The following is a 135184-nucleotide window of genomic DNA, read 5'->3' on the forward strand; positions in this document are numbered from 1 at the left end:
GGAGTGCTGATCACGGGCGGGGCTTGGAGAGCGGGAAGGGTTACCCAAGCAACCGAGCCCGCCGGCCGTCTCTCACAGCCGCAATCAGCGCTCTTCAAGCCAGCTCGGGAGGGCGGGGTGATGTCAGTGCGTGGGGCGGCACGGAGCTCCGTGGAACCATCGCCGGCGCTGGGCTCGGGTGCTTTGTGGGCCTGCGGCTGAACAGTGGCTGTGGACCTCGAGCTGACCAGGGCGCTGGGACTCGGCTGGGCCATGTCTTGGCGGGTGTTCGCCTCGGCCAATGGCATCAGGGTGACGGCCGAGGCCGCCAAAAGCGTCCAAGGGAACGCGTTCATCCAGGTGCCGAGGCCCGGGCCCCGGGGCGGGAAAGAGGGATTGGAGTAGGGGATGAGGGCTCGGGCAGGGGGAGAGGGAGAAGGGGGGAGAGGGAGGAAAGGGGGTAGGGAGGTGGTGAGAGGGAGGAGGAAGGGGGGTAGGAAGGTGGTGAGAGGGGGAGAGAGAGAGAGGGTGGGGGAGGGGAGAGAGAGAGGGTGGGGGGGGAGGGAGAGTGAGAGAGGGGTGGGGGGGAGGGGAGAGAGAGAGGGTGGGGGGAAGGGAGAGAGAGAGAGAGTGGGGGGAAGAGAGGGTGGGGGGAGGGGGAGAGAGAGTGTGGGGGGAGGGGGAGAGAGAGGTGGGGGGGAGGGGAGAGAGAGGGGTGTGGGGAGGGGAGAGAGAGGAGGTGGGGGAGGGGAGAGAGAGGTTGGGTGGAGGGGAAGAGAGAGGGTGGGGGGAGGGGAGCGAGAGGGGTGGGGGGAGGGGAGAAAGAGGGTGGGGGGAGGGGAGAGAGAGAGAGAGTGGGGGGAGGGGGAGCGAGAGAGGGTGGGTGGGGGAGGGAGAGCGTGAGGAGAGGGGGACGGAGAGTAAAGCAGGGAGAGGTGGGGGAGGGAGAGAGGGTGAGGGAGGGAAAGAGTGAAGGGGTGGGACAGGGAGGGAAAGAGTGAGGGGGTGGGACAGGGAGGGAGAGCTTACCTTCTTCCTTCCTTCGCAGGGGCTTCCCATCGGGGCCACCTTCCCCCCCCGTCGCGCTCTCTCTCTTCCCCCCCGTCGCTCTCTTCTCTTCCACCCCCCAGTCGCTCTCTCTTCTTCCCCCCCAGTCCGCTCTCTCTCTTCCCCCCCAAGTCGCTCTCTCTTCTTCCCCCCCAGTCGCTCTCTCTCTTCCCCCCCAAGTCGCTCTCTCTCTTCCCCACCAGTCGCTCTCTCTCTTCCCCCCCCCAGTCGGCTCTCTCTCATTCCCCCCCCAGTCGCTCTCTCTCTTCCCCCCCGCCAAGTCGCTCTCTCTCATCCCCCCCCAGTCGCTCTCATCTCTTCCCCAGTTGCTCTCTCTCTTCCCCCCCAGGTCGCTCTCTCCTCTTCCCCCCCAGTCGCTCTCTCTCTTTCCCCCCCCAGTCGCTCTCTCCTCTTCCCCCGCCAGTCGCTCCTCTCTCTTCCCCCCCAGTCGCTCTCTTCTCTTCACCCCGTCGCTCTCTCTCATCCCCCCCCCAGTCGCTCTCTCTCTTCCCCCCCATAGTCGCTCTCTCTCTTCCCCCCCCCAGTCAGTCGCTCTCTCTCATCCCCCCCAGGTCGCTCTCTCTCTCTCCCCCCCCTAGTCGCTCTCTCTCTTCCCCCCCCCCAGTCGCTCTCTCCTCTTTCCCCCCCACCAGTCGCTCTCTCTCTTCCCCCCGTCGCTCTCTCTCTTTCCCCCCTAGTCGCTCTCTCTCTTCACCCCCCAGTCGCTCTCTCTCTTCCCCCCCAGTCGCTCTCTCACTTCCCCCCCCAGTCGCTCTCTCTTCTTCCCCCCAGTCGCTCTCTCTCTTCCCCCCCCAGCTCGCTCTCAATCTCTTCCCCCCCCCCCCAGTCGCTCTCTCTCTTCCCCCCAGTCGCTCTCTCTCTTCCCCCCCAGTCGCTCTCTCTCTTCCCCTACCCAAGTCGCTCTCTCTCTTCCCCCCAGTCGCTCTCTCTCCTCCCCCCCAGTCGCGCTCTCTCTTCCCCCCAGTCGCTCTCTCTCTCTCTTCCAACAACAACATGCCCTCGAAAAAAGCCTCGGCAATGCCGGCTCACCCCAGCTAGTATATATATATATATAGAGAGAGATGAGAGAGGTCACAAGAGAGATAAGATTACACAAATTATGCTTGTATTCCCTAGAAAAGGTGAGCGGTGATCTCATCGAAGTTTTCAAGCTATTAAGGGGAACAGAGAGGGTAGATGGTTGGGGATTCTAGGACTAGGGGGAATTGTCTAAATATTAGAGCCAGACTTTTCAGGAGTGAAGTTAGGAAACACTTCTACACACAAAGGATGGTAGAAGTTTGAAACACTCTCACGCAAATGGCAATTGATTATAGATCCATTGTTAACTTTAAATCTGAAACTGGTAGCTTTCCGTTAACCAAAGGTATTAAGGGATATGGGCCCAAAGGCGGGTCTGTGGAGTTAGATCACAGATTAACCATGATCTCAATGAATGGCGCAACAGCCTCGAGGGACTGAATGATCTTCTCCTACATAAGACATAAGAACATAAGTCGTATGAGCAGCTGTAGGAGCAGCTGTAGGTCATTCAGCCCCTCGAGCCTGCTCCGCATTCAATAAGATCAAGGCTGATCTGATCTTGGCATCAAATCCACTTCCCTGTCCAGTCCTTATAACCCTTGACTCCTAGTCTTTCAAAAATCTGTCTTTCTGCGTCTTAAATATATTCAATGACCCACTTCCACAGCTCTCTGGGGAAGGGAAAAAAATAAAAATTCAAAGATCATCCAAATTCAGTACCCTGTCCCTGCCTTCTCCCTATATCCCTTGATCCCTTTAGCCTTAAGAAATATATCTAACTCTGTAGGGTTCACAAAAATCCCCTCAGTCCCCGAAGATCGGGAAATATTAATCTACATCGTGGAAATTGCCTCTGGGTTGGACAATGTTTTAAACATACCCAGAATCGCAGGGGGCTGCGTGGAGTTGGGCAGCATGTGGACAACACCAGAATCGAGGAACTTTGTGGAAATATTCGCACACTTTAAGACAGAACATTTTATTAAAAAATGTACTCTTGAGTTTTGAACTGTGTAAATTTCAAAGGGATAAAAATGGGCCGTCAGAAAGCATGGCCAAGGACAAAGGCGTGTATGTCTATGAAAAGGGGAGGCAATGGCAGTCAAATTCTGTCAATGAAAAAAAGGGAGTTTCCCTTCCCTTCAGAGACAATCGATGTTTGTTTACAGGAAACTGCTACCTTGTTGACACAAGGGATTAAACCACTTGAGGCTGCGGTTTTGAGTGACCACAATGAATGGGTTTCTGTTTACATAGTAATACAGCCCCATTCAAAACCCATCAGGGTGAATGGAGATGGTTTGAAGGCTCAGCCCAGACTTTTGAAAAGGACACTCAAACTGAGGAAGGGAACAGTTTAAACTGAATGGGTTTGAATCACCCATTCCAGACAATGGGAGCAGTTGGCCACTGGGAAATAGCCCGTTTGAATCAGCCAATCATGGCCTTTCTCTTGTGTATTCTAACTTTTCAGCACGAATTTGCACACAGAACTTTTCAGCGCCAAAACAGCAGGAGCTCCCAGGATATAAGATAGCTTCTCAGAAGCATATCTCTCTCTTATTTTCCTTGGACTGCAGGTGAGCTCTTCTCTCTCTTTGGACCACAGGTGAGCAGGTTTCTGACTCCTCAGCAAGGTAATCTAGTAAGGAGTTAGACGGGTGGTAATTTAAGGGAAAGTGCTAAGATTGTAAGACTTACATTGTAGCCATTTATCCCTCATTTTTGTTGTCTGCCTTCCCGTTAAGCAATTTCACATTGATCGTGTGGTATAGTTTCTTTATTGCTTTGATCGTGTGGTGTCGTTTTCTTTAGTAAATAAAGTTTGATTTTCTCGCATCCAGATCATTTTGTCCGTTTTAATATATCATTAATTATAAGTTCCTCCAGTCAGAACTGGAAGGGTGGGTTTAGCGATTGAAACCGCTGTTTGGTATTTGTCAGAGTGCAGCAGCAAAAGGCTGCTTGACCAGGTAAATTACCGTAAACCAGGTAAAGGAAGGTAAATTACTGTAAACCAGGTAAAAGATGCCCCCCTACAAACTCCTTCTTGAATAAATTTAATGAATTGGCCTCAACTTCCTCTGTGATAGAGAAATTCCACAGGTTCACCACTCTCTGGGTGAAGAAATTCCTCCTCATCTCTGTCCAAAATGGCTTACCCTTATCTTTAGACTGTGGCCCCTGTTCTGGACTCCCCCCACCATCGGGAACATCCTTCCTGCATCTAGTCTGTCTAGCCCTGTTAGAATTTTATAAGTTTCAATGTGATCCCCTCTCATTCTTCTAAACTCCAGCGAGTATAAGCCCAATCGACCCAATCTCTCCTCATACTTCATTCCTGCCATCCCAGGTATCAGTCTGGTGAATCGTCACTGCACTCCCAACATAGAAAGAACATCCTTCCTCAGATAAGGCGGCCAAAACTGCACACAATACTCAAGTGTGGTCTCACCAAGGCCCTGTACAATGGCAGCAAGACATTTTTATTCCTGTACTCAAAATCTCTAGCTACGAAGGCCAACATACCATTTGCCTTCTTAACCGCCTGCTGCACCTGCATGCTTACCTTCAGCGACTGGTGCACAAGGACACCCAGGTCTTGTTGCACTTCCCCTTCTCTCAATCTATTGCTGTTCAGATAATAATCTGCCTTCCTGTTTTTGCCACGAAAGTGGATAACCTCTCATTTATCCATGTTATATTGCATCTGCCATGCATCTGCCGAATCACCCAACCTGTCCAAATCATACTGGAGTTTTCCGGCAACCTCCTCACAGCACACACACCCACCCAGCTTTGTGTCATCTGCAAACTTGGAGATACTACATCTAGTTCCCTCATCTAGATCATTAATATATATTGTGAATAGCTGGGGTCCTAGGACTGATCCCTGCGGTACCCCACCAGTCACTGCCTACCACTCGGAAAAAGACCGATTTATTCCAACTCTTTGCTTCCTGTCTGCCAACCAGTTCTCTATCCAAGTCAGTACCTTGCCACCAATCCCATGTGCCTTAACTTTACACGCTAATCTCTTATGCGGGACCTAATCGAAAGCCTCCTGAAAGTCCAAATACACCACATCCACTGGTTTTCCCGTATCTATTGTACAGGCAGGAAGGCAAGAAAGACTCAGCAGGTCAGGCAGCATCTGTGGAGAGAAGAACAGAGTTAACATTTCAGGTCAATGACCCTTCGTCAGAACTGGAAATATTTGGAGATGCGGACTGAACGGGATGTTTCCGAATACAATCAAGTGTTCTCATCCATTCCCGTTCCCTAGCCATGCATGTTTCCCACAGCATTGAACATTTCCAATTCATCGATTGACTGTGTCAGATGAAAGGCGCGATGTAGACGCGGTAGGGCAGCTGTCCTGTAACCCAAAACCCACAAAATCAACCATTTGTTGAATCTTTCTACCACCAAGCCAAGGCCGACGCCTCCCTTTCCCTGCCCATGCACTTGCGTAAAATCCGTTACATCTGTTGTAGCATGAGAGAGATACCAGTCTTGATACGCTGTGCTGGGATGGAACCCGTCACAAACCACGAAACCAACTTTATGGTACAGGTGTTCAGCTCTGTGAGATTTGTGATGGTACTATAAAACGAGGACGCAATGTTGTTTAATAATTAAAGGCTTTAGCAATGACGCACGCTTGCCGAAATAAGAGGAACTAAACTCTGAACAGCAGCTCAAATTCTTGGGATGTATTCATCATGACCACAGATTACATGCAAAATCGCATGATCCACTCCCAGAATGGACTGTCCTTGAGCTACCAGTCTAGCATCCTAAGCAACAGCCTGCTTCTTGAAGCTGAATTGGGATGTGACTTCAAATGAGGAACTGGGGACTTTTTCTGTCTGCAACGCTGATCATGCGATGAAGCATAATTTGCTATGAGTTGGCGTACAGCGACAGTTTCAAATTACCTCAAGGTCAGCTGTGGTTGGTGTGGTGTATGTGCCTTTAAGAGCAATGGTGGTGTATGTGCCTTTAAGAGCCCCAGGTGTGCGTAATGCCAGTAATTGCCACTTGGGCTATATAAGCCTGTGTATTGTGTATATCCTTTAGACCCCCCCCCCCCAGACTTGCTTAGTAAATACCTATGAACCAACTCCTGTCTTCAGTGTCTTTATCTACATACGGACACTACAGTTGGTTGTTCAAAAATTTCCAAGGATTACGTAACTCTCAAGTTATTAAGGGATTCTTCTATGTCTAGCCAACAGATTGCGCTAACAGACTAAACTTTTCTGACATTGAACACATATATTTATGATCTATGTATGGATTAGCTTAGCCCAATTTAACAGTTTAGCTGAAAGTAAAGCCTAACATGCTCGCCCATCAGGTCACTGTTAGTAAAATTAAACGACGGCAAAAACAGCCACCAGCGCCGAAGTTGAACGGTACACACATTGGGGTAGTAATTTCTCCCCAAACACATGATTACGGAAGGGGTACTCACGCGTCTGGCCGGAGGAAATGCCGGTTTTCAGCATGCACAGCGCATGCGCTGAAAACCGGTATTTCCTCTCCTCTAACCCAAGAGGTGAAGAGCCTAGCGCGTGCGCTGTAGGGGGCAGCGCGTGCGTCTTGGATTTCCTCTGTTTTGGGGGATTTGCGCATGTGTAAAGGCCTCCGGTCTTTACGCTTGTAAAAAGCACACGTAAGTATTTATTTTTACAGGTAAGTAGTGTTTTAGTGCAATTTATAAAAAAAATTTCCACAGGTTTATTATTTTAAAGAATCTACAATAAGGTAAGTTTAGTTTTAGACCCTTTTTATTAAAAATTTATTTTTTTCAAAAAAAAAATTGTTTAAATTATTTTTTTTAACTTATTTATACATAATTTAATGATTGGGATGTTTTTTTAAATTTTATTTAAAGTTTAAGTAGTGTTTTGGGGTGCAGTACTTTTCATGAGTTTGACAGTTCTTACTCAAATCAAATTCAAATGCTTTATTGGCATGAAAGTTTACAGAGAACCATATTGCCAAAGCTTACATAGCAAAAAGGTACATTTTCAAACATTTTGTAGGTGTCAATCGATTTGACATTTGTTGGGTACATACAATATTACTTTTAAACAATATTAATTTTAAACAGTCTTTGTACTTCATTTGGTACGTTCAATATTAATTTTAAACAGTCTTAATTTTAAACAGTCCTCAGGTTGTGACATGTTGTTACATATTTGGCCCCAAGGTATGGTCTGTCTCCTTCTCCCAGGACTAATCTCAATTTTATGAATGAAGTTTCCCCTCCCCTGATTGGCTGAACAGTGCTCACCTGATCCCAGCCAGCACATCGCATTAACTACGCCGTTGGGTCAGGTTAGCACAGCGCGCCGACATCAGAACCGGGCCACTGACAGGAAATCCACTGCGAGCCAGGTTTCAGAAGTCGGCACGTCGGGTAAGTGCACATTGGGGGCTTGCACGTGCTGCAAGCCCCCGACACCAAGTTCTGGGCCAATATATCGAAAATGCCATAATTTTAGAGCACTGCTTATGGGTTAAGACTAATTATTCAGGTTAATTTATGAATAGCAATATACAGAATCGGCAGCAAGTGGATCACATCATTAAATACAATAGTTGATTACATTATCTGACTAGTATCAGCTCGCAACTGGCTTCTTAGAAATATATATTTACACTTCAAGATTAGGACCAATGCAAAATGCAGCAAACATTAATCTTGTGTAAATTAATACATCTAGATACATTTCTAGAGGCAAAAGCCATCAAGGGGTATGGGGAGAGAGCAGGTATATGGTTATGCGTTAGAGGATCAGCCATGATCATATTGAGTGCGGAGCAGGCTCGAAGGACCTAATGGCATACTCCTCGGGTGACTGACTGTGTGGAGTTTGCACATTCTCCCCGTGTTTGCGTGGGTTTTCTCCGGGTGCTCCGGTTTCCTCCCACAGTCTAAAGATGTGCGGGTTAGGTTGATTGGCTATGATAAATTGACCCTTAGTGTTAGGGGGATTAAATACATGGGGTTACGGGGATCGGGTGGGATATGTGTCGGTGCAGGCTCGATGGGCCGAAATGGCCTCTATCTGCACTGTGGCATTTCTGTGAACTTCTGTGAACTTCTGTAAAGGTCTGAATTGACTCCAGAGCTTAGCACAGTGAGGTTTCCTTCTCTTAAAGGTATAGCTGATCAAACATCTAATTTACTGTCCAGGGGAGCTTCACGTGAATGCGCTCGCCTGCAAAACAAAGCTGGCGCAATTGAAAACTCTCGTAGTCTAACTAATTGCTTCCCATGTCAGGTCGTGTCCTGACTCCCAATTTTGGACATTGGATTTCAACAGTGTGTTCGCATTATAGCTGAAGTAATAGCGCCAAACCAAACTTAATGGCGCTAACTATTCACTTGCGAAGCTAAGAACAGCACGTGGCCATTTAGCCCCTCGAGCCTGTTCCGCCATTCAATGAGATCATCGCCATGATCTTATTGAATGGTGGAGCAGTTTCGAGGGGCCGTATGGCCTACTCCTGCTCTTACTTCTTAAGTTCTTAAACCGCTGAAGGTATCAGGGCAGGTTGAGAACGCAGTTAAAATAGCAGACGGGATTCTGGGCTTCATAAATAGAGCCATAGCATACAAAAGCGAGGAACTGTATAAAACATTTTTTCGGCCTGAACTGGTGTACTGTGTCCAATTCTGGGCACCGCAATTTAGGAAGGATGTGAAGGACTTAAAGAGGGTTCAGAAAAGATTTACGAGAGTGATTCCAGGGATGAGGGACTTCAGTTGCGTGGACAGACTAGAGTCGCTGGGGTTGTTCTTCTTAGAGCAGAGAAAGCTGAGAGAAGATTTGATTGAGGTAATCAAAATCATGAGTGGTCTAGACAGAGTAGACAGTGAAAAACTGCTCCCAATGGGGGAAAGGTCGAGAACCAGAGGACACAGATTTAAGGTGATTGGCACAAGAACCAAAGGTTACATGAGGAAAAAAATTATGCAGCGAGTGGTTATGATCTGGAATGCATTGCATGAAAAGCAGGTGGAGGCAGACTCAATTATGGCTTTGAAATTTGAATTGGATAAATAACTGATGGAAATAAAATTGCAGGGCTACAGGTAAAGGGCGGGGGAGTGGGACTAGCTGAAGTGCTCATAAGAGTGCTGGAATTCCAAAGATTCACCGCCTCTGAGTGAAGAAATTCCTCATCTCAGTCTTAAATGTCTGAAATCTTATCCTGAGACTATGGCCCTTATTCAAGACACTCCAGCCAGGGGAAACAACCTCTCAGCGTCTACCCTGTCATACCCTTTCAGAATGTTGTATGTTTCAATGTGATCACCTCTCATTCTTCTAAACTCCAGAGAGTATCGGCCCATTCTACACAATCTCTCATCATAGGACAACCCTTTCATCCCAGGAATCAATCAATTACATGTTGCACCACCTCCAAGGCAAGTATATTCTTCCTTTGTTAAGGTGACCAGAACTGTGCACAGTATTCCAGGTGTGGTCTCACCAAGGACCTGTACAATTGTAGCAACACTCCTTAACTCTTATACTCCAACCCCTTGTAATAAAGCTCGGCATTTGCAGAATGCGTTAGGGTGGTGTAAAGTCTGCGCCTCAATAATACACGGACTTCGGGAGAACAGTTTAACAGGTACTTTACTGAACAAGAGGCAGCTTGAAACTGAAACTACAGAAGCCTGCTAGGGCCTTTTATACAGGGGTGGTCACTGCCGGTACTGCAGTCTAAGACCAGTTATTCCATTAAAGGTACATACACAACAATTCCTCCCCTTTTAGATAAAAAGTACATAACATTCATTTAACAACTAAATAATAACTAATTACAATTACAATTTTCTCAGTAATATATACATCAACTGAAATAGTCATTTATAAGTTCAATCTTTGAGGAGGCTTCCTGATCCGGACTGGATAGCGGCTTTCTCGAGTATCCTGTTCTGGCGGTGGAGTCAATTCTGGCTCATTGTCATTGGTTGGTTCGTCAGCTTCCAATACCCCTGCTTCTGAGATAGACGCAATCTGTACTTCGGGATCATTACCAGGTGCACATGCTTGTGGTACAGGTTTGGCTTGTTCCTGTGACTCTAGAATCTGGTCAGCATGGCATCTCACAATGCTCTCTCCAACGTCCACTGTGTACATTAGTGGTCCCTGCTGTGTGCATATCGTGCCTGGGTGCCATTTTCTGTTCGGTAGTCGCGGGCCAAGACTGGTTGCCCTATCTTGAAGCTCCTGGTTGGCTTCTCATTTATGTGCCCCTAGAAAAAGTGACCATCTTTGCAGCCGTTGCGCCGTCATCACCAGAACGCCCTTCTTTGGGTTAAAAATTGAGACCAGGGTTTGATGATCAGTCAGTAGGGTGAATTTCTGCCCGTGCAGATAGTGATTGAACTTCTTCACCCCCCACACCAGGCTGAGGGCCTCCCTGTCAATCGGGCGTAGTTATGCTCGGCTGAGGTTAGCGAGCACAGTGCAAAGGCTATTGGCCTCTCTGAACCATCACGGAATTTGTGTGACAGCACCGCTTCACTGCCGTAAGGTGACGCATCACATGCCAACCGAATTGGTAGTGGGTTGTAGTGGGCCAATACTTCTTTTGAAGTGATTTGGCATTTACATTCCTGAAAGGCACGCTTGCACTCATCACTCCATTTCCATGTTACACCAGTTTGAAGGAGGGCATTCAGTGGGTGCAGAATTGTAGATAAATTCGGCAAGAATTATGGTAGTAGTTCACCAACCCAAGGAATGACCTCAGTTGCGACACATTTTCTGGTGCTGGAGCCTTGACTACAGCCTCATTTTGTCCAGCGACTTATGCAACCCTTCCTCATCAATCATGTGGCCACAATACGAGATATGTCTCCTGAAGAACTCACATTTGGGACGGTTGGCTCGTAGCCCATATTCCTGCAATCTCGTGAGCACCTGTTCCAGGTTGGCAAGGTGTTCATTGTCATTTTCGCCCGTAACCAGGATGTCGTCCAAATAACACTGGGTCCCCGGGATCCCTTGCAGGACTTGTTCCATTGCCCTCTGCCACAAAGCCGGGGCTGATGCTACCCCAAATACCAGTCGATTGTACTGGTAAAGGCCTTTGTTAGTGTTTATCGTGAGGTATTTCCTAGATGCTTCTTCCACCTCCATTTGTAGATACACTTGAGCCGGGTCAATCTCTGTAAAACGTTTCCCTCCAGATAGTGAGGCAAAAATATCTTCTATCCGCAGAAGCGGATACTGTACTGTGTGCAGGACTGGGTTCACAGTCACCTTGAAGTCCCCACAGATGCGAACCTTCCTTGGCTCCCCAGGCGTGCTGCTCAATGCTTTCTTCATTACAGGAACAATGGGTGTGGCCCACTCACTCCAGTCCACCTTAGACAGCACCCCCGAATGCTCCAGACTCTCCAGTTCAGCTTCCACAGCTGGGCGTATCGCGTATGGCACCGGTCTGGCCTTGAAAAATTTTGGGGTTGCGTTATCCTCAATCTTTATGGTTGCCTTTACTCCTTTTAGAGTCCCAAGTCCTTGTTGGAACACCTCTTCCGCGTCAGATAGAATTTGTGACAGACGTCCAGGTGCGACGTCATCATCTTTTTTGTCAGTCACAGTTAGTGCCATAATGGAATGCCAATCCAATTGTAGTCTTCGGATCCATTCACATCCCAATAATGGTGGTCCTCCATCTCGTAGTATATACATGTATAGTTTCTGTGTTTCCTTTCCGTTATATTCAACTGGCACCCTTATTTTTCCTCTGGGGTAGACCTTTTGCCCCATGTATGTCTTCAATACAATGGACGTGTCCTTTAAGGGTATGTGTGAGAATAGCCGCTCATAGTCTCATCGATTCATGACAGTAAGGGCTGATCCTGTGTCCAATTCCATCTTCACTGGGGACCCTGCTATCATGAGGGTGACCCAAATGGTTCGGTGATCTTCTTTTGCGATCACGTTGTGTAACTTTAAACAACTTAGTCGCCTGCTCCCGGAGTAATTATCACTCTCCTGATCTTCTGAACTACTATCTGTCAGTTTCTTTACTTTCCTGTACTGTTCCTTAGTAGTTCTTGTTGTGTTGGTCTTTCCCGACCTGCAGACTCTTGCTATATGTCCCATTTTCCCACATTGCCTGCATATTTTGTCTTTAAACCAGCAGTCCTTCTGTTCATGGGTTGTTCTGCCGCAGCGATAGCACTTTTCGGCTCCATACGCCATTTCGTTAGCGCTGTGTTCTTGTGGTTTCTGTTGTATTTCCGCAGCTCCCCGTGCTGCTGCTTCATAGGATACTGCCACGCTGAAAGCCTGTTCTAGCATCAGGTCCATTTTTGAAAGTAGTCGTTTCTGGGTTCCTTCACTCTGGAGCCCGCAGACAAACTTATCCCGTAAGGTGTCTGCCAGTCCTGCTCCGAACTGGCAGTGCTTCGATAACTTGCGTAGTTCCGTAAGATAGTCAGCATTGCTCTCATCTTTATGCTGGTTTCTTTTATGGAACTTGAATCTTTCTGCTATCAGCAGTGGTGTAGGGCTTAGATGTTCCTGTAAGATATGAACAATCTCCTCAAAACTTTTCTCCATTGGTTTAGCTGGGGTAATTAAATTCCGCAATAGGCCGTACGTATTCGCACCCATCAGATTTATTAATACCGACGCCCTCTTTCCATCAGCCACCTCATTTGCCTTGCAGTACACTTCAATTCTTTCCACATACGTGGTCCAGTCTTCTACCTCGTTGTCGAAAGCAGTGATACTGCCACTTTTCGGCATCTTGGGTGATTTAAAATGGCACCTCCCGTGCTTTTGCTTCTTCCCCAGTGGAATAAAATGGTGCCTCCCAAGCTTTTGCTTCTTCCCCAACGGGATAAAATGGCTCCTCCCGTGCATTTGCTTCTTCCCCTTACTGCCACGCTGCTCCTAGCATTCTATGGGGTAATGGCGGCGACCCGCAGCTTTGGCGCGTCTCGCTTTCCTTCCCCCCCGTTTCGTTTCTCTCCGCTGTCCTGTTCTCGAGCACCGACCGCGCCCTGCGCACTCCACCCTCTCTCTCTTGTTTTCTTTTCCCAGCGACGCTGCATGGCCTGATTTGTAGAGCCGCTCGCTCGAGTTTGAGCCCGCCGCAGTCCGGAAGGGTCAGCGCGCTACCTGCTACCAGCACGATTCGCTGGAACCACAGTCTCTCCCACAATTCTCCAAACACCGATGGATTCTTTGGGCGGTTGCCCTCGGTCGACGCCCGTTGCTCAGACTATGACCTTCCAGGACCTTCCTTTCAGGCGAGATCCCCGTGAGATGATGCCACACTGCAGGTGAGTTCGAACTTACTCATCGCCACTGTAAAGTCCGCGCCTCAATAATACACGGACTTCGGGAGAACAGTTTAACAGGTACTTTACTGAACAAGAGGCAGCTTGAAACTGAAACTACAGAAGCCTGCTCGTGCCTTTTATACAGGGGTGGTCACTGCCAGTACTGCAGTCTAAGACCAGTTATTCCCTTAAAGGCACATACACAACAGGTGGCTGTCCTGTAAACCAAAACATGAGAATTCAATCATTTTGTCGGTTCTTTCTACCATTGAGCCAAGGCTGACACCTTCTATGGAGAAGTAATATTTGATGATTCAGTTATTCAGTGAGCTGCTGTTTGACTCTGTCAGACACCAATACATGTTCACTCCAATGATAAGGTGCTATCTTGCTGCCTATTTATATTGACAGTTCAAGAATTATCTCAAATCCCAGGGAATGTCCACTGCAATGAAGTTTAGCCTCTTTGGGACACCATCTTGTCTCCATATTAGCATCCTTCCCCTGTGTACACAAACTTCACTTTGATCTCAGACATTCAACTGTTCCCAATTAAAATGTACATGTATTTGTGAAATACATGACTCCCCGGTGTCCTGGCCAATATTTATCCCTCATCAACAGCTGGCGTCCGAAAAAAATAGGGGCAGAGGTTATGATCTGAAATTGTTGCATTCGATGTTGAGTCCAGAAGGCTGTAAAGTGTCCAATCGACTGAAATTGTTGAACCTTTGGGATTCAACATCGAGTTCAACCATTTCAGATCATAACGTCTGCCCCTAGTTTTTCCTGATTGCAGCTGTTGTTGATTATTTCATTCCCATTTACACCTCCTCTAGACTCATCTTTTCTTTCGTTACTTGTCCCATTTCCTTTTGTTTTGTACTTTCATACTTTTTGTCTTTTAATCTCCCCTGCCTTCCCCCCTATCACAGACCTTCCCCTTTGTTCTGTCCTCTCCTCCTCCCATTCCCTGCCCAGGCACTTGCATAAAATCCGTTCCATCTCTAGCTTTTTCCACTTCTGTAGGGGTTCGCAAAAATCCCCTAAATCCCTGAAGATCAGAAAATATTGGTCCACATCGTGGACGAAGAATTGCGTGATTTGAATTGTCTCAACATCAGGACTTTAAGATTAAAATGGTACCTCTGATTTTCGAACTGTGTATATTGCAAAGAGGTTTGAAAATGGCCGTCAGAAAGGCATGGCCAAAAGACAAAAGAAAGCAGCTCGAAGTGTCTGTGTAAGTGGGAGGATCAAGCAGTGGCAGTCAGACCTGTCAATCACCCTGTAGTACAAGATGTTTGTTTATAGAAACTGCAGAGACGATCGATTGATACTACTGCCTTATTGATATAAAAGGATTAGCTGCGGTTACTCTAAACCGCAGAACAAAGGGCTCTGTTTAAACAGCAATCCAGCCCATTGAAAACCCCTTACGCACACAATGAGGCACATCAAAACTACGGAAAAGACTTTGATAGGGGACAGATCAGTATGGATGAGCTTTTGAATCACCCATTACTCCCTTTTGTTCAGCTCAGGGAGCTCCGGATGTGGGCGGGAACATTTCGGCCCCAGAATGCAGACACATTCAAACCACTCCAAGGCCATTTGAATCAGCCAATCATGGTCTTTCTCCTGTATATTCAAACTTTGGGCATGGATTTTGCACACAGACCCTTCCAGCGCAAAACAGCAGGAGCTGGCAGGATATAAGGATAGCTCCTGAGAAGCTATCTCTCTCTTACTTCCTTGGACCACAGGTGAGCAGGTTTCTGAATCCTCAGCAAGGTAATCTAGTAAGGAGTTAAAGGGGGGTGGTAATTTAAGGGAAATTGCTAAGATTGGTTCATTAACATTGTAGCCATTTATCCCTCGTTTTTGCCATCTGTCTTCCCCTATTTAAGCAATTGTACAGTGATTACTAAAATTGTGTGGTGTAGTTTTCTTTAGCATAATAAAAGTGATTTTCTCACATCCAGACCAGTTGTCCGTTTTTTAATACATGATTAATTATAAGTCCTTCAGTCGGAACTGGAAGGTGGGGTTTAGCGATTCGAAACCGCTGTTTGGGATTGGTCAGAGGTGCAGTGGCAAAAAGCTGCTTGACCAGGTAAATTACCGTAAACCAGGTAAAGGAAGGTAAATTACCATAAACCCCGAAAAAGATGCCCCCCTACACTTCTGACGAAAGGTCATCGACCTGAAAGGTTAACTTTGTTGCTCTCTCCATTGATGCTGGCTGACCTGCTGAGCATTTCAAGCATTTTTTTGTTTCTATTTCAGATTGCCAGCCGCCGCGGTATTTTGTTTCTATTGTAGCATGAGAGAGATGCCAGTCTTGATACGCTGCACTGGGATGGAACCCATCACAAACCACGAAACAAACTTTATGGTACTGGTGTTCAGCTGTGCGAGATTTGTGACCGTACTATAAAATGAGGAAGCAATGTTGTTTAATAATTAAAGACTTTAGCAATGGCACACGCTTGCCGAAATAAGAGGAACTAAACTCTGAACAGCATCTCAACATCTTGGGATGTATTCATCATGTCCGCAGATTACATGCAAAATCGCATAATCCACTCCCAGAATGGACTGTGCTTCAGGATTCAGTCTAGTATCCTTAGCAACAGACTGCTTCTTGAAGCTGAATTGGAATGTGGCTTCAAGAGAGGAACTAGGCACTTATTTCTGTCTGTAACGCTGATCATGTGATTAAACATAATTTGCTAAGAGTTGGCGAACCGCAAAGACGCCACAAAGCATTCAGTTGAGAAAAAAATCCCACTTATTTCTGATTCTGAAGAAAAGAAAATATAATATAGTATATATACATATATATAATACTTTGTCTTTTGACAAAAGTCTTGTCTTGGATTGGATTGGATTTGAAAATAAGCACAGCAAGATCCCTCAATAGCCTATCATGTCAGGCAGACCACCAGGCAGTTCCATGTGAAATCCCCATCTTTTCAAGTTCTTGACTTTTCTTTTATGCAGATTTGACAAGGAAGGCACAGCAAGATCCCACAATAGCCTATCATGTCAGGCAGACCACTAGGCAGTTCCAGGTGAAATCCCCATCTTTCAAAGTTCTTGACTTTTATTTTATGCAGATTTGACAAGAAAGGCACAGTGCGATCTCACAACAACCTCTGCTGTCAGACAGTGTGCAAGGCCATTCCCCACAGTTTCAAATTATCTCAAGGTCAGCTGTGGTTGGTTGTTCAAAAATCTCCAAGGATTACTTAACTCTCAAGTTATTAAAGGATTCTTCTATGGCTAGCCGACAGATTGCACGAACAGACTAAACTATTGTGACAATCAACACAGGTTTTTATGGTCTATGTATGTTTTAGCCCAGCCCAAGTCTCACAGTTAAGCTGAAAGGAATACCCAACACGCTCGCCCATCACGTCAGTGGGAGTAAAATTATACGATGGCAGGGTTTAAAAACAACCATCAGCGACACCGTCGAAGTTGGACTGTACCCCATTATATCGAAATGCCATAATTTTATAGCACTGCTTACGGGCTAAGACTATGTATTCAGGTTTATTGTGCATGAAACACAAAAAGTTAGCATGCAGGTACAGCAAGTAATCAAAAAGGCAAATAGAATGTTGGCCTTTATTTCAAGGGGTTTGGAGTATAAAAGCAGGGAAGTCCTGCTACAACTGTACAAGGTATTGGTGAGACCACACCTTGAGTACTGCGTACAGTTTTGGTCTCCTTATTTAAGGAAGGATATACTTGCATTGTAGATAGTTCAGAGACAATTCACTCGGTTAATTCCAGAGATGAGGGGTTTGACTTCTGAGGAAAGGTTGAGCAGGCTCGTCCTATACTCATTGGAATTTAGAAGAATGAGAGATGAACTTATCGAAACATGTACGATACTGAGGGGGCTCGACAAGGTAGATACAGAGAGGATGTTTCCCCTCGTGGGGAAATCTAGAACTCGGGGGGCACAGTCTCAGAACAAAGGGTCGCCCTTTTTGAACTGAGATGAGGAGGAATTTCTTCTCTCAGAGGGTCGTGAATCTATGGAATTCTCTGCCCCAGAGAGCCGTGGAGGCTGGGTCATTGAATACATTTAAAGTAGAGATCGACACATTTTTGCAAGATAAGGGAGTGAAGGGTTATGGGGAGCGGACTATGAAGTGGCTTTGAGTCCTACATCAGCCATGATCTTATTGAATGGTGGAGCAGGCTCGAGGGGCCAAGTGGCCTATTCCTGCTCCTATTTCTTATTATCCTATATTCTTATATATATAGCAATATACAGAATCGGCAACAAGTGGATGACATCGTTAAGTACAATATTTGATTAAATTATCTGATTGCTATCAGCTCACAACTGGCTTCTTAGAAAGATGACTGGATTGCTCCACAGACAGCCGGCATGGACATGATGCGCCAAATGGCCTCCTTCTGTGCCGTTATGACTCTATGTACTGACACTGCAAGATTAAGACAATGCAAAATGCACCAAACATTAAACGTGTGTAAATTAATACAAAACTAAAAGTCTGAATTGACTCCAGAGTCAAGTGAAAATTCCTCCTCTTAAACGTATAACTGATCATACATCTCATTTACTGTCCAGGGGAGCTTCACATGGACGCGCTTGCCTGTAAAGCAAGCAATGTTGGCGCAATTGAAAATAGGGCGTATTCAAGTCGTCTAACTCAAATTATTTCCCAAGTTGGATCCTGTCCTAACTATCAATTTTAAGGTTGGATTTCAACATTGAGTTAGCATTATAGCTGAAGTAATAGCGGCAACTCAAATTTAGTGGCATTGACTCTTCCCTTGCGAACCACAACAGCAGAAGGCCATTTAGCCCCACGAGCCTGTTCCGCCATTTAATGATATCATCGCTGATCTGTGAATTAACTCCTTACACACGCCTTTGCCCCATTACTCCTGGATTACCTTTGATAAACAAAAATCTTTTAATCTCAGTTTAAAATTAACAGTTGATCTAGCATCAACTGCCGTTTGTAAAAGAGCGTCCCAAAGTTCTACCAACTTTTGCGTGGAGGATGATAGAATCATTGAATGGTTACAGCACAGAAGGAAGGTATTCGGTCCGTCGAGCCCATTCCGGCTCTCTACAAGAGCACTTCAGCAAGTCCCACTCCCCCGCCCTTTACCTGTAGCCCTACAGTTTTTCTTCCTGCAGATACTTATCCAATTCCCTTTTGAAAGCCACAATTCATTCTGCCTCCTCCATCCTTTCAGGCAATGCATTCCAGATCATAACCACTCGCTGCATATTTTTTTACTCATGTCGCCTTTGGTTCTTTTGCCAATCACCTTAAATTTGTGTCCTCTGGTTCTCGACCCTTCCGCCAGTGGGGACAGTTTCTCTCTATCTACTCTGTCTAGACCCCTCATGATTTTGAACACCTCTATCAAATCTCCTCTCCACCATCTCTGCTCGAAGGAGAACAACCCCAGCTTCTCCAGTCTCTCCACATCACTGAAGTCCCTCATCCCTGGTCCCATTCTGGTCAATCTCCCCTTAACCTTCTCTGCTCTAAGGAGAACAACCCCAGCTTCTCCAGTCTCTCCACATCACTGAAGTCCCTCATCCCTGGTACCATTCTGGTCAATCTCCCCTTAACCTTCTCTGCTCTAAGGAGAACAACCCCAGCTTCTCCAGTCTCTCCACATCACTGAAGTCCCTCATCCCTGGTACCATTCTGGTCAATCTCCCCTTAACCTTCGCTGCTCTAAGGAGAACAACCCCAGCTTCTCCAGTCTCTCCACATCACTGAAGTCCCTCATCCCTGGTACCATTCTGATCAATCTCCCCTTAACCTTCTCTGTACTAAGGAGAACAATCCCAGCTTCTCCAGCCTATCCACGTAACTGAAGTCCCTCATCCCTGGAACCATTCTTGTGAATCTTTTCTGCACCCTCTCTGCCTTCACATCCTGCCTAAAGTGCGGTGCCCAGAGTTGGACACAATACTCCAGTTGAGGCCGAACCAGTGTTTTATAATGGTTCATCATGACTTCCTTTCTTTTGTAGTCTATGGGCTCGATTTTCCAAGCCCCGAGGAGGAAGGTTTGGAGGCGGGATTGGTGGGAAAATTGCAGAATCGGGGCCAGGAACCCCATCCTGCCCCCAACCCGCCTCCGTGCCAATGTCCCTTGTATCTTACTTTTTAGTTTATATCGCCTCTCCTAGTTCTTCCTACTAAAATGTATCAATTCGCACTTTCATCTGCCACGTGTCCACCTATTTCACCAGCCTGGCGATGTCTTCTTGAAGTCTATCACTGCTCACTGTACTTCCAAGTTTTGTGTCATCTGCAAATTTTGAAATTCTGCTCTGGACACCGAAATCCAATTCATTAATATATATTAAGAAAAGCAGTGGTCCTAATACCTAGCGAATGCCACTGTGTACCTTAGAAGGCAAAAGACAGGCAGCAGATCTCCGTTCCAGATGGCATGTCCATGAGTGCCTCATCAGACTCCGGTTCCAAAGAATGAAACCCCAGATCCCCGTTGCCAATGTCCCAGGAGGCGGGTATCCGACCTGCGCTGGGAGCCGCCTCCCCGAGGCGGGAACGGGATTAGTGCTAGGTAGTTAACAGGTAGTTTGTTGCCTAATCCCTATTTTTGGCCCTGAAGTGTGGGCTTCCCGACATCGCCAAACAACGGCAAGTAAGCGAGGCGGACCGTCGGTCTGCAGGTGTTGGAGGGGTCGAGATGTCCATTGTGCAGGTGAGTGATGGGTGCATGTGTGCAGAGGTAAGTGTGTGAGGTAAGTGTAAAGTGTTTTAATAAGTTTTACTTACCTTTACTTTCTCCTGCAGGCTTCCTTCCTTCAGTTCTCGGGAGTCCCTCAGCTCACCGGCGCAGAAAGCAGAATGGCCGCTGAACTGTCAAAACCTGCAGCCTCTACTTTCTGGTTTGGAGAGTGCTGTAATTGAGTCATAGAAACATAGAGGATAGGAGCAGGAGTAGGCCATTCGGCCCCTCGAGCCTGCTCCGCCACTCAATGAGATCATGGCTGATCATCCAAACTCAGTACCCTGTCCCTGCCTTCTCCCCATATCCCTTGATCCCTTTAGCCTTAAGAAATATATTCAACTCCTTCTTGAATATATTTAATGAATTGGCCTCCACTGCCTTCTGTGGCAGAGAATTCCACAGGTTCACCACTCTCTGGGTGAAGAAATTCCTCCTCATCTCAGTCCTAAATGGCTTACCCCTTATCCTTAGACTGTGACCCCTGGTTCTGGACTCCCCCGCCATTGGGAACATCCTTCCTGCATCTAGTCTGTCTAGTCCTGTTAGAATTTTATAAGTTTCAATGAGATCCCTTCTCATTCTTCTATACTCCAGCAAGTATAAGCCCAATCGACCCAATCTCTCCTCATACGTCATTCCTGCCATCCCAGGTATCAGTCTGGTGTATCTTCGCTGCACTCCCTCCATGGCAAGAACATCCTTCCTCAGATAAGGTGACCAAAACTGCACACAATACTCAAGATGTGGTCTCACCAAGGCCCTGTACAACTGCAGCAACACATCCTTGCTCCTGTACTCAAACCCTCTCGCTACGAAGGCCAACATACCATTTGCCTTCTTAACCACCTGCTGCACCTGCATGCTTACCTTCAGCGACTGGCGCACAAGGACACCCAGGTCTCGTTGCACTTCCCCTTCTCCCAATCTATTGCCGTTCAAATAAATATCTGCCTTCCTGTTTTTGCCACCAAAGTGGATAACCTCGCATTTGTCCACATTATACTGCATCTGCCATGCAACTGCCCAATCACCCAACCTGTCCAAATCATACTGGTGTTTCACGGCATCCTCCTCACAGCACACACGCCCACCCAGCTTTGTGTCGTCTGCAAAATTGTGGTGCGAATATGTGGTCGGAAGCTCATTTCAGGATGAAATATGGCACCAAGGTTGCAAACAGTGAGGTTCAGCATCAGACAGATGTTAGGGAGTGGGATGAGTCGATGATTAGGGGACGGCGATTGTGGCGGGAACCGATAACAATAGCTTCGGTCTTCCCAATATTTAATTGAAGAAAGTTTCAACTCAGGCGACCATTTTATAAAGAACTTATAAGAGAATGCATGACTGTACTTTTTTGTTAGGTTTGTAGGAACAGTAGACGTTGTTCAAATTAAAATGTAATATTTAATATCAGAAAAAATGTAGAAACGATTAGCAACAGAATGTAAGCATACCACGACATTATTATGATATATATTTTCCATTGATATTTTGGAAGTTAAATATCGCCTGGGTGCAAAATTGAACTATTCTGCCCTTGCAGCGCGTTCCTAGGCAGAGCTAGACAGGTAGCTAACAACTTGATATCTTCCCATAAAAATCACAAGGCTTGACTTTTCTTGTAAACTTTACTGAAAGATTCTTATTGTGAAACTGAAATACAATACAGAAATGGAAGCACACATTAGTACACAAGCACATAACTGATATGCATACACAAATTTAGGTAAGCCTGAGCAACCCAGTACATTTGGCATGTAACTTACCAAAACATGTGGAAACACAGCTTACTGTGAATATACATTTAGCAAACTGAAAGGCATTCTCTTACATTCACTTTAAATTAGTACATAGTGCATCAAAATACAGCTACAAGTTAACCAGCTAGACACAGAGAGCGAGGTTTGCTTACAGAGAAAGGTTACAAACTAAACATTTTCTGCAAAATATAGTGTACACTAATCATCTATAACATTCTCAAGTACTTACAGACAAATAGTGTCCAAGGCCGGAGCGTAACAAGAAAATAACTGCAAGACCATGTGTCGAGCTGCAAGTCTTGTGCTATACAGTTTACTTTACTGCACTTTACTGCGCTTTACTGCACTTGCTAGGTACCAAATATCCACTAGGTAGCGGCACACAATGGAAATCGACCCAAATTACTCAAACCCCTGAATTAACTGGAAAACTAACATCAATTCCGAAAGGAAGGCAGCACATGAACAGTAACCCTGATGGTGAGAATCCCGCACAGGGAACAGACCTTGATATTCCTTCTATTAAAAATGAATGATAATAAGGTAGAGAACTGAAAAGTGGGGAAGTTATGCTAACCCTGTGTCGAACCTTGGTTAGACCACACTTAGAATACTGCGTACAATTCTGGTCGCCATATTATAAAAAGGATATAGAGGCACTGGAGAAGGTGCAGAGAAGATTTACAAGGATGATACAACAAATGCAAGGGTATACATATCGGAAAAGGATTAACAGGCTGGGTCTCTTTTCTCTTGAAAAAAGAAGGCTGAGGGGTGACCTAATAGAGGTCTTTAAAATTATGAAAGGTTTTGATTGAGTGGGTACAGTGAGAATGTTTCAAATTGTGGGGAAGAGTATAACTAGAGGCCATCAATATAAGATAGTCACCAAGACATCCAACAGGGAGTTCAGAAGAAACTTCTTTACCCAGAAAGTGGTGAGAATGTGGAACTCGCTACCACAGGGAGTGGTTGTAGTGAATAGTATAGATGCATTTAAGGGGAGGCTGGACAAGCATATGAGGGAGCAGGGAATAGATGAGGAAAGACAGGAGGAGGCTCGTGTGGAGCATAAACGCCGGCATGGACAGGTTGGGCCGAATGGCCTGCTTCTGTGCTGTATATCCTTTGCAATCCTATGTGAAATCAGAATTACTCTGGAAAGCACCAACCGTCCTCCATGCCTGTTTTTAACCTCCACATGGTGATGTGAAGGATGTCCACCTATCAATGAAACAGTGAAGATAACTGTTCAGCAGGCATTAAGGAGAATTTCAGATCCCTTTAATATAGCCCTGGATATAAGAGACAGCTAGTGACCTTGCTGAATCATAGTTCAGTCATAACCATCTGTCCTACCAGCTGAGCCAATGGAAAATGGACAACCATTTTCACTGAGGCTAAAATTTATGGTGAGCTCCGAGTTCCCGGAGGGCGAGTTCATTTCTTTCTGGTTAATTGCAAACAGTGAAGAGTTCTGCAGCAGAAGAACCAGCCTGATGTTCAAAACAAGTGATGTGATTTCTAACATGTATAATAACAAGAATTCTGCGGCTCTTATTTGGTGAGCAATTTGTTTTCCGCCACACTGAGCAGTCACACACCAGCTCAGGTGGAAACCTACCTTAGAGACCGTGAGAAGCAATACTATTTTCAACAAAAAAAATCCATGGCAAAAATCAGCAAAGCCTCTTTGCCATCTCAGGATACGAAGTGAAAGGGGCACTGGGACCTGAATATATGTTTACCACCATTGGTCTCCATGCTGAAATAGTTCTTGTCCTGCGCAAATCACCCTGTAGCATCTGACAGATGTACGGACGTAGACATGTTACGTAGCTTGTCAATATTAGCAACTGAGCTATTCTCCATGGGTAATTCTGCTCTGTTGAGTGAAGTATATCTTTCTTGTCTAGAATAATGTTCCACTGCTGACTAGTCTTCCATGATGCTCTCGCAAGGCTGCATGAAAAGTTGTGAAAATATTTGTACAGATGCGCTTCGGATACTGATTTCAGGTACAACATGTGTACTATCGAGTAGCATTCGCTGTCCATTTGGAAACCAGAATCATCAGGCAACTGGTGCATGTTCCTTTTCACTGGTATTCATGAAATAATTTGTAATTCCTAAGAGGGAGAAACAGAGTCATGAGTTGTTATTTGAAAATTAACACGTTATCCGAGTGCATCATATATATTGCATCGTGTGGTACCATTACATTGTGAATGAAATTTGAAATAATTATCCCTGCTTTTACTTTTATTCAAAACTTGAAAAACGGTGACAATTACGACCCTTACGGTCCGTTCAATTTCGGGGAACATGTTCTCTGTGTAGTTGGTATAACATAATCATTGGACCATATCATATGGAATTCAATCCGGAGAAGTGTGAGATAATGCATCTGGGGAGGGCTAACAAGGCAAGGCAATATACAATAAATGGTTGGACACTGGGAAGTGCAGAGGAACAGTGGGACCTTGGAGTGCATGTCCACAGATCACTGAAGGTAAGAGGACACGGGGGGTTACGGGGATAGGGTGGGATATGTGTTGGTGTAGGGGTTACGGGGATTGGGTGGGATATGTGTCGGTGCAGGCTCGATGGGCCGAAATGGCCTCTATCTGCACTGTGGGGTTTCTGTGACAGGTAGATAAGAAGGCATACGGGATATTTGCCTTTATTAGGTGAGGCATAGAATATAAGAGCAGGGAGGTTATGCTTGAAATGTATAAACACTAGTTAGGCCACTGCTAGATTACTGTGCACAGTTCTGGCCACCACATTGCAGGAAGGGTGCGATTGCACTAGAGAGTGTTCAGAGGAGAGTTACGAGGAAGCTTGGTCGCCTTATCTGAGGAAGGATGTTCTTGCCATGGAGGGAGTGCAGCGAAGATTCACCAGACTGATACCTGGGCTGGCAGGAATGACATATGAGGAGAGATTGGATCGATTGGGCTTATATTCGCTGGAGTTTAGACGAATGAGAGGGGATCTCATTGAAACTTATAAAATTCTAACAGGACTAGACAGACTAGATGCAGAAAGGATGTTCCCAATGGCGGGGGAGTCCAGAACCAGGGGTCACAGTCTAAGGATAAGGGGTAAGCCATTTAGGACAGAGATGAAGAGGAATTTCTTCACCCAGAGAGTGGTGAACTTGTGGAATTCTCTACCACAGAAGGCAGTAGAGGCCAATTCATTAAATATATTCAAGAAGGAGTTAGATATATTTCTTAAGGCTAAAGGGATCAAGGGATATGGGGAGAAGGCAGGGACAGGGTACTGAATTTGGATGATCAGCCATAATCTCATTAAATGGCGGAGCGGGCTCGAGGGGCCGAATGGCCTACTCCTGCTCCTATCTTCCATGTTTCTATGTTGCAAGTGCTGGGGAATTTTAGCTATGAGGAAACTTTGGATAGTCTGGGGTTGTTTTCTTTGTAACAGAGGAGGCTGAGGGGAGATTTAATTGAGGTGTATAAAATGATGAGGGGCCTAAATAGAGTGGCTAGGAAGGACCTATTTCCCTTAGCAGAGGGGTCGATAACCAGGGGGCATAGATTTAAAGTAATTGGTAGGAGGTTCAGAGGGGATTTGGGGAGAAATGTTTTCACCCAGAGGATGGTGGAGGTCTGGAACTCACTGCCTGAAAGGGTGGTAGAGGCAGGAACCCTCATCACATGCAAGTGCCTTACCCTACAGGGCTACGGACCGAGAGCTGGGAAATTAGATTTGGGTGGGTAGCTCTTTGTCAGCCGGCACGGACAAGATGTGTCGCATGGCCTCCTTCTGTGCTGCAAGTTTCTATGAATCTACCTGAAATTGCGGTCGGCGGTTTCCCGCAGGCGAACGACACTGATCCGCAAGGAAAATGCTAACCTGCCTGGTGCCTCCTCATCTTCGGAGTCTTGCAGCCATGGGCCTGTAGGCATATGCCTGCGTAAAGGCCCAGGATTTCCAAACGTCCCTGGGATCACGCGGGCCGGCCCAACCAATCACAAAGGGAGATTCCCATTATGCTTATTGAGATTCCATTTACGTAGGGAATCCCCACAGGGATACTCGGAATGACATAAAAATCACACTTTTGCCCCCCCCAAATAATAATAAATCACCGCACGTTTAAAATGAATAAAAATACAATTTAATTGAAGATTGTTTTTTAGATTACATTTTTTTGAAAAATAATGCGGAAAACCGGAATTTCTGGGGCACTTTCGACTGCGTACGTATACCGTCATATTCCCTGCAAAATATGTGCCAATATATCATTGACTTTGTTTACGGTGTAGTAACAGTTGTGTTACCGAGCCAATCTGCCCTTACGAAGGCATTTTTTAAAATGCCTTCTGAAAGTGCCTAGACAAAATGCTCAATGGCATGGGCTCAGTAATGCATTAAATGCTGCATGCCTCATACATGAGAAACAGCGCCTTTGGCATGTGTTCAGAAGACCGGTTGGTGGAACAGCATGAGGTGAGTTAACAACTCTGATATTGACTGGACAACCAAAAAAGCAAGCCATGATTGACAATCCAGGGTGGATAGGTCCTCTACCTTTCAGCATAGAAACATAGAAGATAGGAGCAGGAGTAGGCCATTCGGCCCCTCGACCCTGCTCCGCCATTCAATGAGATCATGGCTGATCATCCAAATTCAGTATCCTGTCCCTGCTTTCTCCCCATATCCCTTGATCCCTTTAGTCTTAAGAAATATATCCAAATCCTTCTGGAATATATTTAATGAATTGGCCTCCACCGCCCTCTGTGGCAGAGAATTCCACAGGTTCACCACTCTCTGGGTGAAGAAATTCCTCCTCATCTCTGTACTAAATGGCTTACCCCTTATCCTTAGACTATGACCCCTGGTTCTGGACTCCCCCGCCATCGAGAACATCCTTCCTGCATCTAGTCTGTCCAGGCCTGACAGAATTTTATAGGTTTTGATGAGATCCCCTCTCAATCTTCTAAACTCCAGTGAGTATAAGCCCAATCGACCCAATCTCTTCTCATACGTCATTCCTGCCATCCCAGGTATCAGCCTGGTGAATCTTCGATGCACTCCTTCCATGGCAAGAACATCCTTCCTCAGATAAGGCGACCAAAATTGCACACAATACTCAAGGTGCGGTCTCACCAAGGCTCTGTACAACTGCAGCAAGACATCCTTGTTCCTGTACTCGAACCCTCTCGCTACGAAGGCCAACATACCATTTGCCTTCTTAACCGCCTGCTGCACCTGCATGCTTACCTTCAGCGACTGGTGCACAAGAACACCCAGCATCATAGACTGGAGGACATAACGCTGAAAAGCAGCTAAGTAAAACTAAATCAAACAGTTGACTCACTATCGCCAGTTTTGCAAAACAAGACGAACTTATACACCGAACAAATTGCGCTGTGCAAATTCAATGTATTAAGGAATTAAAAGGTTTTCGGCTGTAGTTAGTTAGGATTCTCAAATGTAGGCTTGTCAGTAAATATTAGGTATTAAAGCGCATAGTTGAAATAACAAGGTTGGAAACTTACTGTTACACATGGACTGGATGATTGGTGCATGGTAGGTTCTGAAACAAATTAGTGTATGTCTATAATTTGTTTAACACATTATCAACATTGAATAAAGCAGACCCATAAATATGAACTTTAGAAAAGTAAGTCCCCTTAAATGTGAACGTTTGTCCACAGATAAATATATTGCAGTCATGGCTTGCAAAAAAATCAGATTTCATATTAAATAGAGCTATCTACGTAGTCTAAATGCGCTGCTCATTCCCCATAACTCTGTATTTTGCTTTTCCTTTTCAACTGTATATCCAATGCCCCTTTTAAGGTTAGCATTGAATCTGCTGGCACAACCCGTTCAGGAAGTGCATTATTGGTCATAATAACTCGCTGTGTAAAAAACAAACAAAATCCTTGCTATAAATCTCATCATCATGAAGAAACGACTCATGAAATAACACTGGACGGCCTGCTGGTGGCGCTGTCCAAGGAGTATAAATACTCGGGCGTGGGCCCAGCTTGACCAGGGACATTTTGTAAGATGAGGAACTAGTGAAGTACAACTAGTCCTCCATGTATAGAAACAAGTTGATTAAAGCCTTGCTTTATACTCGAACCAAGTGCGTAGTGAGTTTTATTACGTCACTCCTCATCTTCATTTGCTAATTTTCTGAAAGAATAGTTTCATCATAGGCTTTACCTATAATTTATTAAGGACTGAGCCTTTTGCATAATGGCAGCTTTCCTATTTCTGTGTCAGAAGGTACAGGGTTGGAAGCTCAGATCAGACTGCCCAAGTGAACGGAGAGTGGAGCTCCAGTTTTGAATTCTGGCTTGCAGTCCAGTGGGATATACACCGCAGGGATCGGTCCTTGGACCCCAGCTATTCAAAATATATATTAATGATGATCTAGACAAGGGAACTAGGTGTAATATCTCCAAGTTTGCAGACGACACAAAGCTGGGTGGGTGTGTGTGCTGTGAGGAGGATGCCGAGAAACTCCAGGATGATTTGGACAGGTTGGGTGATTGGGCAGAAGCATGGCAGATGCAATATAACGTGGATAAATGTGAGGTTATCCACTTTGGTGGCAAAAACAGGAAGGCAGATTATTATCTGAATGGCAATAGATTGGGAGAAGGGAAAGTGCAATGAGACCTGGGTGTCCTTGTGCACCAGTCGCTGAAGGTAAGCATGCAGGTGCAGCAGGCGGTTAACATAAGAACATAAGAAGTAGGAGCAGGAGTAGGCCATACGGCACCTCTGGCCTGCTCCGCCATTCAATAGGATCATGGCTGATCTGAATCGAGACTCACGTCCACTTCCCTGCCCTCTCCCCGCAACCCCTAATTCCCTTATCTGCTAGGAAACTGTCTATCTCCGAATTAAATTTATTTAATGTTGCAGTTTCCACAGCTCTCTGGGGTAGCAAATTCCATAGATTTACTACCCTCTGAGTGAAGAAGTGTCTCATCTCAGTTTTGAAAGGGCAGCCCCTTATTCAAAGATTATGCCCTCTAGTTCTAGTCTCACCCATCAGTGTAAACATCCTCACCGCATCTACCCGATCAAGCCCCCTCACAATCTTATATGTTTCAATAAGATCCCCTCTCATTCTTCTGAACTCCAATGAGTAGAGGCCCAATCTACTCAACCTCTCCTCATATGTCAACCCCCTCATCTCTGGAATCAACCGAAGGAACCTTCTCTGAACCACCTCGAGAGCAAGTATATCTTTTCTTAAATATGGAAACCAAAACAGCACGCAGTATTCCAGGTGTGGCCTCACCAATACCTTGTATAACTGCAGCAAGACTTCCCTGATTATATACTCCATCCCCCTTGCAATAAAAGCCAAGATTCCATTGGCTTTCCTGATCACCTGCTGCACCTGCATACTAACTTTTTGTTTTTCATGCACCAGGACCCCCAGATCCCTTTGTACTGTAGCACTTTGCAGTTTCTCTCCATTTAGATAATAAGCTGCTCTTCAATTTTTTCTGCCAAAATGCATAACCTCACACTTTCCAATATTATAGTTCATCTGCCAAATCTCTGCCCACTGACTTAGCCTGTCTATGTCCTTTTGCAGGTTTTTTATGTCCTCCTCACTCACTGCTTTCCCTCCCATCTTTGTATCGTCGGCAAACTTGGATATGTTGCACTCGGTCCCTTCCTCCAAATCATTAATATAGATTGTAAAGAGTTGAGGTCCCAGCACTGACCCCTGTGGAACACCACTAGTTACTGATTGCCAGCCCGAGAACGAACCATTTATCCCAACTCTTTGTTTTCTGTTAGACAGCCAGTCTTCCACCCATGCCAGTATATTACCCCCAATCCTGTGATTTTTTTATCTTGATCAGTAATCTTTTGTGTGGAACCTTGTCAAATGCCTTTTGGAAGTCCAAATACACTACATCCACTGGTTCCCCTTTATCCACCCTGTATGTTACGTCCTCAAAGAATTCGAGCAAATTTGTCAAACATGGCTTCCCCTTCGTAAAACCATGCTGACTCTGTCCTATTAAATTATGTTTATCCAAATGCTCTGTTACTGTTTCCTTAATAATGGACTCCAACATTTTGCCAACCACAGATGTTAGGCTAACTGGTCTATAGTTTCCAGCTTTTTGTCTACTTCCCTTCTTAAATAAGGGTGTTACATTAGCAGTTTTCCAATTAAGAAGGCAAATGGTATGTTGGCATTCGTAGTGAGAGGGTTTGAGTAAAGGAACAAGGATGTCTTGCTGCAGTTGTACAGGGCCTTGGTGAGACCACATCTTGAGTATTGTGTGCAGTTTTGGTCACCTTATCTGAGGAAGGATGTTCTTGCCATGGAAGGAGTTCAGCAAAGATTCACCAGGCTGATACCTGGGATGGCAGGAATGATGTATGAGGAGAGATTGGGTCGATTGGGCTTATACTCGCTGGAGTTTAGAAGAATGAGAGAGGATCTCATTGAAACTTATAAAATTCTGACAGGACTGGACAGACTAGATGCAGGAAGGATGTTTCCGATGGTCGGGGAGTCCAGAACCAGTGGTCACAGTCTAAGGGTAAGAGGTAAGCAATTTAGGACAGAAATGAGGAGGAATTTCTTCACCCAGAGAGTGGTGAACCTGTGGAATTCTCTACCACAGAAGGCAGTAGAGGCCAATTCATTAAATATATTCAAGAAGGAGTTGGATATATTTCTTAAGGCTAAAGGGATCAAGGGATATGGGGAGAAGGCAGGGACAGGGTACTGAATTTGGATGATCAGCCATGATCGCATTGAATGGCGGAGCAGGCTCGAGGGGCCAAATGGCCTACTCCTGCTCCTACCTTCTGTGTTGCTATGTTTCTATGTCTTGTGTGTTTGACCGAGCCCCCTCCACCCACTCCCCACCGACAATTGTAGGCGTAACAACCCAATCAAGTGGTTACAAAATTGATGGAAGGTAGTGAAGTCGCGTTGCTGTCAGACTATGCATCAGCTTGTGATTCCTTCCATTATATCATGTTATTCTACAAGGCAAGATTGTGAAGATACCAACACAAGTACTGATGTAAGCAAACTACTAGGCAGTTGGTCTAAGCGTTAAACAAAGCTTCAGTCAACTGTTTTACAACATGGAGGTCTAGTTGTGTCCTTCACTAGTTCCTGTTAAGAAGGTCCTGCGCAAGCTGGGCCCGTGCCCGAGTATTTATACTCTCCCTGGACAGCGCCACCCGCAGGCTGCTCAGTATTATTTCATAAGTCTTTCTTTCATGAGTGACAGATTCATGTCAAATACTATAGTGTACTTAAGAAGGCATAGATGTTTTTTCACTTACTCTTTTTAGACAGACAGATGCCCAGTATCGCACTAATCAGGATAAGCAGTAGGAATGCGGCACAGCTCAAACTTAATGCCATAACAGGACTAAAACCTGGAAAAAAGACAGTTCACAATGTAAAAGTATTATAGAAACATAGAAGATAGGAGCAGGAGTAGGCCATTCGGCCCCTCGAGCCTGCTCCGCCATTCAATGCGATCATGGCTGATCATCCAAATTCAGTACCCTGTCCCTGCCTTCTCCCCCATACCCCTTGATCCCTTTAGCCTTAAGAAATATATCCAACTCCTTCTTGAATATATCAAATGAATTGGCCTCTACTGCCTTCTGTGGTAGAGAATTCCACAGGTTCACCACTCTCTGCCTGAAGAAATTCCTCCTCATCTCTGTCCTAAATGGTTTACCCCTTATCTTTAGACTGTGACCCCTGGTTCTGGACTCCCCAGCCATCGGGAACATCCTTCCTGCATCTAGTCTGTCTAGTCCTGTCAGAATTTTATAAGTTTCAATGAGATCTCCTCTCATTCTTCTAAACTCCAGCGAGTATAAGCCCAATCGACCCAATCTCTCCTCATACGTCATTCCTGCCATCCCAGCTATCATCCTGGTGAATCTTCGCTGCACCCCCTCCATGGCAAGAACATCCTTCCTTAGATAAGGCGACCAAAACTGCACACAATACTCAAGATGTGGTCTCACCAAGGCCCTGTACAACTCAGCAAGACATCCTTGTTCCTGTAATCGAATCCTCTCGCTACGAAGGCCAACATACCATTTGCCTTCTTAACCGCCTGCTGCACCTGCATGCTTACCTTCAGCGACTGGTGCACAACGACACCCAGGTCTCGTTGCACTTCCCCATCTCCCAATCTATTGCCATTCAGATAATAATCTGCCTTCCTGTTTTTGACACCAAAGTGGATAACCTCGCATTTATCCACATTATATTGCATCTGCCATGCTTCTGCCCAACCACCCAACCTGTCCAAATCATCCTGGAGTTTCTCGGCATCGTCCTCACAGCACACACGCCCACCCAGCTTTGTGTCGTCTGCAAATTTGTATTATCCAAATACTGATAACTAGCAACTTCTGAATGCACATGTAGTGGATGATTTACTACTACAGGTAGACTACCCTTTGTCCGAACTTCCGAAAACCGAAACCCTCTAAAAACCGAAGGTTTTTTCGTTCAGCGTAAGTCGTGCGCACGACATGACCAGCGTGGTGCACGACTTACGCTGAGCAGGGCAGAGGGTCACTGAGTTCCCTCCTGGGTAGGAGATTGCAGGCCGAGCCGGGCAGTGTGAAGGAGGTATACCGGGAGAGTGAACCCAACAATACAGTGGCCCGTCCGATAGCTGCAGCGGCCCGTCCGATATTCTTTTCTCCCCCCCCGACCCTCAACCCCCCACCGACCCCCACCCTTTCGGATAAGGGATAGTGTATCCTTTATCCGCACTTCCGAAAACCGAAATCCTCTGAAAACCGAAAGTGTTTTCGTTCAGCGTAAGTCGTGCGCACGACCCCGACCTCCGCCGACCCCCACCCCCGACCCCCCCTCCGACCCCGACCCCCGATCCCCCCGCCGACCCCGACCCCCCCGCCGACCCCGACCCCCCGCCGACCCCCACCCCCGACAAATTTCCCAGTCTTATAAAATACCTTCCGAAATCCGAAATTTTCCAAAAACCGAAACACGCATGGTCCCGAGGTTTTCGGATAAAGGATAGTCTACCTGTACTCACGATATGTTAAGGGGAAGCTAGATAAACACGTGAGGGTGAAAGGAATAGAAGGTTGTGCCGATAGGGTGAGACGGAGAAGGCGCGAGTGGAGCATAAACACCGGCATGGGCCAATTTTGCCAAGTGGCCTATTTTCATGCTGTATATTCTATGTATTTCTAAGTACTTTATGTAAATCTGCTGTCTGTATAAAAAACAAAGCTTCAATAGACATTAACAACTCCACATTGTACTTACTGGAACCAGTTTGCGAAGCGTCAGGACCTGAAACAACAAAGCGAGAGTGATTTAAACTATTGAGTGATACATTTTGGTAGAAAGAGTGAGGAGAGGACGTATAAAGTAAATGGTACAATCCTAAAATGGGTGTAGGAACAGGGAAAGCTGGGGGTATATGTGCATAATTCGTTGAAGGTGGCAGGGCAGGTTGAGAAAGCATTTAAAAAGGCTCCATTTGTACAGGGCCTTGGTGAGACCACACCTTGAGTATTGTGTGCAGTTTTGGTCGCCTTGTCTGAGGAAGGATGTTCTCGCCATGGAAGGAGTTCAGCGAAGATTCACCAGACTGATACCTGGGATGGCAGGAATGACGTATGAGGAGAGATTGGGTCGATTGGGCTTGTACACGCTGGAGTTTAGAAGAATGAGAGGGGATCTCATTGAAACTTATAATATTCTGACAGGACTGGACAGCCTAGATGCAGGAAGGATGTTCCCAATGGTCGGCGAGTCCAGAACCAGGGGTCACAGTCTAAGGAAAAGGGGTAGGCCATTAAGGACAGAAATGAGGAGGAATTTCTTCACCCAGAGAGTGGTGAACCTGTGGAATTCTCTACCACAGAAGGCAGTAGAGGCCAATTCATCAAATATATTCAAGAAGGAGTTGGATATATTTCTTAAGGCTAAAGGGATCAAGGGGTATGGGGAGAAAGCAGGGACAGGTTACTGAGTTTGGATGATCAGCCATGATCGCATTGAATGGCGGAACAGGCTCGAGGGGCCGAATGGCCTACTCCTGCTCCTCTCTTCTATGTTTCTATGTCTCTATGATTAGGGGATCATGGGCTTCATAAATAGAGGTATAGAGTAGAAAAGTGTGCAAATTATGATGAACCTGTATAAAACACTGGTTCGGCCACAACTGGAGTATTGTGTCCAATTCTGGGCACCACATTTTAGGAAGGATGTGAAAGCCTTGGACGGGTGCAAAAAAGATTTACGAGACCGATTCCAGGAACAAGGGACTTCAGTTACATGAATAGATTGGAGAGGCTGCGGTTGTTCTTGGAGCAGAGCAGATTGAGAGGAGATTTTATCTAGGTGTTCAAAATCATGAGGTGTCTATACATGGTAGGTAGAGAGAAACTGTTCCCATTGGTGGAAGGGTCGAGAACCACAAGATACAGGTTTATGGTGATTTGCAAAAGAACCAAAGGTGACATGAGGAAAAACGTTTTTACACAGCGAGTGGTTAAGATCTGGAATGCACTGACTGAAAGGGTGGTGGAAGCAGATTCAATTTTGTCTTTCAAAAGGCCGTTGGATAAGTGACTGAAGGAAAAAAAATGCAGGGCTACGGGGAAAGGGAAAGGCAGTGGGACTATCTGAGAGTTGGCACGAGCTCGAGGGGCCGAATGGCCTTCTTCCGTGCTGCAACATAGAAGATAGGAGCAGGAGTAGGCCATTTGGCCCTTCAAGCCTGCTCCGCCATTCAACGAGATCATGGCTGATCATCCAAATTCAGTACCCTGTCCCTGCCTTCTCCCCATACCCCTTGATCCCTTTAGCCTCAAGAAATATATCCAACTCATTCTTGAATATATTTAATGAACTGGCCTCCACCGCCCTCTGTGGTAGAGAATTCCACAGGTTCACCACTATCTGGGTGAAGAAATTCCTCCTCATTTCAGTCCTAAATGGCTCACCCCTTATCCTTAGAATATGACCCCTGGTTCTGGACTCCCCGGCCATCAGAAACATCCTTTCTGTATCTAGTCTGTCCAGTCCTGTTAGAATTTTATAGGTTTCGATGAGATCCCCTCTCAGTGAGTATAAGCCCAATCGACACAATCTCTCCTCGTACGTCATTCATGCCATCCCAGGTATCAGTCTGGTGAATCTTCGCTGCACTCCCTCCATGGCAAGAACGTCCTTCCTCAGGTAAGGTGACCAAAACTGCACACAATACTCAAGGTGCGGTCTCACCAAGGCCCTGTACAACTGCAGCAAGACATCCTTGTTCCTGTACTCGAACCCTCTCGCTACGAAGGCCAACATACCATTTGCCTTCTTAACCGCCGGCTGCACCTGCATGCTTACCTTTCTATGATGCTATGATTTTTTTATTCAAAACAAATAAAGAGATAACACATTTTTGTATTCATTCCAGTGATGAGGGCGTCGCTGGCAAGGCCAACGTTGATTGTCCATGCCTAATTGTCCTAGAGAAGGTGGTGTTGAGCCGCCATTTCAGAGAGCAGTTGAAACTCAACCACGTTGCCGTGGGTCTGGAGTCACGTATAGGCCAGGACGGGGTAAGGACGGCAGATTTTCTTCCCTACAGGACATTAGTGAACCAGATGGGTTTATTACGGCAATCCGTTAGTTCCCCCATGGTCACTGTTACTGACACTAGGGGCTCGATTTCCATTCAGAAGTCGGGAAGGAGGCGGGACTACAACTTTCGGGTTTTAGTCCCGCCTCCATCAAGATGCGGCCAATCGACGCAATTTTCCCTTGATTGACCTTGTTGAGCCCGCCCAGCGGGGCTCAGCAGGCCCATTAAGGGCCACCCGGCAACAGGTGACGACACAGACTGAAATTTCATCTGTCAAGAGGTCTTGACAGATGAAATATCAGTGTTTCACAGCTGCTTGAAGCTGTCAAACACTGACAGTCTTACTTCTAACCTGAGTCCTTCTACGCAGACTCAGTTAGAAATCTCGCCGGCACTGAAAGCTGAAGGCTGCCACTTTCGACAGCTCGCGGCCATTCTGCTTTCTGTGCCGGTGAGATGATGGACTCCCGACGCCTAGAGGAAGAAAGGCTGTTAAGGTAAGTACAGGTAAGTAAAACTTCTTTACACACTTTAGACACACCAAACACACTTACCTTTGCACTCATGCACCCATCACTCACCTGAGCGCCGACATCGCGACCCCCTCCAAGTCCTTCAACCCGACGGCCCGACTCCTCTAACCTGGCGTGGTTTGGAGCCGTCGGGAATCCCACACGACACCCCTCAAAATAGGGATTAGGCTAAAAACTGCCTGTTAACTACCTGTTAACAGGCAGCTAATTGGCACTGATCCCTTCCCGCCTCGGGTCGGCGGGTCCCAGTGCGGGGCGGGTACCCGCCACCCCTGAAACTTACATGGAGGCGGGTTTTGGGTGGGATGCTGTCGGGACCTCCGAATTCGGGATTTAGCCACCCGCACGCCTAAAAGCCTGCCTCACGGCACACTGAAAATCGACCCCCTAGCTGTTTATTCCAGATTTATTTAAATAACTGAAATTAAATTCCCCAACTGCCGTGCTGGGATTTAAAACTCCTGTCTTTCAGATCATGAGCCCAGGCTTCTGGGTTACATATCCACAATGCTACCGTTCCAATGTAGGAGGAAGCAGCTGCCAGCTTGAGGGCACCAATGTCCCACAAATAGCAATGTGATTCTGACCAGATAACCGCTTAAAATTACAACGCTTATAAATTATACCCTGCCAGCCTAGCATGAGTTAACTGAGGGAGTGCTGCACAGTCGGAGGTGCCGTCTTCTGGATGAGACGTTGGACCGAGGCCTCGTCTGCTCTCACAGGTAGATGTAAATTATTGCAAGGCACTACAGTATATGGAAAAAGAGCAGGAGAATTATCCCCGGTATCCTGGCCAATATGTCCCCTCAACCTACACAACTAAAACAGCTTCTCTGGTCAGAATCACATTGCTGTTTGTAGGATCTTGTTGTCCAAATGGCTGCTACATTCCTTGGCACTCGACATTTCCAAATTAATTTATTGGGTGTCAAAGGCTTTGCGACGTCCTGAGTTCTTGCTTCCTTACTTTGTGTATTCTGAACAGATACGCGGTTAGAGCAAAGTTAGGGATTGTGTGCAAAGGGCCAAGTGAGGAAAGCCCATCGCTGATCCCACTGCTATCAGTAAACTGTTAACGAGTTACTCTGCTTCTGTTTGCGTCTCCGAGATGCGAGCCATGAGGCAGGAAACTTTGCAGTTCCAGGCCAAGCTCCGACGCCCCGACCTCACAGAAGAGTAATGGTAACAGAGTTGCCGCGGTCCATAAATCTGCCATATATGCCTGCAGCAGGTGGAGCCAATCTCTATGATACCCTACACCTAAACTTACTCACAATATGCCGAAGCAATTCAAGCATGCATCACAGTAGGCACACGCCATTTATTCACCCACCTGTGGGGGAGCATGAACAGAGAAACTTGGAGGTATATGTGCAAAAATGGGTGAAGGTGGCAGGGCAGGTTGAGAAAGCGGTTGACAAGGCATACGGGATTCTGGGCTTCCTAAATAGAACCATAGAAACATAGAAGATAGGAGCAGGAGTAGGCCATTCGGCCGCTCGAGCCTGCTCCGCCATTTAATGCGATCATGGCTGATCATCCAAATTCAGTACCCGGTCTCTGCTTTCTCCCCATTTCCCTTGATCCCTTTAGCCTTAAGAAATGTATCCAACTCCTTCTGGAATATATTTAATGAATTGGACTCAACTGCCTTCTGTGGTAGAGAATTCCACAGGTTCACCACTCTCTGGGTGAAGAAATTCCTCCTCATCTCTGTCCTAAATGGCTTACCCCTTATCATTAGACTGTGTCCCCTGGTTCTGGACTCACCCACCATCGGGAACATCCTTCCTGCATCTAGTCTGTCTAGTCCTGTTAGAATTTTATAAGCTTCAATGAGATCCCTTCTCATTCTTCTAAACTCTAGCGAGTACAAGCCCAATCGACCCAATCTCTCCTCATACGTCATTCTTGCCATCCCAGGTATCGGTCTGGTGAATCTTCACTGCAATCTCTCCATGGCAAGAACATCCTTCCTCAGATAATGCGACCAAAACTGTACACAATACTCAAGATGTGGTCTCACCAAGGCCCGGTACAACTGCAGCAAGATATCCTTGCTCCAATACTCGAATCCTCTCGCTTTGAAGGCCAACATACCATTTGCCTTCTTAACCACCTGCTGCACCTGCATGCTTACCTTCAGCGACTGGTGCACAAGGACACCCAGGTCTTGTTGCACTTCCCCTTCTCCCAATCTATTGCCGTTCAGATAATAACCTGCCTTCCTGTTTTTGCCATCGAAGTGGATAACCTCGCATTTATCCACATTATACTGCATTTGCCATGCTTCTGCCCAATCACCCAACCTGTCCAATAGAGGCATAGAGTACAAAAGCAAGGAATTTATGATGAACCTTTATAAAACATTGGTTCGGCATCAACTGTAGTATTGTGTCTAGCTCTGGACACCGCACTTTAGGAAGGATGTCAAGACCTTAGATACGGTGCGGAAAAGATTTGCGAGAATGATTCCAGGGATGAGGGAATTGAGTTACGTGGATTAACTAGAGAAGCTGGGGTTGTTCTCCTTAGAGCAGAGAAGGTTGAGAAGAGATTTGACAGATATGTTCAAAATCATGATTGGTCGATAGAGAGAAACTGTTCCCATTGGCGGAAGGGTCAAGAACCAGAGGACACAGGTTTGAGGTGATTGGCAGAAGAACCAAAGGCGACATGACGAAAAAATATTTATGCAGCGAATGTTTATGACCTGGAATGTACTGACGGAATGGGTGGTGGAGGCAGATTCAATCGTGGCTTTCAAAAGGGACATGGATAAGTACCTGAAGGGGAAAAAATTGCAGGGCTACGGAGAAAGGGCAGAGGAGTGGGACTAGCTGAGGTGCTACTGCAGAGAGCCAGCACGGGATGGCCGGGCCGAGTGTCCTCCTTCTGTGCTGTAACCATTCTCTAAGGGGTCGATTTTCAGTGTGCCATGGAGTCGGGATTCCATCCCGCCCAAAACCCGCCTCCATGTACATTCCAAAGCAGGCGGGTACCCGCCCCGCACTGGGACCCGTCGATCCGAGGCGGGAAGGGATTAGTGCCAATTAACTGCCTGTTAACAGATAGTTAACAGGCAGTTTTTAGCCTAATCCCTATTTTGAAGGTTGTCGTGTGGGATTCCCGATGGCTCCAAACCACGCCAAGTTAGAGGAGTCGGGCCGTCGGGTTGAAGGACTTGGAGGGGTCGAGATGTCGGTGTTCAGGTGAGTGATGGGTGCATGAGTGCAAAGGTAAGTGTGTTTGGTGTGTCTAAAGATGTGTAAATTACCTGTACTTACCTTTACAGCCTTCCTTCCTCTCGGTTTCGGGAGTCCATCATTCAGCCGGCACAGAAAGCAGAATGGCTGCGATCTGTCAAAAGTGACAGCCTGCAGCTTTCTGTGCCGGTGAGGTTTCTAACTGAGTCTGCGTAGAAGGACTCAGGTTAGAAGTAAGACTGTCAGTGTTTGACAGCTTCAAACAGCTGTGAAACACTGATATTTCATCTGTCAACACGTCTTGACAGATGAAATTTCAGTCTGTGACGTCACCTGTTGCCGGGTGGCCCTTAATTGGCCTGCTGAGCCCGCTGGGGATTGGCCGCATCTCGATGGAGGTGGGACTACAGCCCGAAAGTTGTAGTCCCGCCTCCTTCCCGACTTCTGAATGAAAATGCAGCCCTAAGATTCTAGTTATCACCTTGCAAGAAGATCACAAATTTTCAAAAAGCAACAAAATCCTGTAGTAACATTTCACTTTGAAACACATGTCCATTTTCACTGCTCTACGTTACAGAGTGAAACACGTCACCTACCATTGACGTCACCAATCACCATCACTGGCATTACGTTACTTCTGGCTGAATACACCAGTATACCGTTCACTTCTATGAGGCAATGGCATGTGTAGTTTCCCGCGTCGCAAACGCTAATATTGGCTATGGAAATGGTGACGTTGCTCCTTTCTTCAGCCAGCTGGAAGTTCATATATTCATCGTCATAGAAGAAACACTGATGCTTGGTGGCACTTGAGCACGTCATGTTGAGATTCCCCCCTTCGATAACCTCAGTTGTAGATGGACGGAGGGTGCTTACAGGTGCCTTGACGTCTGGTGGGAAACAGGGTCAATAAATTCAGTTAGACCTTGTTCGGAAAGTAGGCATAGAAAACATAGAAGATAGGAGCAGGAGTAGGCCATTTGGCCCCTCCAACCCGCTACGCCATTCAATGAGATCATGGCTGATCATCCAAATTCAGTACCCTGTCCCTGCCTTCTCCCCATATCCCTTGATCCCTTTAGCCTTAAGAAATATATCCAACTCCTTCTTGAATATATTTAATGAATTGGCCTCCACTGCCTTCTGTGGTAGAGAATTCCACAGGTTCACCACTCTCTGGGTGAAGAAATTCCTATTAATCTCTGTCCTAAATGGCTTACCCTTATCCTTAGACTGTGACCCCTGGTTCTGGACTCCCCGACCATCGGGAACATCCTTCCTGCATCTAGTCTGTCTAGTCCTGTTAGAATTTTATAAGTTTCAATGAGATCCCCTCTCATTCTTCTAAACTCCAGCGAGTATAAGCCCAATCGACCCAATCTCTCCTCATATGACATTCCTGCCATCCCAGGTATCAGTCTGGTGAATCTTCACTGCACTCCTTCCATGGCAAGAACAACCTTCCTCAAATAAGGCGACCAAAACTGCACACAATACTCAAGGTGTGGTCTCACCAAGGCCCTGTACAACTGCAGCAACACATCCTTGTTCCTGTACTCAAACCCTCTCGCTACGAAGCACGGTGGCATAGTGGTTAGCACTGTTGCCTCACAGCGCCAGGGACCCGGGTTCGAATCCGGCCTCGGGTGACTGTGTGGAGTTTGCACATTCTCCCCGTGTTTTCGTGGGTTTCCTCCGGGTGCTCTGGTTTCCTCCCACAGTCCAAAGATGTGCAGGTTAGGATGATTGGCTATGATAAATTGACCCTTAGTGTTAGGGGGATTAAATACGTGGGGTTACGGGGACAGGGTGGGATATGTGTTGGTGTAGGGGTTATGGGGATCGGGTGGGATATGTGTCGGTGCAGGCTCGATGGGCCAAAATGGCCTCTATCTGCACTGTGTGATTTCTGTGATACCATTTGCCTTCTTAACCGCCTGCTGCACCTGCATGCTTACCTTCAGCGACTGGTGCACAAGGACACACAGGTCTCGTTGCACTTCCGCTTCTCCCAATCTATTGCCGTTCAGATAATAATCTGCCTTCCTGTTATATACTTGGTTTCAATGAAAACAAAGACTTGCATTTACATGGTGCCTTTCACGACCAGCGGACATCCCAACGCGCTTTACAGCCAATGAAGCAATTTTGAAGTGTAATCACTGTTGTAATGTAGGAAACGCGGCAGCCAATTTGTGCACAGCAAGCTCCCACAAACAGCAATGTGATAATGATCAGATAATCTGTTTTAGTGATGTTGGTTGAGTGATAAATATTAGCCCAGGGCACCGGGTAAAACGCTTGTTCAAAATAGCGCCATGGTATCTTTTACATCCACCTGCGAGAGCAGGCGGGGCCTCGGTTTAACGTCTCATCCGAAAGGCAGCACCTCTGACAGCGCGGCACTCCCTCAGTACTGCACTGGAGTGTTAGCTCAGCTTTCTGTGCTGAAGTCCCTGGAGTGTGACTTTAATCTACAACCTTCTGACTCAGAGGCGAGAGTGTTGCCCACTGAACCATTGGCTGGCACTCGAATGCCCTAATAATGTTAGATCAGCCCTAATACAAAAAATAACTCCGGCGCCAATCAATTCAACTACTGTGGTTCTCTTTCTGTAGTTCAGTTTTGCCTTGGCTCAGATACAATGGCCCAGAAATTCGGGTCGGAGGGCTTCCCGCGGGCGCAAGCCCCCGACGTGCACTTACCTAGCGCGCCGGCCGTTGAGCTGTGGGCCCGCGTGGGATTCCGATCCTGGGCCTGCTCCAACTGCCGGCGCGCAGTGCTTGAGTATCCCAGGGGCGCAGTTAGTTCGAAGCGTCCCCTGGGATCGCGTGGGCCGTGGAGAGCCAATGGTAGCAGGGAATGCTTCATTCGTAAGTTTGACAGGAAGAGCTGTCAAACCTATAAATACTATAAGCCCCAAAACATCACTAAAACTTCAAATAAATTTTTAAAAAATCACATTTTCAAAGTAACTATAAATTACATAAAATAACCATTTTAAACAATAACTTAAATTTTTGAAAAAATTATTACATTTTCTAACGGGGCCAAAAATCAACTTACCTTTCTTTAAAGTATTGAAAAATAATAAACCTGTGGAAAAAATGTTTTAATTTTAATTAATTCACCACTTACCTTGTTAAAAGCAGGCCTTGCGCCTGCTTTTTACATGTGTAGCTCCTTCTTACCCTCCCGGAAAAACCTGCAAATAAAACGTAAGTTCGATGCGCACGCGCTGCCTCTCCGGCGCACACGTTCCACCTCTGAACCCCTTCCTTCAAGGGGACGGAAGTGCCGGTTTCCCGCGCATGCGCAGTGCACGCACGAAACCGGCACTTTCGTTGGGCCTACGAGTGAGAACCCCGTGCGTGCTCACCCGCGGGGACCCGAATTTCTGGGCCAATATTGGCGAAATTCGACTTCGGTGAGATTGCAAAACAGGCGGTATTTGCATCTGCTGCCGTTTTACAGGTGGTATCGTATCGGCCGTCGGTTATGTGCCGTTGCCTTCAATGCAACTGAATATCAGAAGGCGGCAGTGACTGCAAAACTGCTGGTTTTGAGTCCCCGCCCATCGATTTTCACCCCAATGGATAATAAATTGGTTCTGGAAGGCAACACATAACAATTTGGCAGTGCTATGCCATGTTTCCCATAGAATGCATGAATAATGCCCAACACCATATTGACCTTGGACAATGTTGAGGCAGGTAGAAGTAAATGCCTTGCATATACTATTGAGGGGCTTAACGTCTGGTTAATGACTGCTCAACAAGTTAGCCAACAACAACAACTTGTATTTATATACCGCCTTTAACTTGAGCTGATTCCAAAACTCAGCTGCCCGTGACCTAACTCGCACCAAGTCCCGTCCGCTAATCATCCCCTGTGCTCGCTGACCTACACTGGCTCCCAGTTAAGCATCGCCTCAATTTCAAAATTCTCATCCTTCTTTTCAAATCCCTCCAGGGCCTCGCCCCTCCCTCTCTCTGAAAATCTCCTTCAGCCCCACTGCCCCCCAAGATACCTGTGATCCTCAAATTCTGCCCTCTTGAACATCGCTGACTATAATCGCTCAACCATTGGTGGCCGTGCCTTCAGCTGCCTAGGCCCTAAGCTCTGGAATTCCCTCCCCAAACCTCTCCGCCTCGCTACCTTTTTTTCATATTTTTTTTCACAGAAGATAGGAGCAGGAGTAGGCCATTCGGCCCCTCGAGCCTGCTCCGCCATTCAATGAGATCATGGCTGATCATCCAAACTCAGTACCCTGTCCCTGCCTTCTCCCCATATCCCTTGATCCCTTTAGCCTTAAGAAATATATCTAACTCCTTCTTGAATATCTTTTATGAATTGGCCTCAACTGCCTTCTGCGGTAGAGAATTCCACAGGTTCACCACTCTCTGGGTGAAGAAATTCCTCCTCATCTCTGTCCTAAATGGCTTACCCCTTATCCTTAGACTGTGACCCCTGGTTCTGGACTCCCCGAACATCGGGAACATCCTTCCTGCATCTAGTCTGTCTAGTTCTGTTAGAATTTTATAAGTTTCAATGAGATCTCCTTTCATTCTTCTAAACTCCAGCGAGTAGAAGCCCAATCGACCCAATCTCTCCTCATACGTCATTCCCGCCATCCCAGGTATCAACCGGGTGAATCTTCGCTGCACTCCTTCCATGGCAAGTACATCCCTCCTCAGATAAGGCGACCAAAACTGCACACAATACTCAAGGTGTGGTCTCCCCAAGGCCCTGTACAACTGCAGCAAGACATCCTTGTTCCTGTACTCAAACCCTCTCGCTACGAAGACCAACATACCATTTGCCTTCTTAACCGCCTGCTGCACCTGCATGCTTACCTTCAGCGACTGGTGCACAAGGACGCCCAGGTCTCGTTGCACTTCCCACTCTCCCAATCTATTGCCATTCAGATAATAATCTGCCTTCCTGTTTTTGACACCAAAGTGGATAACCTCGCATTTATCCACGTTATATTGCATCTGCCATGCTTCTGCCCAATCACCCAACCTTTCCAAATCATACTGGAGTTTCTCGGCATCCTCCTCACAGCTTTCTGGGAAGGTAGAGCTTTGATGAACACTGCCCATTGTACTGAAGGGCCAGAAATTCGGGTCGGGGGCTTCCCGCGGGTGCAAGCCCCCGACCTGCACTTACCTAGCGCGCCGGCCGTTGAGGCCTGGGCCTGCGTGCATTTCCTGTCTGTGGCCCGCTCCAGCTCCCGGCACGCTGTGCTTGCATGATCCAGCGGCGTACTTAGTGCGATGCGTCGGCTGGGGTCACGTGAGAACTGGGCAGCCAATCAGAGGAGGGAAAAGTCCATTCATGAGTTTGACAGAAAGAACTGTCAAACTCATGAAAACTCCGAGCACCCAAAACAGTACTTTGTGGCGTGGCCACATTGGGGAAACACTGTGTGTATGTAGATAAACCTGTATAATCCCCTTTTAACTGCTGTATTCCCCTCCCCCCGCAAGACAGTTGCAAGCTGAGAGGAATAAGGCATGTTCAGACTTGCCTGCTGCTGAGAGAAGGAAAACCAATCAGGTTCCAGCAGGTGACCAATCCGTGAGTCATCACAGGCTCGCGGGCTTCACGAATTCAGTACTGTGTTGTGAGAGTTGGAGTAAAGACCTATTTCTTGTAGCTCGCTGTGTTGCCTATTTCTTTACGTGGGAGACTGTAGTCTCCCACATTGGTGACCCCGAATGTCAGCGGCCGAAGCCCCCGACTCACGTAGCCCTACAGAGGCCAGCAACGACCCGACGGCAACCAGCAGCAGCCTGATGTCGGCCGGCGCCGCGTCCTTGAAGCTCCCCACCTTTTGGGAACACCAAGCACTAGCTTGGTTCGCGCACACGGAGGCCTAATTCACCCTTCGCAGGGTTCAAGACGATGAAGAAAGATACCTCCACGTAGTCTCAGCACTAGCAAGCTCCACCGCCGCCGAAGTTCTCGACCTGCTGGGGAACCCACCACAGACCGGCAAGTACTCAACCATTAAGGGCCGCTTGCTGCAGGCTTACGGCCTGTCCGGGGAGGAGAGGGCCCGTAGGCTTCTTTCACTACCAGGCCTCGGCGACTCTACCCCGACCCAGTTGATGAGCCAGATGCTTGCGCTCCTGGGCTCTGAACCGCAGTGCTTCTTGTTTCGGGCCCTTTTCCTCAGCCTGCTTCCTCAGCAGGTACAGACTGCCCTCGCGGGGTCCCCGATCACGGACTGCGTACAACTGGCAGCCGCTGCGGACAAAGCCTTCGCCGTTGCCCAACTCGGCTGTGCAGCCGCGAGGCCCCCCGACACCACCGAGCGCGCGCCGCCACGCCAGGCCGCAGAACTATGCTACTACCACGCGCGTTTCGGCCACAAGGTCCAACGCTGGAGAGCACCCTGCTCTTTCGATCAAACCAAGATGGCCGCCCGGCCCAACGCGCCAGCCCCGTGCCACCGTCTAGGCCCGCTCGACCGCACCCCCGCCGCCACGATGGCCATCGGCACCGCAGGTAAACTGCTGTACATAACCGACTCCCTTTCAGGGCGCAGATTCCTTTGCAACACCGGAGCCCAATGCAGCATAATTCCTGCCTCCCAGCTCGACATCCAGGCAGGCTGCAGCGGCCCACCCCTCATGGCGGCAAATGGCGCAGCCATTGCTACTTTTGGAAAGCGACGGGCCGAGGTTTGTTTCAACGGCCAGCGATTTACGTGGGATTTTGTGACGGCCTCGGTGGCACATCCCTTGCTGGGCGCCGATTTTCTTTGCGCCCACGGACTCCTGGTCGACGTCCGCGACAGGCGCCTGATCAATGCAGCAACTTTCGCTTCACTGGCCTGCCAGCAGAGCAACAGCCCGGCCCTCGTCGGGTCCTGGTCTGACCCGGCGAATGACGACTACGCCCGCCTACTCGCAGATTTCCCGAGGCTCACACAACCGACCTTCTCAGCCGCGGCAGCCAAACATGGTGTCGAGCACCACATCGCCACTACAGGACCACCAGTGTTCGCCCGAGCCAGACGCCTGGACCCAGCCAAGATGGCGGTGGCCAAGGAAGAATTCGCCACGATGGAGAAACTGGGCATCAACCGCCGCTTTAACAGCCCCTGGTCGTCCCCCCTCCACATTGTGCCCAAGCCGGGCGGTGGCTGGCGCCCCTGCGGCGACTACAGACGGCTCAACGATGCCACCACGCCCAATAGATACCCCATTCCGCACATCCAAGACTTTTCGGCACACCTAGCAGGAAAGTCCTTCTATTCCAAGGTCGACCTGATTCGCGGCTACCATCAGGTCCCCGTCCACCACGCAGACGTCCAGAAGACAGCGGTCATCACCCCCTTTGGACTGTTCGAGTTCCTGCGCATGCCCTTCGGGCTCAAGAATGCCGCACAGGCCTTCCAACGGCTCATGGATTCCGTCCTACGGGACCTGAGCTTCCTATTCGTCTATCTGGACGATATCCTCGTGGCCAGCACCAGCAAGGCCAAGCACATTGCGCATTTGCGCTCCCTTTTCCAGCGCCTCAGCCAACACGGGCTAATCGTCAACCCGGCCAAATGCAAGTTCGGAGCAGCCCAAATTGACTTTCTCGGCCACAGAATCTCGCCAAGGGGAGCCATTCCCCTACCTTCCAAGGTGCAGGCGGTGGCGGACTTTCCCCAGCCCACCTCGGTCAAGGCGCTGCAGGAATTTTTGGGGATGGCCAATTTCTATCACCGTTTCGTGCCCAAGGCCGCCTCACTCATGCGCCCCCTCTACGAAGCCACCAGGGGCAAAACGGGCAAATAGCAACTCACCTGGTCCAGCGAGATGGCGACAGCCTTCCACCAGACCAAAAGCACCTTGGCCAACGCCACACTACTGGCCCACCCCATCCCGGGCGCCAAGACCGCCCTCAGCACAGACGCCTCGGATTACGCCGTCGGCGCTGTCCAGCAACAGTGGGTCGAAGGCGCGTGGCAGCCACTGGCATTTTTCAGCCGACAGCTGCGCAAGAACAAGCAGGCCTACAGCATGTTCGACAGAGAGCTCCTGGCCCTGTTCCTGGCAATCCGGCACTTCCGTTTCCTCCTGGAAGGCCGGCCGTTCACCGCATTCGTGGACCACAAGCCGCTCACTTTCGCCATGGCCAAAGTAACCGAACCCTGGTCCGCGCGCCAACAGCGCCAACTCAACTTCATCTTGGAGTTCACCACGGACATCCGCCACGTCGCCGGCAAGGATAATTTGGTGGCCGACTGCCTCTCAAGACCCTCGCTCCACGCAGTGCACCTGGGCGTCAACTACGCCAGCATGGCAAGAGACCAGGCCGCCGACGCAGAGATCCAGGCCCTCAGGACGTCAACCACCAGCCTCACTCTGGCCGACATCCACTTCCACGCAGCCGGCACAACCCTCCTGTGCGACGTCTCAGTCCCTTCGCCTAGGCCGGTCGTCCCATTCGCCTGGCGCAAGCGAGTTTTCGACATCATCCATGGCCTCTCACATCCAGGGATGCGTGCGTCTCAGAAACTCATGTCCGCCAAGTTCATCTGGCCTGGACTCCACAAGGATGTGAGAGACTGGACCAACACATGCGTGGCGTGTCAGCGCGCTAAGGTCCAGCAGCACACCAAGGCGCCATTGGAGTGTTTCCCGGTGCCCGAGAGGCGTTTCGACCACGTCCACGTCGATCTGGTAGGCCCCTTGCCGCCGTCGCACGGTTTCACACACCTGCTCACGATCGTCAACCGCACCACCAGATGGCCCGAGGCGGTTCCCCTCGCCTCCACCACCACAACCGACGTCGCGCGAGCATTCGTCTCGACATGGGTGGCCCGGTTCGGCGTGCCGACCGACATATCCTCGGACAGAGGCCCCCAGTTCACCTCCCACTTGTGGAATGCCATCACCGCCGGCCTTGGCACCAACTTGCACAGGACAACAGCCTACCACCCGCAGGCCAACGGGCTCTGCGAGCGCTTTCATCGTTCTTTGAGAGCCTCCCTCCGCGCCAGCCTGGCCGACACCAGCTGGATCGACAAACTATCCTGGGTCCTCCTGGGATTGCGCACCGCACCCAAAGAGGACCTCCGTGCCTCCGCGGCCGAGATGGTCTACGGCCAACCGCTCAGAGTACCAGGCGACTTCCTCCCCGACAACGGAGCCGTGGTCGGCCGCCAGCTTTCCCTGCACCAGGACGTGGCCCAGCAATTCCGTCCAGTGCTCACTTCGCAACATGGCCCGCAGCCGTCCTACGTGCCTCGGGACTTACGACATGCGGAGTTCGTCTTCGTGCACCGGGACGCGCACAGAGGCCCGCTGCAGGCACCATACACCGGCCCCTTCTCAGTATTGGAGACGGGGGACAAAGCTTTTCTTATCGACGTCGGCGGGAAGCCGGACCTTATTTCAGTAGACCGCCTCAAACCAGCGCACCTGGACCTCAGCTTCCCGCTCGTCCGGCTCTTCCCCCACGGCGGGGCAGACCTCCCGCGTTGGCGGCGGCCCCACAAGAGGAACAAGACATGCCAGAACCTTACTTCCCGGCCGCCGCCCCACCTTCGCCGGCAGCCCGTCCAGCCACCCACCGGCAGACCAGCCGCCAGACCAGCCGACGAACCAACCGGCCGACCTCCCAGACAGCCCTCCTCACACGCCAGATGGCTACTACAGCCGCTACGGCCGTTTGGTCAAACCTCCGCAGAGACTGACTTTTACAGTTAGCGAGGATTCTGGGGGGGCGTATGTGGCGTGGCCACATTGGGGAAACACTGTGTGTATGTAGATAAACCTGTATAATCCCCTTTTAACTGCTGTATTCCCCTCCCCCCGCAAGACAGTTGCAAGCTGAGAGGAATAAGGCATGTTCAGACTTGCCTGCTGCTGAGAGAAGGAAAACCAATCAGGTTCCAGCAGGTGACCAATCCGTGAGTCATCACAGGCTCGCGGGCTTTACGAATTCAGTACTGTATTGTGAGAGTTGGAGTAAAGACCTATTTCTTGTAGCTCGCTGTGTTGCCTATTTCTTTACGCGGGAGACTGTAGTCTCCCACAACTTAACCTTAAAATACATTTGAAAAAAACATCACACTATTTAAATCAACTATAAATAACACTAAATAACTATTTGAAACAATAATTTAAATTTTTGAAAAACGAATTTTATAAAAAAATCGGGGCTAAAAATACACTTACCTGAATGTAAAGTATTTAAAAATAATAAACATGTGGAACAAATGTTCTAATTTTAATTAATTGACCACTTACCTTTTAAAATGAAGTCCTTACGTCTGGTTTTTTAATGTGTAAAATGTAGAGGCCTTCAAGCACGGGCAAACCGGTAAAAAAAGCGGAAGTTCAACGCGCACGCGCAGACTCCTGCGCGCACGCGTTCGACCTCTGAACCCCTTTGTTCAGAGGATTGGAAATGCCGGTTTCCAGCGCATGCGCAGCGCATGCAAGAAACCGGCACTTCCATCGGGTCCACGCGTAGGTACTCCGTCCGTACTCACGCGTTGGGACCCGAGTTTCTGGGCCAATATGTCTAACCCATCTGTAGAGATGATGCACCACTTTGTGCACAAGGTCATTTTCACTCACCCAGTACGGTTAACCGTATGGCGTCACTAGGCTTTGATCTCGTTGTCTTGTTGGAGTATTTATCATAATTGCAACGGTAATATCCACCACTTTCCGAATTTACATTGGCAATGGTGAAGACGAAAGGTCCCGTTGACTCGGAGGTAACACTGGAAATCATTTCACTAGCGCGGTACAGGTAAACAGTTTTGCGTCCTGCAGTCTCAAATATGCACCTGACGATGATGACCCCGCCTTGAAGAGCCGTGCCGTTAACGGGGTCGAAGATTATATTGGGCTTCGGAACGTGTTCTGAAAGTGCAAGCAATTCAATATCTCAGTTATCCTGTGCTTGAGGAGGGGGTGAAAAGGCATCAAAATTGCATCAGAGTTTGTTAGGAATACATTGACGTTCGAAGTTAACTATTCTGAATAGTGAATCACTTGGTCATTTCAACTATTTCAGGATAAACACTAACATAAGATAAATTGACCCTTAGTGTTAGGGGGATTAAATACAGGGGTAACGTTACAGGGATGGGGTGGGATATGTGTTGGTGCAGGGGTTACGGGGATCGGGTGGGATATGTGTCGGTGCAGGCTCGATGGGCCGAAATGGCCTCTATCTGCACTGTGGGGTTTCTGTGATTTCTGTGATCAGAAATTGGAGCAGGAGTTGGCCATTCGGCCCCTCGAGCCTGCTACGCTATTCAATAAGATCATGGCTGATCTTCTGCCTCAACTGCACTTTCCCGCACTATCTCCATACACCTTGATTCCCCTAATATACAAAAAACTATCGGTTCTTGACTTGAATAGACTCAACGACTGAGCCTCCACAGCCCTCTGGGGTAGAGAATTCCAAAGATCCACCACCCTCCAAGTGAAGAAATGTCTCCTCATCTCAGTCCTAAATGGCCGACCCCTTATTCTGAGACTGTGACCCCTGGTTCGAGACACACCAGCCAGGGGGAAACATCCTCCCTGCATCTAAACTTGCATTCCCTGTAAGAATTTTGCATGTAACAATGAGACCATCTCTCATTCTTCTAAACTCTAGAGAATATAGGCCTAGTCTACTCAATCTCTCCTCATAGGACAATCCCCCCATCCCAGGAACCAGTCTGGTGAACCTTCGCTGCACTCCCTCTATGGCAAGTATATCCTTCTTTCAGTAAGGAGACCAAAACTGTACACAATACTCCAGGTGTGGTCTCACCAGGGCCCTATATAATTGCAGTAAGACATTTTTACTCTTATACTTAAATCCTCTTATAATAAAGACCAACATGTCATTTGCTTTCTTAATAGCTTGCTGTACCTGCATGTTAACTTTCAGTGATTCATGTACAAGGACAGCCAGCTCCCTCTGAACAACAAATTTTTTCAATTTCTCACCATTTAAAAAATACTCTGCTTTTCTATTTTTCCGACCAAAGTGGATAACTTCACATTTCTCCATGTTATATTCCATTTGCCATTTTCTTGCCCACTCACTTAGCCTGTCTCTATCCCTTTGAAGCCTCCTTGCATCCTCCTCACAACTTACATTCCCGCCGAGCTTTGTATCACCAGCAAACTCGGATATGTTACATTTGGTCCCCAATTAATTGTAAAAATAATGGCCCAGTAATTCGGGTCCCAACGCGCGAGTACGGACGGGGTACTCACGCGTGGGCCCGATGGAAGTGCCGGTTTTCAGCATGCACAGCGCATGCGCTGAAAACCGGCATTTCCTGTCCTCTGAACCATGGGGTTAAGAGGCGGAATGCGTGCGACGTTTCAGGCAGCGCGTGCGCGCTGAAATTCCTTTTTTTGTAAAGAGTTGCCCGTGTGTAAAGGCCCCCGGTTTTTACACGTGAAAAAAGCAGACGTAAGTACTTAGTTTTAAAAGGTAAGTGGTCTATTAATGCAATTTAGAATTTTTTTCCCCACAGGTTTATTATTTTTAAAGAATTTACAGTAAGGTAAGTGTATTTTTAGACCCTATTTGTTAAAAAATTATTTTTTTCAAAAATTTGATTAATTGTTTTAAATAGTTTTTTTTACAGTTATTCATAGTTCATTTATTTAGTGGGATGCTTTTTTAACTTTTATTTGTAGTTTAAGTGCTGTTTTGGGCGCCCTGAGTTTTCATGAGTTTGACAGTTCTTACTATCAAACTCATGAATGAACTTTTGCAACCTCCGATTGGTCGCCCAGTGCTCACGTGATCCCAGCCGGCTCATCAAAATAACTACGCTTTAATTCTGTTTAAAACTACTTCACATTCTTCAAAATAATGTAAAAGTATTTAAAACTTTATAAAAGTTAGCAAAAGATTAGTAAAAATACAAAAAACCTATTTAAAATGCTGCTCCGCAAGTAAAAATGCTTTGCAGCTTGCGATAAAAGTTGGGGGCGTGTCCTATGGTAAGGAGACCTCAAGGGGCGTGTCTCACTTAGACTCCGCGCTCGAGGCTTCGCGCTGGCTGCACTCCTGGGCGGCGTGACGTCAGACGCTGCCCGGGAGTAATCAACTGAAAAAAGGAATTCCACGCGTCCCGGGAGCAGAACGGCCGGCGCGCCGGGTAAGTGCACATCGGGGGCTTGCACGCGCGGCAAGCCCCCGAACCTAATTTCTGGGCCAATAACAACATTTTAATCTGGCCCAAATTTTACATGAACTAATTCTAAATATTTCTGTATGCTTTAATCATTTTACAAATGTTAGTTTTATATTTATTTTATCTGTTACACTGGTAAAAGCAGGCCCTATGCCTGCTTTTACCAGGCGTAAGTTTATCGTGGCCATTCGCAGGGTAGTAGTTGGGCAAATAGCTCTCCACCAGCGCATGTGTTGTTGGGGCGCATACGGATGATCAATCAGGGTGAACCAGACAGATTGTACGTTCCTGGTTTTCGCGCATGCGCAGCACACCCTGAAACCCGGAACGTGCTGAGCCATTCTGAGGGCTAACACCAGCGTATGCTGCGTGTACGCCATCTTCATCCTCGCAAAATCCAGACCAATATTTTGGGAAGCAAAAGCCTTAACTTTACGGTACAATTGCATTCGAGTCAATATTATGATATTGTGGCAGAGCCACTGAGGGACTCTGAACAACTGTACATAATTCCCTTTAATGATGTGTTAGCTACAGGCTGAATCTGTACCATTGTATATACTGTTTGCATGTACAAGGTGCGGTCCCTTTAAGAGCACAAGCAAACGCGATGACGTCATGCCGCTAATCACATGATCACCCAAACGCGGGAAAGCGTGATGACGTCATGACGCCATCCACGGGACCGCCCTGGCAGTCCTCGTGGAGCCTCCACCTTGTTAAGACCTGTATTCATAGTTCTCTTGCAGTAATCTGTTTAAACTCGTTAGTTTGACATTAAAAACCTTTTTGATTGATTGCCTGTATTGAACTCAGGCCTAGAAATTCAGTGCCCTTAGCACCGATTTTGCGGCGCTAGAGGGCCTAGCGCTGCAATTGGCGCCGGTTCCTAAATTGCCTGGGGCCCTTCCGCGGCGGTAGACCGGTAGCGCTGCGCCGGCACCGATGAAGTCATCGGTGTGCGCAGCGTCCCGGTTGCCGTGGTAACCCGGCCCCAAGCCGAAATTCAGTTGCGGCCGCCTCGCCAGTGGCAGCTGCAACTAAGACTCCGGCAAACGAGTGTTGCCGGAGTCTGCGCCGGCGCTTTAAGGAGGCGCGGCGGCCGGCCGCTTTCCCGCCGGCCGCCTGCCCGCAGCTCCCTCCCCGGACTTCTCCCCCCCTCCCCCCCCGGAACAGATGCAAGCCCGGCACTTGTCCGAGGTGCCGGGCTCATTTTTGCAGAGATTTGCGCGGGCCGCGGCCGGGTGCAGGCAGCTCCTCCTTAATGGAAGGAGGAGGCCTGCACTTCCCGAGCCTGCCGCACCGCAGCGGGCGACGCAGCGCCGGAATAGCGCCGCGTTGCGCCAGTTTTCAGGCGCTAAAACCCTTCAGTAGCGCCGGCAGCCGTTTGGGCGCGGCGCTACTGAATTTTTGGCGCGCGCAAAGGGACTTAGCGCCGGCGCTAACTTCCGACGCTAAAGCCCTGGCGCAGCGCAAACTCAATTTCTAGGCCTCAATCTCGAGATAAAAATTTGACCATTCCTACAATATAAGTTCTTAAGCTGTCAAAATAACAAATTTGAGCAACATTAATTAGCAGACACTGGAATTAACTCACCAATTACTCTTACTCTAATGGAGTCACTGGGCGGAGAATTACTCCAAATTCCATTGGCCACTTCCATTTTATATCTACACTGATAGACACCTTCATCACTGTCCTGCACATTTGTGAGGTAAAATTTGACTGCATGTTTCCCTGGTTTGGCGGCTTTTTCTTGAATTGATTTAGCACTCCTGCCCCGTAATAAAGAAAACCAAATGCCTGGACGCTTTGTACGGTCTACGCAGGTTATGGTTACATCGCCTCCTAGAGTGGCTTCACCAGATGCTGGGACAACTGAGATCGTGGGCTTCTGCAGGCCTGGAATAAATTGAAACAAAATAAGGAAATATGACATTTCGCCCGAAATTACTCTTCACATAACACAATCAGGGCATTCCGTTGACCGGTTTAAAAAAATTGAGCGGTCTCTCTGCTAAATGGCGGTACAGAGTAATGATGGCATGAATTTTGATTTAGGGACTTGATTATGAGACGCGATAATCTAAGAATGCCTTCTCTCACTGGAAAAGAGGTTTGAGAGGGGATATGATTGCTAAATTTAAGAATGTCAAAACAACTAGGTAATGGCCCAGAAATTCGGGTCGGAGGCTTATCTAGCGCACTGCGTGGGATTCCGATCCTGGGCCTGCTCCAACTGCTGGCGTGCAGTGCTCGCGTATCCCAGGGGCGCAGTTAGCTCGAAGCGTTCCCTGGGATCATGTGGGCCATGGAGCGCCAATGGTAGCAGGGAATCTCTATTCATAAGTTTGACAGGAAGAGTTGTCAAACCTAGAAAGACTATAAGCACCAAAACGTCACTAAATCTTCAAATACATTTTTTTTTAAATCACATTTTTTAAATAAACTATAAATTACATGAAATAACTATTTTAAACAATAATTTAAATTTTTGAAAAAATTAATTACAGTTTTTAACGGGGCTAAAAATAGACTTACCTTGCTTTAAAGTATTTAAAAATAATAAACCTGTGGAAAAAATGTTTTAATTTTAATTAATTCACCACTTACCTTGTAGAAAGCAGGCCCTGCGCCTGCTTCTTAAATGTGTAACTCCTGGAGACTTACACTCCTGGAAATAAAACGTAAGTTCGATGTGCTCGCGCTGCCTCTCCTGCGCAAGCGTTCGAACGCTGAACCCCTTCTTTCAGGGGAACGGAAGTTCCGATTTCCCGTGCGTGCGCGGTGCATGCAGGAAACCGGCACTTCCATTGGGCCTACGGGTGAGTACCCCGTGCGTACTCGCCCGTGGAGACCAGAATTTCTGGGCCAATGTAGACCGTGGCACGCGGTTTCACCTTGTCCAGAAGTGTAGAACTGGAGGATATGGCCTGCGCCTGAATTCTGAACTAATCATAGAATGTTTACAGTACAGCACAGAAGGAGGCCATTCAGGCCGAAGAGCCCATGCCAAATACGGTAGTCCCACTCCCCATAGCCCTGCATTTTTTTCCCTTCAGGTACTTTCCAATTCCTTTTGAAAGCCACGATTGAGTCTGCCTCCACCACGCTCTCAGGCAGTGCATTCCAGATCCTAACCACTCACTGCGTAAATAAGTTTTTCCTCATGTCATGCCTTTGGGTTATCCTGCCAATCACCTTAAATCTGTGTCCTCTGGTCCTCGACCCTTTTGCCAATGGGAACAGTTTCTTTCCATCTACTCTGTCTAGACCCCTCACGCTTTTGAACACCTCTATCAAATCTCCTCTCCACCTTCTCTGTTGTAAGGAGAACAACCCCAGCTTCTGCAGTCTATCTCTGTAAGTGAAGCCCCATATCCCTGAAATTATTCTTATACATCATTCAGGCACCCTCTCTAAGGCGTTCATAACCTTCCTAAAGTCCCAGAATTGGACACAATACTCCAGTTGAGGCCGAAACAGGGTTTGATAAAGGTTCACCATAACTTCCTTGCTTTTGTACCCTATACCGCTATTTATGAAACCCAGAATCCGTACACTTTTTTTACCCACTTTCTCTGCAGAAACATTGGCGTGGATATTGCTGCCCCGAGGCTTGTTGTGGCCGAACGCTTCCAAACCGCTAGGAAACTCTACACTTACCCGATTGCTCCGGACCTTCGAACTCTTGCTCTCCGCGTCCTGCAGGAGTACGCCCGCGTAAAGGCCCGCGTTTCCCAGGGGCGCACGCGGTTCGCAAACGTCTCTGGGATCACGTGGGCCGGCCCAACCAATCACAAAGGGAATCCCATTATGCGAATGGCGATTGCAGTTACGTCCGGAATCGCCAAAAGCAAAACAGTAATCCCCTAAAAAAACGCATGTACACAACACTGAAATAAAAATAATCATCACAGGATCAAAATTAATTAAAATAACAGTTCACTAAACATTGACAATAAAAATTTAATTTTTTGAAAAATAAATTTGAACATTTTTACAAGGGACAATAAAACCTAAACTGATATTAAATGTAAAGGAATTGTTAAATGATAGCTTAAATTTTATTTTAGCACTTACACTGGTAAGGAGAAGGTCTGACGCCTGCTTTTACTAGGCGTTAGCCTTTCGTTGGCATTCTCTGGGCAATAGTTGGGAAAATAGCCCAAACCTGCGCCAGCGAATGTCCATTTCCTTCAGGATGGTACGAACTGTCAATCCGAAACTTGACGGATCGCAAGTTCCGGGTTTTCACACATGCACCGTCAGGTGACCCGTTAAATCCGGGCCAATATTTCCATGAGCCAGTGGTCAATCTACGGTAAAGACTCCCAAGGGAGACGGTGGATACAGTTAGCACTGATTCATTCGAAGGCAAATTGGATCGATTTCTTTCAGGGAATAACACTTTGACACACAGTAATATGAGACATGACATTTGGTAACTGCAGCATACTCAGGTGGAACATTTCACTTTGAACCTGTGTTTCCCCACATCACGCCAGAACTGGAGGTATTACTCGCCTCATGTCTGCGTCTGTTGTAGACTGAGCCATAAGATTAGTCAACAACACGGTTGATATTGGCCCAGAAATTCGGGTCGGAGGGCTTCCCGCGGGTGCAAGCCCCCGACCTGCACTTACCTAGCACGCCGGCCGTTGAGCTGTGGGCCCCCGTGGGATTCCGATCCTGGGCCTCCTCCAACGGCCGGCGAGCAGTGCCTGCGTATCCCAGGGGCGCAGTTAGTTCGACGCGTCCCCTGGGATCACGTGCGCCATGGGGAGCCAATTGGAGCAGGGAATGCCCATTCATAAGTTTGACATGAAGGGCTGTCAAACTTATAAATACTACAAGCCCAAAAACATCACTAAATCATCAAATAAATTTAAAAAATATCACATTTTTTAAATAAACATGAAATAACTATTTTAAACAATAATTTACATTTTTGAAAAAAATAATTTTATTTTCTAACGGGGCTAAAAATAAACTTACCTTTCTTTAAAGTATTTAAAAATAATAAACCTGTGGAAAAAATGTTTTAATTTTAATGAATTCACCACTTACCTTGTAAAAAGCAGGCCTTGCGCCTGCTTTTTATAAGTGTAACTGCTGGAGACTTACCCTCCCGTGAAAACCTGCAAAAACAACAATAAGTTCGATGCGCACGCGCTGCCTCTCACACGTACGTGTTCCACCTCTGAACCCCTTCTTTCAGAGGAAGGGAAGTGCCGGTTTCCCGCGCATGCGCAGTGCATGCAGGGAACCGGCACTTCCATTGGGCCTACGGGTGAGTACCCCGTGCGTACTCACCCGTGGAGACCCGAATTTCTGGGCCATTGTGTATATGGGCCTTCAGAATGCCTTTAGAAAGACAGATAACAGAATTATTGGAAATATTGAAGCGCGTGGTATTAAAGAGGCAGTGTCACTATGAATACAAATTTGGTTAAGGGACAGAAAACAGAAAGTAGTGGTGAATGGCTGCTGTTCACATTGGAGGGATGCAAGCAATAGTACCCCCAGTGTTCAGTACTGGGGCTGCTGCGCTCTTTGATATATATTCATGACCTGGACTTGGATATACAGTGCATAAATTTGCAGATGACTCAAAAATGTAGGAAACAGCGACAAGGATAGTAACAGACTTCAGCAAGATATAGACAGATTGTTGAAATGGGAAGATGAAATTTAACACAGAGAAGTGTCAAGGGATTCATTTTGGTAAGCAGACTGAAGAGAGGCAATATGTACTAATTTGTACAATTTTAACCGATTGCAGGAACAGAAAGATCCGAGATTGTATGTAAACAAATATTTGACGGTGGAAGGACACGTTCAGAAAGCTGTTAAAGTTAGCACACGGGATTCTTGTCAGTGTTGTTAAAGGCATGGGGGGGGGGAAATTCAGGGCGCCAATTGGGGAGCAAAGCTACTAGCGCCCAGGCGCGGCGATGTTTGCGCCGCTCGCGAAATTAACTAGACATTTTGCGGTGGCGCTAAACACTACCGCCACGATCTCCCGCGCCGGCAGATCGTGATGTCAGTCGAGTGTGCAACACCCCGTTTGCACCCCGGACTGGATAGTGAGTGGCGCCCCCTGCCTTACCGCCTGCCGCTAGCAACAACAGCTTGAGGGGAGCGTTATGCTGTCAGGAAGGGACTGGGGGAGCGCTATCTAAAGGCGACCGCTTCCTGCCTTTTTTTGTCGGTGACATTTTTGCACCACGCATTCTGAGAGAGGGAGAGAGAGAGACTTCTGGAGAGATTCAACGCTGTGTGAAGGAGTTTCGGGTACTGAGCAGCACTTTGCAGGTTCATTTTGATTTGACCTTCCTTGTATCAATTTAGAAGAGACTGTGGGGGCTGCACTCTGAGCTCTTTCCCTGGGCCTCTCCATTGTTCTTTCCAGCAGATTTGATGTACAGGTCTCTCCAGGCCGAGATTCAAGGCTGCAGTGAGCAGGGTGCGGATGCATAGCAAGATCGACCCTCCCCTTTAAGAACTGGCCGGTGCCAGTGTGTCTGTGTTCCATTGCTGACTGACATCACATGAGCTCCGCCAGCGCGCTGAGGTAGCGCCTTGCCCCTCGGCGTTAGCGCCTTAAGAGAGGTGTGCAGCGCCTGATTTAGCACGCCAATCACCTCCAGGGGCGATAAAAGCCAAGTTTGCTGTCAGAGGCGATAATTAGCGCCAGGCGCTAAACTTTGCGCACCACCAATAATGGCACCCCAAATGGGGCGATACCGAATTTTTCCCCCATAGAGATTAAAAGCAAGAATGTCATGCTAAACATTTAAAAATCTCAACTGATGCCCTATCTGCAGTATTGTGACCAATCCTGGGCACCACACTTTAAGAAGGATGTCAACGCCTTAAGAGGCTGAACAGGAGAATTGTTAGAATCGCGCTAGGGATGCTGGACTTCAGTTACGTGGAGAGCTGCGATTGTTCTCCACAGAACGGACATTAAGGGGTAGATTTTCCCGAGCCTGTCGGGAAGAAGGCGGGACTTCAACTTTCGGGTTTTTGACCCGCCTACATCGATGTCCAGCCAATCCGCGCGATTTTCCCTTGAATGACCGTGTTAAGCCCGCCTAGCAGGCTCAGCAGGCCAATTAAGGGCCACCCGGCAACAGGTGACGTCACAGACTGCAATTTCATCTGTCAAGAGTGTTTCACAGCTGTTTGAGTTCTAACATGAGTCCTTCTGCACAGACTCAGATAGAACTCTCAGCAGCACTCAAAGCTGAAGGCTGTCAGTTTTCACAGCTCGCAGCCGTTCAGCTTTAAGTTCCGACTGAGTGATGGGCTCCCACCGGCTACAGGAAGAAAGGCTGTTAAGGTAAGTACAGGTAAGTAAAAGTTCTTTACACACTTTAGACACACCAAATACACTTACCTTTACACTCATGCACCCAGCACTCACCTGAGCACCGACATCGCGACCCCTCCATCTCCTTCAACCCGACGGCCCGCCTGCTCTAACCTGGCGTGGTTTGGAGCCATCGGGAAACCCACACGAAACCCCTCAAAATAGGGATTAGGCTAAAAACTGCCTGTTAACTACCTGTTAACAGGCAGTTAATTGGCACTAATCCCTTCCCGCCTGGTTTCGGCGGGTCCCAGTGCGGGGCGGGTACCCGCCGCCCCTGAAAGTTGCGTGGGGCGGGGTTTTGGGCGGGATGGTGTTGGGACCCCCAAATTAGCGATTTCCCCTGCCCCCCCCACACGCCTGAAACCCCGCCCAATGTCTCGTGGAAAATCGGGGCCTAAGAGTACATTCAATAGAGGTGTTCAAAATCATGAATGGTTCTGATAGAACCAATAAGGATAATTTGTTTCAAATAGCAGGAAAGTCGATACCAGAAGGCACAGATTTAAGATAAATGGCTTAGGAACCAGAGGCGAGATGAGATTTATTTTTACGCAGTGAGTTGTTATGATCAAGGCTGCACTGCCTGAAGAGGTGGTGGCAGCAGATTGAACAATAGGGAATTCGATAAAAACTTGCACGGGACACATTTGCAGGGCTTTTTATTAGGGGCAGGGGAATTGGATTAATTGGATATCTCTTTCAAACAGTCGGTAAAGGCTCGATGGGCCGAATGACCTCATTCTGTGCTGTCTCAATCTATGATTCTAATTCCATTGTCGTTGCACCATGCGACGATCAGGATGGTAGACGGCGAGCTAGATGGACCTCGGGCTTTTTTCGTCTAGGGATTCATGTTCCTATTTTGTCTGTGGTCCTACAATGTGTTGTTGCCTCTCAGGTCCGCGCACCCCTGTTAGGAAACCCGCTATTGAAAGATATTTTGCTTTCATGTCTGACCCTGAAAGCAAACATGCAGGTGCAGGAAGCAGTTAGGAAGGCAAAGGGTATGTTGGCCTTCATTGCAATAGGATTTGAGTACAGGAGCAAGGATGTCTTACTGCGGTTATACAGGGCCTTGGTGAGACCACACCTGGAGTACTGTGTGCAGTTTTGGTCTCCTTACCTAAGAAAGGATATACTTGCCATAGAGGGAGTGCAGCGAAGGTTCACCAGACTGGTTCCTGGGATGGCAGGACTGTTGTATAAGGAGGGATTGGGTCGACTAGGCCTGAATTGATTGAGTTTAGAAGAATGAGAGGGGATTTCATTCTAACTTATACAATTCTGACAGGTCTAGACAGACTGGATGCAGGGAGGATGTTTCCCCTGGCTGGCAGGTCTAGAACGAGTGGTCACAGTCTCAGGATATGGGGTAGGACATTTAGGACTGAGATGAGGAGACATTTCTTCACTCAGAGAGTGGTGAACCTGTGGAATTCTCTACCACAGAAGGCTGTGGAGGCCACGTCACTGAATATATTTAAGAAGGAGATAGATAGATTTCTATACTCAAAAGGCATCAAGGGGCATGGGGAGAGAGCGGGAATATGGTTGTTGAGATAGAGGATCAGCCATGATCACATTGAATGGTGGAGCAGACTCGAAGGGCCGAATGGCCTCCTCCTGCTCCTATTTTTTTATAATCGGTTCTATAATCAGTTATTCGGTGAGGATTCATAACCAATTCAAACCGTGGCAGATTAGGAAATGCTGTATCAATCATCAGCACATGAACACTTCAAGCAAGCTTCTCGCATTGCTTTATCTGGATTTTGTTCTTTAAAAGCAGCATAAATATTTGTTTAATCTAAATTTTAGCAGAAAATGGCTTGCACATGGCAAAAAAAAGTGAAATGAGGAAACATCAATGTTACACTCTTTCGGAATAATTAACAAAGAAAATAATAATTGGGCCGGATATTCCGATCCCTACAGGTGTGTACGCGCTGTGTCCCCACCCGTAGGGACATCGGAAATGCCAGTTTCAGGCATGCCAAGCGCATGCGCTGATAACCGGCATTTTCGATCTGTGAAGAATGTTCTTGACAGATCGGACGCCTGCCCTGGAGAAGGGCCTCTGCGGGCGGAGTGTTCTACTTTCTGGAGACCCTCCGCCCGCAGAAAACCCTAAGAAATCTTATGCCTGGCTTACCAGCATACGATTTGAAAAAAGAAATTCACTGATTTATCATTTAAAAATACCTTAAAAAGTAAGTTTATTTTTAGCCCAATAAAAAGCGTTAATTATTTTTAAAATTTATTGTACTTTCAACTATTTTAAAAATGTGGGCCCCGAAATTCAGGTCGGGGGCTTCCCGCGGGTGCAAGCCCCCGACCTGCACTTACCTAGCGCGCCGGCCGTTGAGCTGTGGGCCCGCGTGGGATGCCAATCCTGGGCCTCCTCCAACTGCCGGCGCGCAGTGCTTGCGTATCCCAGGGGCGCAGTTAGTTCGAAGCGTCCCCTGGGATCACGTGGGCCATGGAGAGCCACACATGCGCAGTGCATGCAGGAAACCGGCACTTCCATTGGACCTGCGGGTGAGTACCCCGTGCGTACTCACCCGTGGAGACCTGAATTTCTGGGCCGTGATGTTTTTTTATTTAATTTAATGTTTTACAGTGTTTTTGGGGTGATCGCCATTTACATATTCGACAGGTCTATCTGTCAAGTGTATGAAGGGAGATTCCCTTCTTTGTTTGGCTCCCCTATAGCACACGTGATCCCCGGGATGCTTGCCAACCGCCTGCGCCTGTGGGATACGTGGGCCCTGCACATTTCGAGTTGGAGAGGCCCAAGAGCGGAAGAGTCCGGACCTCGGGAGCCCTCAGATAAGTCCGTAGATTTTTTCCCGATCGGAGGCCTCCACAAACAGGAAGCCTCCGATGGGAAAACACAACCCAGTACCTTTTAATGCTCTGTATATCAACTAAAATGGGATAATGTAATCTAGGATTTGGAAAAGGACTTACCCTTCACCATGATTGTTTCAGTGTCACTCCAGGACGAATTGAAGGGAACTCGATCTTCTGATAGATACTGACATGCATATGTGCCTCCGTCGCTCTGCTTTATTCTCGTAAACGAGAAAGTAACCAGATAATATCCATCGGGCGCTTTTTGTTGCTGGGTAGCTGATGCATTACCAATTTTATGTAACAGAAATTTACTTCCTGGATAGTTCATAGGAGCCATACATATAATGCTTACATCATCACCGATTATGGCTTCCCCAGTATAGGGATCTAACATGATATCCGGCTTGTCAATATCTGTAATAATAATACGAAATATTAAAGCATACATTCATATCGGGCCTTTCTCATAATGACATGTTCCATCTCATTCTGAGTACGGCACTCAGAAGAAATTAGGTGAGAACATACGGAAGGCGAAAGGAACCTCGGCGAGCTGCAGTTGTACAGGGCCTTGGTGAGACCACCTTGAGTATTGTGTGCAGTTTTGGTCGCTTTATCTGAGGAAGGATGTTCTTGCCATGGAGGGAGTGCAGTGAAGATTCACCAGACTGATACCTGGGATGGCAGGAATGACGTATGAGGAGAGATTGGGATGATTGGGCTTGTACTTGCTGGAGTTTAGAAGAATGAGAGGGGATCTCATTGAAACATAAAATTCTGACAGGACTGGACAGTCTAGATGCAGGAAGGATGTTCCTGATGGTTGGAGTGTCCAGAACCAGGGGTCACAGTCTAATGATAAGGGGTAGGCCATTTAGGACAGAAATGAGGAGGAATTTATTCACCCAGAGAGTGGTGAACCTGTGGAATTCTCTACCACAGAAGGCAGTAGAGGCCAATTCATTAAATATATTCAAGAAGGAGTTGGATATATTTCTTAAGGCTAAAGGGATCAAGGGATATGGGGAGAAATCAGAGACAGGGTACTGAATTTGGATGATCAGCCATGATCTCATTGAATGGCGGAGCAGGCTCAAGGGGCCGAATGGCCTACTCCTGCTCCTATCTTCTATGTTTCTATGGTTCTAAGAGCCAGACATTTTGAGGAAACCTTTGCAGATGTGGAGGCAATCAGGCGGTGAATGTTAAGGAGATAATTAGAACCATTTAAGGACAAAATCAGGAAGCGCTTTTTCACAGAAAGTTTAGCAGAGCACTAGACTTGACTATTCCAACGCACTCCTGGCCGGCCTCCCACATTCCACCCTACGTAAACTTGACGTCATCCAAAACCGCCCGTGTCCTAACTGGCACTGAGTCCCCTTCGCCCATTTACCCTGTGCTCGCTGACCTACATTGGCTCCCTGTTAAGCGACGCCTCGATTTCAAAATTGTCATCCCTATTTTCAAATCCCTCCATGGGCCTCGCCCCCTCCCTATGTCTGTAATCTCTTCCAGGCACACAACCCCCCCCCCACCCCCGAGATACCTGCGCTCCTCTAATTCTGCCCTCTTGTGCATCCCTGTTTATAATCGCTCCACCATTGGGGTCTGTGCCTTCTGTTGCCTAGGCCCTAAGCTCTGGAATTCCCTGCCTAAACCTCTCCACCTCACTACCATCTTCGCTCCTTTAAGACGCTCCTTAAAACCTACCTCTTTGACCAAGGTTTTGGTCACTGCCCTAATTGCTGCTTATGTGGTTCGGTGTAGTTTTTTTCTTTTAATAGTCCTGTTGTAGGTATTCGGGTTCACCTAAGTAGGAATTGGACGAATTCCTACTAAATAATCGAGTTCGACTTCAGGAGAACAATCAAGAAGTTCTTTAATTCAAGATTAACCGAATTCCAACAGGTAGGTACAGGAAACAGAGATGGATGCAGGAGAGCCTTGGAGTAGGTCTTTCCCCAGCAGGGACGCCATGAGGCCTGAGTCCGCAGTCTCGCGGATTGCGTGATGACGTCATCACGCTCGGCCGCGTTTTCCCGCGCTTGTGTGGTCACGTGACCGCGTCGTGATGTCAGCGCGTTTGCGCGGTCACGTGAGCCGCGCCGTGATGTCGGCACGTCTACCCGGCCGTTGCGGCCGAAGTCGCGGGAGCGAGAGGCCGAACCGGGCCGGCGGCGGCCTTCGCGGGCGCGGGAGGCCGAACCGGGCCGGCGGCGGCCTTCGCGGGCGCGGGAGGCCGAACTGGGCCGGCGTGCCACCGCAGGAGCGGGAGGCCAAGCTGTGCCGGCGGCCGTCGCGGGAGTGGAAGGCCGAGCTGGGCCGGTTCGCATCTAGGTGAGTCAGGGGACACGCGACGTGACGTCAGTGCGTTAGTACGCGTTCTTAAAGGGGCAACGGCCCGAACAGGTAAGTAATATATATATACATAGTTAAGTTAAAGGGAATTATGTATTATAAGTAAGGGACACCTGGTGGTACTGCCACACTGTAAAGCGCCTTGGGACATTTTAACACGTTAAAGGCGCTATATAAATGCAAGTTGTTGCTTTTGTTTTTGAACTCACTGCCTCCAAACGTTGTGGATGCCGGGAGGCAGTTGGAGAATTCATTTCTCCAACGTACTTTTTTATATTCAGCCTGATTCTCCCTTGTATTATCAAGCTGGCATCTGCCACACGCCTCTCTCTATGCTTCATCCTACTCTCTAAATCATTCGTCATCCAGGGAGCTCTGGCTTTGGTTGCCCTACCTGTCCCCCCCGTGTAGGAATGTACCTCGACTGTACCCGAACCAAATGCTCTTTAATGACAGCCGATTGCTCCATTGCATTTTTACCTGCCAGTCTTTGACTCCAACTTACCAGGGCCAGAACATTCCTCGATTCGTTGAAGTTAGCCCTTCTCCGGTTAAGTGTTTTTGTTCCAGATTGCTCCTTGCCCTGCTCCATATCTAATCTTTTTAAAAAATAATTTACGAGATTTGGACGTCGCCGGCAAGGCCAGCATTTATTGCCCATCTCTCGTTGCCCTTGAGAAGGTGGTGGTGAGCCGCCTTCTTGAATACAACTGAATGGTTTGCTAGGCCATATCAGAGGGCAGTTAAGAGTCAAGCACAATGCTGTGGGTCTGGAGTCACATCTTGGCGAGGTCAGGTAAAGACAGAAGATTTCCTTCCATAAAGGAAATTAGTGAGCCAGTTGGATTTTTACAATAATCCATTAGTTTCTTGGTCACCATTACTGATACGAGCTTTTTATTCTAGATTTTATTTAATTAACTGAATTTAAATTCCTGTGGTGGCATTTGAACTCATGTCTCACGGATTATTAGTCCAACCCTCTGGATTACTAGTAAAGTAATATAACCACCATGCTATCGTACCCAAAACTGACGTTGCTATGATCACTATTCCCGCTAAACTGCCAGACTGTGACATTCTCCACTTGAGCCACTTCATTAATGATCTAGACGAGGGAACTAGATGTAATATCTCCAAGTTTGCAGACGACACAAAGCTGGGTGGGCGTGTGTGCTGTGAGGAGGATGCCGAGAAACTCCAGGATGGTTTGGGCAGGTTGGGTGATTGGGCAGAAGAATGGCAGATGCAATACAACGTGGATAAATGCGAGGTTAACCACTATGCTGTCAAAAACAGGAAGGCAGATTATTATCTGAATGGCAATAGATTGGGAGAAGGGGAAGTGCAACGAGACCTGGGTGTCCTTGTGCACCAGTCGCTGAAGGTAAGCATGCAGGTGCAGCAGGCGGTTAAGAAGGCAAATGGTATGTTGGCCTTCGTAGCGAGAGGGTTTGAGTGCAGGAACAAGGATGCCTTGCTGCAGTTGTACAGGGCCTTGGTGAGACCACGTCTTGAGTATTGTGTGCAGTTTTGGTCGCCTTATCTGAGGAAGGATGTTCTTGCCATGGAGGGAGTGCAGCGAAGATTCACCAGGCTGATACCTGGGATGGCAGGAATGACGTATGAGGAGAGATTGGGTCAATCGGGCTTATACTCGCTGGAGTTTAGAAGAATGAGAGGGGATATCATTGAAACTTATAAAATTCTGACAGGACTAGACAGACTAGATGCAGGAAGGATGTTCCCAATGGTCGGGGAGTCCAGAACCAGGGGTCACAGTCTAAGGATAAGGGGTAAGCCATTTAGGACAGAGATGACGGGGAACTTCTTCACCCAGAGAGTGGTGAACCTGTGGAATTCTCTACCACAGGAGGCGGTGGAGGCCAGTTCAATAAATATATTCATGAAGGAGTTGGAGATATTTCTTAAGGCTAAAGGGATCAAGGGATATGGGGAAAAGGCAGGGACAGGGTACTGAATTTGGATGATCAGCCATGATCGCATTGAATGGCGGAGCGGGCTCGAGGGGCCGACTGGCCTACTCCTGCTCCTATCTTCTATGTTTCTATTACCCAGTACTAGTTCCAGCAACACATCCTTCCTCGTTGGTCAGGAAACGTTCTGATGAAGAAAATTCTCCTGAAAACCCTCCCTATCTCTGTAACCTCTTCCAACCCACCAGCCCTCATAGACCTCCGCGCTCCTCCAATTCTGCCCTGTTGTGCATCTCGGATTTCCATCGATCCATCATTGCCGACCATGCTTTCAGCTGCCTGGGGCCCTAAGCTCTTGATTTCCCTCCATAAATTTCTCGCCATTCTCTCTCTCTCCCTTAAAGACGCTCCTTAAAACCTACCTCTTTGACCAAGCTTTTGGTCACTTGCCCTAAAATCTGTTTACGTGGTTCGGTGTCAATGACCTTTGATAATCGACCCCGTGAAGCACCTTGGAACATTTTCCTACATTTCAGGCGCTACATAAATGTATACATAGAAACATAGAAACATAGAAGATAGGAGCAGGAGTAGGCCATTCGGCCCCTCGAGCCTGCTCCGCCATTCAATGAGATCATGGCTGATCATCCAAATTCAGTACCCTGTTCCTGCCTTCTCCCCATATCCCTTGATCCCTTTAACCTTAAGAAATATATCCAACTCCTTCTTGAATATATTTAATGAATTGGCCTCCACTGCCTTCTGTGGTAGAGAATTCCACAGGTTCACCACTCTCTGGGTGAAGAAATTCCTCCACATTTCAGTCCTAAATGGCTTACCCCTTATCCTTCGACTATGACCCCTGGCTCTGGAACCCCCGGCCACCGGGAACATCCTTCCTGCATCTAGTCTGTCCAGGCCTGACAGAATTTTATAGGTTTTGATGAGATCTCCTCTCAATCTTCTAAACTCCAGTGAGTATAAGCCCAATCAACACAATCTCTCCTCATACGTCATTCCTGCCATCCCAGGTATCAGCCTGGTGAATCTTCGCTGCACTCCTTCCATGGCAAGAACGTCCTTCCTCAGGTAAGGCGACCAAAAGTGCACACAATACTCAAGGTGTGGTTTCACCAAGGCCCTGTACAACTGTAGCAAGACATCCTTGTTCCTGTACTCGAACCCTCTTGCTACGAAGGCCAACATACCATTTGCCTTCTTAACCGCCTGCTGCACCTGCATGCTTACCTTCAGCGACTGGTGCACAAGAACACCCAGGTCTCTTTGCACTTCCCCTTCTCCCAATCTATTGCCATTCAAATAATAATCTGCCTTCCTGTTTTTGCCACCAAAGTGGATAACCTCGCATTTATCCACATTATACTGCATCTGCCATGCTTCTGCACAATCACCCAACCTGTCCAAATCGTTCTGGAGTTTCACGACATCCTCCTCACAGCATACCCTCCCACCCAGCTTTGTGTCGTCTGCAAATTTGGAGATATTACATCCAATTCCCTCGTCCAGATCAATAATATATATTGTGAACAGCTGGGGCCCAGAAATTCGGGTCTCCACGGGTGAGTACGCACTGGGTACTCAGCCGTAGGCCCAATGGAAGTGCCGGTTTCCTGCATGCACTGCGCATGCGCGGGAAACCGGCACTTCCGTTCCCCTGAAGGAAGAGGTTCAGAAGTCGAACGCATGCGCCGGAGAGGCAGCGCGTGCGCATCGAACTTATGTTTTTTTTGCAGGTTTCTCTGGGAGGGTAAGTCTCCAGAAGTTAGACATTTAAAAAGCAGGCGCAGGGCCTGCTTGTAACAAGGTAAGTGGTGAATTAATTAAAATTAAAACATTTTTTCCACAGGTTTATTATTTTTAAATACTTTAAAGCAAGGTAATTTTATTTTTAGCCCCGTTAGAAAATAAAATTATTTTTTTCAAAAATTTAAATTATTGTTTCAAATAGTTATTTCATGTAATTTATAGTTTATTTTAAAAATGTGATTTTTAAAAAAAAATTATTTGAAGATTTAGTGATGTTTTGGGGCTTATATTATTGATAGGTTTGACAGCTCTTCCTGTCAAACTTATGAATGAAGCATTCCCTGCTCCGATTGGCTCCCCATGGCCCACGTGATCCCAGGGGACGCATCGAACTAACTGCGCCCCTGGGATATGCAAGCACTGCGCGCCGGCAGTTGGAGCAGGCCCAGGATCGGAATCCCACGGGGGCCCACAGCTCAACGGCCGGCGCGCTAGGTAAGTGCACGTCGGGGGCTTGCGCCCGCGGGAAGTCCCCGACCCGAATTTCTGGGCCATTGGTTTAATTTGTCAAAAAGTGATGTATATACAAGCAAGCTGTAAAACTTTACTTGCATTTCTACAGCGCGTTTGACGACCTCAGGACGTCCTAAAGTGCTTTACAGCCAATGAAGTACTTTTGGAGTGTAGTCATTGTTGCAATATAGGGAAACATGGCAGCCAAGTTGCGCACAACAAGCTCCCAACAGCAGCAATATAATAAGAACCAGATAATTTGCCCAGAAATTCGGGTCGGTGGCTTATCGCCGGTGTAAGCCCCCGACCTGCACTTACCTAGCGCGCCGGCCGTTGAGCTGTGGGCCCGTGTGGGATTCCGATCCTGAGCCTCCTCCAACTGCCGGCGCGCAGTGCTTGCGTATCCCAGGGGCGCAGTTTGTTCGAAGCGTCCCCTGGGATCACGTGGGCCATGGAGAGCCAATCGGAGCAGGGAATGCTTCATTCATAAGTTTGACAGGACCTGTCAAACCTATAAATACTATAAGCCCCAAAACATCACTAAATCTTCAGATAAATTTTAAAAAGTCACATTTTTAAAATGAACTATAAATTACATGAAATAACTATTTTAAACAATAATTTAAATTTTTGAAAAACATAATTTTATTTTCTAATGGGGCTAAAAATAAACTTAGCTTTCTTTAAAGTATTTTAAAATAATAAACCTGTGGAAAAAATGTTTTAATTTTAATTAATACCCCACTTACCTTGTTAAAAGTAGGCCTTGCGACTGCTTTTTAAATGTCTAACTTCTGGAGACTTACCTTCCCGGGAAAACCTGCAAAAAAAACATAAGTTCGATGCACACGCGCTGCCTCTCCGGCACACGCGTTCCACCTCTGAACCCCTTCTTTCAGGGGAACGGAAGTGCCGGTTTCCCGCGCATGCGCAGTGCATGCAGGAAACCAGCACTTCCATTGGGCTTACGGGTGAGTACCCCATGCGTACTCACCCGTGGAGACCCGAATTTCTGGGCCAATTAATCTTTTTTTATTTGGGGTGTTGAGTGAGGGATACATATTGGTCAGGACACCGGGGAGAACTCTGCTGCTTTTCTTCGAAATAGTGCCTTCAAGGAATCTCTACTGAAATCATTTAATTAAAGAAATAAAATACTTCCATTTAGTTATCGCCTTTCACGAACTCAGGACATCCCAAAGCGCGTTACGGCCAATTAAATACGTTTTTTGAACTGTAGTCCCTGTTGTCATGTTGCAAAAGCGGCGGCCAATTTGCGCACAGCAAGCTCCCACAGGCATCAATGTGATAATGACCAGATAATCTGTTTTAGTGATGTTGATTGAGGGATAAATATTGGCCCCAGGACACCGGGGAGAACCCCACTGCTCTTCCTCGAAATAGTGCCATGGGATTTTTTACGTCCAACTGAGAGAGAGCGACGACGGGGCCTCGGTTTAACGTCTCATCTGAAAGTCAGCACCTCCGACACTGCGACGCTCCCTCAGTGATGCACTGGATTGTTAGCTTAGATATTTGTGCTCAAGTCTCTGGAGTGGGACTTGAACCCACAATCTTCTGACTCAGCAGGCGACTGTGCTACCAGCTGAGCCACAGCTGACACTATTATTATTATTAGTATACATTATTATTATATTTGTAAGTATTAAGCGCTGTAATTATTATAGAGACATACCGTGAGCTCTCTTGTTTTCCAAGAAAAATCCTGAAATGAATTGGTGGAAAAAGATAAAGTCACAAATCAATTTTAAGCACCGCAATCAACATTAACATTTAAGTATCGAGCTTTGCAAATAACAACGTGTCAGAGCCCTTTACAGTGTCACCCTTGGTAACACTTTCACCTCTGAGAAAGAAGCTTGTGGTTTCACGCCCCACTTCAGAGACTTGAGCTCTTAATCTAGACCAACATCTCAGTGCAGTATTGACGGGGTGCTACACCTGACAGAATACGACTGATTTCATACCCATTGGCATGAAAACGGCATCAAAACTGGCTTCATTCCTATAACGATCGTGTGCCTCAAATAGGCAACTCCTTCAAGGATCTCGGCTTCCATGCTGCATCCAGGAAATGTCACAGAAATGTGTTTCGCTTGAACTGATGCAGTCCCGGCAGACTGGAAAACTGCTAATGTAACACCCTTATTTAAAAAGGGCAGTAGACAGAAGGCTGGAAACTATAGACCGGTTAGCCTAACATCTGTGGTAGGTAAAATTTTGGAGTCCATTATTAAGGAGACAGTAACAGGACATTTGGATAATCATAATTTAATAAGACAAAGTCAGCATGGTTTTATGAAGGGGAAGTCATGTTTGACAAATTTGCTGGAGTTCTTTGAGGAAGTAACATATAGGGTGGATAAAGGTGAACCAGTGGACGTAGTGTATTTAGACTTCCAAAAGGCATTTGACAAGGTGCCACACAAAAGATTATTGCTTAAGATAAAAAATCACGGGATTGGGGGTAATATTCTGGCATGGATAGAGGATTGGCTATCTAACAGAAGGCAGAGAGTTGGGATAAATGGTTCATTCTCAGACTGGCAATCAGTAACTAGTGGTGTTCCGCAGGGGTCAGTGCTGGGTCCCCAACTCTTTACAATCTATATTAACGATTTGGAGGAGGGGACCGAGTGTAACACATCAAATTTTGCAGATGATACTAAGATGGGAGGGAAAGTAGTGAGTGAGGAGGACATAAAAAACCTGCAAGGGGACATAGACAGGCTAAGTAAGTGGGCAGAGATTTGGCAGATGGAATACAATACTGGAAAGTGTGAGGTTATGCACTTTGGCAGGAAAAATCGTAGAGCAAGTTATTATCTTAATGGCAAGAAACTTGAAAGTACTGAAGTACAAAGGGATCTGGGGGTCCTGGTGCACGAAACTCAAAAGGTTAGTATGCAGGTGCAGCAAGTGATTAAGAAGGCCAATGGAATGTTGGCTTTCATTGCTAGGGGGATAGAATATAAAAATAGGGAGGTATTGCTTCAGTTGTACAAGGTATTGGTGAGACCGCACCTGGAATACTGCATACAGTTTTGGTGTCCATACTTAAGAAAGGACATACTTGCTCTCGAGTCAGTACAAAGAAGGTTCACTCGATTAATCCCGGGGATGAGGGGATGGACATATGAAGAGAGGTTGAGTAGATTGGGACTCTACTCATTGGAGTTCAGAAGAATGAGAGGCGATCTTATTGAAACATATAAGATTATGAAGGGGTTGGATCGGGTGGATGCAGGGAGGATGTTCCAGATGATGGGTGAAACTAGAACTAGGGGGCATAGTCTTAGAATAAGGGGCTGCTCTTTCAAAACTGAGATGAGGAGGAACTACTTCACTCAGAGGGTGGTAGGTCCATGGAATATGCTGCCCCAAAAAGCTGTTGAAGCTACATCGTTACATAAATTTAAAACAGAAATAGACAGTTTCCTAGTAGAAAAGGGAATTAAGGGTTACGGGGTGCGGGCAGGAATTTGGACATGAGTCTAGGTTCGGATAGGTCATGGCCCTGTGGGAAGCGGAGCGGGCCCAGGGGCCGTGTAGCCTGATCCTGCTCCTATTTCGTGTGTCTAATTCTGTTAGATTCAGGAGATAGTCCTGTCATAGTGGATTGGCGGTTAGGATCAGATCAGCCATGATCTTATTGAATGGCGGAGCAGGCTCGAGGGGCCGATTGGCCTACTCCTGCTCCTATTTCTTATGTTCTTGCGTAACCATTAGTGGCGTATATTGTGGCTGATTTGTAAAGCCGAGATTTGACCCACTGCAGCTACTTTCGCTGCATGTTAACTTAATTAATGTTACAGCAAAAGCCTCTCTGGTGGGGGCCTACCAGAACTCCTTTTGGTGGGCACTAACTATATGTGATTGCCCATTTTTGAGTTGCTTCTGGCGCATAGCAACTGATTACTGTTGCAGCAAAAAGCATCTCTGATTGGATCCTTCAGATCTGCTGCCGACACATAGCATCTGATTACTGTTGCATAGAAACATAGAAACATAGAAGATAGGAGCAGGTGTAGGCCATTCGGCCCCTCGAGCCTGCTCCAACATTCAATGAGATCATGGCTGATCATCCAAATTCAGTACCCTGTCCCTGCTTTCTCCCCATATCCCTTGATCCCTTTAGCCTTAAGAAATATATCCAACTCTTTCTTGAATATATTTAATGAATTGGCCTCCACTGCCTTCTGTGGTAGAGAATTCCACAGGTTCACCACTCTCTGAGTGAAGAAATTCCTCCTCATCTCAGTCCTAAATGGCTTACCCCTTATCCTTAGACTGTGACCCCTGGTTCTGGACTCCCCCGCCATCGGGAACATCCTTCCTGCATCTAGTCTGTCTAGTCCTGTTAGAATTTGATAAGTTTCAATGAGATCCCCTCTCATTCATCTAAACTCCAGCGAGTATAAGCCCAATCGACCCAATCTCTCCTCATACGTCATTCCTGCCATCCCAGGTATCAGCCTGGTGAATCTTCGCTGCACTCCCTCCATGGCAAGAACATCCTTCCTCAGATAAGGTGACCAAAACTGCACACAATACTAAAGGTGTGGTCTCACCAAGGCCCTGTACAACTGCAGCAAGACATCCTCGCTCCTGTACTCGAATCCTCTCGCTCCAGCGAGTATAAGCCCAAAAGCATCACTGGTTGGATCCTTCAGAGCTGCTTCTGGCGCAAAGCAACTGATTATTTTTGCACCAAAAATATCTCAATTTGGACCCATCACAGCTCCTTCTAGTACGTAGTAACTGATTACTTATACACACAAGAACTATGAGTCCTAGGCTCAGGATAAGGGGTCGGCCATTTAAGACTGAGATGAGGAGGACTTTCTTCACTCAGAGGGTTGTGAATCTTTGGAATTCGCTACACCTTAGGGCTGTGGATGCTGAATCGTTGAGTATATTCAAGGTTAAGACAGATAGATTTTTGGACTCTAGGGGAATCAACAGATATAGGCCCGAATCTTGGGAGTGGGGCTTGAAACCACAACCTTCTTTCTCAGAGTTGGTCGAGGCTCCTCGCCCTCTGCCCATACACTCAGCACCCAACGCACCTTACAAGTTTGGGAACCTCTGTATAGACATTTACATTGTGTTGGGAATATGGAAAACAGCGTAAAATTTCTTAAAATATCCCATTAACAAATATGTGGGACAAAGATCCTCACTGTTGGGCGCTGATAACTTTTTGCCTCCAGACCATTTGTATCATCTATTATCCCAATACTCTATTTGCGTTGTTGTGGCCTTATTAACCTGCGTTGCTCCTTTTAATGATTTGTGTATCTGTACTCCCATGATGCTTTTGCTCCTCTGCCCTATTTAGACTCTTAGGGGGAAAAATTCAGTTGGTAGTGCCACCCGCTAGCGCCTTAAGAGGGCGCCAAGTGGGGCGCAAAGCAACTAGCGCCCGGGCGCGGCGATGTGTGCGCCACTCGCGAAATTGACCAGACATTTTGCAGCAGCGCTAAACAATACCGCCACGATCTCCTGCGCCGGCAGATCGTGACATCAGTCGAGCGCGCAACGCCCCGTTAGTGCCCCGGACCGGATACTGAGTGGCGCCCCCCTGCCTTACCGCCTGCTGCTAGCAACGACAGGTTGAGGGGAGCGTTACGCTGTCAGAAAGGGACTAGGGGAGCGCTATTTAAAGACGACCACTTCCTGCCTTCTTTGGTCAGTGACATTTTTGCAACACGCATTCTGAGAGAGAGAGAGAGAGAGACTTCTGGAGAGATTCTACACTATGTGAAGGAGTTTTGGGTACTGAGCAGTACTTTGCAGGTTGGTTTTGATTTGCCCTTGTATTGATTTAGAAGAGACTATGGGGGCTGCACTTTGAGCTCTTTCCCTGGGCCTCTCCATTGTTCTTTCCAGCAGATTTGATGTACAGGCCTCTCCAGGCCGAGATTCAAGGCTGCAATGAGCAGGATGTGGATGCCTAGCAAGATCAACCCTCCCCTTTAAGATAAAAACAGAAAATGCAGGAGAAACTCAGCAGGTCAAGCAGCATCTGTGAAGAGAGAAACAGATTTAACGTTTCAGGTCGATGACCATTCCCCTTTAAGGACTGTGTCTGTGTTCCATTGCTGAATGACATTACATGAGCTTCGCCCGCGCTCTGAGGTAGCGCCTCGCTCCTCGGCCTTAGAGTCTTAAGGGACGTGTGAAGCGCCTGATTTAGCGCTCCCATCACCACCAGGGGCGATAAAAGCCAAGTTTGCTAAAAGATTAATTAAGAAAGGGAAGGTAGATTATGAAAGTAAACTAGCAAAAAATATTAAAACAGATAGCAAGAGTTTCTACAGCTATATAAAAAGAAAAAGGGTGGCTAAAGTGAACGTTGGTCCCTTAGAGGATGAGACCGGGAAACTAGTGGTGGGGAACATGGAGATGGCAAAGACACTGAACAAATATTTTGTATCAGTCTTTACAGTAGAGGACACTAAAAATATCCCAACACTGGACAAACAGGGGGCTAAAGGGGGGGAGGAGCTAAACACGATTAAAATCACTAAGGAAATGGTTCTCGGTAAAATAATGGGACTTAAGGCGGATAAATCCCCCGGGCCTGATGGCCTACATCCTAGGGTCTTGAGAGAAGTGGCGGTAGGGATTGTGGATTCACTGGTGATTATTTTCCAAAACTCCCTGGACTCAGGAAAGGTCCCGGCAGATTGGAAAACTGCTAATGTAACACCCTTATTTAAGAAGGGAAGTAGACAAAAAGCTGGAAACTATAGACCAGTTAGCCTAACATCTGTGGTTGGCAAAATGTTGGAGTCCATTGATACACCTATCAATTCGTCCAATGAAAAGCGACGAGTTAAGAAAGTAACTATAGGTTTTTATTGACTAAATAACAGAGCCCACCCTCGTGGGTGATCGGATCCAAGAAGGAGGAATGTGTGTTTAACACCTCGCGCCTTGCCATCCTCGGCTGCGTAGTAGAGAACAGAATCATCGGCCCCGATCCCGAAAGAATGCGTCCCCTCATGGGGCTACCCCTTCCCCACTGTCCAAAGGCGCTGAAGAGAACCCTGGGGCTCTTCGCCTACTATGCCCAATGGGTGCCGAATTATGCGGACAAAGCCAGACCCCTCATGAAGTCCACCTCCTTCCCCCTTACGGAAGAAGCGCGCGCGGCCTTCTCCCTCATCAGGGGAGACATTGCTAAGGCCACTATGCACGCAGTGGATGAGTCCATCCCCTTCCAAGTGGAGAGCGATGCATCCGACTTCGCCCTAGCCGCTACCCTCAACCAGGAGGGGAGACCGGTGGCCTTCTTCTCAAGGACCCTACAGGGCCCTGAGATCCGACACTCTTCGGTCGAGAAGGAGGCCCAGGCGATTGTGGAGGCGGTACGCCGCTGGAGGCATTACCTCGCAGGCAAGCGATTTACCCTCCTCACCGACCAGCGTTCAGTCGCTTTTATGTTTAATAACAAGCTGAGGGGTAAAATCAAGAACGACAAGATCTTGAGGTGGAGAATCGAGCTATCCACCTACGATTATGATATCTTGTACCGGCCTGGTAAGCTGAACGAACCCCCTGACGCTCTATCGCGAATTACATGCGCCAGCGCGCAAATTGATAGACTTCAGACCCTCCACAACGACCTCTGCCACCCCGGGGTCACCAGGCTTTACCACTTCATTAAGGCCCGCAACCTGACCTACTCCATCGAGGAGGTCAGGACCATGACCAGGAACTGCCAGACCTGTGCCGAGTGCAAACCGCACTTCTTTAGGCCGGACAGAGCAAGCCTGATCAAGGCCACCCGCCAGGGGAAGTCATGTTTGACAAATTTGCTCGAATTCTTTGAGGACGTAACATACAGGGTGGATAAAGGGGAACCAGTGGATGTAGTGTATTTGGACTTCCAAAAGGCATTTGACAAGGTTCCACACAAAAAATTACTGATCAAGATAAAAAAATCACAGGATTGGGGGTAATATACTGGCATGGGTGGAAGGTTGGCTGTCTAACAGAAAACAAAGAGTTGGGATAAATGGTTCATTCTCGGGCTGGCAATCAGTAACTAGTGGTGTTCCACAGGGGTCAGTGCTGGGACCCCAACTCTTTACAATCTATGTTAACGATTTGGAGGAAGGGACCGAGTGCAACATATCCAAGTTTGCCGACGATACAAAGTCCGATAGCAAAATACTGCAGGTGCTGGAAATCCAAAATAACAACAGAGAATGCTGGAAAAACAGAGCAGGTCAGGTAACATCCGTGGAGCGAAATTTGAGTTGATGTTTCGGGTTGAAACCCTTCTTCAAAACTGGAAAGAAAATAAAAAGATCGAAGGCAAAGCTGCGATCGAACAGAAGAAGAAAAGGAGACAATAAAAGGTATTAGAAGCCAGATGAGATGGTAATGGACCCGTGGAGACAAAAGGCAGCTGAGATTAGGTGTGAAGTGTACTGGCAGGATAAGGACAGCTGCCAGGTGAGAGAGAGAAACAAAAGGAAAGAAGTGGGGGCGGGGGGGAAAGGAGGACCCAAAACAAAGTGGTGGAAAAAATTAAAGGGAAAAAGTTAATAGAGACCGAGGTTATGATCTGAAATTATTGAACTCGATATTGAGTCCAGAAGGCTGCAAAGTGCCTAATCGGAAGATGATTTGCTGTTCTTCGAGTTTACGTTGAGCTTCCGTGGATCAATACAAGAGGCCAAGGACGGTGAGGTCCGAGTAGGAATGGGGCCGTGAATTAAAATGACAGGCGACCGGAAGCTCGGGGTCACCCTTACGGACTGAACGGAGGTGTTCCGCAAAGCGGTCACCCAATCTGCGACGATACAAAGATGGGAGGGAAAGCAGTGAGTGAGGAGGACATAAAAAACCTGCAAAAGGACATAGACAGGCTAAGTGAGTGGGCAGAGATTTGGCAGATGAAATATAATATTGGAAAGTTTGAGGTTATGCATTTTGGCAGAAAAAATCAAAGAGCAAGTTATTATCTAAATGGAGAGACACTGCAAAGTGCTACAGTACAAAGGGATCTGGGGGTCCTGGTGCATGAAACACAAAAGGTTAGTATGCAGGTGCAGCAGGTGATCAGGAAGGCCAATGGAATCTTGGCTTTTATTGCAAGGGGGATGGAGTATAAAAACAGGGACGTCTTGCTGCAGTTATCCAAGGTATTGGTGAGGCCACACCTAGAATACTGCGTGCAGTTTTGGTTTCCATATTTAAGAAAAGATATACTTGCTCTCGAGGCGGTTCAGAGAAGGTTCACTCGGTTGATTCCGGAGATGAGGGGGTTGACGTATGAGGAAAGGTTGAGTAGGTTGTGCCTCTAATCATTGGAGTTCAGAAGAATGAGAGGTGATCTTATCGAAACATATAAGATTGTGAGGGGGCTTGATCGGGTGGATACGGTGAGGATGTTTCCACTGATGGGTGAGACTAGAACTGGGGGGCATAATCTTAGAATAAGGGGCTGCCCTTTCAAAACTGAGATGAGGAGACACTTCTTCACTCAGAGGTAGTAAATCTATGGAATTTGCTACCCCAGAGAGCTGTGGAAGCTGCAACATTAAATAAATTTAAAACGGAGATAGACAGTTTCCTAGCAGATAAGGGAATTAGGGGTTACGGGGAGAGGGCAGGGAAGTGGACGTGAGTCTAGGTTCGGATCAGCCATGATCCTATTGAATGGCGGAGCAGGCCCGAGGGGCCGTATGGCCTACTCCTGCTCCTACTTCTTATGTTCTTATGGAGGTGATAATTAGCGCCAGGCGCTAATCTTTGCGCCCGGCCGATAATTGCGCCCCAAATGGGGCGATACTGAATTTCTCCCCCTAATTTCCAAGGAACGTTCACGCTCCTTATTCTTCCAACTAAAATGCACCAGCTCACATTTTGACATTAATTTGCCATCTGGATGCCTATTCTGCAAGTTTGTAAATGTCTTGTGGAGGAGGGGGCGGGGTTCTTCGCAGTCTTCCACAGTATTAACCACATTCCCAGAATTTGACGTAATCAGTAAATTTTGAAATTGTACTTTCGGTTCTCGAATCTAAATGGTTGTCGCGGGATTGATTGAGCGGAATATATACTTGCTGCAGTAAACTGGTGGGGGAGGGGATTAATTTCAGCCTAATCCGCCCGGCGGGAAACTGACGGGATCCACTGGATCACACTCCAGGTAAAATCTGGCGAGATATCTGGGACGGCAGGAATGATGTACGAGGAGAGATTGGGTCAATTGGGCTTATACTCGCTGGAGTTTAGAAGAATGAGAGGGGATCTCATTGAAACTTATAAAATTCTAACAGGACTAGACAGACTAGTTGCAGGAAGGATGTTCCTGATGGTCGGGGGAGTCCAGAACCAGGGCTCACAGTCTAAGGATAAGGGGTAAGCCATTTAGGACAGAAATGAGGAGGAATTTCTTCACCCAGAGAGTGGTGAACCTGTGAAATTCTCTACCACAGAAGGCAGTAGAGGCCAATTCATTAAATATATTCAAGAAGGAATTGGATATATTTCTTAAGGCTAAAGGGATCAAGAGATATGGGGAGAAAGCAGAGACAGGGTACTGAATTTGGATGATCAGCCATGATCTCATTGAATGGCGGAGCAGGCTCGAGGGGCCGAATGGTCTACTCCTGCTCCTATCTTCTCTGTTTCTATGGCCTAGAAATTCAGTATAGCCATGTTTGGGGCGCTACACCCGTCGTTCGCTAAATTTAGCACCTGGCGCAACTTACCGCCACCTTCGCCAATATTCAGTTGCATCACCCCAAGAGGTTGCTGCTGCGCTAAAGCAGGTGATGCACAACTATCATAAGGCGCTAAGCTGGCGTGCCGAGGCGCTAACACCGAGGGCTGGCGCAGCGCAGGTGCGGCGAGTTTCTGAATGAAGGCAGACACGCTGGCGCCGGTCAGCGCTTAATGGGGGAGGGTCAACTTGTTTGGCTGCCATGCCCTGCACACTGCAGCCCTGAAGCAAGGCCTGACCATTGCTGGTTCATCAGTTCTATGCCCTGGACCATGGGAAAGCCCGCTATTCTTCCAAATCCCATTGCACGCTCTTGCAGCTTGTCCAGGGTCATGGGGAAGGAGATGTACTGACGTCTCCTTCTGAAAAGGGCCTTGTTCAGCTGGCGGACGCAGCAATGTACCGCGAACTGGGAGATGTTGGCAATGTCCCCAGTAGCGGATTGGAAGGAGCCGGTGGCATAGAAGTTGAGAGCCACCGTCACCTTCACTGCCACCGACAGAAACGTCCTGCTCCTCAGCTGTGGCTGCAGATCTGTGCGAAGCAGGTGGCAGATCTCAGTGACCACCTCCCTTCTGAATCGCAGCCTCCGAACACACTGCTCCTCAGACATGTTCAGATATGAGAACTGCTGGCGGTATACCCTGGGTGGGTAAGGCCTCCTGTGCTGACGCCTGTTGGCCCCTCTCCGTCTGGCCATGACTGACACTCTCTCATGGCGTCTCTGATCCCTTTGAATGCAATGCAGAAAGCCAACGTTTCCACCCATTGCAGCCCCCATTATATGTGGCGAATTAAGGCTATGGCACTGTAAGTGAAATCCAAGTGCAAAGCTCTGGCCTGAAGCCAGAAGTACCTGTGCGAGCGCTGAGTCAAACAAGAAAGCTCTCTCCCTTTGTCTCTCTCCAAATATCCATCTCTCACAAAGAAGGATTGGCACAAAATGGCCGTCACTTATAATGCAGGAGGAGTCGCCTTTAATTAGCGCCCCCCGCGCCCCGCAGCGACTGGGAACCGTTCCCCTCTACCAGTGGCTGGGGGCGCCAGGCGCAAAGAAGGGCGGCGCCACTGAAGTTCCAGTTCGGGGTGCACCAAAGGTGTTGCACCATGAAATGACGTCACGATCTGCGCGCGCAGCTGAGCGGGCGCTGCGGTTTAGCGCCGCCGCTAAATATTGAGTGCAGTTCGCGAGAGGCGCAGATCGCGCCGCGCCCGGGTGCCAGCCGCTTAGCGCCCCACTTCTCCTCCTCCTAAGGCGCTAGCGGCTGGCGCTAACAACTGAATTTCTAGGCCCATGTTTCTAAACAAAAAAACAGTAGGACTTCATCTCACTACAGAACAGGGACAGGGAGCAGAAGTGAAAGGTTGCTTTCTGACCAGGTAATCCCCATATCGTTCTTAAAAGAGATTATCAAAGTGTGCAGTTGCACGCACAGCGGTGGCAAGGCAAGTACTCACCCATTACAAGTAGAAAGACCGCTGGGAACATCTTGCCCATAGAGTGAGAGCGAGGAGAGCGTAAGTCCACTGCGTATTCGCCTGCCAGGGTTGAGCTACTGGAAAAAAAACAATGAAACTGCAGCAGCTGTGCAAGCTAGAATGAAAGTCTTTGGTAAGAAACATTTGGGCAGGAAACCCGTATTTGGCAAGCATTTCGCACAAACAGGAAGCTCGTGAGACAGTTGCCAAGTCAAAAAGGAAGGACGTTACGCAGCAAACGAGTCACATTGTCAGTGAAAAATGCAAATTCACTAAGGACGTGTTATTGACGTAAAGTACAATACATAATGAAACTGGGCGGTGCTATTTCTTAATAGGCGGCTTGTGAGTTCTGCATTCTATCTCCTGCGGTTCTGTGCATCCCTTTACATAGAAACATAGAAGATAGGAGCAGGAGTAGGCCATTCGGCCCCTTGAGCCTGCTCCGCCATTCAATGAGATCATGGCTGATCATCCAAACTCAGTGCCCTGTCCCTGCTTTCTCCCCATATCCCTTGATCCCTTTAGCCTTAAGAAATATATCTAACTCCTTCTTGAATATATTTAATGAATTGGCCTCCACTGCCTTCTGTGGTAGAGAATTCCACAGGTTCACCACTCTCTGGGTGAAGAAATTCCTCCTCATCTCAGTCCTAAATGGCTTACCCCTTATCCTTAGACTGTGACCCCTGGTTCTGGACTCCCCTGCCATCGGGAACAACCTTCCCGCATCTAGTCTGTCTAGTCCTGTTAGAATTTTTATAAGTTTCGTTGGCCCAGTAATTCCAGGCACAACGCGTGAGTACGGACCGGGTACTCACGCGTGTGCCCGGAGGAATTGCCGGTTTTCAGCATGCACAGCGCATGCGCTGAAAACCAGCATTTCCTGTCCTCTGACCCAAGGGGTTAAGAGGCAGAGCGCGCGCGACTGCACAGGCAGCGCATGCGCAGTGAAATTCCTTTTTTTTTTCCAGAGTTGCGCGCGTGTAAAGGCCTCCGGTCTTTACGTGTGGAAAAACAAGACGTAAGTATTTAGTTTTACAGGTAAGTGGGCTTTTAGTACAATGTAGAAATGTTTTTTCCACAGGTTTGTTATTTTTAAAGAATTTACAGGATGGTAAGTTTAGTTTTAGACCCTATTTTTTAAAAATTTATTTTTTTCAAAAAATTGATTAATTGTTTAAAACATTTTTTAAAACTTCTTTATAGTTAATACAATCAGTGGGATGTTTTTTAAAATTTTATTTAAAGTTAAAGTAGTGTTTTGGCAGCCCATACTTTTCATGAGTTTGACAGCTCTTACTGTCAAACTCATGAATGAGTTTCCCCTCCCCTGATTGGCTGCACAGTGCTCACCTGATCCCAGCCGGCACATCGCACTAACTACACCGCTGGATCAGGTAAGCACATCGCGCCGACATCGGAACCGGGCCTGTGACAGGAAATGCGAGCAGGCCCGGGCTTCAGATGTCGGCGCGCAGGGCGAGAGCAGATCGGGGGCTTACACACGCGGCAAGCCCCCGATCCTAATTTCAGGGCCAATGAGATCCCCTCTCATTCTTCTAAACTCCAGCGAGCATCAGCCCAATCGACACAACCTCTCCTCATATGTCATTCCAGCCATCCCAGGTATCAGCTTGGTGAATCTTCGCTGAACTCCCTCCATGGCAAGAACATCCTTCCTCAGATAAGGCGACCAAAACTGCACACAATACTCAAGGTGTGGTCTCACCAAGGCCCTGTACAGCTGCAGCAAGACATCCTTGCTCCTGTACTCGAACCCTCTCGCTACGAAGGCCAACATACCATTTACCAGTTGTTTTACTTTGCCCTAGGATCAATATTTCGCCTGTGACTGTCGCTGCTTCCTCTTTCTGACCAGTGCGAACTTGCGTACATGCCGAACTGGAGCAAAGCCAAGTGGAGCTGGGTTGAGAAACTGTTTCTTGCAGACTGCAGGAACCATCTCGCTATGGCAAAGGCACGAGTCTTCTTGTCATGCAAATAGAAGCATGTTGATGTAACAATTGCTGAAGGGTAGAAGCGAGTCCCTTCCCGCGGAGCTCAGTGGCAGTGAAAGGCAATCTTATCGTAGCAGAAAATGCATTGACACTTGCATTGTGGAGGTGAGACCACATCTTGAGTATTGTGTGCAGTTTTGGTCGCCTTATCTGAGGAAGGATGTTCTTGCCAAGGAAAGAGTTCAGCGAAGATTCACCAGGCTGATACCTGGGATGGCAGGAATGACATATGAGGAGAGGTTGGGTTGATTGGGCTTATACTCGCTGGAGTTTAGAAGAATGAGAGGGGATCTCATTGAAACTTATAAGATTCTAACAGGACTAGACAGACTAGATGCAGGAAGGATGTTCCCAATGGTCGGGGGAGTCCAGAACCAGGGTTCCCAGTCTAAGGTTAAGGGGTAGTCCATTTAGGACAGAGATGAGGAGGAATTTCTTCACCCAGAGAGTGGTGAACCTGTGGAATTCTCTACCACAGAAGGCAGTAGAGGCCAATTCATTAAATATATTCAAAAAGGAGTTGGATATATTTCTTAAGGCTAAAGGGATCAAGGGGTATGGGGAGAAAGCAGGGACAGGGTACTGAATTTGGATGATCAGCCATGATCTCATTGAATGGCAGAGCAGGCTCGAGGGGCTGAATGGCCTACTCCTGCTCCTATCTTCTATGTTTCTATGTTTGCAAATTTTCAATTGCTTGAGGCTAGGGGGAACTCTTGCAATACTTATTTCCCTGTCTGTTTCTTGCACAATGAGGTTTTGCTGCACATTGTTTAGCTTAAGGCTACAGTGACATGATGTGGACAATGTCATTTTCGATAAAAAGCAGCAAAGTTAGGAAATCCCCTTCTCTGTGGTACCGAAGTCATTAGCATACCAACACCATTGCCGATGTGTCCCATAAGTTATTCAAACATTGTACTCTGTATTTTTTTGCTAATTGTAAAAGTTGGATAGTGTGTAATATGATAAGAAAAATAACTTTGAAATTGAAGTAAGATATTAAAAATTGGGCATAACAGGGCAAGACAAACAGGATTCAATTGCAGCCACAGGATGTTTAAAGATGAAGTGTACTAATTACTTGTATGTTTAATTGCAGTAATGACTCTACCAGTTTGGAGAGATGAGACTTACAAAAGGTGACACTGGTATGACTCATTTCCAGGAAACTGAACCTTACAGAGGCAGAAGGAGTATGACTTGTTTCTGGAGAAATAAAACTTAGTGGGGGCCAGAAGGGGTATTTCCAAGAAATCAGCAGACCAGTATGACTCATCCATAGGGAAACAAAACTTATCCTATATGTTAACTCTGTACACTCCCAGATAGTGATTAATGTATAGACGGTTAAATTGATTGGATCTCTGAGGAGGTATGACTTGCAAAATGTGTATAACTGTGTGGACTTTGAGCGGCTTGTTGGAGTTTTGGTCTTGTGTAGGGACGCAGGAAGTTCTCCCCAGGCCTGAATAAACCGTTTTGACTTCAATTATTGGGTCTGTCTTTCTTGCAACAAGCCGGTGACGTTGACCTTGTATATCACTTGGTCCGCACTTCGGGGGCTTACATCAGAAATGCATTATACACTGCGTACAATTCTGGTGGCCATATTATAAAAAGGATATAGAGGCACTGGAGAGGGTGCAGAAAAGATTTATAAGGATCAAATGCCAGGGTATACTTATCAAGAAAGAATGAACAAGCTGGGTCTCTTTTCTCTTGAAAAGTGAAGGCTGAGGTGTGACCTAATAGTGGTTTTTAAAATTATGAAAGGTTTTGATAGCATGGATACAGAGAGAATGTTTCCACTTATGGGGAAGAGCAAAACTAGAGGCCATCAATATAAGATAGTCACCAAGAAAACCAGTAGGGAATTCAGATGAAACGTCTTTACCCAGAGAGTGTTGAAAATGTGAAAGTCGCTCCCACAGGGAGTGGTTGAAGCGAATAGTATCGATGCATTTAAGGGGAGGCTGGACAAGCATATGAGGGAGAAGGGAATAGAGGGTTATGCTGATAGATTTCGATGAGGAAAAGGGGAGGAGGCTCGTGTGGAGCATGAACGCCAATATGTACTGGTAAAGGGGAACAAGTGGATATAGTATATTTGGATTTCCAAAAGGCATTTGATAAGGTGCCACATAAAAGGTTATTACACAAGATTAGGGCTCCTGGGGTTGGGGTAATATAGTAGCGTGGAGAGAGGATTGGCTAACGGACAAAAAACAGAGAGTAGGGATAAACATGTTTTTCAGGTTTGCAGGCTGTAACTAGTGGGGTGCCACAAGGATCAGTGTTGGGGCCTCAGCTATTTACAATCTATATCAATGAGCTAGTTAAAGGGACCGAGGGTAATGTAACCAAGTTTGCAGATGAAACAAAGCTAGGTGGGACAGTAAGCTGTGAGGAGAACACAAGGACCCCGATTTTCTGCCAGCCGTCGGGCGGATTTTCAGGCGGCCGGGGGCCGAAAATCGCCGAAAAAGCGGTTCGCGACCCCCCTGCATGATTCCCCGCCCCGTCCAACTTTCGGACCGCCGTTTCTCCGCGACCCGTTTCAGTCCCGCCCGCTGCTGGCGGGACTGGCTGTCAGAACATAAATCACCAATTATTACCTTGTTTTAAGTAGATTTTGAGGGGCCGTTGCGATTTTAGGGCTTTCCCCACGTGAAAGACGCCTGCAGGGAACCCCGCTGACGAGACCTGGTGTGAAAAGTGCTGGCTTGCTTGCTTGCAGCTGCAGGTCAATGAGGACTGAAGAGATTTAAGCAGGCAGCATTTGCAGGCTGCAGGACCTTGTTGATGAAGGCTTGGGGGAACTTTTTGAAGGCTTAGGCACAGCTGTAGAAATTTGGAGCCTCACACACTTCTCCAGTGTGAGCTCCTGGGAAGCCCCTCTCACCACCCTAACTCAGCGCCTCCTCAACGGAGGCATCTGCCAGAAGCATGGGAGGCCTTTGGGACGTTCTCTTCCTGGCATTAGAGGATCTCCAACAGCAGAGGAGGCTGGAGCAACTCCAGCAACAGCATCATCAGCAACACCAGCAGCACCAGTGCATGAGAACATTGCTGGGCGGAATGCAGGGAACGCACTCGTCCTGGGCAGATTTGCGTAGCCTGGTACATCGAACACTGCAGCCTCACTGCTTCTGAACTGACCATGGACAGTGGCCCATGCCTGCACTTTCCAACAACTTTGACCAGCTTGCAGTCATCTGCAAGTTATCCTAAGGCCTCTATGTGACATCCCCATTCGCCAAATGACAGACGCCATAACTGCAGCAGCTGGCACCAGATTTTTTATGTACAGGAAAATGATGGCATTAAAACTATTTACAAGACTGGATGGTGGAATAGTTATGTGAATGTGAGCATTGAGAGAGACGGAATGGGTAAGGGTGCATGGATGTGACTGTGAAGTGGGATGTGGAAGAAGAGATTGCTGAAGCTGAGTGCTGTTGGGTAAAGGCAATGGGGATGAGGTTGAGGGTGATGGAAACTTCATACTTGCTTTCCCTGTGCGGTGAAGGTCATGGAAGCGCTTCCTGCACTGCAGCCAGGTGCGACGGGTGACACCCAGAGAGTTTACCTCTGCTGCCACCTCCATCCAGGCAGCCGTGGACCCTTTGGGAGGCCTCTTCCTCCCTGAGCGAGGGTCGAGGACCTCCCTGTGGGCCCTTACCCCATCCACCAAGGTTTGCAATGACGTCTCGTTGAATTTGGCCGCAGCTCGGCCTCTGCCGCTGGCAGCAGCTGCTGTAGGCTCCTCTGCCATTGTGCAAGAGTGGTTGAGAAGCCTGCAGAGGTGGAGAAGCTTGCTGGGCACTTTGAAAGCACCACGAATGATGACATCATACTTTGGGGCTTTCTGACATGAATTGGACAATTAGCAAAGGCTGCCCACATGCTGGGAATTAATTGGCCACTTGAGGGAAAATTGCGTGGAGCTGGCTGACACATTTTTTTGTGTGTCAGAAACCCCACATTCGGGGAAACCCGACCATTTCCCACACAAGCCGAAAATCGGGGCCAAAGAGTCTGCAATGGGATATAGACAGATGAAGTGAGTGGGCAGGAAGGTGGCAGATGGAGTATAATGTAGGGAAATGTGAGGTTATTCACTTTGGCAGGAAGAATAGAAAAACAGAATATTTTTTAAATGGTGAGAAACTTTCAAATGTTGGTGTTCAGAGAGATTTGGGTGTCCTCGTGCAAGAAACACAGAAAGCTAGCATGCAGGCACAGCGAGCAATAAGGAAGGCAAATGGCATGTTGGCCTTTATTGCAAGGGGGTTGGAGTATAAGAGTGAGGAAGTCTTGCTACAATTGTACAGGGCCTTGGTGAGACCACACCTGGAGTACTGTGCACAGTTTTGGTCTCCTTATCTACGGAAGGATATACTTGCCTTGGAGGCGGTGCAACGAAGGTTCACTAGATTGATTCCTGGGATGAGAGATTGTGTAGAATGGGCCTATACTCCCTGGAGTTTAGAAGAATGAGAGGTGATCTCATTGAAACATACAAGATTCTGAAGGGGATTGACAGGGTAGATGATGAGAGGCTGTTTCCCCCTGGCTGGAGTTAATAGAACTAGGGGGCATAGTCTTAGGATTTGGGGTAGGCTATTTAAGTCTGAGATGAGGAGGAATTTCTTCTCTAAGAGTTTTGTGAATCTTTGGAATTCTCTGCCCCAGAGGGCTGTGAATGCTGAATATTTGAGTCTATTCAAGGCTGAGACAGATAGATTTTTGGATTCTTGGGGAATCGAGGGATATGGAGGTCAGGCGAGAAAGAGGAGTTGAGGTCGATGATCAACCCTGATGTTATTGAATGGCGGAGGAGGCTCGAAGGGCCCTATGGCCTACTCACAGAAACACAGAAACATACAAAAATAGGAGTAGGCCATTTGGCTCTTCGAGCCTGCTCCACCATTCAGTATGATCATGGTTGAACCTGTATCTCAATACCATATTCCCGCTCTCTCCCCATACCCCGTGACGCCTTTTGTGTCTAGAAATCTATCAATTTCCTTCTTAAATATATTCAGGCCAAGAAATTCGGTGGGCTGTGCCACCAGTTAGCACCCAAAGAGGGCGCTTAGTGGGTTTGGCGCCTCCCGCGAAATTTAGCGGGGCGCTAATGGCGGTGTTAGCCGGTAGAGCTGCACCACCACCGATGACGTCATCGGTGTGCGCAGCGCCCCGCTACCGCCCCGATCGCCAAATTTGGTAGCACCCCCGCTGTAACGCCGGTCGCAATTTGCGACCGGTTCAGGGGGGGCCTGCCTGCGGCGGTAGAGGCGCTGAGGTGTGGGGCGACCATTTTTTTTGCTGGCCGCCTGCCTGCACCTCTCCGCGCAGCCGTCCCCAGCCTCCTGAGCCCGCCCCCTCCCCCGCGTTGTGCCGGCTGTCTCCCAAGAGCCCGGCACTTCTCCTCGGTGCCGGCCTCTTTTGCCGGCACTCGCGATCTCAGATTAAGAAGGGGAGGAAGGCCTGCAGTACCACAGTGTGCCGTGCCGCAGCTTGTGGTGCTGCGGCACGTTGTGCTGCGATTTTCAGTTGCAGCGCCCCAAGACGGATGCGGGGCACCTCAAGCAGCGCCGCGCTTCCGTTTGGGGCACTCAAACTGAATTTCCGGCGGGCGCTCGCGACTCCTTCCGGGGTGGTACTTCCGGCGCCCTGGTGAGACTGGTGCCCCAATCGGGGCGCCACCGAATTTCTAGGCCTCAGTGACTTGGCCTCCACAGCCTTCTGTGTTAGAGAATTCCAAAGATTCACCACCCTCTGAGTGAAGAAATTCCCCCTCATCTGAGTCCTAAATGTCCTACCTCGTATCCTGAGACTGTGTGACCCCTCGTTCTAGACACCCCCCAGCCAGGTGGAACATCCTCCCTGCATCCAGTCTGTCTAGCCCTGTCAGAATTTTATACGTTTCAATGCGATCCCCTCTCATTCTTCTAAACTCTAGTGAATACAGGCCTAGTCGACCCAATCTCTCCTCATACGACAATCCTGCCATCCCAGGAATCAGTCTGGTGAACCTTCGCTGCACTCCCTCTAGGGCAAGAATATCCTCTCCTAGGTAAGGAGACCAAAACTGCACATAGTACTCCAGGTGTGGTCTCACCAAGGCCCTGTATAACTGTACTAAGACCTCCTTGCTCCAGTACTCAAATCCTCTTGCAATGAAGGCCAACATACCATTTGCCTTCCTAACTGCTTGCTGACCTGCATGTTTGCTTTCAGTGACTGGTGTACAAGGACACCCAGGTCCCTCTGTACATCAACATTTCCCAATCTAGCACCATTTATATACCCTGCCTTTCTGTTTTTCCTACTGAAGTGGATAACTTCATATTTATCCACATTATACTGCATCTGCCATGTATTTGCCCATTCATAAGAACATAAGAAATAGGAGCAGGAGTAGGCCATACGTCCCCTCGGGCCTGCTCCGCTATTCAATAGGATCATGGCTGATCTGAATCTAGACTCACGTCCACTTCCCTGCCCGCTCCCCGTAACCCCTAATTCCCTTATCTGCTAGGAAAATGTCTATCTCCATTTTAAATTTATTTAATGTTGCAGCTTCCACAGCTCTCTGGGGTAGGAAATTCCATAGATTTACTACCCTCTGAGTGAAGAAGTTTCTCCTCATCTCAGTTTTGAAAGTGCAGCCCCTTATTCTAAGATTATGCCCCCTAGTTCTAGTCTCACCCATCAGCGGAAACATCCTCACCGCATCCACCCGATCAAGCCCCCTCACAATCTTATATGTTTCGATAAGATCGCCTCTCATTCTTCTGAACTCCAATGAGTAGAGTCCCATCTTGTCCAAATCGCCTTGAAGCCTCTTTACATCCTCCTCACAACTCACAATCCCATCTAGTTTCGGGTCGTCAGCAAACTTGGAAATATTACATTTGTTTCCCCCATCCAAATCATTGATATATATTGTGAATAGCTGGGGCCCGAGCACTGATCCCTGCGGTACCCCACTTGTCACCGCCTGCCACCCCGAAAAAGACCCATTTATTCCTACCCTCTGTTTCCTGTCTGGTAATAAATTTTGAATCCATGCCAGTATATTACCCGCAATCCCATGTGCTTGAATGTTGTACACTAACCTCTTATGTGTGTCTTTATCAAAGGCCTTCTGAAAGTCCAAATACCTCAAATCCACTGGTTCTCCCTAATCTATTCTACCAGTTACATCCTCAAAAAACTTCAGTAGGTTTGTCAAACAAGATTTCCCTTTCATAAATCCATGTTAACGTTGTCTAATCCAATTGATATTTTCTAAGTTCCTGTTGTAACATCCTTTACTCTAACATTTTCCCGACTACTGATGTTAGGCGAACCGGTCTGTAGTTCCCTGTTTTCTCTCTCCCTCCTTTTTTAAATAGTGGGGTTACATTTGCCACCCTCCAATCTGCAGGAACTGTTCCATAATCTATAGTATTCTGGAAGACGACAACCAATGCATCCACTAATTCTATGGCTTCCTCTTTTAGTACTCTGGGATGCGGATTATCTTGCCCTGGGAATTAAGTTTTCAGTTCCATTATTTTATCAAGCACAATTTTTTTAATAATTCTCATTTCCTTTAATTCCTCCTTCTTGTTGTGTATGTAATATGTGTGCTACTTTGAACCTATGGACAGGACTGCACTACTTGTAGGGCGTAGTGATACGCAGTACCACTCCTGGCCATAGGGGTATAAATAGTACTGTGGGTACTGATCTGCCCTCAGTTCCCGCCTGTGGGCATGAAGTAAAGACCTACGTATAGTCCCTACCTCCAACCAGTAAAGACCTGTTTGAGTTATACGTTTAAGTCTTTGTGTTAATTGTTCAATACAATACACATACTTAACACTTCTCACTAGACCCATGGATCCCTAGTATTTCTGGGAAGTTATTTGTGTTCTCTTCCATGATGATAGAACCAAAGCATTTGTTTAATTGCTCTGCTGTGTCCTTGTTCCCCATTATAAATTCTCCCGTTTCTGACTGTATGGACCTACAGGTAGGCCCAGAGGTGAGGCAGGTAGGCCCAGAGGTGAGGCAGGTAGGCCCAGAGGTGAGGCAGGTAGGCCCAGAGGTGAGGCAGGTAGGCCCAGAGGTGAGGCAGGTAGGCCCAGAGGTGAGGCAGTTAGGCCCAGAGGTGAGGCAGGTAGGCCCAGAGGTGAGGCAGTTAGGCCCAGAGGTGAGGCAGGTAGGCCCAGAGGTGAGGCAGTTAGGCCCAGAGGTGAGGCATTTAGGCCCAGAGGTGAGGCAGGTAGGCCCAGAGGTGAGGCAGGTAGGCCTTTCTACATACCTGTAGAAGCTTTTACAATCCGCTTTTATGCTCCTTTCAAATTTACTCTCATACTCTATTTTTCCCCTCTTAATCAATCTCTTGGTCATTTTTTGCTGAACTCTAAACTGCTCCCAATCCTCAGGCTTGCTACTTTTTCTGGCAACTTTGCATTACTCCTCTTTGGATCTAATACTATCCTTAATTTATTTTGTTAACCATGTTAGGGCCGCTTTTCCTTTTGTGTTTTTGCGCCAGAAAGGAATGTATAACTGTTGCAGTTCTTGCATTTGTTCCTTAAATGTTAGCCATTGCCTATCCACTATCATGCCTTTTACGTAAGCTCCCCAATCTATCATAGCCAACTCACTCCTCATACCGAAATAACAACAGAAAATGCTGGAAAAACTCAGCAGGCCAGGCAACATCCGTGGAGAGAAAATAGAGTCAACGTTTCGGGGCAAACCCTTTGTCAAGCCTGGAAAAGCACCGGAAATGAAATAGATTAAGAGGCCAGGCTGGGAGAGAATTAAAGAGAAGTGAAGAGACATTAAGAGGTATTCAAAATGAGACGAGATGGTGATAGGACTAGTAAAGAGACAAAAGACGGCTCTAGATTAGGTGTGAACAACACCTATTACGGTAACAACAGCTTGCCTTTATATATCCCAGGATACGGCGCTGGAGGAGAGCAGACGTGTCTCTGTGAGCTCCCACAACTTTGTTTATTTTTGAATTTTCCGCCCTCTTTCACTGCTGCCGCCGCTCTGCCGACACTTTGGGGCCTCCCTACCTGCCTCATCTCTGGGCCTCCCTACCTGCCTCGCCTCTGGGCCTACCTGCCTCATCTCTGGGCCTACCTGCCTCATCTCTGGGCCTACCTACCTCGCCTCTGGGCCTACCTGCCTCATCTCTGGGCCTACCTGCCTCATCTCTGGGCCTACCTGCCTCGCCTCTGGGCCTACCTGCCTCATCTCTGGGCGGACCTGCCTCGCCTCTGGGCCTACCTGCCTCATCTCTGGGCCTACCTGCCTCACCTCTGGGCCTACCTGCCTCACCTCTGGGCCTACCTGCCTCATCTCTGGGCCGACCTGCCTCGCCTCTGGGCCTACCTGCCCCATCTCTGGGCCTACCTGCCTCGCCTCTGGGCCTACCTGCCTCATCTCTGGGCCTACCTGCCTCATCTCTGGGCCGACCTGCCTCACCTCTGGGCCTACCTGCCTCACTTCTGGGCCTACCTGCCTCATCTCTGGGCCGACCTGCCTCACTTCTGGGCCTACCTGCCTCATCTCTGGGCCGACCTGCCTCGCCTCTGGGCCTACCTGCCTCATCTCTGGGCCTACCTGCCTCATCTCTGGGCCTACCTGCCTCATCTCTGGGCCTACCTGCCTCATCCTGGGCCTAACTGCCTCATCTCTGGGCTGACCTGCCTCGCCTCTGGGCCGACCTGCCTCACCTCTGGGCCTACCTGCCTCGCCTCTGGGCCTACCTACCTCATCTCTGGGCCGACCTGCCTCGCCTCTGGGCCTACCTGCCTCATCTCTGGGCCGACCTGCCTCGCCTCTGGGCCTACCTGCCTCGCCTCTGGGCCGACCTGCCTCGCCTCTGGGCCGACCTGCCTCGCCTCTGGGCCTACCTACCTCGCCTCTGGGCCTACCTACCTCATCTCTGGGCCGACCTGCCTCGCCTCTGGGCCTACCTGCCTCATCTCTGGGCCGACCTGCCTCGCCTCTGGGCCTACCTGCCTCGCCTCTGGGCCGACCTGCCTCGCCTCTGGGCCTACCTGCCTCATCTCTGGGCCGACCTGCCTCGCCTCTGGGCCTACCTGCCTCATCTCTGGGCCTACCTGCCTCACCTCTGGGCCTACCTGCCTCACCTCTGGGCCTACCTGCCTCATCTCTGGGCCGACCTGCCTCGCCTCTGGGCCTACCTGCCTCATCTCTGGGCCTACCTGCCTCGCCTCTGGGCCTACCTGCCTCATCTCTGGGCCTACCTGCCTCATCTCTGGGCCGACCTGCCTCACCTCTGGGCCTACCTGCCTCACTTCTGGGCCTACCTGCCTCATCTCTGGGCCGACCTGCCTCACTTCTGGGCCTACCTGCCTCATCTCTGGGCCGACCTGCCTCGCCTCTGGGCCTACCTGCCTCATCTCTGGGCCTACCTGCCTCATCTCTGTGCCTACCTGCCTCATTTCTGGGCCTACCTGCCTCATCTCTGGGCCTACCTGCCTCATCCTGGGCCTACCTGCCTCATCTCTGGGCTGACCTGCCTCGCCTCTGGGCCGACCTGCCTCACCTCTGGGCCTACCTGCCTCGCCTCTGGGCCTACCTACCTCATCTCTGGGCCGACCTGCCTCGCCTCTGGGCCTACCTGCCTCATCTCTGGGCCGACCTGCCTCGCCTCTGGGCCTACCTGCCTCACCTCTGGGCCGACCTGCCTCGCCTCTGGGCCGACCTGCCTCGCCTCTGGGCCTACCTACCTCGCCTCTGGGCCTACCTACCTCATCTCTGGGCCGACCTGCCTCGCCTCTGGGCCTACCTGCCTCATCTCTGGGCCGACCTGCCTCGCCTCTGGGCCGACCTGCCTCGCCTCTGGGCCTACCTGCCTCATCTCTGGGCCGACCTGCCTCGCCTCTGGGCCTACCTACCTCACCTCTGGGCCTACCTGCCTCATCTCTGGGCCTACCTGCCTCATCTCTGGGCCGACCTGCCTCGCCTCTGGGCCTACATACCTCACCTCTGGGTCTACCTGCCTCATCTCTGGGCCTACCTGCCTCATCTCTGGGCCTACCTACCTCGCCTCTGGGCCTACCTGCCTCGCCTCTGGGCCTACCTGCCTCATCGTCGCTGCTCGGCCGCCTCATCTCCTGCAGGCCGCTGCTGCTGCCGCCACTTTGGGGCCTCTCTGCCTCGCCTCTGGGCCTACCTGCCTCGCCTCTGGGCCTACCTGCCTCATCGTCGCTGCTCGGCCGCCTCATCTCCCGCAGGCTGCTGCTGCTGCCGCCACTTTGGTGTTTACTTGCCTCACCTCTGGGCCTACCTGCCTCGCCTCTGGGCCTACCTGACTCATCTCTGGGGCTACCTGCCTCGCCTCTGGGCCTACCTGCCTCGCCTCTGGGCCTACCTGCCTCATCTCTGGGCCTACCTACCTCGCCTCTGGGCCTACCTGCCTCATCTCTGGGCCTACCTGCCTCGCCTCTGGGCCTACCTGCCTCACCTCTGGGCCTACCTGCCTCACCTCTGGGCCTACCTGCCTCACCTCTGGGCCTACCTGCCTCACCTCTGGGCCTACCTGCCTCACCTCTGGGCCTACCTGCCTCACCTCTGGGTCTACCTGCCTCGCCTCTGGGCCTACCTGCCTCGCCTCTGGGCCTACCTGCCTCGCCTCTGGGCCTACCTGCCTCGCCTCTGGGCCTACCTGCCTCACCTCTGGGCCTACCTGCCTCACCTCTGGGCCTACCTGCCTCACCTCTGGGCCTACCTGCCTCACCTCTGGGCCTACCTGCCTCACCTCTGGGCCTACCTGCCTCGCCTCTGGGCCTACCTACCTCGCCTCTGGGCCTACCTGCCTCACCTCTGGGCCTACCTGCCTCACCTCTGGGCCTACCTGCCTCACCTCTGGGCCTACCTGCCTCACCTCTGGGCCTACCTACCTCGCCTCTGGGCCTACCTGCCTCATCTCTGGGCTTACCTACCTCACCTCTGGGCCTACCTGCCTCATCTCTGGGCCTACCTACCTCATCTCTGGGCCTACCTGCCTCGCCTCTGGGCCTACCTACCTCTCCTCTGGGCCTACCTGCCTCATCGTCGCTGCTCGGCCGCCTCATCTCCTGCAGGCCGCTGCTGCTGCCGCCACTTTGGGGCCTCTCTGCCTCGCCTCTGGGCCTACCTACCTCACCTCTGGGCCTACCTGCCTCGCCTCTGGGCCTACCTACCTCGCCTCTGGGCCTACCTACCTCGCCTCTGGGCCTACCTGCCTCATCTCTGGGCCTACCTGCCTCATCTCTGGGCTTACCTACCTCACCTCTGGGCCTACCTGCCTCATCTCTGGGCCTACCTACCTCATCTCTGGGCCTACCTGCCTCGCCTCTGGGCCTACCTACCTCGCCTCTGGGCCTACCTACCTCGCCTCTGGGCCTACCTGCCTCATCTCTGGGCCTACCTGCCTCATCTCTGGGCTTACCTACCTCACCTCTGGGCCTACCTGCCTCATCTCTGGGCCTACCTGCCTCATCTCTGGGCCTACCTACCTCGCCTCTGGGCCTACCTACCTCGCCTCTGGGCCTACCTACCTCATCTCTGGGCCTACCTACCTCGCCTCTGGGCCTACCTACCTCACCTCTGGGCCTACCTACCTCGCCTATTGGCCTCTCTGCCTCGCCTCTGGGCCTACCTGCCTCATCGTCGCCGCTCGGCCACCTTGTCTCCCGCAGGCCGTTGCTGCTGCCGCCGCTTTGGGGCCCATCTGCCTCGTCTCTGGGCCTAACTGCCTCACCTCTGGGCCTACCTGCCTCACCTCTGGGCCTACCTGCCTCGCCTCTGGGCCTACCTGCCTCGCCTCTGGGCCTACCTGCCTCGCCTCTGGGCCTACCTACCTCATCTCTGGGCCGACCTGCCTCGCCTCTGGGCTGACCTGCCTCGCCTCTGGGCCGACCTGCCTCGCCTCTGGGCCGACCTGCCTCGCCTCTGGGCCTACCTGCTGATGTGCCTCAATAAATCTGAGACTCGATGTTAGCGAAACAAAACAAGGCTTTTATTGACTTAGAAGGTAACACACAGGAGAGAGGTATCTTCCATCCAGAGGTCTGCCGTACTGGATGTGCTGCAGGCTGGGCCAGCTTACATAGGAGCCAGGTATGGGCGGAGCCCTACACAAAGTACAATACAATGGAAATGAAACTGAAACCAACCACAGTCACAGGCAGAGAAATACTGATGAGTGATGAATGGAATATTTCATCACACCTGCCTCGCCTCTGGGCCTACCTGCCTCGCCTCTGGGTCTACCTGCCTCGCCTCTGGGCCTACCTGCCTCATCTCTGGGCCTACCTGCCTCACAGCCACCGCCTCGTCTCCGGCGGGTCTGCTGATGCTGCCATCGCTCTGAGGCCTGTTTGCCTCGCCAGTGCTTTTTATTGTATATTTTAGGTACTTTTTTATTTATTATCATGTGTGTCCTGAGCGCGAAAGTGGTTATTATATATAGTCGCCAAACACTCTTGGACTTACGGAACATTTCAGCGGATTTTTTACGAAAATACAGACATCACATCAAGAAACTTAACAAAGGACTTACCTGCGGAGGTACTGAGGGACAATGGAGAGCAGCGGGGGCAGGGGAGCCCACCCCTCGAACAGAACCATCAGGCCCCGGGGAGTAGGTGCAGACGAGCCCGCAGGCGGGGGTCGCAGGCAGGCCTGCTAGTTAGAGCACGATGACGGGGGTGGAAACCAGCCTTGCCCAGCATTCTCCTTGCCAATGTTCAATCTCTGGCAAATAAGATTGACGAGCTGAATTGCCGTATCGCCTCACAGCGGGACATTAGGGAGTGCTGCGCCATGTTCCTAACAGCGTCGTGGCTAACCTCCATGATACCTGACGAGGCGGTGCAGCCCCAGGGATTCTTTTTGTTTCAGGCTGACAAAACAGCTGATTCAACGGGGAAGAACAGAGGCGGGTGTGTCTGCTGCCTGATCAACAACAACTGGTGTACAGATGTCCATGTACTTTCACAACACTGTTCACCTAATCTGGAACTACTAACAATCATGTGCTGCCCTTTTCATTTACCAAGGGAAACCTCTGCTATTCTCATGGCAGCAGTTTACATCCAGCCATGAGCCGACGCTAACACTGCGCTGAGCGAAATTTACAGTGAGGTTAGCAAACTTCAGAACTGGTATCCCACCCATCATTGCGGGAGACTTTAACCACTGTAATCTAAAGAAAGTATTGCCGAAATACAATCAACACATCTCCTGTCCGACGAGAAACGGAAAAACTCTAGATCATTGCTACACAACAATAAAACACGCCTACCGTGCCATTGCTCGGCCGGGCTTCGGCAAGTCAGACCACGTCTCCGTGCTCCTACTTCCTGTTTACAAACAGAAGTTAAAGCGCACACCCACAACAGTGAAAACGATGCGAAGCTGGACAGCGGACACAGAACTACAACTGCAGGGAGGGCTGGAAATAACGGACTGGTGTGTTTTCAAGAACCCAGACCTGGATGTGTATGCAGGCCACGTCACTGGATACATCAACAGACTGGTGGATGAATGCATTCCTACCAAGACTGTTCGTTCATTTCCCAACCACAAACCATGGATGAACTCAGACATCCGCAACAAACTAAGAGAAAGGTGTACCGCTTTCAAATCAGGGGACACTGAACTCTACAAGAAGGTCAAGTATGACTTTAGAAAGGCCATCAAAACAGCAAAAAGAGACTATAAGAACAAACTGGAGTCCCAGTACGGCGGGGGCTCCGATGCCAGACGCATGTGACAGGGACTAAGGGCCATCACCAACTACAAGGGAAGCTTAATGGGAGTCACCAACACCGATCCCTCCCTACCAGACGAGCTGAGCACTTTTTATGCTCGCTTTGAGAGGGAGAACACTGAGCCGGCCATCAAAACCCCCAGCCATCCAGAGGATTACACATTACAGCTGACTGAGTCCGAGGTCCGGAGAACCTTCAGGAGGGTGAAAGCACGGAAGACAGCCGGCCCAGACGGGGTTCCACCCCGTGTCTTCAAGACCTGCGCAGACCAGCTGGCTCCTGTGTTCATGGACATTTTTAACATCTCACTGCAGCAGTCTGTTGTACCAGTGTGCTTCAAGGAGACAACAATTGTGCCATTACCTAAGAAAACCAAGGTAACAGGCCTCAATGACTATTGACCCATGGCTCTAACACCTATAGCCACGAAGTGCCTGGAAAAGCTGGTCATGACACACATAAACAGCATCATCCCTGACTCCTTGGACCCGTTCCAGTTCGCATACAGGGCGAACAGGTCTGTGGACGATGCCATCTCCCTAACACTACACACCGCCCTGGAACACCTAGACAGGAGGGACACTTACGTCAGACTGTTGTTCATTGACTACAGCTCTGCATTTAATACTATTGTTCCCTCCAAGCTGGCCCTGAAACTGAGGGACCTAGGCCTGGACACCCCCATCTGCAATTGGATTCTGGATTTCCTGACTGGCAGGCTTCAAGTGGTGAAAATAGGGAACAACAACTCATCCACTCTGGTCCTCAACACCGGAGCGCCACAAGGCTGCTGCCTTAGTCCTTGGCTGTACTCTCTGTTTACACATGACTGTACAGCCATACACAGCAACAACCGGACCATCAAGTTTGCTGACGACACCACAGTAATCGCCCTGATAAGCAACGACGACGAGACGGAGTACAGAGATGAGATAGTCCAGCTGATGAGATGGTGCAATGACAACAACCTTGCTCTGAACGTTGGCAAGACTAAGGAGCTCATCGTGGACTTCAGAAGCCACCGAGGGATCCACCGCCCCATCAGCATAGACGGGACACCAGTGGAAGTCGTCAGTTGCTTCCAATTCCTGGGACTGCGGATCTCCGATGACCTGGCCTGGAACCACAACACTGAGGCCATGCTGAAGAAGGCACACCAGCGCCTCTACCCTCTATGGTGCCTGAGGAAAGGCGGCATAAGCACACAGTGGCTTGTGAACTTTTACCGCAGCACCATAGAGAGCGTCCTGATGGGTGGTGTCAATGTGTGGTATGGTAACACCACTGCACAGGACAGGAAAGACATCCAGAGGGTTGTGAGGATGGCAGAAAAGATCATCGGGTGTGCACTTCCGTCCATCGAGGAGATCTTCCAGACCAGGTGTCGGAACAAGGCCCGCTCCATCATCCAGGACCCCAATCACCCTGGGCACGCACTGTTCTCCCTCCTGCGGTCCGGCCATCGCTACCGCAACATCCGAACCAGGACCAGCAGGTTCAAGAACAGTTTCTACCCACAGGCAGTGTGCCTACTGAACTATTAACCGCACTGCCCCACATATCATAGTCACATTCTTCCCCTCACCCTGGAACTGTATATCACATGAACCGTGAGTGCACAAGAACATTCTTGATCACTGGACTGTGTGCACATAGGACTTTTGTACCTCAACCTTAACATATAACTTATATAACTTATAACTCATTTATACATTGCACACTGCATTTTAACTTATACTTATATTATACTTATACTACCATATACTTACCATATTACATTACTATTACTTCCAGTGGTAATAGAGGCTTTTTGCACTATTCATCATATCCTGCAACTTGGATTGTCATTGCTATACTTATTTGCTTATTTGCTTATTGTTTCTATATTTATACTTGTTTTTATTTTGTTTTTTATATTTATGCTTATATTGTGGGAGTGAGTGGGGAGTAAGCATTCCATTGTACCAGTTACATATGGCAATAAAATAATCTTGAATCTTGAATCTTGATACCAGGGATGAGGGACTTCAGTGATGTGGAGAGACTGGAGAAGCTGGGGTTGTTCTCCTTAGAGCAGAGAAGGTTAAGGGGAGATTGACCAGAATGGTACCAGGGATGAGGGCATTCAGTGATGTGGAGAGACTGGAGAAGCTGGGGTTGTTCTCCTTAGAGCAGAGAAGGTTAAGGGGAGATTGACCAGAATGGTACCAGGGATGAGGGACTTCAGTGATGTGGAGAGACTGGAGAAGCTGGGGTTGTTCTCCTTAGAGCAGAGAAGGTTAAGGGGAGATTGACCAGAACGGTACCAGGGATGAGGGACTTCAGTGATGTGGAGAGACTGGAGAAGCTGGGGTTGTTCTCCTTAGAGCAGAGAAGGTTAAGGGGAGATGTACCAGAATGGGACCAGGGATGAGGGACCTCATTGATGTGGAGAGACTGGAGAAGCTGGGATTGTTCTCCTTAGAGCAGAGAAGGTTAAGGGGAGATTGACAAGAATGGGACCAGGGGTGAGGGACTTCAGTGATGTGGAGATACTGGAGAAGCTGGGATTGTTCTCCTTAGAGCAGAGAAGGTTAAGGGGAGATTGACCAGAATGGTACCGGGGATGAGGGACTTCAGTGATGTGGAGATACTGGAGAAGCTGGGGTTGTTCTCCTTAGAGCAGAGAAGGTTAAGGGGAGATTGACCAGAATGGCACCAGGGATGAGGGACTTCATTGATGTGGAGATACTGGAGAAGCTGGGGTTGTTCTCCTTAGAGCAGAGAAGGTTAAGGGGAGATTGACCAGAATGGTACCAGGGATGAGGGACTTCAGTGATGTGGAGAGACTGGAGAAGCTGGGGTTGTTCTCCTTAGAGCAGAGAAGGTTAAGAGGAGATTGACCAGAATGGGACCAGGGATGAGGGACGTCATTGATGTGGAGATACTGGAGAAGCTGGGGTTGTTCTCCTTGGAGCAGTGAAGGTTAAGGGGAGATTGACCAGAATGGTACCAGGGATGAGGGACTTCAGTGATGTGGAGAGACTGGAGAAGCTGGGGTTGTTCTCCTTAGAGCAGAGAAGGTTAAGGGGAGATTGACCAAAATGGTACCAGGGATGAGGGACTTCAGTGATGTGGAGAGACTGGAGAAGCTGGAATTGTTCTCCTTGGAGCAGAGAAGGTTAAGGGGGCGATTGAGCAGAATGGTACCAGGGATGAGGGACTTCATTGATGTGGAGATACTGGAGAAGCTGGGGTTGTTCTCCTTGGAGCAGAGAAGGTTAAGAGGAGATTGACCAGAATGGGACCAGGGATGAGGGACGTCATTGATGTGGAGAGACTGGAGAAGCTGGGGTTGTTCTCCTTGGAGCAGAGAAGGTTAAGAGGAGATTGACCAGAATGGGACCAGGGATGAGGGACTTCAGTGATGTGGAGAGACTGGGGAAGCTGGGATTGTTCTCCTTGGAGCAGAGAAGGTTAAGGGGAGATTGACCAGAATGGGACCAGGGATGAGGGGCTTCAGTGATGTGGAGAGACTGGAGAAGCTGGGATTGTTCTCCAGATATAAGTAGACAGGCAAATTAGATAGTGGTGACATGAGCTTTCTGTTTTGTGCTGCGACTTGTTTGCTTTTAGTTGAAATGCATTCCCTGAAAGTTTGGTGGAAGCACTTTCAATAACAACGCTCAAAGGGGAATTGGAGAAATACTTGAAGCGAAAAGAATACAGGGCTATGGGGAAAGAGCAAGAGAGAGCGACTAATTGATTAGCTCCTGCAGAGAGCTGGCACGGACACGATGGGCCGAACGACCTCCTCCTGTTCTGTATCATTCTATGATAAGATTTAATATAGGCGCACAATTTCATGAAATGTCATGCACAGAATAACTTAGCATGTCCTATTCATTGCATAAACATCGGGGAGACCAAACGTAGATTGGGTGACCACTTTGCGGAACACCTCCGTTCAGTCCATAAGGGGGACCCCAAGCTCCCGATGGCCTGTCATTTTAATTCACCACTCCATTCCCACTCGGACCTCACCGTCCTCGGCCTCTTGCATTGTTCCACGGAAGCTCAACATAAACTCGAGGAACAGCACCTCATCTCCCGATTAGGCACTTTGCAGCCTTCCAGACTCAATATCGAGTTCAACAATTTCAGATCATATCCTCAGCCGCTATTACATTTTTACTTATATTTTCTATCCACACCTTTGCTTTGTCCTTTCCCCCAACTCCCCTTTCTTTTTTTTTCTCTCTCCCACATGGCAGCTGTCTGCCATTCTGCCAGCACATTTCACACCTAATCTAGAGCCGTCTTTTGTCTCCACTAGTCCTATCACCGTCTCGTCTCGTTTTGAATACCTCTTAATGTCGCTTCACTTCTCTTTTGTTCTCTCCCAGCCTGGCCTTTCAATCTATTTCATTTCCTGTGCCTCTTTAGTCTTGACAAAGGGTTTGACCCGAAACGTTGACTCTATTTACTCTCCACGGATGTTGCCTGGCCTGCTGAGTTTTTCCAGCATTTTCTGTTGTTATTTTGTATTTCCTGTTCGATGTTGCTGGATGTCATGCATTCCTGCTTTGCATTTATGTTTGTTTCACATTCTTTAAATGTTGCATTGCTGTGCATATTACAGATTATATATAGTGACAAGCAATCTTTTGGAATTTCCTGTTTTCTGCTTGGCTGTGCAAGTTGCATCTACAGAACCCCCCACCCCAATCCACCCACGTCCAGTCCGTCACCGAGTAACTGGACACCCAATGCCAGTCCAATATATATTTCAGAGCTTTCCGCTTGGAGTCATGCTTGTCATATCAATTTATACCCCTCCCCATCTGCGATTGTTCCTCTGGTTGAATTTCGCAATCTACTATCTTAACAATTGTCATGTGATACCTCTTCGATTCTGCTGTGATGCAGAAGCACATATATGTAAAAATAGGAACTGATGTGGTTTTTACAATGGAGACGTTGGCCGTCTCTGTTCCAGCTACACACCACCAGCATCCTGTCCGTCAGCTAGTAACTGCACACCGTATCTCAACATAGAAACATAGAAGATAGGAGCAGGAGTAGGCCATTCGGCCCCTCGAGCCTGCTCCGCCATTCAATGAGATCATGGCTGATCATCCAAATTCAGTACCCTGTCCCTGCCTTCTCTCCATATCCCTTGATCCCTTTAGCCTTAAGAAATATATCTAACTCCTTCTTGAATATAGTTAATGAATTGGCCTCCACTGCCTTCTGTGGTAGAGAATTCCGCAGGTTCACCACTCTCTGGGTGAACAAATTCCTCCTCATCTCTGTCCTAAATGGCTTACCCCTTATCCTTAGACTGTGACCCCTGGTTCTGCACTCCCCCGCCATCGGGAACATCCTTCCTGCATCTAGTCTGTCTAGTCCTGTTAGAATTTTATAAGTTTCAATGAGATTCCCTCTCAGTCTTCTAAACTCCAGCGAATAGTCTAAGGGTAAGGAGTAAGCCATTTAGGACTGAAATGAGGAGGAATTTCTTCACCCAGAGAGTGGTGAACCTGTGGAATTCTCTGCCACAGAGGGCGGTGGAGGCCAGTTCATTAAGTATATTCAAGAAAGAGTTGGATATATTTCTTAAGGCTAAAGGGATCAAGGGATATGGGGAGAAGGCAGGGACCGGGTACTGCGTTTGGGTGATCAGCCATGATCGCATTGAATGGCGGAGCGGGCTCGAGGGGCCGAATGGCCTACTCCTGCTCCTATCTTCTATGTTTTCTATATAAGCCCAATCGACCCAATCTCTCCTCATACGTCATTCCTGCCATCCCAGGTATCAGCCTGGTGAATCTTCGCTGCACTCCCTCCATGGCAAGAACATCCTTCCTCAGATAAGGTGACCAAAACTGCACACAATACTCAAGATGTGGTCTCACCAAGGCCCTGTACAACTGCAGCAAGACATCCTTGTTCATCTACTCAAACCCTCTCGCTACGAAGGCCAATATACCATTTGCCTTCTTAGCCATCTGCTGCACCTGCATGCTTACCTTCAGCGACTGGTGCACAAGGACACCCAGGTCTCGTTGCACTTCCCCTTCTCCCAATCTATTGCCATTCAGATAATAATCTGCCTTCCTGTTTTTGACACCAAAGTGGATAACCTTGCATTTATCCACGTTATATTGCATCTGCCATGCTTCTGCCCAATCACCCAACCTGTCCAAATCATCCTGGAGTTTCTCGGCATCCTCCTCACATCACACACACCCAGCCAGCTTTGTATCGTCTGCAAACTTGGAGATATTACATCTAGTTCCCTCGTCTAGATCATTAATATATATTGTGAATAGCTGGGGTCCAAGGACCGATCCCTGCGGTACCCTACTAGTCACTGCCAGCCACTCGGACAAAGACCCGTTTATTCCAACTCTTTGCTTTCTGTCTGCCAACCAGTTCTCTATCCAAGTCAATACCTTTCCCCCAATCCCATGTGCCTTAATGTTACACGCTACTCTCTTATGCGGGACCTCATCGAAAGCCTTTTGAAAGTCCAAATACACCACATCCACTGGTTCTCCCTTATCTATTCTAGCAGTTACATCCTCAAATAATTCCAGTGGACTGGAAATGGAGCTGCTTTTTTATATTTCATCAAATTAAATCTAGCAATTTTAGCACGGCATGTTTTACCTTTCAAGACACGTGTGAGGGTTGCATTCAATAGTAATTTCATTGAAGGAAGTGTCAGAATCACTGTAAATCTTCTTACCTAATTAGACTATTGCAGCCTGCATAGTTGGCTAACTGCCAGTCTCCTTTGTCATGCAGCTCAGACACTCGAATCGCCAGGGCTGTTTGCGAGAGGAAGAAATCTATTCTAATACTGACGCTAAGTGAGAAAATTAAGAGCTGCATTTAACGAGGTCCTGGTCACGTATCTCGGGTTATCTGAACGCCGACTGACTCTTAGTATGCTGCACGTTAGTCGCGGATGTGGTGTTCGACCTGGCTTGATATCCTTTGTGTTTAGTTTGAAAGCATGCGGTGTCAGCCGTACTCATCTGGATTCAGCAGAGCTTATACAGAAATCTTGATCAAAATAGCGCCGGCTTTTTCTGCCTTAACTGGTGGAAATGTTCTAATTGTCGCGCCGCTAAAGAGCTGACTTTAAAATAATATGATAGCTCATAATTAGAAGTGCAGGAAGGATGTTCCCGCTGGCCGGGGAGTCCAGAACCAGGGGTCACAGTCTAAGGATAAGGGGTAAGCCATTTAGGACAGAGATGAAGAGGAATTTCTTCACCCAGAGAGTGGTGAACCTGTGGAATTCTCTACCACAGAAGGCAGTAGAGGCCAATTCATTAAATATATTCAAGAAGGAGTTGGATATATCTCTTAAGGCAAAAGGGATCAAGGGATATGGGGAGAAGGCAGGGACAGGGTACTGAATTTGGATGATCAGCCATGATTGCATTGAATGGCGGAACAGGCTCGAGGGGCCGAATGGCCTACTCCTGCTCCTATCTTCTATGTTTCTTTGGTTGCTGTTCTAAATGATTTGCAAAACTAACTTCCTCTGTAACTTGGCATTGAGAAATGATCGCAAACATATAACCACAGGGCATTCTTTTTTTATTTACAGTCGTGAGTATCAGTAACAATGCAATACAGCGAGTGCTATTTTTGTCCCATTTCTATCGTCATTCTAAATTCTAAAACATACACGTGTGGAAATGCAGAAATGCCTGCAAATCAGTTAAAACTCTCTCGTGAAAAATGCGCCAGACTATATGATCTGTACAGAAGAAAATATATCTCGGCTTCGATTGCATGCCAATGTTCAGTTATGTTACAATTAGCTCGGCAATGGTTTCTGCTCTGAAATTGGCATCAGCAGCGCTGGCATCAGCAGGAGAAAAATATGCTCATTACCCAGATCACTGGATACTACCTCTGTTTGGACATGCCTTAAGGACAAGATGCAGGAGGCTTGTGGTAACTTCGAGTTAATAACTACGCACGCACCAATTGTGAAATGCACGGGACAGGAAATTGGCAAACCTTAATTAAAAAAACCTTAATTAAAAAGACGACAGCTTTGAATAACATACCCTGCAGCGGGTAGTCAAAACTGCCCAACGCATTACCGGCACCCGGCTACCGACCATAAAGCACATATACCAGAAATGCTGTTTACGGAGGTCACTGACCATCATCAAAGACCATACCCACCCCAGCCACAATCTGTTCGCCCTCCTGCCATCTGGGAGACACTACAGATGCATTCGCACCTGAACGACCAGATTTAGGAACAGCTTCTTTCCCAGGGCTGTCATCCTACTGAACTCCACAAATAAACTCTAAAGCCTGCACATCTGCCAATGCACTTTATTATGTTTATGTTAATGTATTACAAGTCAAATGAATGTTGAATGTTTAAATGTCTTAATCTAAATGTACACTCTCGGGAGCCGCAAGCCTACATTTCGTTGTACTGCACTTGTGCACTAACAATGACAATAAAGTTGATTATTATTATTGTTATTATTATTACTTGGTTTGAGCATAAAGCAAGGCTTTAATCAACTTGTTTCAGAACATGGAGTTCTAGTTGTACTTCACTAGTTCCTTGTCTTACAAAATGTCCCACAAGAAATGGGCCCACGCCCGAGTATTTATACTCCTTGGACGGCACCACCAGCTGGCCGTCCAGCGTTATTTCATGAGTAGTTTCTTGATAATGAGATTTATAACAAACATAAAATCTGCAGATTGTAGACATCAGACAGAGCCCTGATTTTGACCGATTCCGCCCGGCGGGAACGTTGCTACCTTTCGGTCGTACCCTTGCTGTACACCCCCAGCCGATGAGTCAAATCGGGCAGGGCGCAAAACGGGCGTCCGGGCCACATCCGCCGAGCAGGAGAGATTAAAATCGGGGCTAAGTGTACTTTGTTAATTGTAAACGTCAATGGTGAGAGAAGATCGCGAATGTTCTGCAGAATTAAAAACAGAAAATGCTGGAGATACTCAGCAGGTCAGGCAGCATCTATGTGGAGAGAAACATATATTTTGGTTCTGCCTTCACAAAGGAGGACACAAATAACCTCCCAGAGATGTCGGGGAACATAGGGTCTGATGAAAGGGAGGAACTGAAATAAATCAGTATTTGTAGGGAAATGGTGTTAGGGAAATTGACGGGATTGAAGGCCGATAAATCCCTAGGGCCTGATAATCTACATCCTAGGGTACTTAAGGAAGTGGCCCTAGAAATAGTAGATGCATTGCTGATCATCTTCCAACATTCGATGGAATCTGAAACAGTACCCATGGATTGGCGGGTAGCTAATGTTACCCCACTATTCAAAAAAGGTGGTAGAGAGAAAACGGGGAATTACAGACCGGTAAGCCTGACATCGGTAGAGGGGAAAATGCTAGAGTCCATTATAAAAGATGTAATAGCAAAGCACTTGGAAAACAGTGACAGGATCGGACAAAGTCAACATGGATTTACAAAAGCTAAATCGTGCTTGACTAAACTACTCGAATTTTTTGAGGATGTAACTGGTAAAATAGATCAGGGAGAACCAGAGGGTGTGGTGTATTTGGACTTTCAGAAGGCTTTCGATAAGGTCGCTCATACGAGATTAACGTGTAAAGTTAAGGCACATGGGATTGGGGGCAAGGTATTGACTTGGATAGAGAACTGGTTGGCAGGCAGAAAGCAAAGAGTTGGAATAAAGGGTCTTTTTCCAAGTGGCAGGCAGTGACTAGTGGGGTACCGCAGGGATCGGTCCTTGGACCCCAGCTATTCACAATATATATTAATGATCTAGACGAGGGGACTAGATGTAATATTTCCAGGTTTGCAGACGACACAAAGCTGGGTGGGCATGTGTGCTGCGAGGAGGATGCCGAGAAACTCCAGTATGATTTGCGCAGGTTGGGTAATTGGGCAGAAGCATAGCAGATGCAATAAAACGTGGATAAATGCGAGGTTATCCACTTTGCTGGCAAAAACAGGAAGGCAGATTATTATCTGAATGACAATAGATTGGGAGAAGGGGAAGTGCAACGAGACCTGGGTGTCCTTGTGCACCAGTCGCTGAAGTTAAGCATGCAGGTGCAGCAGGCGGTTAAGAAGGCAAATGGTATGTTGGCCTTCGTAGCGAGAGGGTTTGAGTACAGGAACAAGGATGTCTTGCTGTGGTTGTACAGGGCCTTGGTGAGACCACATCTTGAGTATTGTGTGCAGTTTTGGACGCCTTTTCTGAGGAAGAATGTTCTTGCCATGGAGGGAGTTCAGCGAAAATTCACCAGGCTGATACCTGGGATGGCAGGAATGACGTATGAGGAGAGATTGGGTCGACTGGGCTTATACTCGCTGGAGTTTAGAAGAATGAGAGGCGATCTCATTGAAACTTATAAAATTCTGACAGTACTGGACAGACTAGATGCAGGAAGGATGTTCCCGATGGCCGGGGAGTCCAGAACCAGGGGTCACAGTCTAAGGATAAGGGGTAAGCCATTTAGGCAGAAATGAGAAGGAATTTCTTCACCCAGAGAGTGGTGAACCTGTGGAATTCTCTACCACAGAAGGCACTAGAGGCCAATTCATGAAATATATTCAAAAAGGAGTTGGATATATTTCTTAAGGCTAACGGGATCAAGGGATATGGGGAGAAAGCAGGGACAGGCTACTGAATTTGGATGATCAGCCATGATCGCATTGAATGGCGGAGCAGGCTCGAGGGGCCGAATGGCCTCCTCCTGCTCCTATCTTCTATGTTTCTATGGTTCTAAGCAGAGTTAACCTTTCAGGTCGATGACCTTTCGTCAGATGAGTTCTGACGAAAGGTCATCAACCTGAAACATATCTCCAGCATTTTCTGTTTTTTTTCCAGATATCCAGCACCTGCTGTATTGCTTTTATCTTCTACAGAAAGCTGGGATTACTGAATGCAGGAACCGCGAAATCTTTTGAAACATTGTTCTCCGAGCATGAACATGCTGGGTGACTTTACCACACTTGCTCACTGGTATCGATATAGGCTCTATTGTATACTGGCATAAAGGCACGATGGCTCTCTCATTACAGTCCTACTTGACACTGTGTTGAAATCCGTCAGCCTGATCATTTCATATGTTTGTCCACACTGGAAAAAAATGAAAAATTATTTCAGTTAGGTAAAACTATACCGTTGTGAGGAGACACCTAGGGGTAGATTTTGCCGAACCTGTCGGGAAGAAGGCGGGACTTCCCCTTTCGGGTTTTTGACCCGCCTACTTCGACGTCCGGCCAATCCGCGCGTTTTTCCCTTGATTGACCTTGTTAAGCCCGCCCAGCGGGCTCAGCAGGCCAATTAAGGGCCACCCGGCAACAGGTGTCGTCACAGACTGAAATTTCATCTGTCAAGAGTTTTTGACAGATGAAATATCAGTGTTTCACAGCTGTTTGAAGCTGTCAAACACTGACAGTCTGAGTTCTACCATGAGTCATTCTGCACAGACTCAGTTAGAACTCACACCGGCACTCAAAGCTGAAGGCTGTCAGTTTTCACAGATCGCAGCCGTTCAGCTTTAAGTTCCGGCTGAGTGATGGGCTCCCGACGGTTACAGGAAGAAAGGCTGTTAAGGTAAGTACAGGTAAGTAAAAGTTCCTTACACGCTTTAGACACACCAAACACACTTACCTTTGCACTCATGCACCCATCACTCACCTGAGCGCCGACATCGCGACCCCTCCAACTCCTTCAACCCGACAGCCCGCCTGCTCCACACGAAACCCCTCAAAATAGGGATTAGGCTAAAAACTGCCTGTTAACTATCTGTTAACAGGCAGTTAATTGGCACGAATCCCTTCCCGTCTGGTTTTGGCGGGTCCCAGTGCGGGGCGGGTACTCGCCACCCCCGAAACCTACGTGGGGCGGGGTTTTGGGCGGGATGGTGTCAGGACCCCCAAATTCAGGTTGTCCCCCCCACACGCCTGAAACCCCGCCTGACGGCTCCCCGAAAATCTAGCCCCTAGTCTTTGTTTGTGTTTGTGTTTTCTTCATATATAGTATTTCATAAAACCTTAATATAATAGCAAACTACTGCGGATGCTGGAAGTCTGAAATAACAACAGAAAATGCTGGAAATACTCAGCTGGCCAGGCAGCATCCGTGGAGAGAGAAACAGAGTTAACGTTTCAGGTCTGGGACCCTTCATCAGAACTGGAAAAAGCTGGAGATGTGACAGACATTAAGCAGGTGCAGAGACAGGGAGGGGGTTAGGAGGGGAGGAAGGAATTGAAAGAATATCCTGTACTTCTGTAAGAGGCACGAAAGATAAAATGTTGCAAATGGGAGTGGCAAAAATAATACAGCATGAAAAATGGGGGCAGGGATTATTATCTGAAATTGTTGAACTCAATGTTGAGTCCGGCAGGCTGTAAAGTGCCTAATCGAAAGATGAGGTGCTGTTCCTCAGTTAGGCACACTACAGCCTTCAGGACGCAACGTAGAGTTCAACAATTTCAGATAATGGGGCAGAAATTCCTCCCCAAACGCGTGAGTACGGAAGGGGCTACTCACGCGTCTGGCCGGAGGAAATGCCGGTTTTCAGCGTATGCACAGCGCATACGCTGAAAACCGGCATTTCCTCTCCTCTCACCCAAGAGGTGAAGAGGCCAGCGCGTGCGCTGTAGGGGGCAGCGCGTGCGTCTTGGATTTCCTCTGTTTTGGGGGGTTTGCGCATGCCTAAAGGCCTCCGGTCTTTACGCTTGTAAAAAGCACACGTAAATATTTATTTTTACAGGTAAGTGGTGTTTTAGTGCAATTTAGAATTTTTTTTCCCGCAGGTTTATTGTTTTAAAGAATCTACAATAAGGTAAGTTTAGTTTTAGACCCTTTTTATTAAAAATTTGTTCTTTTCAACAAAAAAAAATTATTGTTTAAATTATTTTTTTAAACTTATTTATAATTTATTTAATGATTGGGATGTTTTTTCAAATTTTGTGTGCAGTTTTGGAAGAATGTTCTTGCCATGGAAGGAGTTCAGCGAAAATTCACCAGGCTGATACCTGGGATGGCAGGAATGACGTATGAGGAGAGATTGGGTCGATTGGGCTTCTACTCGCTGGAGTTTAGAAGAATGAGAGGGGATCTCATTGAAACTTATAAAATTCTGACAGGACTGGACAGGCTAGATGCAGGACGGATGTTCCCGATGGCCGGGGAGTCCAGAACCAGGGGTCACAGTCTAAGGATAAGGGGTAAGCCATTTAGGACTGAGATGAGGAGGAATTTCTTCACCCAGAGAGTGGTGAACCTATGGAATTCTCTACCACAGAAGGCACTAGAGGCCAATTCATGAAATATATTCAAGAAGGAGTTGGATATATTTCTTAAGGCTAAAGGGATCAAGGGATATCGGGAGAAAGCAGGGACAGGGTACTGAATTTGGATGATCAGCCATGATCGCATTGAATGGCGGAGCAGGCTCGAGGGGCCGAATGGCCTACTCCTGCTCCTATCTTCTATGTTTGGTTCTAAGCAGAGTTAACCTTTCAGGTTTAAATTTTATTTAAAGTATAAGTAGTGTTTTGGGGTGCAGTACCTCACATGAGTTTGACAGTTCTTACTCTCAAACTTATGAATGAAGTTTCCTCTGCCCTGATTGGCTGAACAGTGCTCACCTGATCCCAGCCGGCACATCGCACTAACTACGCCGCTGGGTCAGGTTAGCACAGCGCGCCGACATCAGAACCTGGCCACTGAAAGGAAATCCACTGCGGGCCAGGTTTCAGATGTCGGCGCGTAGGGTGAGCGCACATCGGGGGCTTGCACGCGCGGCAAGCCCCCAACACCAAGTTCTGTGCCAATAACCACTGCCCCCATTTTTCATGCAGTATGATTTTGCCATTCCCATTTGCAACATTTTCATAGGATGTTCTTTCAATTCCTTCCTCCCCTCCTAACCCCCCACCTGCTTAATGTCTGTTACACTTCCAGCTTTTTTCAGTTCTGATGAAGGGTCCCAGACCTGAAACGTTAATTCTGTTTCTCTCTCTCCTTGGATGCTGCCTGGCCTGCTGAGTATTGCCAGCATTTTCTGTTGCTATTCCATAAAACCTTGTTGCCTTATGCATCCCTCGCTCATTTCTAAATAGAGTCACAAAATACCATTGTGGGCCGGATTTTCTGACCCCCACGGGTGTGTACGAGGTGCGCATGTGCCCGCAGCGGCCGCGCGAGTGCCGCTTTGAGGCATGCGAAGCCCGGTCCTTGCAGTCTGTCAAGAATCCTCTTGACAGATCAGCTGCATGCCCAAGAAAAGTGCGTCTGCGGGCAGAGATTTGCGTTTTTTGCACAACTTCTGTCCGCTGAATGACTGTCAAATTCTTAAGCCTGGTAAAAGATTTAGGCCTGCTTTTACCAGCTTAAGAGTTTAAAAAAATAGAAAAATGAAATTTGATAATCATTTATAAATTAAAGATATCTTTAAAAACAGTTACGTTTAGTTTTAGCCCCTTAAAATATTTTTAAAAATCAAAAAATAAATCTTTGTTTAAAATATTTAATGAAATGGCATTTCAATTAATTTTAAATGTGTATTTTAAAAAATTATTTTAAGTGATCCCCATTCATACTTTTGGCAGTTCCGTACGTACAGAAACTTAGAAACATAGAAACATAGAAGATAGGAGCAGGAGTAGGCCATTCGGCCCCTCGAGCCTGCTCCGCCATTCAATGACCTCCTGGCAGATCATCCAAATTCAGGACCCTGTCCCTGCTTTCTCCCCATACCCCTTGATCCCTTTAGCCTTAAGAAATATATCTAACTCCGTCTTGAATATATTTAATGAATTGGCCTCTACTGCCTTCTGTGGTAGAGAATTCCACAGGTTCACCACTCTCTGGGTGAAGAAATTCCTCCTCATTTCTGTCCTAAATGGCCTACCCCTTATCCTTAGACTGTGACCCCTGGTTCTGGACTCCTCGACCATCGGGAACACCCTTCCTGCATCTAGTCTGTCCAGTCCTGTCGGAATTTTATAGATCTGCAAAATGTATGATTGGGGCGGTCTCTTCTTCTATTGGTTGAGCGGGCCCACGTGATCGCAGGAGCGCCTTCGAACCGCTTGCGCCCCTGGGATACGTGGGGCCCTGCTCACACGGACCCGGAGAGGCCCAGGCGTGCAAGCCGCCATTCTTCCCGGGCCACACCAGGTAAATTCGCAGACATTTGGCAGGTCGGAGGAGCCCGCCCGCGGGAAGCCTCCGATCGCAAGTGTTGGCCCCATGACTTTGAGAAACCCCTTCAGCAACTGTAGGGTGACAATTCCGTCGGTGGAAATAGTGGGAGGGGAATCCTTTAATGAGTTACCTGACATCTCATCTTGCGCTATTATTCCACTACCCTTTGAAATTAAATAGATACTTGCTCCGAAAAAGAAAAGTTTAGCTAAATGTTACGCGTTCTTGGTTAATTCAGATTCTGAGAGGTGTTCATGTTTAGTTCATTCAATGGGGAAGTGTGGTTGGTATCATTTGCGACAGACATGGGGAGAGAGAAACATAGATCTCACTTAGCAGCAACTGCTCTATGGTAGCTATGGCCTTGGATATTTTCATCTTTACATATAGTTTAGTTAGAAATTATGGCCCAGAAATTCGGCTCTCCACGGGTGAGTACGCACGGGGTAATCTCCTGTAAGCCCAATGGAAGTGCCGGTTTCATGCATGCACTGCGCATGCGCGGGAAACCGGCACTTCCGTTCCCCTGAAAGAAGGGGTTGACAGGTGGAACACGTGCACCGTCGAGGCAGCGCGAGCGCATCGAACTTACATTTTTTTTTTTGCAGGTTTCTCCGGGAGGGTAAGTCTCCAGAAGTTACACTTTTAAACAGCAGGCACAGGGACTGCTTTTAACAAGGTAAGTGGTGAATTAATTAAAATTAAAAAATTTTTTCCACAGGTTTATTATTTTTAAATACTTTGAAGAAAGGTAAGTTTATTTTTAGCCCCGTTAGAAAATGTAAATAATCTTTTCAAAAATTTAAATTATTGTTTAAAATAATTATTTCATGTAATTTTAGTTATTTTAAAAATGAGGGCCTAGAAATTCAGTTGTTAGCGCCAGCCGCTAGCGCCTTAGGAGGAGGAGAAGTGGGGCGCTAAGCGGCTAGCACCTGGGCACGGCGCGATCTGCGCCTCTCGCGAACTTCACTTAAGATTTAGCGGCGGCGCAAAACCGCAGCGCCCGCCCAGCTGCGCGCGCAGATCCTGACATCATTTCATGGTGCAACGCCCTTGGAGCGCCCCGAACTGGAACTTCAGTGGCGCCGGCTTTCTGTGCGCCTGGCGCCCCCAGCAACTGGTAGAGGGGAACAGTTTCCTGTCGCTGCGGGGCGCGGGGGGCACTAATTAAAGGGGACTCCTCCTGCTGTATAAGTGGCTGCCATTTTGTTCCACTCCTTCTTTGTGAGAGATGGATATTTGGAGAGAGACAAAGGGAGAGAGCTTTCTGGTTTGACTCAACGCTCGCACAGGTACTTCTGGCTTCAGGCCAGAGCTTTGCACTTGGATTTAACTTTCAGTGCCATAGCCTTGATTAGAAACATATAATGGGGGCTGCAATGGGTGGATATGTTGGCTTACTGCATTGCCTTCAAAGGGCTCAGAGACGCCGCGAGAGAGTGCCAGTCATGGCCAGACAGAGAAGGGCCAACAGGCGTCGGCACAGGAGGCCTTACCCACCCAGGGTATACCGCCAGCAGTTCTCATATCTGAACATGTCTGAGGAGCAGTGTGTTCAGAGGCTGCGATTCAGAAGGGAGATGGTCACTGAGATCTGCCACCTGCTTCGCAGAGATCTGCAGCCACAGCTGAGAAGCAGGACGTCTCTGTTGGTGGCAGTGAAGGTGACGGTGGCTCTCAACTTCTATGCCACCGGCTCCTTTCAATCCGTCACTGGGGACATTGCCAACATCACCCAGTTCGTGGTACATTGCTGCATCCGCCAGGTGACCAATGCTCTTTTCAGAAGGAGACGTCAGTTCATCTCCTTCCCCATGACCCTGGACAAGCAGCAAGAGCGTGCAATGGGCTTTGCAGCATTAGCGGGCATCCCCATGGTGCAGGGCTCCATTGACTGCACGCATGTGGCTTTGTGGGCACCTCTACAAAATGCTGAGGATTACCGCAACCGGAAGGGCTACCATTCGCTCAACATGCAGTTGGTGTGTGACCACAGGCAGTTCATACTACCTGTCAATGCCCGCTTTCCAGGCAGCAGCCACGATGCCTTCATCCTGCGCCAGACTTCTGTGGCAGACATTTTCGAAGCCCAGTCTCACCCACGAGGATGAATTCTCGGGGACAAAGGCTATCCTTTGTGCACCTGACTGATGACCCCGCTCCGTGCACCCAGCACCCCTGCTGAAGAGCGATACAATGACAGCCATCAAGCAACCAGGAACATCATTGAGCACACAATCGGCATGCTCAAGCAACGGTTCCGCTGTCTGGATCATTCCGGGGGAGCCCAAAAGTACTCGCCTGAGCGAGTCTCCCATTTCGTTGTAGTGAGCTGCATGCTGCACAACCTGGCTATCCTCAGGAGGAGGAGGAGGAGGAGGAGGAGCTCCAAGATGGGAGGGAGGCACAAAGTGCAAGGGCCGTCCGTCGGCGGCTTATTACAACTCGGTTCTAGGCCCCCTCTCAGGGAATGGCTTGTGCCAATGAAAGAAGATGAATGGATCCGCTCCGCAAGCCCTCAGCCGGTCAAGGCAACAAATAGTTCAAAAAGCAAACATGGGCAATGCGATTAAAGACATTTTTAACTGTGTAAACTCTGTGCCCTTCCTGCATGGCAAACTAATTCAGAGAAACCCCCCAAAAAACAGTCAGAGACATAACTGGCTCTCACAACCTTCAGAAAATGAAAAGAGCAGTAAAACAAAAATGACCATGATCCTCGGCCTTTATAAAAAACAAACACAACAGTCTGGGCCTTCATATATCAAAAAACACAACAGTCTCGGCCTTCATATATCAAAAAACACAACAGTCTGGGCCTTCATATATCAAAAAACACAAGTCTCGGCCTTCATATATCAAAAAACACGACAGTCTCGGACTTCATATATCAAAAAACACAACAGTCTGGGCCTTCATATGTCAAAAAACCTTCTCGGCCTCATATATTTAAAAAAATTTGGCCACATCTTCTACTTTTTCCCCTGCAAGGGTGATCCGCCTTGCTTCCACGAGTGGCCCCTCCCCGCCTTGCAGCTCCTCCTCAATGGGACCCCAGTGGCTGCAGCAAGGCTGGGTTGGAAAGCTGCTGAGGGTCAGATGGTGAGACGGCAGATGCCCTTGGGTGACGGCCTGGACCAGCTCTGGGCCTGGAGGGCCCGGCTGCTGACTGCTCCAACTCTGCTTGGGCGGCAGCAGTGGGTCCTACGTGTGGTGGCAGCTGCAGTGGAGGAGTGACAGTGTTGGCTGCAGGAATGCTGCCAACCTGACAGAGCACAGGCACTCCCTGGTCGGCTGATACACTGGCACTCGCAAGGGCCAGCACTGCTGGGCTGCTGCGGCACGGCGATGGCCCCATCGATGCCTGGCCAATCCAGCGAGGGTGGCAGCAGTTAGTGCCCGTGTGGCCCTGGTCTGTGTCTGCATCACACCAGCCAGTGAATGCACAGCACGACTGAGCACTTGGCTGGAAGCCGCCTGTGATGCAGCGAAGTCCTGCTGACTCCTAGCCTGTGCTGCCGCAAAGCCCGGCAGACTCCTGGCCTGTGCTGCCCCGAATTCCTGTACACTCCTTGCCAGTGACTCTATGGAGTCAGGCATCCTTGCCACTGCAGCCATGGGCTCAGTATGCCTGCGCTCAGCCTGGGCGCCCATTTCAGCAAGGAGCCGCATCTCCTCTGCGCTCACCATAGCAGGACTCGAGGCCAGACTCTCCCTCCGGGGAGAAGGCTGCCGAGCTTCCCCACCCCGCCCACGTTGCTGCAGCCCGCTGGGCCCTGGAGCTTTACTCTCCTCAGACCCTTCCCCCCTCCTCCCCTCCATGGAAGATGTGTCCCCATCATGGCCATGGGCTGCCTCAGCTGAGGGTGTCACTGATGGGCCGGCTTCCTCTTCCTCGATTTCAGAATCAGACACAGTGCCAGCTTGAGCGCCCGCCTCCTCACCTGGCGATTCAGTATCTGAAAGCAGGGAGGCACAAGAGTTGCTTTAGAGTGAGGACAGGGTGGCAGCGAGGGAGGCATGAGTGCTGCTATGCACTGCATTGGTTCGAGAGTGGCAAAGGATGCTGGTGTGAGACGCAAGTGGAAAGAGAGAGGTCAAAAAGGTGATGACCTTACCATTGCTGCCCAGAACAGGGTCGGCATTTCCAATGGCGACGGGGCCAATCAGCCGGCCTGCCATAATGCGCGCCACATGCTGCTCCAGGTTGCTGAGCTGTTTGAGGTCAGGACGGCCTCTCCCGGTCTGTCGCTGCTGCCAACGGTTGTGGGCCAACTTGCCCTGCAAGAGAAAGGACGGCCTCTAAGTACAGTGTCAAGCCCTGATCTTGCCTGCACTGCCTCCCATGGTTGAATAGCCCTGACAGTGTCAAGCCCTCATCTTGCCTGCACTGCCTCCCATGGTGGAATAGCCCTGACAGTGTCAAGCCCTCATCTTGCCTGCACTGCCTCCCATGGTGGAATAGCCCTGACAGTGTCAAGCCCTGATCTTGCCTGCACTGCCTCTCATGGTGGAATATCCCTGACAGTGTGTAAAGTGCTGAATGTGCAAGTGATTTTCAGGACAGTCCCATAGCTGCTGGATGAGGGCTGGTCATTGGGGCTTTCAGGTCCCTTTGGCCATAAAGTGAGGTGCACATGCAGGGATGAGGAGGATACTGGAAAGGGTACTCACCCTGACAACCTGAGTGAGGTCGTTGAACTTTTTTCTGCATTGCACAGGAGTCCTGCCAACCACGCTGTTGGAGGTCACCCTGTTTGCCACCTCCCTCCAGGCTTTTCGATACTCGCTGGGCAGCGGCCTCCTGCCACTATCAGGGAAGAGGACAAGATGCCTGCACTCCACTGCGCCAACCAGTACCTTCAGGGCACCCTCGCTGAAGCGCTGTGCTCGCTTCCTAGCCTTCTCCACTGTTGTGGGCGTTGAACTGTTGAAGCAGCTATGTTCAGGCCTTGATTCAGGGCTGCAGTGTGCAGGGCGTGGCAGCCAAACAATTCCACACTCCCCCTTTAAGAGCTGACCGGCGCCAGCGTGTCTGCCTTCAATCAGCAACTCGCCGCACCTGCGCTGCACCCGCCCTCGGTGGTAGCGCCCCGTCTCGCCGGCTTAGCACCTTATGATAGTCGTGCATCGCCTGCTTTAGTGCAGCAGCAACCTCTTGGGGCGATGCAACTGAATATCGGCGAAGGTGGTGCTAAGCTGCGCCGGGTGCTAAATTTTGCGAACGCCCGGCTGTAGCGCCCCAAACGTGGCTATACTAAATTTCTAGGCCAAAATGTTTATAACCAGCAGACTGAATTTGTTACTTCTCAAGTGAACAAACATAAACTTTTTTAAGACAACACGTGTCATTGGGTCATTATGGACTTGACTGGGGGGTAAATTCAGAAGGGATGTAAAACATCAGCTGGTCGTACACAAACAGTTTAGCCTGGCGAATTAGGTTAAAACTACCCCGAATGTTGCCCTTTGGTTTTTATCCCTCCAAAATTGCATTTCCGGTTAATTGTTCCAAAAGAATGATCATGGGCTGTAACTTACAACCACTATGGGTGCATCTGAAATCGAGTTTGAGAATGGTTGACGATAAGAAAACAGCTGCCAAGAAGGGCGCTAAGAAAACTATTACTAAACCGGCAGCGAAGGGGGGACAAGAAGCACAGAAAGTCGAGGAAGGAGAGTTACTCCATCTACATCTACAAAGTGATGAAGCAGGTTCACCCCAACACCTGCATCTCCTCCAAGGCCATGAGCAAGGAACAAGGATATCTTGCTGCAGTTGTACAGGGCCTTGGTGAGACCACACCTTGAGGATTGTGTGCAGTTTTGGTCGCCTTATCTGAGGAAGGATGTTCTTGCCATGGAGGGAGTGCAGCGAAGATTCACCAGACTGATACCTGGGATGGCAGGAATGACGTATGAAGAGAGATTGGGTCAATTGAGCTTATACTCGCTGGAGTTTAGAAGAATGAGAGGCGATCTCATTGAAACTTATAAAATTCTAACAGGACTAAACAGACTAGATGCAGGAAGGATGTTCCCGATGGTCGGGGAGTCCAGAACCAGGGGTCACAGTCTAAGGATAAGGGGTAAGCCATTTAGGACAGAGATGAGGAGGAATTTCTTCACCCAGAGAGTGGTGAACCTGTGGACTTCTCTACCACAGAAGGCAGTTGAGGCCAATTCATTAAATATATTCAAGAAGGAGTTAGATATATTTCTTAAGGCCTAAGGGATCAAGGGATATGGGGAGAAGGCAGGGACAGGGTACTGAATTTGGATGATCAGCCATGATTTCATTGAATGGCGGAGCAGGATCGAGGGGCCGACTGGCCTACTCCTGCTCCTATCTTCTATGTACGAGGTGCGCACGTGCCCGTAGGTGCCACGCAAGTTCCGCCTTTCGGCATGCAAATCGCGTGCGCTAAAACCCGTAATTTTCGAGCTGTCAAGATTCTTCTTGACAGATCCTCCACGTCCCCGGGAAAAGGGCCTCGGTGGGTGGAGAGTTGCGCTGTTTACCAAAATCCTGCCCAGCGAACGCCCGTGCAAATCTTCTGCTTGGTGAAAGCAGGTGTAGGGCCTGCTTTTACCAGTGTAACAGTTTTACAGAATAGAAAAATAAAATTTGCTCACTCATTTATAAATTAAATCCCTGTCCAAAAAATTAAGTTGTATTTTAACCTCGTTAAAACATAGAAATTTTTTCAGAAAATTAAATTTTAGTTCAAAATATTTAATTTAATGGAATTATAATTAATTTTTAACATGTAATATTTTAAAACTTATTTCATGCGTTCGTGTATTTTTTAAGTCATCCCCATTCATACTTATTGGAGTTCCGTGTATACGGAATCCAGATAAGTGTAAATGGAGATTCTCCTTCTTTCATTGGGTGGGGCAGTCCGCGTGATCCCAGGGGTGCTTGCGAACAGCATGCGCCCCTGGGATATGTGGGCCTCTATCCGCGGGTACCCGGAGAGGCCCGGGATCGCGATGTCTCAGTACCTCCCGGGCCAGCAGGTAAATTCGTATTTTTGGCAAATCGGAGACATTCGCCCGCGGAAAGCCAGCGGTAGAAAACATGTTCTTGCCATGGAGGGGGTGCAGCGCAGATTCACCAGGCTGATACCTAGGATGGCAGGAATGACGTACGAGGAGTGATTGGGTCGATTGGGCTTGTACTCGCTGGAGTTTAGAAGAATGAGAGGGGATCTCATTGAAACTTATAAAATTCTGTCAGGACTAGACAGATTAGATGCAGGAAGGATGTTCCCAATGGCCGGGGAGTCCAGAACTAGGGGTCACAGTCTAAGGATAAGGGGTAAGCCATTTAGGACTGAGATGAGGAGGAATTTCTTCACCCAGAGAGTGGTGAACCTGTGGAATTCTGTACCACAGAGGACAGTGGAGGCCAATTCATTAAATATATTCAAGAAGGAGTTGGATATATTTCTTAAGGCTAAAGGGATCAAGGGATATGGGGAGAAAGCAGGGACCGGGTACTGAATTTGGATGATCAGCCATGATCTCATTGAATGGGGAAGCAGGCTCGAGGGGCCGAATGGCCTACTCCTATCTTCTGTGTATCTATGTTTTCTATGACTGCAAATGTTGGGCCTATATCGTTGAATTGTTATATTGCCCGTCAGGGCCCGTGCATTTTTCTTACATTACTGAAATATACGTTGTAAATACATGCAAGATACAGTACTGTGCAGGTTAACAATCTTACACTGTTCCGGATTGCGCTGCCATTCTTTCTGACCACGGCATCTGCAAAACAAATGCAAGCAATATATACGATTATCAGAATATACTTAACGGCCCTGAATTTCTGATCAGAGGCGTACCTCTTGAGTAGGCAAATGTTATGTTGGCCTTCGTAGCGAGAGGCTTCGAGTACAGGAACAAGGATGTCTTGCTGCAGTTGTACAGGGCCTTGGTGAGACCACACCTTGAGTATTGTGTGCAGTTTTGGTCGCCTTATCTGAGGAAGGATGTTCTTGCCATGGAGGGAGTTCAGCGAAGATTCACCAGGCTAATACCTGGGATGGCAGAAAGGATGTATGTGGAGAGATTGGGTCGATTGGGCTGATACTCGCTGGAGTTTAGAAGAACGAGAGTGGATCTCATTGAAACTTGTAAAATTCTGACAGGACTGGACAGACTAGATGCAGGAAGGATGTTCCTGATGGCCGGGGAGTCCAGAACCAGGGGTCACAGTCTAAGGATAAGGGGTAAGCCATTCAGGACTGAGATAAGGAGGAATTTCTTCACCCAGAGAGTGGTGAACCTGTGGAATTCTCTACCACAGAAGGCAGTAGAGGCCAATTCACTAAATATATTCAAGAAGGAGTTAGATATATTTCTTAAGGCTAAAGGGATCAAGGGATATTTGGAGAAGGCAGGGACTGGGTACTGAATTTGGATGATCAGCCATGATCACATTGAATGGCGGAGCAGGCTTGAGGGGCCGAATGGCCGACTCCTGCTCCTATTCTCTATGTTTCTATGTATCTGGTATCTCTGGAGTTTCAGAGATTTCCGGTCCTGGGCCTCCAGGCGTACAGGCCTACGCATGACAGGTACGCGGAAGCGTCCTGAGATCACGTGAGCCATGGCCTCCAATCTGAAAGGAGGATTCCTCATAAGCTTAGGAGAAATCCCCAAATAAAACTCAAATCTAATAAGAATACATTTTCCCAGGTTCGAAATGAATTAAAAGTCCCATTGATTTAGCACTTTAAATAAAAATTTAATTGTTTGGAAAAATAATAAAAACATTATGGCCCAGAAATTCGGGTCCCAACGCGCGAGTACGGACGGAGTACCCACGCGTGGACCCGATGGAAGTGCCGGAATCTTGCATGCACTACGGATGCGCGGGAAACCGGCACTTCCGATCCTCTGAACCAAGGTGTTCAGAGGTCGAATGCGTGCGCGTGGGAGTCTGCGCCTGCGCGTTGAACATCCTTCTTTTTTTTCAGGTTTTAACGTGCGGGTAAGTCTGTACATTTTAGAAATTTAAAAAGCAGCCGTAAGGACTTCATTTTCAAATGTAAGTGGTCAATTATTTAAAATTAAAACATTTTTTCCACGGGTGTTTTACTTTTAAATACTTTAAAGCAAGGTAAGTTTATTTTTAGCCCCGTTTTTAATAAAATTACTTTTTTCAAAAATTTAAATTTTTGTTTAAAATAGTTATTTAATGTCATTTAGAGTTTATTTACAAAGTGATTTAAAAAAAATGTATTTGAAGGTAAAGTACAGTTTTACAGCCTCAGCATTTATATGTTCTGACAGGTCTATCTGTCAAGACTTATGAATGGAGCATTCCCTGCTCCGATTGGCTGCCTGTTGCTCACGTGATCCCAGGGAACGCTTCGCACTAACTACGCCTCTGGGACAGGCCTCGGAGAGGAATTGCACGCAGGCCAAGAGGTCAACTGCCGGTGCGCTAGGCAAGTGTAGGTCAGGGGCTTGCACCCGCGGGAAGCCCCCGACCCGAATTTCTGGGCCATTGTTTTAAAGCCTGAAATTTATATGAACGAATTTCAAATGTTATTGAACATTTTTATTTATCGTTTACACTGGTAAAAGAAGGTCCAGTGAAGCATCTCTGAACTGCCTCCACTGCAAGTATAACCCTCCTTAAAAAAGGAAACCAAAACTGTACACTGTTTGAGCTGTCTACGTTTTTTAGTCCTTAATATCGTCACTGGGACAAAATCCTGGAGCTACCTCCCTCACATCACTGTGGGAGCACCTTCACCACACGGACTGCAGCGGTTCAAGAAGGTTTGATCACCACCACCATCTCAAGGGCAACCAGCGATGGGCAATGAATGCCGGCCTTGCCAACGACGCCCACATCTCATGAACGAATAAAAATAAATATTTCAATATTTGAGGTTGGCGCAAAACTTGGAAGTATAGTGAGCAGTGAGGAAGATAGGGATAGATGTCAAGAGGGCATAGACAGGCTGGCGAAATTGGCAGACACGAGGTAGATGAAGTTTATAGCAGAAAACTGTGAAATGATACATTTTAGTAGGAAGAATGAGGAGAGGTAATGTAAACGAAAGGGTACAATCCTAAAGGGGGTGCATGAACAGAGAGACCTGGGGGTATATGTGCACAAATCATTGAAGGTGGCAGGGAAGGTTGAGAAAGCGGTTAAAAAAGCACACAGGATCCTCGGCTTCATAAATAGGGGCACAGAGTACAAAACCAAGGAAGTTAGGATGAACCTTTATAAAACATTGGTTCGGCCTCAACTGGAGTATTGTGTCCAATCCTGGGCACCGCACTTTAGGAATGATTTGAATGCCTTAGAGCGGGTGCAGAAAGGATTTACAAGAATGATTCCAGGGACGAGGGACTTCAGTTACATGGATAGACTGGAGAGGTTGGGGTTGTTCTCCTTAGAGCAGAGAAGGTTGAGAGGAGATTTGATAGAGCTGTTCAAAATCATGAGTGGTCTAGACAGTATATGGAGAGAGAAACTGTTCCCATTGGCAGAAGGGTCGAGAACCAGGAGGACACAGATTTAAGGTGATTGGCAGAAAAACCAAAGGCGACATGAGGGAAAAGTTTGTTACGCAGCGAGTGGTGAGGATCTGGAATGCACTGCCTGAGAGGGTGGTGGAGGCAGATTCAATCGTGGCTTTCAATTGGATAAGTACAGGTAGACTATCCTTTATCCGAACTTCCGAAAACCGAAACCCTCTAAAAACCGAAAGTTTTTTCGTTCAGCGTAAGTCGTGCGCACGACATGACCAGCGTGGTGCACGACTTATGCTGAGCAGGGCAGAGGGTCACTGAGTTCCCTCCTGGGTAGGAGATTGCAGACCGAGCCGGGCAGTGTGAAGGAGGAACACCGGGAGAGTGAACCCAACAATATAGTGGCCCGTCCGATAGCTGCAGCGGCCTGTCCGATATTCGTTTCTCCCCCCCCCGACCCCCACCCTTTCGGATAAGGGATAGTGTATCCTTTATCCGCACTTCCGAAAACCGAAATCCTCTGAAAACCGAAAGTTTTTTCGTTCGGCGTAAGTCGTGCGCACGACCCCGACCCCCGCCGACCCCCACCCCCGACGCCGACCCCCGCCGACCCCAACCCCCGCCGACCCCCCCGCTGACCCCCACCCCCGACAAATTCCCCAGTCTTATAAAATACCTTCTGAAATCCGAAATTTTCCGGAAACTGAAACACGGCTGGTCCCGAGGTTTTCGGATAAAGGATAGTCTTCCTGTACATGAAGTAAAAAAAAATGCAGGTCTATGGGGAAAGGGCGGGGGAGTAGGACTAGCTGAAGTGCTCGTGCAGAGAGCCGGCATGGGCTCAATGGGCCAAATGGCCTCCTACTGTGCTGGAGCCATTCTTTAATACTATATGATTCTATATAAAAGCTGTTAAACAGTTACTCACAGATAGGAGGATTCTTTCCACCATCTTGCTCCAAAGTTAAAGACTGCTGACTGGAATGGAAAAATATACAATTTTAATTGGCATATTATTTGTTCTCAGCTAACAGTTAATGATTCCTCATTAACTGCACTTTATTTTAGGTTGGAGAATGACACATATAAACAATGTTGATATCGAAATGTGCTAAAGTATCTGTATTACTGCGTTTGAATGGATTTTAAGCGGTTATCTAATTTTCTAAATGGTGAAAAGCTAGGTGCTGCTGAGGAGCAGAGAGACTTAGGGGCCCATGTAGGCAGCACGGTGGCATAGTGGTTAGCACTGTTGCCTCACAGCACCAGGGACCCGGGTTCGAATCCGGCCTCGGGCGACTGTCTGTGTGGAGTTTGCACATTCTCCCCGTGTTTGCGTGGGTTTTCTCTGGGTGCTCCGGTTTCCTCCCACAGTCCAAAGATGTGCGGGTTAGGTTGATTGGCTATGATAAATTGAACCTTAGTGTTAGGGGGATTAAATACGTGGGGTTACGGGGATAGGGTGGGATATGTGTTGGTGTAGGGGTTACAGGGATCGGGTGGGATATGTGTCGGTGCAGGCTCGATGGGCCGAAATGGCCTCTATCTGCACTGTGGGGTTTCTGATTCTGATTCTGATTCTGATTCTGATAGAGAAAACACTAAAAACTAATGGACAAGTACAAAAATTGCTTAAAAGATTAATGGGATATTTGCCGGTAACTCCACCGCGGATTAAATACAATCGGCTGGAAGTTGCGCAACAGGTGTATAAAGATCTGGTTAGAATGCATTTGGGGTACGGCGTCCAGTTCTGGGCAACACACCTCAGGAAGATTGAAGCTGAAATTGCGATCTGAGCCTTCCTGCGGGCGAATGCCTCTGATCCGCGAGAAAAATACGCACCGAACTGGTGACTCCGTAACTTCGGACTCTTGCACTCCTGGGCCTGCAGGGTATGCCTGCTTAAAGGCCCATGCATCCCGGGGCACATGCGGTTTGCAACCGTCCCTGGGATCATGCGGGCCAGCCCAACCAATCAAAAAAGGGGATTCACATTGGCCCAGAATTTCGGGGTCGGGGGCTTCCCGCGGGTGCAAGCCCCCGACCTGCACTTAGCTAGCGCGCTGGCCTTTGAGCTGTGGGCCCCCGTGGAATTCCGATCCTGGGCCTCCTCCAACTGCCGGCGAGCAGTGCTTGCGTATCCCAGGGGCGCAGTTAGTTCGAAGCGTCCCCTGGGATCACGTGGGCCATGGAGAGCCAATCGGAGCAGGGAATGCTTCATTCATAAGTTTGACAGGAAGAGCTGTCAAACCTAGAAATACTATAAGCCCCAAAACATCACTAAATCTTCAAATAAATTAAAAGAAAACACCACATTTTTAAAATAACTATAAAATACATGAAATAACTATTTTAAACAATAATTTAAATTTTTGAAAAAGTTAATTACATTTTCTAATGGGGCTAAAAATAAACTTACCTTTCTTTAAAGTATTTAAAAATAATAAACCTGCGGAAAAAATGTTTTAATTTTAATTAATTCACCACTTACCTTGTGAAAAACAGGCCTTGCGACTGCTTTTCAAAACTGTAACTGCTGGAGACTTACCCTCCCGGGAAAACCTGGAAAAAAAACGGAAGTTCGATGCGTACACGCTGCCTCTCCCGCGCACGCGTTCCACCTCTCAACACCTTCGTTCAGCGGAACGGAAGTTCCGGTTTCCCGCGCATGCGCAGTGCATGCACGAAACCGGCACTTTCGTTGGGCCTACGCGTGAGTACCCCGTGCGTACTCACCCGTGGGGACCCGAATTTCTGGGCCATTGGCCGTGCGCCGGAGAGGCAGTGCGTGCGCATCGAACTTAGGTATTTTTTCCAGGTTTCTCCGGGAGGGTAAGTCTCCAAAAGTTAGACATGTAAAAAGCAGTCGCAAGGCCTGCTTTTAACAATGTAAGTGGTGAATTAATTAAAATTAAAACATTTTTTCCACAGGTTTATTATTTTTAAATACTTTAAAGAAAGGTAAGTTTATTTTTAGCCCCGTTAGAAAATAAAATCATTTTTTTCAAAAATTTATATTATTGCTTAAAATAATTATTTCATGTAATTTATAGTTTATTTAAAAAAAAAATTATTTGAAGGTTTAGTGATATTTGGGGGCTTATGGTATGTTGGCCTTCGTAGCGAGAGGATTCGAGTACAGGAGCAAGGATGTCTTGCTGCAGTTGTACAGGGCCTTGGTGAGACCACACCTCGAGTATTGTGTGCAGTTTTGGTCGCCTTATCTGAGGAAGGATGTTCTTGCCATGGAGGGAGTGCAGCGAAGATTCACCAGGCTGATACCTGGGATGGCAGGAATGACGTATGAGGAGAGATTGGGTCGATTGGGCTTGTACTCACTGGAGTTTAGAAGAATGAGAGGGGATCTCATTGAAACTTATAAAATTCTAACAGGACTAGACAGACTAGATGCAGGAAGGATGTTCCCGATGGTCGGGGAGTCCAGAACCAGGGGTCACACCTAAGGATAAGGGGTAAGCCATTTAGGACAGAGATGAGGAGGAATTTCTTCACCCAGAGAGTGGTGAACCTGTGGAATTCTCTACCAAAGAAGGCAGTAGAGGCCAATTCATGAAATATATTCAAGAAGGAGTTAGATATATTTCTTAAGGCGAAGGGGATCAAGGGATATGGGGAGAAGGCAGGGACAGGGTACTGAATTTGGATGATCAGCCATGATCTCATTGAATGGCGGAGCAGGCTCATGGGGCCGAATGGCCTACTCCTGCTCCTATCTTCTATGTTTCTATGTTTATAGTATTTATAGGTTTGACAGCTCTTCCTGTCAAACTTATGAATGAAGCATTCCCTGCTACCATTGGCTCGCCATGGCCCACGTGATCCCAGGGGACGCATCGAACTAACTGCGCCCCTGGGATACACAAGCACTGTGCGCCGGCAGTTGGAGGAAGCCCAGGATCAGAATCCCACGCGGGCCCACAGCTCAACGGCCGGCGCGCTAGGTAAGTGCAGGTCGGGGGCTTGCACCCGCGGGAAGCCCCCGACCCGAATTTCTGGGCCAATAAGCATTTTTATTTGAAGTAACTGGCATAGATTAGGATGTTGCAAAATGAAGCTTATTCCAACAAATTCAAAAAGTGATATATAACTCACCTTCCACTCAGTGTGTTGGCTGCTTCCCACCATAGGATGAAACAAAAGATGGTGATTAGCAAAGTATGGTTCAAGCACATCTTTTCACTTATTGATGAAACGAGACTATTTAGAAGGAAATAATTGACAAGACAGCATTGGATTCACCAGAGTGGAACAGGTAATGCGACATTTATTCATTGGTTCTTGTTGGCACATTAAACACAAGCTGACGGTTCATCTCCTGGAGAGTATCACCTGGGGGACATTTCTATAGGTCGCACATTTAATACTGGTGTTCCAGGGGGAATCACAACTGGTGACATAAACATAGGAGTAAAGCGATTTGTAAGCAGAAGCAAGCACATCAACAAAAAACTAGTAGACAGGTGCGCAAAGCAATTAAAAAAGGCTAACGGAATGTTGTCCATTATGTCAAGGTGGCTGGAATATAAAAGGGAGGAAGATATTATTCAATTGTTAAGAGCCTTAGTCAAACCCAGCTGTAATACTACGTTCAGTTTTGGGCACACGTCTCAGGAGGGATACATTAGCCTTGAAGTTATGCCACACAGATTCACCAGAATACCGCCGAGGTTTAGAGGGATACATTATAAGGATAGGTTGCACAATCTTGACTTGTATTCCTTAAGTATATGACATTGAGTGGTGATGCAATCGAGGTTTTTCGAATATTAAAAGGATTTGAAACAATTTCCCAATGATGAACCAGAACAAGAGGTCATCCTCTTAAACACCATCCTGACTTGGAAATATATCGCCAATTCCTACATCGTCGATGGATCAAAATCCTGGAACTCCCTCCCTAACAGCACTGTGGGAGTAACTTCACCATTAGAATATACGAACATATAAGAAATTGGAGCAGGAGTAGGCAATTCGGCCCCTCGAGCCTGTTCAGCCATTTAATATTGGCCCAGAAATTCGGGTCAGGGGCTTCCCGCGGGTGCAAGCCCCCGACCTGCACTTACCTAGCGTGCCGGCCGTTGGGCTGTGGGCCCGCGTGGGATTCCGATCCTGGGCCTGCTCCAGCTGCTGGCGCGCAGTGCTTGCGTATCCCAGGGGCGCAGTTAGTTTGAAGCGTCCCCTGGGACCACGTGGGCCATGGAGAGCCAATGGTAGCAGGGAATGCTTCATTCATAAGTAGACCTGTCAAACCTATAAATAGTATAAGCCCAAAACATCACTAAATCTTCAAATAAACTTTTTTAAATCAAATTTTTAAAATAAACTATAAATTACATGAAATAACTATTTTAAACAATAATTTAATTGTTTTAAAAAATTAATTACATTTTCTAACTGGGCTAAAAATAAACTTACCTTTCTTTAAATTATTTAAAAATAATAAACCTGTGGAAAAAATATTTTAATTTTAATTAATTCACCACTTACCTTGTAAAAAGCAGGCCTTGCAACTGCTTTTTACATGTGTAACTTCTGGAGACTTACCCTCCCGGGAAAACCTGCCAAAAAAATGTAAGTTCGATGCACACGCGCTGCCTCTCCGGCGCACGCGTTCAACTTCTGAACCCCTTCTTTCAGGGGGAACGGAAGTGCTGGTTTCCCGCGCAGTGCATGCAGAGCACCGGCACTTCCGTTGGGCTTACGGGTGAGTACCCCGTGCGTACTCACCCGTGGAGACCCGAATTTCTGGGCCAATAAGATTATGGCTGATCTGATATTCGCACCAACTCCACTTTCCCGCCTGCGCCCCATGAACATTGACTCCCCTGTAGCTCAAATATCTGTCTATCTCCGCCTTGAATATATTCACTGACTCCGCCTCCACAGCTCTCTGGGGTAGAGAATTCCAAAGATTCACGACCCTCTGAGAGAAGAAATTCCTCCTCATCTCCGTCTTAATTGGGCGGCACCTTATCTTGAAACGTTGCTCCCTAGGGGAAACATCCTCTCAGCAACTACCCTGTCAAGCCCCCTCAGATTCTTATACAGGAAACTCTTTTTGATCCGAGACCGGCGTGGTGCTGGTTTATCAAAAAGTCCGGATTACAGAGAGGTATAGTTAAAAGGTACGAGAGCTCCGCACACAGCAACAAATCCAGGCTTCCCTGTTTTTTTTTTAATTCATTGATGGGATGTGGGCGTCGCTGGCTAGGCCTGCATTTAGTGCCCATCCCTAATTGCCCTTGAGAAGATGGTGGTGAGCCGCCTTCTTGAACCGCTGCAGTCCATATGGTGTAGGTACACCCACAATGCTGTTAGGAAGGCAATTCCAGGATTTTGGCCCAGCGACAGTGAAGGATCGGCGATACAGGTCCAAGTCAGGATGGTGTGTGGCTTGGAGGGGAACGTGTAGGTGGTGATGTTCCCATGCGTCTGCTGCCCTTGTCCTTCTAAGTGGTAGAGGTCGTGGGTTTGGAAGGTGCTGTTGAAGGAGCTTTGGCGAGTTGCTGCAGTGCATCTTGTAGATGGTACACACTGCGTCGGTGCTGGAAGGAGTGAATGTTGAAGGTGGTGGATGGAGTGCCAATCAAGCGGGCTGCTTTATCCTGAATGGTGTCGAGCTTCTTGAGTGTTGTTGGCGCTGCACTCATCCTGGCAAGTGGAGAGTATTCCATCACACCCCTGACTTGTGCCTTGTAGATGGTGGAAAGGCTTTGGGGAGTGAGGAAGTGAGACACTCGCCGCAGAATTCCCAGCCTCTGGCCTGCTCTTGTAACCACAGTATTTATATGGCTGGTCCAGTTCAGTTTCTGATCAATGGTAACCCCCAGGATGTTGATAGTTGGGGATTCAGCGATGGTAATGCCATTGAATGTCAAGGGGAGATGGTTGGCAACAAATGAGCAAACCCCGGTTACACAGCCACAGATCCAGGAACGGCCACTAATATCAAGTAAAACTTAGCTGACCCTACTCCTGAATTTTGCCGGTTAACAGAGATTTCCGGTTATTTAGGTGCCAGTAAATCGAGCGTTTCCTGTATATTTCAATAAGATCACCTCTCATTCTTCTAAGCTCCAATGAGTATAGGCCCAACCTGCGCAAACTTTCCTAATAAGAGGGAATGCAGTAGGTCAAGAAGGCGTCTCCCCACAACCTTCTCAAGGGTAATTAGGGATGGGCAATAAATGCTGGCCTTATCAGCCATGCCCACATCCCAGGAAAGAATAATAATTAAAAAAGGCAACTCAATCATTTTTTTGCTACCCTTAGCGATCATTGCTATTCCTGGATGAAGAATGCCTTGATCACTAAGGAGAGTGACAGCCTAGTCTTATTTTTCCTTGTTGAAGATTTATCTCGTTTGGCATTAATTGACGTCAGCAATGAAGCAGAAGAACCAGCTAGGACAGCGGACGTTTTCACACTCCTGTTTCAGCTGTTGCTACATATGATGAACAGAGAACTGTTTTACAAAAGCAAAATACTGCGGAGGCTGGAAATCTGAAATAAAAATAGAAATGCTGGAAATACTCAGCAGTTCAGGCAGCATCTGTGGAGAGAGAAACAGAGTTAACTGTTCAGGTCAATGGCCTTTCGTCAGACCTGGAAAAAGTTAGAGATGTAACAGGTTTTAAGCAATTGCAGGGGCTGGGAAAGGGGGGAGGTGAGGAAAGAACAAAAGGGATAGTCTGTGATAGGGTGGAAGGCAGGAGAGATTGAATGACAAATGGGATGAGGCAAAATGGAGATGGTAATGGGACGAGTAAGGAAACAAAAGATGGGTCTAGAAGAGGTGTAAATGGGAATGGCAGAATCCTCAAGAGCTGTCATTTGAAAAAAAATAGGGGCAGAGGTTGTGGTCTGAAATTGTTAAACTCGATGTTGAGTCCAGAAAGCTGAAAAGTGCCTAATGGAAAGAGGAGGTGCTGGTCCTCGAGCTTACGTTGAGCTTCTTGGGAAGAGTGTAAGAGGCCGAGGAGAGAGAGGTCAGAGTGGGAGTGGAGCGGTGAATTAAAGTGACAGGCGACCTGAAGCTCGGGGTCACCCTTACGGAATGAACAGAGGTGTTTCGCAAAGCGGTCACCGAACCTACGTTTGGTCTCCCCAACGTAGAGGAGACCACATTGTTAGTGAATACAGTATAGAAACATAGAAACATAGAGACCATGGCTGATCATCCAAATTCAGTACCCTGTCCCTGCTTTCTCCCCATATCCCTTGAACCCTTTAGCCTTATGAAATATATCCAACTCCTTCTTGAATATATTTAATGAATTGGCCTCCACTACCTTCTGTGGTAGAGAATTCCACAGGTTCACCACTCTCTGGGTGAAGAAATTCCTCTAAATGGCTTACCCCTTATCCTTAGAGTGTGGCCCCTGGTTCTGGACTCCCCCGCCATTGGGAACATCCTTCCTGCATTTAGTCTGTCTAGTCCTGTTAGAATTTAATAAGTTTCAATGAGATCCCCTCTCATTCTTCTAAACTCCAGCGAATATAAGCCCAATCGACTCAATCTCTCTTCATACGTCATTCCTGCCATCCCAGGTATCAGTCTGCTGAATGTTTGCTGCACTCCCTCCATGGCAAGAACATCCTTCCTCAGATAAGGCGACCAAAACTGCACACAATACTCAAGGTGTGGTCTCACCAAGGCCCTGTACAACTGCAGCAAGGCATCCTTGTTCCTGCACTCAAACCCTTTTGCTATGAAGGCCAACATACCATTTGCCTTCTTAACCGCCTGCTGCACCTGCATGATTACCTTCAGCGACTGGTGCACAAGGACACCCAGGTCTCGTTGCAGTTCCCCTTCTCCAAATCTATACCCATTCGGATAATAATCTGCCTTCCATGTTTTTACCACCAAAGTGGATAACCTCGCATTTATCCACGTTATGTTGCATCTGCCATGCTTCTGCCCAATCACCCAACCTGTCCAAATCATCCTGGAGTTTCTTGGCATCCTCCTCAGAGCACACACGCCCGCCCAGCTTTGTGTTGTCTGCAAACTTGGAGATATTACATCTAGTTCCCTTGTCTAGATCATTAATATATATTGTGAATAGCTGGGGTCCAAGGACCGATCCCTGTGTTACCCCACTAGTCACTGCCCGCCACTCGGAAAAAGACCCGTTCATTCCAACGCTTTGCTTCCTGACTGCCAACCAGTTCTCTATCAGTACCTTGCCCCCAATCCCATATGCCTTAACTTTACACGCTAATCTCTTATGTGGGACCTTATCGAAAGCCTTCTGAATGTCCAAATACACCACATCTACTGGTTCTCCCTTATCTATTCTACCAGTTACATCCTCAAAAAATTCCAGTAGATTAAACTAAACTGCAAGATGTACAAGTAAATCCTTTTCTACTTTCTCCAGATATTGATAACAAGATTGATGCATTACAAATGATAAAAATGTAATTTCTTCTCTCAAACATCGTTGACAATAATAATAAAGCATTTTCCTAAGACCAGTGTCAATTGGACATTTACTTATTCTCATAAACCAAGAGAAATGTTGCTTGGCGGTATGTTTGCTTACAATGAGATCAGAATATGTAATTTAACTAATATCTATTTGTTAAATGCCCTTGTCAAAAATTCTTCTTATTTATTGCCAATAAATGGACGATTACCTCTCTTAGTCATCGCCATAGCACCTGCCAAAAGAACGATGAGCAGAAATACAACCAGCGCAGATACCACATAAAGTGCCAATTGCCAGTTAAATCCATCTGAAATATAAGAATAGGAACAAGCACTTTCATTTTTTGTGCACATGTATTTTTTTGGAAATTAACACACTTGGCTGCAAGTTGTCCACATGCAGAAACAAACTCGTACGCAGACGGACACACACAGATTAAGATATTTTCACGCTAACCAATGCCACATGTTGTGGATTGTATTCAAATCTAGAGAGAAATATGGTTCTAATTTGTTGATACCATTAAGTAGAAGAAGTCCTCGCCAAACTATGATGGAGACTGAACTAATGGCAATCACATTTGATCACGTAAAAGAGAGGAGAGAGAGTGAGACGGAAGAGAGGAGAGAAAGAGGGAAGAGAGGAGAGAGAGAGGGAAGCAAGGAGAGAGAGAGGGAAGTGAGCAGAGGGGAGAGAGAAAGAGGGAAGAGAGGAGAGAGGAGAGAGAAAGAGGGGAGAGAGGAGAGAAAGAGAGAGAGGAGAGAGTGGGAAGCAAGGAGAGAAAGAGGGAAGAGAGGCTGAGAGAGGGAGAAAGAGGGAGAGAGGAGAGAGAGCGGAAGGGAGGAGGGAGAAGGAAGAGAGGAGAGAAAGGGAAGAGAGGAGAGAGAGAGGGAAGAGAGGAGAGAGAGAGAAGAGGGAAGAGAGAGAGAGAGAGAGGGAAGAGAGAGAGAGGAAGGGAGAGAGAGAGAAAGAGATGAGAGGAGAGAAGAGGGAAGAGTGGAGAGAGAGAGGGATAGAGAGGGAGGGAGAGAGGGGAAAGTGGAGAGAGAGAGGGGAAGAGAGGAGAGAGAGAGGGAAGAGAGGAGAGAGAGAGGGAAGAGAGGAGAGAGAGGGAGAGAGAGAGAGAGAGAGGAAGAGAGGAGTAGAGGAGGGAAGAGAGGAGAGAGAGAGGGAAGAGAGGAGAGAGAGGGGGAAGAGAGGAGAGAGAGAGGGAGAGAGGAGAGAGAGAGAGAGAGAGAGAGAGGGAGAGAGGAGAGAGGGGGAAAGAGAGGAGAGAGAGAGGAAGAGAGGAGAGAGAGAGGGAGAGAGGAGAGAGAGGAAGAGAGGAGAGAGAGGGGGAAGAGAGGAGAGAGAGGGGATAGGAGAGGAGAGAGGAGGGAAGAGAGGAGAGCCAGAGAGGGCCAAGAGAGGAGAGAGGTACGAAGAGAAGAGAGAGAGGAGAGAGAGGGGGAGAGAGGAGAGAGAGAGGGAAGAGAGGAGAGAGGGGGAGAGAGGAGAGTGAGGGGGAAGAGAGGAGAGAGGGATAGAGAGAGAGAGAGAGGAGAGAGGAGAGAGAGAGGGAGAAGAGGAGAAGTGCGGAGCGCAGAGGAGGAGGAGAAGAGCGGGAAGGAGAG

At 48.0% G+C, this 135184-nt stretch overlaps 2 protein-coding genes and 2 long non-coding RNA genes across 9 annotated transcripts in view; 2 read left to right on the forward strand and 2 right to left on the reverse strand.

Moving 5' to 3' along the window:
* LOC147084918 (uncharacterized) overlaps positions 1 to 16533 on the forward strand; it is a gene marked incomplete at its 5' end in the record, with an annotated part of 36729 nt that extends 20196 nt beyond the window's left edge. The window contains one exon of the mRNA XM_085979371.1: positions 16412 to 16533. Coding sequence (XP_085835497.1) covers positions 16412 to 16533 — 122 coding nt within the window. The remainder of the gene's footprint in view (positions 1 to 16411) is intronic.
* A 5268-nt stretch (positions 16534 to 21801) lies between these two features.
* On the reverse strand, positions 21802 to 81784 carry LOC147084919 (immunoglobulin superfamily member 1-like). Of its 5 annotated transcripts, XM_085979625.1 has the most exons (10): positions 81547 to 81784; positions 71017 to 71046; positions 62857 to 63156; positions 54102 to 54407; positions 49920 to 50210; positions 39923 to 40216; positions 33265 to 33291; positions 31278 to 31373; positions 27482 to 27519; positions 21802 to 24076 (listed from the first exon to the last, which is right to left on the reverse strand). In XM_085979625.1, the coding sequence occupies exons 1-10, from the start codon at positions 81584 to 81586 to the stop codon at positions 24056 to 24058; spliced, it is 1443 nt and encodes a 480-aa protein (XP_085835751.1). In that variant the 5' UTR covers positions 81587 to 81784; the 3' UTR covers positions 21802 to 24055. The 5 variants fall into 5 exon arrangements, 3 of the variants coding, with proteins under 3 accessions (XP_085835751.1, XP_085835753.1, XP_085835752.1); XR_015075866.1 differs by lacking the exon at positions 27482 to 27519 and having other exon boundaries at positions 31278 to 31366; XM_085979627.1 differs by lacking the exon at positions 39923 to 40216.
* On the forward strand, positions 64774 to 85080 carry LOC147084920 (uncharacterized). Of its 2 annotated transcripts, XR_015075869.1 has the most exons (3): positions 64850 to 64905; positions 64945 to 65082; positions 84691 to 85080. It is a non-coding gene; the product is annotated as an uncharacterized LOC147084920 (long non-coding RNA). The 2 variants fall into 2 exon arrangements; XR_015075868.1 differs by having other exon boundaries at positions 64774 to 65082.
* A 20903-nt stretch (positions 85081 to 105983) lies between these two features.
* Positions 105984 to 125177, reverse strand: LOC147084921 (uncharacterized). The gene is made up of 3 exons (XR_015075871.1): positions 125039 to 125177; positions 121340 to 121380; positions 105984 to 109518 (listed from the first exon to the last, which is right to left on the reverse strand). It is a non-coding gene; the product is annotated as an uncharacterized LOC147084921 (long non-coding RNA).
* Positions 125178 to 135184: the final 10007 nt, after the last annotated feature.

The sequence above is a fragment of the Somniosus microcephalus genome, unplaced genomic scaffold (genome assembly GCF_052327205.1).
Source record: "Somniosus microcephalus isolate GS21.2 unplaced genomic scaffold, FLI_Smic_1.0 unresolved_chr9, whole genome shotgun sequence".
NCBI lineage: Eukaryota > Metazoa > Chordata > Chondrichthyes > Squaliformes > Somniosidae > Somniosus > Somniosus microcephalus.

Coding starts and splice junctions, on each gene's coding strand:
- LOC147084919 (XM_085979625.1), bottom strand. CDS start 81,586: ATGGGCAAGATGTTCCCAGCGGTCTTTCTACTTGTAATGG. Junction 54,408..62,856: donor TGAAACAATCATGGTGAAGG/GTAAGTCCTTTT, acceptor AATTTATTCCAG/GCCTGCAGAAGCCCACGATC. Junction 27,520..31,277: donor CATCTGTCTGTCTAAAAAGA/GTAAGTGAAAAA, acceptor AATTTGTTTCAG/AACCTACCATGCACCAATCA.